Consider the following 142,071-nt stretch of genomic DNA (forward strand, 5'->3'; position numbering starts at 1 on the left):
TTTCTTCAGGGATGCTGTGGCAGTCTGCTTTCGTAAAGGAAGGTGTGGCAATCTGCTGTCCTACAGAAAGCTGTGGCCGCTATCTTACTTAAAGGAAGATGTGCATGTCTGTTTTCTTAAAGGAAGTTGTGCTCGTCTGCTTCCTAGAGAAAGATGTGGCTGCTTGGTTTCTTCAAGGAAGATGTGGAATATGGTTTCTGAAAGAGAGATGTGGCATTTTGCTTTCTTACAGAAAGATTTGCCCGCCATGGTTCTTAAAGGAAGCTATGCAAATCTGCTTTCTGAAAGGAAGATGTGGATGTCTTCTTTCTTAAAGAAAGAAGTGGCAGTCTGGTTTGTTAAAGGAAGATGTGGCAGTCTGCTTTCCTACAGAAAGATGTGCCTGTCTGGTGTCTTAAAGGAAGTTATTGTCGCCTGCTTTTTACAGAAACATGTGTCTGTCTGGTTTCTTAAAGGAAGATGTGTCCATCTGCTTTCTTACAGAAAGACGTCGACGTCTTCTATCTTAATGGAAGATGTGGCAGTCCGCTTTCTTACAGAAAGAGGTGGCTGGTTTCTAAAAGGAAGATGTGGCCATCTGCTTTCTTCAATGATGCTGTGGAAATCCAGTTTGTTAAAGGGAGATGTGGCATTTTGCTTTCTTACTAACGGAGTGTCCGTCTGCTTTCTTAATGGAAAATGTGCTAGTATTCTTTCTTAAAGTAAGATGTGCTCGTCTGCTTTCTTATACAAAGATGTGGAGGTCTTCTTTCTTAAAGGAAGACGTGGAAATCTGTTTTCTTAAAGGAAATTGTGGCCGTCTGATTTCTTACAGAAAGATGTGGCTGTCTGGTTTCTTAAAGGAAGGTGTAGTCGTCTGCTTTCTTCAAGGAGGCTGTAGCAAGTCTGGTGTCTTAAAGAGAGATGTGTCATTTTATTTTCTTACAGAAATATGTGGCTGCTTACTTTCTTAAAGGAAGATGTGGCAGTCTGCTTTCTTACAGAAAGACGTGGCAGTCTTCTTTTTTAAAGGATTCCGTGGCAGTCTGGTTTCTTAAAAAAAGATGTGGAAATCTGCTTTTCTGAAGAAAGATGTGGAAATGTCATTTCATACGGAAAGATGTGGCTGTCTGTTTTCTTAAAGGAAGGGGTGGCAGTTTGGTTTCCTAAAAAATGATGTAGCAGTCAGCTTTCTTAAATGAAGATGTGTCTGTCTGCTTTCTTTAAGGAAAATGTGCCAATCTGCTTTCTTACAGAAAGATGTGGATATATTTCTTAAGGAAGACGTGGCAGTCTGGTTTCTTAAAGGAAAATGTGGCAGTCTGCTTTATTATGGAAAGATGTGGTTGTCTGGTTTCTTAACGGATGATGTAGTCGTCTACGTTCTTAAAGGACGTCGTGGCAGTCTGGTTTCTTAAAGAGAGATGTGTCATTTTGATTTCTTAGAGAAAATGTGGCTGCCTGCTTTCTTAAAGGAAGATGTGCAAGTCTGCTTTCTTAAGGAAGATGTGCCAGTCTGCTTTCTTACAGAAAGATGTGGCAGTCTCCTTTTTTCATGGAAAGGGTGGCATCTGGTTTATTAAAGGCGGACGTGGCAATCTGGTTTCTTAAACGATTATGTGTCCGTCTGCTTTCTTAAAAGAAGATGGGTCCACCTGCTTTCTTACAGGAAGATGTCGAAGTCTGCTTTCTTCTTTTTTTAAAATTAATTTTTTTCATATCCCTCCCCGCTCCCCGAAGTCTGCTTTCTTAAAGGAAGCCGTGGCAGTCTGATTTCTTAAAGGAAGGTGTGGCAATCTGCTTTCTTACAGAAAGATGTGGCTGTCTGGTTTCCAAAAGGAAGATGTGGCCATCTGCTTTCTTCAAGGATGCCGTGGCAGTCTGCTTTCTTAAAGACAGATGTAGCATTCTGCTGTCCTACAGAAAGATGTGGCCGCTATCTTACTTAAAGAAGATGTGCATGTCTGTTTTCTTAAAGGAAGTTGTGCTCGTCTGCTTCCTAGAGAAAGATGTGGCTGCTTGGTTTCTTCAAGGAAGATGGGGAATATGGTGTCTTAAAGAGAGATATGGCATTTTGCTTTCTTACAGAAAGATTTGCCCGCCATGGTTCTTAAAGGAAGCTATGCAAGTCTGCTTTCTGAAAGGAAGATGTGGATGTCTTCTTTCTTAAAGAAAGAAGTGGCAGTCTGGTTTGTTAAAGGAAGATGTGGCAGTCTGCTTTCCTACAGAAAGATGTGCCTGTCTGGTTTCTTAAAGGAAGTTGTTGTCGTCTGCTTTTTTACAGAAATATGTGTCTGTCTGGTGTATTAAAGGAAGATGTGCTCGTCTGCTTTTTTATACAAAGATGTGGAGGTCTTCTTTCTTAAAGTAAGACGTGGAATTCTGTTTTCTTAAAGGAAATTGTGGCAGTCTGCTTTCTTACAGAAAGATGTGGCCGTCTGGTTTCTTAAAGGAAGGTGTAGTCGTGTGCTTTCTTCAAGGATGCTGTGGCAAGTCTGTTGTCTTAAAGAGAGATGTGTCATTTTACTTTCTTACAGAAAGATGTGGCTGCCTTCCTTCTTAAACGAAGATGTGCATATCTGCTTTCTTGAAGGAAGATGTGTCCGTCTGCTTTCTTACAGAAAGATGTCGACGTCTTCTTTCTTAATGGAAGATGTGCCAGTCCGCTTTCTTACAGAAAGACGAGGCTGGATTCTAAAAGGTAGATGTGGCCATCTGCTTTCTTCAAGGGTGCTGTGGCAGTCCGGTTTGTTAAAGGGAGACGTGGCATTTTCCTTTCTTACAAACAAAGTGTCCGTCTGTTTTCTTAAAGGAAGATGTGCTAGTCTTCTTTCTTAAAGAAAGATGTGCTCGTCTGCTTTCTTATACAAAGATGTGGAGGTCTTCTTTTTAAAGAAAGACGTGGAAATCTGATTTCTTAAATGAAATTGTGGCAGTCTGCTTTCTTACAGAAAGATGTGGCTGTCTGGTTTCTTAAAGGAAGGTGTAGCCGTCTGCTTTCTTCAAGGATGCTGTGGCAAGTCTGGTGTCGTAAAGAGAGATGTGTCATTTTACTTTCTTACAGAAAGATGTGGCTGCCTACTTTCTTAAAGGAAGATGTGCAAGTCTGCTTTCTTGAAGGAAGATGTGCCCGTCTGCTTTCTTACTCAAAGATGTGGAAATCTTCTTTCTTAAAGGAAGACGTGGCAGTCTGGTTTACTTAAAGGCGATATGGCTGTCTGGTTTCTTAAAGTAAGATGTGGCCATCAGCTTTCTTCAAGGATAATGTGGCAGTTTGCTTTCCTAAAGAATGATGTCTCGGTCTACATTCGTAAAGGAAGATGTGGCCGTCAGATTTCTTCAAGGATACTGTGGCAGTCTGGTTCCTTAAAGAGGGATGTGGCATTTTGCTTTCTTACAGAAAGGTGTGACAGTCTTTTTAAAGGAAGATGTGCCAGTCTTCTTTCTTATAGGGAGATGTGCAAGTCTGCTTGATAACAGAAAGATGTGGCAGTCTTCTTTTTTAAAGGATGCCGTGGCAGTCTGGTTTCTTAAAGAAAGACGTGGAAATCTGCTTTCCTGAAGAAAGATGTGGAAATGTGGTTTCCTACAGAAAGACGTGGCTGTCTGTTTTCTTAAAGGAAGGGGTGGCAGTTTGCTTTCCTAAAAAGTGATGTGTCTGTCTGCTTTCTTAAAGGAAGATGTGTCTGTCTGCTTTCTTACAGAAAGATGTGGATATCTTTCTTAAGGAAGACGTGGCAGTCTGGTTTCTTAAAGGAAGTCGTGGAAATCTGGTTTCTTAAAGGAAAATGTGGTAGTCTGCTTTATTATGGAAAGATGTGGTTCTCTGGTTTCTTAACGGAAGATGTAGTCGTCTACTTTTTTCAAGGATGTCGTGACAGTCTGGTTTCTTAAAGAGAGATGTGTCATTTTGATTTCTTAGAGAAAATGTGGCTGCCTGCTTTCTTAAAGGAAGATGTGCCAGTCTGCTTTTTTAATGGAAGGGGTGGCGTCTGGAGTATTAAAGGCAGACGTGGCAATCTGTTTTCTTAAACGAACATGTGTCCATCTGCTTTCTTAAAAGAAGATGGGTCCATCAGCTTTCTTACAGAAAGATGTCGAAGTCTGCTTTCTTAAAGGAAGCCGTGCCAGTCTGGTTTCTTAAAGGAAGGTGTGGCCATCTGCTTTCTTCAGGATGCTGTGGCAGTCTGCTTTCTTAAAAGGAGATGGGTCCATCTGCTTTCTTACAGAAAGATGTCGAAGTCTGCTTTCTTAAAGGAAGCCGTGGCAGTCTGATTTCTTAAAGGAAGGTGTGGCAATCTGCTTTCTTACATAAAGATGTGGCTGTCTGGTTTCCAAAAGGAAAATGCGGCCATCTGCTTTCTTCAGGGATGCTGTGGCAGTCTGCTTTCGTAAAGACAGATGTAGCATTTTGCTGTCCTACAGAAAGATGTGGCCGCTGTCTTACTTAAAGGAAGATGTGCATGTCTGTTTTCTTAAAGGAAGTTGTGCTCGTCTGCTTCCTAGAGAAAGATGTGGCTGCTTGGTTTCTTCAAGGAAGATGTGGAATATGGTTTCTGAAAGAGAGATGTGGCATTTTGCTTTCTTACAGAAAGATTTGCCCGCCATGGTTCTTAAAGGAAGCTATGCAAATCTGCTTTCTGAAAGGAAGATGTGGATGTCTTCTTTCTTAAAGAAAGAAGTGGCAGTCTGGTTTGTTAAAGGAAGATGTGGCAGTCTGCTTTCCTACAGAAAGATGTGCCTGTCTGGTGTCTTAAAGGAAGTTATTGTCGCCTGCTTTTTACAGAAACATGTGTCTGTCTGGTTTCTTAAAGGAAGATGTGTCCATCTGCTTTCTTACAGAAAGACGTCGACGTCTTCTATCTTAATGGAAGATGTGGCAGTCCGCTTTCTTACAGAAAGAGGTGGCTGGTTTCTAAAAGGAAGATGTGGCCATCTGCTTTCTTCAATGATGCTGTGGAAATCCAGTTTGTTAAAGGGAGATGTGGCATTTTGCTTTCTTACTAACGGAGTGTCCGTCTGCTTTCTTAATGGAAAATGTGCTAGTATTCTTTCTTAAAGTAAGATGTGCTCGTCTGCTTTCTTATACAAAGATGTGGAGGTCTTCTTTCTTAAAGGAAGACGTGGAAATCTGTTTTCTTAAAGGAAATTGTGGCCGTCTGATTTCTTACAGAAAGATGTGGCTGTCTGGTTTCTTAAAGGAAGGTGTAGTCGTCTGCTTTCTTCAAGGAGGCTGTAGCAAGTCTGGTGTCTTAAAGAGAGATGTGTCATTTTATTTTCTTACAGAAATATGTGGCTGCTTACTTTCTTAAAGGAAGATGTGCATGTCTGCTTTCTTACAGAAAGATGTGCCAGTCTGCTTTCTTACAGAAAGACGTGGCAGTCTTCTTTTTTAAAGGATTCCGTGGCAGTCTGGTTTCTTAAAAAAAGATGTGGAAATCTGCTTTTCTGAAGAAAGATGTGGAAATGTCATTTCATACGGAAAGATGTGGCTGTCTGTTTTCTTAAAGGAAGGGGTTGGCAGTTTGGTTTCCTAAAAAATGATGTAGCAGTCAGCTTTCTTAAAGGAAGATGTGTCTGTCTGCTTTCTTTAAGGAAGATGTGCCAATCTGCTTTCTTACAGAAAGATGTGGATATATTTCTTAAGGAAGACGTGGCAGTCTGGTTTCTTAAAGGAAAATGTGGCAGTCTGCTTTATTATGGAAAGATGTGGTTGTCTGGTTTCTTAACGGATGATGTAGTCGTCTACGTTCTTAAAGGACGTCGTGGCAGTCTGGTTTCTTAAAGAGAGATGTGTCATTTTGATTTCTTAGAGAAAATGTGGCTGCCTGCTTTCTTAAAGGAAGATGTGCAAGTCTGCTTTCTTAAGGAAGATGTGCCAGTCTGCTTTCTTAAAGAAAGATGTGGCAGTCTCCTTTTTTCATGGAAAGGGTGGCATCTGGTTTATTAAAGGCGGACGTGGCAATCTGGTTTCTTAAACGATTATGTGTCCGTCTGCTTTCTTAAAAGAAGATGGGTCCACCTGCTTTCTTACAGGAAGATGTCGAAGTCTGCTTTCTTCTTTTTTTAAAATTAATTTTTTTCATATCCCTCCCCGCTCCCCGAAGTCTGCTTTCTTAAAGGAAGCCGTGGCAGTCTGATTTCTTAAAGGAAGGTGTGGCAATCTGCTTTCTTACAGAAAGATGTGGCTGTCTGGTTTCCAAAAGGAAGATGTGGCCATCTGCTTTCTTCAAGGATGCCGTGGCAGTCTGCTTTCTTAAAGACAGATGTAGTATTCTGCTGTCCTACAGAAAGATGTGGCCGCTATCTTACTTAAAGAAGATGTGCATGTCTGTTTTCTTAAAGGAAGTTGTGCTCGTCTGCTTCCTAGAGAAAGATGTGGCTGCTTGGTTTCTTCAAGGAAGATGGGGAATATGGTGTCTTAAAGAGAGATATGGCATTTTGCTTTCTTACAGAAAGATTTGCCCGCCATGGTTCTTAAAGGAAGCTATGCAAGTCTGCTTTCTGAAAGGAAGATGTGGATGTCTTCTTTCTTAAAGAAAGAAGTGGCAGTCTGGTTTGTTAAAGGAAGATGTGGCAGTCTGCTTTCCTACAGAAAGATGTGCCTGTCTGGTTTCTTAAAGGAAGTTGTTGTCGTCTGCTTTTTTACAGAAATATGTGTCTGTCTGGTGTATTAAAGGAAGATGTGCTCGTCTGCTTTCTTATACAAAGATGTGGAGGTCTTCTTTCTTAAAGTAAGACGTGGAATTCTGTTTTCTTAAAGGAAATTGTGGCAGTCTGCTTTCTTACAGAAAGATGTGGCCGTCTGGTTTCTTAAAGGAAGGTGTAGTCGTGTGCTTTCTTCAAGGATGCTGTGGCAAGTCTGTTGTCTTAAAGAGAGATGTGTCATTTTACTTTCTTACAGAAAGATGTGGCTGCCTTCTTTCTTAAAGGAAGATGTGCATATCTGCTTTCTTGAAGGAAGATGTGTCCGTCTGCTTTCTTACAGAAAGAGGTCGACGTCTTCTTTCTTAATGGAAGATGTGCCAGTCCGCTTTCTTACAGAAAGAAGAGGCTGGATTCTAAAAGGTAGATGTGGCCATCTGCTTTCTTCAAGGGTGCTGTGGCAGTCCGGTTTGTTAAAGGGAGACGTGGCATTTTCCTTTCTTACAAACATAGTGTCCGTCTGTTTTCTTAAAGGAAGATGTGCTAGTCTTCTTTCTTAAAGAAAGATGTGCTCGTCTGCTTTCTTATACAAAGATGTGGAGGTCTTCTTTTTAAAGAAAGACGTGGAAATCTGATTTCTTAAATGAAATTGTGGCAGTCTGCTTTCTTACAGAAAGATGTGGCTGTCTGGTTTCTTAAAGGAAGGTGTAGCCGTCTGCTTTCTTCAAGGATGCTGTGGCAAGTCTGGTGTCGTAAAGAGAGATGTGTCATTTTACTTTCTTACAGAAAGATGTGGCTGCCTACTTTCTTAAAGGAAGATGTGCAAGTCTGCTTTCTTGAAGGAAGATGTGCCCGTCTGCTTTCTTACTCAAAGATGTGGAAATCTTCTTTCTTAAAGGAAGACGTGGCAGTCTGGTTTACTTAAAGACGATATGGCTGTCTGATTTCTTAAAGTAAGATGTGGCCATCACCTTTCTTCAAGGATAATGTGGCAGTTTGCTTTCCTAAAGAATGATGTCTCGGTCTACATTCGTAAAGGAAGATATGGCCGTCAGATTTCTTCAAGGATACTGTGGCCGTCTGGTTCCTTAAAGAGGGATGTGGCATTTTGCTTTCTTACAGAAAGGTGTGACAGTCTTTTTAAAGGAAGATGTGCCAGTCTTCTTTCTTATAGGGAGATGTGCAAGTCTGCTTGATAACAGAAAGATGTGGCAGTCTTCTTTTTTAAAGGATGCCGTGGCAGTCTGGTTTCTTAAAGAAAGACGTGGAAATCTGCTTTCCTGAAGAAAGATGTGGAAATGTGGTTTCCTACAGAAAGACGTGGCTGTCTGTTTTCTTAAAGGAAGGGGTGGCAGTTTGCTTTCCTAAAAAGTGATGTGTCTTTCTGCTTTCTTAAAGGAAGATGTGTATGTCTGCTTTCTTACAGAAAGATGTGGATATCTTTCTTAAGGAAGACGTGGCAGTCTGGTTTCTTAAAGGAAGTCGTGGAAATCTGGTTTCTTAAAGGAAAATGTGGTAGTCTGCTTTATTATGGAAAGATGTGGTTCTCTGGTTTCTTAACGGAAGATGTAGTCGTCTACTTTTTTCAAGGATGTCGTGACAGTCTGGTTTCTTAAAGAGAGATGTGTCATTTTGATTTCTTAGAGAAAATGTGGCTGCCTGCTTTCTTAAAGGAAGATGTGCCAGTCTGCTTTTTTAATGGAAGGGGTGGCGTCTGGAGTATTAAAGGCAGACGTGGCAATCTGTTTTCTTAAACGAACATGTGTCCGTCTGCTTTCTTAAAAGAAGATGGGTCCATCAGCTTTCTTACAGAAAGATGTCGAAGTCTGCTTTCTTAAAGGAAGCCGTGCCAGTCTGGTTTCTTAAAGGAAGGTGTGGCCATCTGCTTTCTTCAGGATGCTGTGGCAGTCTGCTTTCTTAAAAGGAGATGGGTCCATCTGCTTTCTTACAGAAAGATGTCGAAGTCTGCTTTCTTAAAGGAAGCCGTGGCAGTCTGATTTCTTAAAGGAAGGTGTGGCAATCTGCTTTCTTACATAAAGATGTGGCTGTCTGGTTTCCAAAAGGAAAATGCGGCCATCTGCTTTCTTCAGGGATGCTGTGGCAGTCTGCTTTCGTAAAGGAAGGTGTGGCAATCTGCTGTCCTACAGAAAGCTGTGGCCGCTATCTTACTTAAAGGAAGATGTGCATGTCTGTTTTCTTAAAGGAAGTTGTGCTCGTCTGCTTCCTAGAGAAAGATGTGGCTGCTTGGTTTCTTCAAGGAAGATGTGGAATATGGTTTCTGAAAGAGAGATGTGGCATTTTGCTTTCTTACAGAAAGATTTGCCCGCCATGGTTCTTAAAGGAAGCTATGCAAATCTGCTTTCTGAAAGGAAGATGTGGATGTCTTCTTTCTTAAAGAAAGAAGTGGCAGTCTGGTTTGTTAAAGGAAGATGTGGCAGTCTGCTTTCCTACAGAAAGATGTGCCTGTCTGGTGTCTTAAAGGAAGTTATTGTCGCCTGCTTTTTACAGAAACATGTGTCTGTCTGGTTTCTTAAAGGAAGATGTGTCCATCTGCTTTCTTACAGAAAGACGTCGACGTCTTCTATCTTAATGGAAGATGTGGCAGTCCGCTTTCTTACAGAAAGAGGTGGCTGGTTTCTAAAAGGAAGATGTGGCCATCTGCTTTCTTCAATGATGCTGTGGAAATCCAGTTTGTTAAAGGGAGATGTGGCATTTTGCTTTCTTACTAACGGAGTGTCCGTCTGCTTTCTTAATGGAAAATGTGCTAGTATTCTTTCTTAAAGTAAGATGTGCTCGTCTGCTTTCTTATACAAAGATGTGGAGGTCTTCTTTCTTAAAGGAAGACGTGGAAATCTGTTTTCTTAAAGGAAATTGTGGCCGTCTGATTTCTTACAGAAAGATGTGGCTGTCTGGTTTCTTAAAGGAAGGTGTAGTCGTCTGCTTTCTTCAAGGAGGCTGTAGCAAGTCTGGTGTCTTAAAGAGAGATGTGTCATTTTATTTTCTTACAGAAATATGTGGCTGCTTACTTTCTTAAAGGAAGATGTGGCAGTCTGCTTTCTTACAGAAAGATGTGCCAGTCTGCTTTCTTACAGAAAGACGTGGCAGTCTTCTTTTTTAAAGGATTCCGTGGCAGTCTGGTTTCTTAAAAAAAGATGTGGAAATCTGCTTTTCTGAAGAAAGATGTGGAAATGTCATTTCATACGGAAAGATGTGGCTGTCTGTTTTCTTAAAGGAAGGGGTGGCAGTTTGGTTTCCTAAAAAATGATGTAGCAGTCAGCTTTCTTAAATGAAGATGTGTCTGTCTGCTTTCTTTAAGGAAAATGTGCCAATCTGCTTTCTTACAGAAAGATGTGGATATATTTCTTAAGGAAGACGTGGCAGTCTGGTTTCTTAAAGGAAAATGTGGCAGTCTGCTTTATTATGGAAAGATGTGGTTGTCTGGTTTCTTAACGGATGATGTAGTCGTCTACGTTCTTAAAGGACGTCGTGGCAGTCTGGTTTCTTAAAGAGAGATGTGTCATTTTGATTTCTTAGAGAAAATGTGGCTGCCTGCTTTCTTAAAGGAAGATGTGCAAGTCTGCTTTCTTAAGGAAGATGTGCCAGTCTGCTTTCTTACAGAAAGATGTGGCAGTCTCCTTTTTTCATGGAAAGGGTGGCATCTGGTTTATTAAAGGCGGACGTGGCAATCTGGTTTCTTAAACGATTATGTGTCCGTCTGCTTTCTTAAAAGAAGATGGGTCCACCTGCTTTCTTACAGGAAGATGTCGAAGTCTGCTTTCTTCTTTTTTTAAAATTAATTTTTTTCATATCCCTCCCCGCTCCCCGAAGTCTGCTTTCTTAAAGGAAGCCGTGGCAGTCTGATTTCTTAAAGGAAGGTGTGGCAATCTGCTTTCTTACAGAAAGATGTGGCTGTCTGGTTTCCAAAAGGAAGATGTGGCCATCTGCTTTCTTCAAGGATGCCGTGGCAGTCTGCTTTCTTAAAGACAGATGTAGCATTCTGCTGTCCTACAGAAAGATGTGGCCGCTATCTTACTTAAAGAAGATGTGCATGTCTGTTTTCTTAAAGGAAGTTGTGCTCGTCTGCTTCCTAGAGAAAGATGTGGCTGCTTGGTTTCTTCAAGGAAGATGGGGAATATGGTGTCTTAAAGAGAGATATGGCATTTTGCTTTCTTACAGAAAGATTTGCCCGCCATGGTTCTTAAAGGAAGCTATGCAAGTCTGCTTTCTGAAAGGAAGATGTGGATGTCTTCTTTCTTAAAGAAAGAAGTGGCAGTCTGGTTTGTTAAAGGAAGATGTGGCAGTCTGCTTTCCTACAGAAAGATGTGCCTGTCTGGTTTCTTAAAGGAAGTTGTTGTCGTCTGCTTTTTTACAGAAATATGTGTCTGTCTGGTGTATTAAAGGAAGATGTGCTCGTCTGCTTTCTTATACAAAGATGTGGAGGTCTTCTTTCTTAAAGTAAGACGTGGAATTCTGTTTTCTTAAAGGAAATTGTGGCAGTCTGCTTTCTTACAGAAAGATGTGGCCGTCTGGTTTCTTAAAGGAAGGTGTAGTCGTGTGCTTTCTTCAAGGATGCTGTGGCAAGTCTGTTGTCTTAAAGAGAGATGTGTCATTTTACTTTCTTACAGAAAGATGTGGCTGCCTTCTTTCTTAAAGGAAGATGTGCATATCTGCTTTCTTGAAGGAAGATGTGTCCGTCTGCTTTCTTACAGAAAGATGTCGACGTCTTCTTTCTTAATGGAAGATGTGCCAGTCCGCTTTCTTACAGAAAGAAGAGGCTGGATTCTAAAAGGTAGATGTGGCCATCTGCTTTCTTCAAGGGTGCTGTGGCAGTCCGGTTTGTTAAAGGGAGACGTGGCATTTTCCTTTCTTACAAACAAAGTGTCCGTCTGTTTTCTTAAAGGAAGATGTGCTAGTCTTCTTTCTTAAAGAAAGATGTGCTCGTCTGCTTTCTTATACAAAGATGTGGAGGTCTTCTTTTTAAAGAAAGACGTGGAAATCTGATTTCTTAAATGAAATTGTGGCAGTCTGCTTTCTTACAGAAAGATGTGGCTGTCTGGTTTCTTAAAGGAAGGTGTAGCCGTCTGCTTTCTTCAAGGATGCTGTGGCAAGTCTGGTGTCGTAAAGAGAGATGTGTCATTTTACTTTCTTACAGAAAGATGTGGCTGCCTACTTTCTTAAAGGAAGATGTGCAAGTCTGCTTTCTTGAAGGAAGATGTGCCCGTCTGCTTTCTTACTCAAAGATGTGGAAATCTTCTTTCTTAAAGGAAGACGTGGCAGTCTGGTTTACTTAAAGACGATATGGCTGTCTGATTTCTTAAAGTAAGATGTGGCCATCACCTTTCTTCAAGGATAATGTGGCAGTTTGCTTTCCTAAAGAATGATGTCTCGGTCTACATTCGTAAAGGAAGATGTGGCCGTCAGATTTCTTCAAGGATACTGTGGCCGTCTGGTTCCTTAAAGAGGGATGTGGCATTTTGCTTTCTTACAGAAAGGTGTGACAGTCTTTTTAAAGGAAGATGTGCCAGTCTTCTTTCTTATAGGGAGATGTGCAAGTCTGCTTGATAACAGAAAGATGTGGCAGTCTTCTTTTTTAAAGGATGCCGTGGCAGTCTGGTTTCTTAAAGAAAGACGTGGAAATCTGCTTTCCTGAAGAAAGATGTGGAAATGTGGTTTCCTACAGAAAGACGTGGCTGTCTGTTTTCTTAAAGGAAGGGGTGGCAGTTTGCTTTCCTAAAAAGTGATGTGTCTGTCTGCTTTCTTAAAGGAAGATGTGTATGTCTGCTTTCTTACAGAAAGATGTGGATATCTTTCTTAAGGAAGACGTGGCAGTCTGGTTTCTTAAAGGAAGTCGTGGAAATCTGGTTTCTTAAAGGAAAATGTGGTAGTCTGCTTTATTATGGAAAGATGTGGTTCTCTGGTTTCTTAACGGAAGATGTAGTCGTCTACTTTTTTCAAGGATGTCGTGACAGTCTGGTTTCTTAAAGAGAGATGTGTCATTTTGATTTCTTAGAGAAAATGTGGCTGCCTGCTTTCTTAAAGGAAGATGTGCCAGTCTGCTTTTTTAATGGAAGGGGTGGCGTCTGGAGTATTAAAGGCAGACGTGGCAATCTGTTTTCTTAAACGAACATGTGTCCGTCTGCTTTCTTAAAAGAAGATGGGTCCATCAGCTTTCTTACAGAAAGATGTCGAAGTCTGCTTTCTTAAAGGAAGCCGTGCCAGTCTGGTTTCTTAAAGGAAGGTGTGGCCATCTGCTTTCTTCAGGATGCTGTGGCAGTCTGCTTTCTTAAAAGGAGATGGGTCCATCTGCTTTCTTACAGAAAGATGTCGAAGTCTGCTTTCTTAAAGGAAGCCGTGGCAGTCTGATTTCTTAAAGGAAGGTGTGGCAATCTGCTTTCTTACATAAAGATGTGGCTGTCTGGTTTCCAAAAGGAAAATGCGGCCATATGCTTTCTTCAGGGATGCTGTGGCAGTCTGCTTTCGTAAAGACAGATGTAGCATTTTGCTGTCCTACAGAAAGATGTGGCCGCTATCTTACTTAAAGGAAGATGTGCATGTCTGTTTTCTTAAAGGAAGTTGTGCTGGTCTGCTTCCCAGAGAAAGATGTGGCTGCTTGGTTTCTTCAAGGAAGATGTGGAATATGGTTTCTGAAAGAGAGATGTGGCATTTTGCTTTCTTACAGAAAGATTTGCCCGCCATGGTTCTTAAAGGAAGCTATGCAAATCTGCTTTCTGAAAGGAAGATGTGGATGTCTTCTTTCTTAAAGAAAGAAGTGGCAGTCTGGTTTGTTAAAGGAAATGTGGCAGTCTGCTTTCCTACAGAAAGATGTGCCTGTCTGGTGTCTTAAAGGAAGTTATTGTCGCCTGCTTTTTACAGAAACATGTGTCTGTCTGGTTTCTTAAAGGAAGATGTGTCCATCTGCTTTCTTACAGAAAGACGTCGACGTCTTCTATCTTAATGGAAGATGTGGCAGTCCGCTTTCTTACAGAAAGAGGTGGCTGGTTTCTAAAAGGAAGATGTGGCCATCTGCTTTCTTCAATGATGCTGTGGAAATCCAGTTTGTTAAAGGGAGATGTGGCATTTTGCTTTCTTACTAACGGAGTGTCCGTCTGCTTTCTTAATGGAAAATGTGCTAGTATTCTTTCTTAAAGTAAGATGTGCTCATCTGCTTTCTTATACAAAGATGTGGAGGTCTTCTTTCTTAAAGGAAGACGTGGAAATCTGTTTTCTTAAAGGAAATTGTGGCCGTCTGATTTCTTACAGAAAGATGTGGCTGTCTGGTTTCTTAAAGGAAGGTGTAGTCGTCTGCTTTCTTCAAGGAGGCTGTAGCAAGTCTGGTGTCTTAAAGAGAGATGTGTCATTTTATTTTCTTACAGAAATATGTGGCTGCTTACTTTCTTAAAGGAAGATGTGCAAGTCTGCTTTCTTACAGAAAGATGTGCCAGTCTGCTTTCTTACAGAAAGACGTGGCAGTCTTCTTTTTTAAAGGATTCCGTGGCAGTCTGGTTTCTTAAAGAAAGATGTGGAAATCTGCTTTTCTGAAGAAAGATGTGGAAATGTCATTTCATACGGAAAGATGTGGCTGTCTGTTTTCTTAAAGGAAGGGGTGGCAGTTTGGTTTCCTAAAAAATGATGTAGCAGTCAGCTTTCTTAAAGGAAGATGTGTCTGTCTGCTTTCTTTAAGGAAGATGTGCCAATCTGCTTTCTTACAGAAAGATGTGGATATATTTCTTAAGGAAGACGTGGCAGTCTGGTTTCTTAAAGGAAAATGTGGCAGTCTGCTTTATTATGGAAAGATGTGGTTGTCTGGTTTCTTAACGGATGATGTAGTCGTCTACGTTCTTAAAGGACGTCGTGGCAGTCTGGTTTCTTAAAGAGAGATGTGTCATTTTGATTTCTTAGAGAAAATGTGGCTGCCTGCTTTCTTAAAGGAAGATGTGCAAGTCTGCTTTCTTAAGGAAGATGTGCCAGTCTGCTTTCTTACAGAAAGATGTGGCAGTCTCCTTTTTTCATGGAAAGGGTGGCATCTGGTTTATTAAAGGCGGACGTGGCAATCTGGTTTCTTAAACGATTATGTGTCCGTCTGCTTTCTTAAAAGAAGATGGGTCCACCTGCTTTCTTACAGGAAGATGTCGAAGTCTGCTTTCTTCTTTTTTTAAAATTAATTTTTTTCATATCCCTCCCCGCTCCCCGAAGTCTGCTTTCTTAAAGGAAGCCGTGGCAGTCTGATTTCTTAAAGGAAGGTGTGGCAATCTGCTTTCTTACAGAAAGATGTGGCTGTCTGGTTTCCAAAAGGAAGATGTGGCCATCTGCTTTCTTCAAGGATGCCGTGGCAGTCTGCTTTCTTAAAGACAGATGTAGCATTCTGCTGTCCTACAGAAAGATGTGGCCGCTATCTTACTTAAAGAAGATGTGCATGTCTGTTTTCTTAAAGGAAGTTGTGCTCGTCTCCTTCCTAGAGAAAGATGTGGCTGCTTGGTTTCTTCAAGGAAGATGGGGAATATGGTGTCTTAAAGAGAGATATGGCATTTTGCTTTCTTACAGAAAGATTTGCCCGCCATGGTTCTTAAAGGAAGCTATGCAAGTCTGCTTTCTGAAAGGAAGATGTGGATGTCTTCTTTCTTAAAGAAAGAAGTGGCAGTCTGGTTTGTTAAAGGAAGATGTGGCAGTCTGCTTTCCTACAGAAAGATGTGCCTGTCTGGTTTCTTAAAGGAAGTTGTTGTCGTCTGCTTTTTTACAGAAATATGTGTCTGTCTGGTGTATTAAAGGAAGATGTGCTCGTCTGCTTTCTTATACAAAGATGTGGAGGTCTTCTTTCTTAAAGTAAGACGTGGAATTCTGTTTTCTTAAAGGAAATTGTGGCAGTCTTCTTTCTTACAGAAAGATGTGGCCGTCTGGTTTCTTAAAGGAAGGTGTAGTCGTGTGCTTTCTTCAAGGATGCTGTGGCAAGTCTGTTGTCTTAAAGAGAGATGTGTCATTTTACTTTCTTACAGAAAGATGTGGCTGCCTTCTTTCTTAAAGGAAGATGTGCATATCTGCTTTCTTGAAGGAAGATGTGTCCGTCTGCTTTCTTACAGAAAGATGTCGACGTCTTCTTTCTTTTTTTTTTTCTTCTTTTACATTTTATTAGGGACTCCAACAACTCTTACCACAATCCATACATATACATACATCAATTGTATAAAGGACACCCATACATTCCCTGTCCCAATCATTCTCAAGGCATTTGCTCTTCACTTAAGCCCCTTGCATCAGGTCCTCTTTCCCCCCCCCCCTCCCTCCCTTTTCCCCCCTCCCTCATATGCCCTTGGTAATTTATACCTCGTTATTTTGTCATATCTTGCCCTATTCAGGGTCTCCCTTCCCCCCCTTCTCTGCTGTCCCTCTCCCAGGGAAGAGGTCACATGTGGCTCCTTGTAATCACTTCTCCCTTTCCAACCCACTCACCCTCCACTCTCCCAGCATCGTCCCTCACGCCCTTGGTCCTGGAGGTATCATCCACCCTGGATTCCCTGTATCTCCAACCCTCATATGTACCAGTGCACAGCCTCTGTCCTATCCAGCCCTGCAAGGTAGAATTCGGATCATGGTAGTTGGGGGGAGGAAGCATCCAGGATCTGGGGGAAAGCTGTGTTCTACATCGATACTACCTTACACCCTAATTAACCCATCTCCTTTCCTAAGCCCCTCTATGAGGGGATCTCCATTGGCCGACACTTGGGCCTTGGGTCTCCACTCTGCACTTCCCCCTTCATTTAATATAATATATATATACGCATACATATATACATATACACATAAATACACATACATACACACACTTATATCTTTTTCTTTTTTTTTTTGCATGATGCCTTATATCTGGTCCCTTGGGCACCTCGTGATCGCACTGGCCGGTGTGCTTCTTCCATGTGGGCTTATTTGTTTCTGAGCGAGATGGCCGCTTGTTCACCTTCAAGCCTTTAAGACCCCAAACACTATCTCTTTTGATAGCCGGGCACCATCAGCTTTCTTCACCACATTTGCTTGTGCACCCATTTGTCTTCAGCGACCCTATCATGGAGGTGTGCAGTCAGTGATATGATTTTTTGTTCTTTGATGCCTGGTAACTGATCCCTTTGGGACCACTCGATCACACAGGCTGGTGTGTTCTTCCATGTGGACTTTGTTGCTTCTGAGCTAGATGGCCTCTTGTTTATCTTCAAGCCTTTAAGACCCCAGTCACTATCTCTTTTGATAGCCGGGCACCATCGGCTTTCTTCACCACATTTACTTGTTCACCCATTTTGGCTCCAGCTGTTGTGTCGGGAGAGTGAGCATCATAGAGTTCCAATTTAATAAAAGAAGGTATTCATGCATAGAGGGAGTGTTTGAGTAGAGGCCCAAGGTCCTTCCGCCACCTTAATACTTGACCTATAAATATAGACACAAAGATCTATTTCCCCAACCTCCTATATATATTTGCATGTACATGTCTTTCTCTAGACCTCCATGAATGCCCTTTGACTCCTAGCTCTTTCCTCCATCTCCCTTGACCTTCCTCCTGCCCCACTACCATGCTTCATTGCCACCTGGGCTAGAGTATACCTCTTCTCTAAGCAACCTTACCCTTGATCATTTCCCACCAGGCCTGCCACTCCCCCTTCTCTACCCTTTGGGGTCCCATGTTTTTCCCTTGTCCCTGGGTTTGTTAACACCACTTCCTTACCCCCCCCCCTACCCCCCACCCCAAGTCCCCCCGGAACTGTCGGTCCCGTTGTTTTTCATCCAGATAGTTCATCCAGCCTGTCCTATTCAGACAGACCTGTGGAGACACTAACATGCACGAAAACTAGACAGAGGAACACAAAGCAACAGTATACAACCAGACAACAAAACAACCAAAACAAACCACTGAAAAAGAACAGAACAAAACAGTTCACAAGAGAAAAGCTTGTAGTTAGTTCAGGGATCTTTGCTGGCCCTTAGGAGCGTTTTCCAGTCCAGTCTGTTGGGGCACCACGCCCTGGCCCCAAAGTCCACTTTCAGCATTCCCTGGGGACCTTGCCACTCCATTCCCTTGCTGTTCCGCTGCATTCCCCCAGTGCATTGCCTCGGTGTGGTGGGATCAGGTCAGGTGCAATTCCCACCCTGTGTCTCCGGTGCTGTCCCCTGTATCGCCCTTAGTCACTGAGGGGCATCATGTCTCATAGTAGGGCCAGCCATGTTGTTCTCTCTGTGGACTGGCTGCTCTACTCAGGAACATCATCATCACGGCCTGGTGGGCCAGGCTGTGCTCCACTCTCTCCTCCTGCCCCTTCATCTGCTCCCATGTGCTCTGATCAAATATGTCCATCTCCCATAGCTGCAGGGTCAATGTCGTCCTTTGGAACAAGTTCTTTTCGGGGGAGGGGCAGGAATCCACTTAATTCATGGTGCTGGGGCCTGCCTCCCAGACCTCTCCACCGGTTCCGTCCTCCACGCCGGGATATTGCATTCACACCTTGCGACACTGGGTTGAAGTCTGGTCCCACTTTCCCTGTGGAGATATAAGCCATACCCTTCCCTTGGGTGGATTAATGCCCCATTTCTGTCATGCTGATTGTACTTACCTCAGAGGACTCATGTTGTACCTGTCCCTTTGGGACTGACTTACCTCGCTTAGCATAATTCCTTCCAGCTCTTCCCATGAAATGACGTCTTCTTTCTTAATGGAAGATGTGCCAGTCCGCTTTCTTACAGAAAGAAGAGGCTGGATTCTAAAAGGTAGATGTGGCCATCTGCTTTCTTCAAGGATGCTGTGGCAGTCCGGTTTTTAAAGGGAGACGTGGCATTTTCCTTTCTTACAAACAAAGTGTCCGTCTGTTTTCTTAAAGGAAGATGTGCTAGTCTTCTTTCTTAAAGAAAGATGTGCTCGTCTGCTTTCTTATACAAAGATGTGGAGGTCTTCTTTTTAAAGAAAGATGTGGAAATCTGATTTCTTAAATGAAATTGTGGCAGTCTGCTTTCTTACAGAAAGATGTGGCTGTCTGGTTTCTTAAAGGAAGGTGTAGCCGTCTGCTTTCTTCAAGGATGCTGTGGCAAGTCTGGTGTCGTAAAGAGAGATGTGTCATTTTACTTTCTTACAGAAAGATGTGGCTGCCTACTTTCTTAAAGGAAGATGTGCAAGTCTGCTTTCTTGAAGGAAGATGTGCCCGTCTGCTTTCTTACTCAAAGATGTGGAAATCTTCTTTCTTAAAGGAAGACGTGGCAGTCTGGTTTACTTAAAGACGATATGGCTGTCTGGTTTCTTAAAGTAAGATGTGGCCATCAGCTTTCTTCAAGGATAATGTGGCAGTTTGCTTTCCTAAAGAATGATGTCTCGGTCTACATTCGTAAAGGAAGATGTGGCCGTCAGATTTCTTCAAGGATACTGTGGCAGTCTGGTTCCTTAAAGAGGGATGTGGCATTTTGCTTTCTTACAGAAAGGTGTGACAGTCTTTTTAAAGGAAGATGTGCCAGTCTTCTTTCTTATAGGGAGATGTGCAAGTCTGCTTGATAACAGAAAGATGTGGCAGTCTTCTTTTTTAAAGGATGCCGTGGCAGTCTGGTTTCTTAAAGAAAGACGTGGAAATCTGCTTTCCTGAAGAAAGATGTGGAAATGTGGTTTCCTACAGAAAGACGTGGCTGTCTGTTTTCTTAAAGGAAGGGGTGGCAGTTTGCTTTCCTAAAAAGTGATGTGTCTGTCTGCTTTCTTAAAGGAATATGTGTCTGTCTGCTTTCTTACAGAAAGATGTGGATATCTTTCTTAAGGAAGACGTGGCAGTCTGGTTTCTTAAAGGAAGTCGGTGAAATCTGGTTTCTTAAAGGAAAATGTGGTAGTCTGCTTTATTATGGAAAGATGTGGTTCTCTGGTTTCTTAACGGAAGATGTAGTCGTCTACTTTTTTCAAGGATGTCGTGACAGTCTGGTTTCTTAAAGAGAGATGTGTCATTTTGATTTCTTAGAGAAAATGTGGCTGCCTGCTTTCTTAGAGGAAGATGTGCCACTCTGCTTTTTTAATGGAAGGGGTGGCGTCTGGAGTATTAAAGACAGACGTGGCAATCTGTTTTCTTAAACGACCATGTGTCCGTCTGCTTTCTTAAAAGAAGATGGGTCCATCAGCTTTCTTACAGAAAGATGTCGAAGTCTGCTTTCTTAAAGGAAGCCGTGCCAGTCTGGTTTCTTAAAGGAAGGTGTGGCCATCTGCTTTCTTCAGGATGCTGTGGCAGTCTGCTTTCTTAAAAGAAGATGGGTCCATCTGCTTTCTTACAGAAAGATGTCGAAGTCGGCTTTCTTAAAGGAAGCCGTGGCAGTCTGATTTCTTAAAGGAAGGTGTGGCAATCTGCTTTCTTACAGAAAGAAGTGGCTGTCTGGTTTCCAAAAGGAAAATGTGGCCATCTGCTTTCTTCAAGGATGCTGTGGCAGTCTGCTTTCGTAAAGACAGATGTAGCATTTTGCTGTCCTACAGAAAGTTGTGGCCGCTATCTTACTTAAAGGAAGATGTGCATGTCTGTTTTCTTAAAGGAAGTTGTGCTCGTCTGCTTCCTAGAGAAAGATGTGGCTGCTTGGTTTCTTCAAGGAAGATGTGGAATATGGTTTCTGAAAGAGAGATGTGTCATTTTGCTTTCTTACAGAAAGATTTGCCCGCCATGGTTCTTAAAGGAAGCTATGCAAATCTGCTTTCTGAAAGGAAGATGTGGATGTCTTCTTTCTTAAAGAAAGAAGTGGCAGTCTGGTTTGTTAAAGGAAATGTGGCAGTCTGCTTTCCTACAGAAAGATGTGCCTGTCTGGTGTCTTAAAGGAAGTTGTTGTCGCCTGCTTTTTACAGAAACATGTGTCTGTCTGGTTTCTTAAAGGAAGATGTGTCCATCTGCTTTCTTACAGAAAGACGTCGACGTCTTCTAACTTAATGGAAGATGTGGCAGTCCGCTTTCTTACAGAAAGAAGTGGCTGGTTTCTAAAAGGAAGATGTGGCCATCTGCTTTTTTCAAGGATGCTGTGGAAATCCGGTTTGTTAAAGGGAGATGTGGCATTTTGCTTTCTTACTAACGGAGTGTCCATCTGCTTTCTTAATGGAAAATGTGCTAGTCTTCTTTCTTAAAGTAAGATGTGCTCGTCTGCTTTCTTATACAAAGATGTGGAGGTCTTCTTTCTTAAAGGAAGACGTGGAAATCTGTTTTCTTAAAGGAAATTGTGGCCGTCTGATTTCTTACAGAAAGATGTGGCTGTCTGGTTTCTTAAAGGAAGGTGTAGTCGTCTGCTTTCTTCAAGGAGGCTGTAGCAAGTCTGGTGTCTTAAAGAGAGATGTGTCATTTTATTTTCTTACAGAAATATGTGGCTGCTTACTTTCTTAAAGGAAGATGTGGCAGTCTGCTTTCTTACAGAAAGATGTGCCAGTCTGCTTTCTTACAGAAAGACGTGGCAGTCTTCTTTTTTAAAGGATTCCGTGGCAGTCTGGTTTCTTAAAAAAAGATGTGGAAACCTGCTTTTCTGAAGAAAGATGTGGAAATGTCATTTCATACGGAAAGATGTGGCTGTCTGTTTTCTTAAAGGAAGGGGTGGCAGTTTGGTTTCCTAAAAAATGATGTAGCAGTCAGTTTTCTTAAAGGAAGATGTGTCTGTCAGCTTTCTTTAAGGAAGATGTGCCAATCTGCTTTCTTACAGAAAGATGTGGATATATTTCTTAAGGAAGACGTGGCAGTCTGGTTTCTTAAAGGAAAATGTGGCAGTCTGCTTTATTATGGAAAGATGTGGTTGTCTGGTTTCTTAACGGAAGATGTAGTCGTCTACTTTCTTCAAGGACGTCGTGGAAGTCTGGTTTCTTAAAGAGAGATGTGTCATTTTGATTTCTTAGAGAAAATGTGGCTGCCTGCTTTCTTAAAGGAAGATGTGCAAGTCTGCTTTCTTAAGGAAGATGTGCCAGTCTGCTTTCTTACAGAAAGATGTGGCAGACTCCTTTTTTCATGGAAAGGGTGGCATCTGGTTTATTAAGGTGGACGTGGCAATCTGGTTTCTTAAACGAAGATGTGTCCGTCTGCTTTCTTAAAAGAAGATGGGTCCACCTGCTTTCTTACAGGAAGATGTCGAAGTCTGCTTTCTTCTTTTTTTTAAATTAATTTTTTTCATATCCCTCCCTGCTCCCCGAAGTCTGCTTTCTTAAAGGAAGCCATGGCAGTCTGATTTCTTAAAGGAAGGTGTGGCAATCTGCTTTCTTACAGAAAGATGTGGCTGTCTGGTTTCCAAAAGGAAGATGTGGCCATCTGCTTTCTTCAAGAATGCCGTGGCAGTCTGCTTTCTTAAAGACAGATGTAGCATTTTGCTGTCCTACAGAAAGATGTGGCCGCTATCTTACTTAAAGAAGATGTGCATGTCTGTTTTCTTAAAGTAAGTTGTGCTCGTCTGCTTCCTAGAGAAAGATGTGGCTGCTTGGTTTCTTCAAGGAAGATGGGGAATATGGTGTCTTAAAGAGAGATATTGCATTTTGCTTTCTTACAGAAAGATTTGCCCGCCATGGTTCTTAAAGGAAGCTATGCAAGTCTGCTTTCTGAAAGGAAGATGTGGATGTCTTCTTTCTTAAAGAAAGAAGTGGCAGTCTGGTTTGTTAAAGGAAGATGTGGCAGTCTGCTTTCCTACAGAAAGATGTGCCTGTCTGGTTTCTTAAAGGAAGTTGTTGTCCTCTGCTTTTTTACAGAAATATGTGTCTGTCTGGTGTATTAAAGGAAGATGTGCTCGTCTGCTTTCTTATACAAAGATGTGGAGGTCTTCTTTCTTAAAGTAAGACGTGGAATTCTGTTTTCTTAAAGGAAATTGTGGCAGTCTGCTTTCTTACAGAAAGATGTGGCCGTCTGGTTTCTTACAGGAAGGTGTAGTCGTGTGCTTTCTTCAAGGATGCTGTGGCAAGTCTGTTGTCTTAAAGAGAGATGTGTCATTTTACTTTCTTACAGAAAGATGTGGCTGCCTTCTTTCTTAAAGGAAGATGCGCATATCTGCTTTCTTGAAGGAAGATGTGTCCGTCTGCTTTCTTACAGAAAGAGGTCGACGTCTTCTTTCTTAATGGAAGATGTGCCAGTCCGCTTTCTTACAGAAAGAAGAGGCTGGATTCTAAAAGCTAGATGTGGCCATCTGCTTTCTTCAAGGATACTGTGGCAGTCCGGTTTGTTAAAGGGAGACGTGGCATTTTCCTTTCTTACAAACAAAGTGTCCGTCTGTTTTCTTAACGGAAGATGTGCTAGTCTTCTTTCTTAAAGAAAGATGTGCTCGTCTGCTTTCTTATACAAAGATGTGGAGGTCTTCTTTTTAAAGAAAGACGTGGAAATCTGATTTCTTAAATGAAATTGTGGCAGTCTGCTTTCTTACAGAAAGATGTGGCTGTCTGGTTTCTTAAAGGAAGGTGTAGCCGTCTGCTTTCTTCAAGGATGCTGTGGCAAGTCTGGTGTCGTAAAGAGAGATGTGTCATTTTACTTTCTTACAGAAAGATGTGGCTGCCTACTTTCTTAAAGGAAGATGTGCAAGTCTGCTTTCTTGAAGGAAGATGTGCCCGTCTGCTTTCTTACTCAAAGATGTGGAAATCTTCTTTCTTAAAGGAAGACGTGGCTGTCTGGTTTACTTAAAGACGATATGGCTGTCTGGTTTCTTAAAGTAAGATGTGGCCATCAGCTTTCTTCAAGGATAATGTGGCAGTTTGCTTTCCTAAAGAATGATGTCTCGGTCTACATTCGTAAAAGAAGATGTGGCCGTCAGATTTCTTCAAGGATACTGTGGCAGTCTGGTTCCTTAAAGAGGGATGTGGCATTTTGCTTTCTTACAGAAAGGTGTGACAGTCTTTTTAAAGGAAGATGTGCCAGTCTTCTTTCTTATAGGGAGATGTGCAAGTCTGCTTGATAACAGAAAGATGTGGCAGTCTTCTTTTTTAAAGGATGCCGTGGCAGTCTGGTTTCTTAAAGAAAGACGTGGAAATCTGCTTTCCTGAAGAAAGATGTGGAAATGTGGTTTCCTACAGAAAGACGTGGCTGTCTGTTTTCTTAAAGGAAGGGGTGGCAGTTTGCTTTCCTAAAAAGTGATGTGTCTGTCTGCTTTCTTAAAGGAAGATGTGTCTGTCTGCTTTCTTACAGAAAGATGTGGATATCTTTCTTAAGGAAGACGTGGCAGTCTGGTTTCTTAAAGGAAGTCGTGGAAATCTGGTTTCTTAAGGAAAATGTGGTAGTCTGCTTTATTATGGAAAGATGTGGTTCTCTGGTTTCTTAACGGATGATGTAGTCGTCTACTTTTTTCAAGGATGTCGTGACAGTCTGGTTTTTTAAAGAGAGATGTGTCATTTTGATTTCTTAGAGAAAATGTGGCTGCCTGCTTTCTTAGAGGAAGATGTGCCACTCTGCTTTTTTAATGGAAGGGGTGGCGTCTGGAGTATTAAAGACAGACGTGGCAATCTGTTTTCTTAAACGACCATGTGTCCGTCTGCTTTCTTAAAAGAAGATGGGTCCATCAGCTTTCTTACAGAAAGATGTCGAAGTCTGCTTTCTTAAAGGAAGCCGTGCCAGTCTGGTTTCTTAAAGGAAGGTGTGGCCATCTGCTTTCTTCAGGATGCTGTGGCAGTCTGCTTTCTTAAAAGAAGATGGGTCCATCTGCTTTCTTACAGAAAGATGTCGAAGTCGGCTTTCTTAAAGGAAGCCGTGGCAGTCTGATTTCTTAAAGGAAGGTTGGCAATCTGCTTTCTTACAGAAAGAAGTGGCTGTCTGGTTTCCAAAAGGAAAATGCGGCCATCTGCTTTCTTCAGGGATGCTGTGGCAGTCTGCTTTCGTAAAGACAGATGTAGCATTTTGCTGTCCTACAGAAAGATGTGGCCGCTATCTTACTTAAAGAAGATGTGCATGTCTGTTTTCTTAAAGGAAGTTGTGATCGTCTGCTTCCTAGAGAAAGATGTGGCTGCTTGGTTTCTTTAAGGAAGATGTGGAATATGGTTTCTGAAAGAGAGATGTGTCATTTTGCTTTCTTACAGAAAGATTTGCCCGCCATGGTTCTTAAAGGAAGCTATGCAAATCTGCTTTCTGAAAGGAAGATGTGGATGTCTTCTTTCTTAAAGAAAGAAGTGGCAGTCTGGTTTGTTAAAGGAAATGTGGCAGTCTGCTTTCCTACAGAATGATGTGCCTGTCTGGTGTCTTAAAGGAAGTTGTTGTCGCCTGCTTTTTACAGAAACATGTGTCTGTCTGGTTTCTTAAAGGAAGATGTGTCCATCTGCTTTCTTACAGAAAGACGTCGACGTCTTCTATCTTAATGGAAGATGTGGCAGTCCGCTTTCTTACAGAAAGAAGTGGCTGGTTTCTAAAAGGAAGATGTGGCCATCTGCTTTCTTCAAGGATGCTGTGGCAATCCGGTTTGTTAAAGGGAGATGTGGCATTTTGCTTTCTTACAAACGGAGTGTCCGTCTGCTTTCTTAATGGAAAATGTGCTAGTCTTCTTTCTTAAAGTAAGATGTGCTCGTCTGCTTTCTTATACAAAGATGTGGAGGTCTTCTTTCTTAAAGGAAGACGTGGAAATCTGTTTTCTTAAAGGAAATTGTGGCCGTCTGATTTCTTACAGAAAGATGTGGCTGTCTGGTTTCTTAAAGGAAGGTGTAGTCGTCTGCTTTCTTCAAGGAGGCTGTAGCAAGTCTGGTGTCTTAAAGAGAGATGTGTCATTTTATTTTCTTACAGAAAAATGTGGCTGCTTACTTTCTTAAAGGAAGACGTGCAAGTCTGCTTTCTTACAGAAAGATGTGCCAGTCTGCTTTCTTACGGAAAGACGTGGCAGTCTTCTTTTTTAAAGGATTCCGTGGCAGTCTGGTTTCTTAAAGAAAGATGTGGAAATCTGCTTTTCTGAAGAAAGATGTGGAAATGTCATTTCATACGGAAAGATGTGGCTGTCTGTTTTCTTAAAGGAAGGGGTGGCAGTTTGGTTTCCTAAAAAATGATGTAGCAGTCAGCTTTCTTAAAGGAAGATGTGTCTGTCTGCTTTCTTTAAGGAAGATGTGCCAATCTGCTTTCTTACAGAAAGATGTGGATATATTTCTTAAGGAAGACGTGGCAGTCTGGTTTCTTAAAGGAAAATGTGGCAGTCTGCTTTATTATGGAAAGATGTGGTTGTCTGGTTTCTTAACGGATGATGTAGTCGTCTACGTTCTTAAAGGACGTCGTGGCAGTCTGGTTTCTTAAAGAGAGATGTGTCATTTTGATTTCTTAGAGAAAATGTGGCTGCCTGCTTTCTTAAAGGAAGATGTGCAAGTCTGCTTTCTTAAGGAAGATGTGCCAGTCTGCTTTCTTACAGAAAGATGTGGCAGTCTCCTTTTTTCATGGAAAGGGTGGCATCTGGTTTCTTAAAGGCGGACATGGCAATCTGGTTTCTTAAACGAAGATGTGTCCGTCTGCTTTCTTAAAAGAAGATGGGTCCACCTGCTTTCTTACAGGAAGATGTCGAAGTCTGCTTTCTTCTTTTTTTAAAATTAATTTTTTTCATATCCCTCCCCGCTCCCCGATGTCTAGTTTCTTAAAGGAAGCCGTGGCAGTCTGATTTCTTAAAGGAAGGTGTGGCAATCTGCTTTCTTACAGAAAGATGTGGCTGTCTGGTTTCCCAAAGGAAGATGTGGCCATCTGCTTTCTTCAAGAATGCCGTGGCAGTCTGCTTTCTTAAAGACAGATGTAGCATTTTGCTGTCCTACAGAAAGATGTGGCCGCTAACTTACTTAAAGAAGATGTGCATGTCTGTTTTCTTAAAGGAAGTTGTGCTCGTCTGCTTCCTAGAGAAAGATGTGGCTGCTTGGTTTCTTCAAGGAAGATGGGGAATATGGTGTCTTAAAGAGAGATATGGCATTTTGCTCTCTTACAGAAAGATTTGCCCGCCATGGTTCTTAAAGGAAGCTATGCAAGTCTGCTTTCTGAAAGGAAGATGTGGATGTCTTCTTTCTTAAAGAAAGAAGTGGCAGTTTGGTTTGTTAAAGGAAGATGTGGCAGTCTGCTTTCCTACAGAAAGATGTGCCTGTCTGGTTTCTTAAAGGAAGTTGTTGTCGTCTGCTTTTTTACAGAAATATGTGTCTGTCTGGTGTATTAAAGGAAGATGTGCTCGTCTGCTTTCTTATACAAAGATGTGGAGGTCTTCTTTCTTAAAGTAAGACGGGGAATTCTGTTTTCTTAAAGGAAATTGTGGCAGTCTGCTTTCTTACAGAAAGATGTGGCCGTCTGGTTTCTTACAGGAAGGTGTAGTCGTGTGCTTTCTTCAAGGATGCTGTGGCAAGTCTGTTGTCTTAAAGAGAGATGTGTCATTTTACTTTCTTACAGAAAGATGTGCCTGCCTTCTTTCTTAAAGGAAGATGTGCATATCTGCTTTCTTGAAGGAAGATGTGTCCATCTGCTTTCTTACAGAAAGATGTCGACGTCTTCTTTCTTAATGGAAGATGTGCCAGTCCGCTTTCTTACAGAAAGAAGAGGCTGGATTCTAAAAGGTAGATGTGGCCATCTGCTTTCTTCAAGGATACTGTGGCAGTCCGGTTTGTTAAAGGGAGATGTGGTATTTTCCTTTCTTACAAACAAAGTGTCCGTCTGTTTTCTTAAAGGAAGATGTGCTAGTCTTCTTTCTTAAAGAAAGATGTGCTCGTCTGCTTTCTTATACAAAGATGTGGAGGTCTTCTTTTTAAAGAAAGACGTGGAAATCTGATTTCTTAAATGAAATTGTGGCAGTCTGCTTTCTTACAGAAAGATGTGGCTGTCTGGTTTCTTAAAGGAAGGTGTAGCCATCTGCTTTCTTCAAGGATGCTGTGGCAAGTCTGGTGTCATAAAGAGAGATGTGTCATTTTACTTTCTTACAGAAAGATGTGGCTGCCTACTTTCTTAAAGGAAGATGTGCAAGTCTGCTTTCTTGAAGGAAGATGTGCCCGTCTGCTTTCTTACTCAAAGATGTGGAAATCTTCTTTCTTAAAGGAAGACGTGGCAGTCTGGTTTACTTAAAGACGATATGGCTGTCTGGTTTCTTAAAGTAAGATGTGGCCATCAGCTTTCTTCAAGGATAATGTGGCAGTTTGCTTTCCTAAAGAATGATGTCTCGGTCTACATTCGTAAAGGAAGATGTGGCCGCTATCTTACTTAAAGAAGATGTGCATGTCTGTTTTCTTAAATGAAGTTGTGCTCGTCTGCTTCCTGGAGAAAGATGTGGCTGCTTGGTTTCTTCAAGGAAGATGTGGAATATGGTTTCTGAAAGAGAGATGTGTCATTTTGCTTTCTTACAGAAAGATTTGCCCGCCATGGTTCTTAAAGGAAGCTATGCAAATCTGCTTTCTGAAAGGAAGATGTGGATGTCTTCTTTCTTAAAGAAAGAAGTGGCAGTCTGGTTTGTTAAAGGAAATGTGGCAGTCTGCTTTCCTACAGAATGATGTGCCTGTCTGGTGTCTTAAAGGAAGTTGTTGTCGCCTGCTTTTTACAGAAACATGTGTCTGTCTGGTTTCTTAAAGGAAGATGTGTCCATCTGCTTTCTTACAGAAAGACGTCGACGTCTTCTATCTTAATGGAAGATGTGGCAGTCCGCTTTCTTACAGAAAGAAGTGGCTGGTTTCTAAAAGGAAGATGTGGCCATCTGCTTTCTTCAAGGATGCTGTGGCAATCCGGTTTGTTAAAGGGAGATGTGGCATTTTGCTTTCTTACTAACGGAGTGTCCGTCTGCTTTCTTAATGGAAAATGTGCTAGTCTTCTTTCTTAAAGTAAGATGTGCTCGTCTGCTTTCTTATACAAAGATGTGGAGGTCTTCTTTCTTAAAGGAAGACGTGGAAATCTGTTTTCTTAAAGGAAATTGTGGCCGTCTGATTTCTTACAGAAAGATGTGGCTGTCTGGTTTCTTAAAGGAAGGTGTAGTCGTCTGCTTTCTTCAAGGAGGCTGTAGCAAGTCTGGTGTCTTAAAGAGAGATGTGTCATTTTATTTTCTTACAGAAAAATGTGGCTGCTTACTTTCTTAAAGGAAGACGTGCAAGTCTGCTTTCTTACAGAAAGATGTGCCAGTCTGCTTTCTTACGGAAAGACGTGGCAGTCTTCTTTTTTAAAGGATTCCGTGGCAGTCTGGTTTCTTAAAGAAAGATGTGGAAATCTGCTTTTCTGAAGAAAGATGTGGAAATGTCATTTCATACGGAAAGATGTGGCTGTCTGTTTTCTTAAAGGAAGGGGTGGCAGTTTGGTTTCCTAAAAAATGATGTAGCAGTCAGTTTTCTTAAAGGAAGATGTGTCTGTCTGCTTTCTTTAAGGAAGATGTGCCAATCTGCTTTCTTACAGAAAGATGTGGATATATTTCTTAAGGAAGACGTGGGAGTCTGGTTTCTTAAAGGAAAATGTGGCAGTCTGCTTTATTATGGAAAGATGTGGTTGTCTGGTTTCTTAACGGATGATGTAGTCGTCTACGTTCTTAAAGGACGTCGTGGCAGTCTGGTTTCTTAAAGAGAGATGTGTCATTTTGATTTCTTAGAGAAAATGTGGCTGCCTGCTTTCTTAAAGGAAGATGTGCAAGTCTGCTTTCTTAAGGAAGATGTGCCAGTCTGCTTTCTTACAGAAAGATGTGGCAGTCTCCTTTTTTCATGGAAAGGGTGGCATCTGGTTTCTTAAAGGCGGACGTGGCAATCTGGTTTCTTAAACGATTATGTGTCCGTCTGTTTTCTTAAAAGAAGATGGGTCCACCTGCTTTCTTACAGGAAGATGTCGAAGTCTGCTTTCTTCTTTTTTTAAAATTAATTTTTTTCATATCCCTCCCCGCTCCCCGATGTCTAGTTTCTTAAAGGAAGCCGTGGCAGTCTGATTTCTTAAAGGAAGGTGTGGCAATCTGCTTTCTTACAGAAAGATGTGGCTGTCTGGTTTCCCAAAGGAAGATGTGGTCATCTGCTTTCTTCAAGAATGCCGTGGCAGTCTGCTTTCTTAAAGACAGATGTAGCATTTTGCTGTCCTACAGAAAGATGTGGCCGCTATCTTACTTAAAGAAGATGTGCATGTCTGTTTTCTTAAAGGAAGTTGTGCTCGTCTGCTTCCTAGAGAAAGATGTGGCTGCTTGGTTTCTTCAAGGAAGATGGGGAATATGGTGTCTTAAAGAGAGATATGGCATTTTGCTTTCTTACAGAAAGATTTGCCCGCCATGGTTCTTAAAGGAAGCTATGCAAGTCTGCTTTCTGAAAGGAAGATGTGGATGTCTTCTTTCTTAAAGAAAGAAGTGGCAGTCTGGTTTGTTAAAGGAAGATGTGGCAGTCTGCTTTCCTACAGAAAGATGTGCCTGTCTGGTTTCTTAAAGGAAGTTGTTGTCGTCTGCTTTTTTACAGAAATATGTGTCTGTCTGGTGTATTAAAGGAAGATGTGCTCGTCTGCTTTCTTATACAAAGATGTGGAGGTCTTCTTTCTTAAAGTAAAACGTGGAATTCTGTTTTCTTAAAGGAAATTGTGGCAGTCTGCTTTCTTACAGAAAGATGTGGCCGTCTGGTTTCTTACAGGAAGGTGTAGTCGTGTGCTTTCTTCAAGGATGCTGTGGCAAGTCTGTTGTCTTAAAGAGAGATGTGTCATTTTACTTTCTTACAGAAAGATGTGCCTGCCTTCTTTCTTAAAGGAAGATGTGCATATCTGCTTTCTTGAAGGAAGATGTGTCCATCTGCTTTCTTACAGAAAGATGTCGACGTCTTCTTTCTTAATGGAAGATGTGCCAGTCCGCTTTCTTACAGAAAGAAGAGGCTGGATTCTAAAAGGTAGATGTGGCCATCTGCTTTCTTCAAGGATACTGTGGCAGTCCGGTTTGTTAAAGGGAGATGTGGTATTTTCCTTTCTTACAAACAAAGTGTCCGTCTGTTTTCTTAAAGGAAGATGTGCTAGTCTTCTTTCTTAAAGAAAGATGTGCTCGTCTGCTTTCTTATACAAAGATGTGGAGGTCTTCTTTTTAAAGAAAGACGTGGAAATCTGATTTCTTAAATGAAATTGTGGCAGTCTGCTTTCTTACAGAAAGATGTGGCTGTCTGGTTTCTTAAAGGAAGGTGTAGCCATCTGCTTTCTTCAAGGATGCTGTCGCAAGTCTGGTGTCATAAAGAGAGATGTGTCATTTTACTTTCTTACAGAAAGATGTGGCTGCCTACTTTCTTAAAGGAAGATGTGCAAGTCTGCTTTCTTGAAGGAAGATGTGCCCGTCTGCTTTCTTACTCAAAGATGTGGAAATCTTCTTTCTTAAAGGAAGACGTGGCAGTCTGGTTTACTTAAAGACGATATGGCTGTCTGGTTTCTTAAAGTAAGATGTGGCCATCAGCTTTCTTCAAGGATAATGTGGCAGTTTGCTTTCCTAAAGAATGATGTCTCGGTCTACATTCGTAAAGGAAGATGTGGCCGCTATCTTACTTAAAGAAGATGTGCATGTCTGTTTTCTTAAATGAAGTTGTGCTCGTCTGCTTCCTAGAGAAAGATGTGGCTGCTTGGTTTCTTCAAGGAAGATGTGGAATATGGTTTCTGAAAGAGAGATGTGTCATTTTGCTTTCTTACAGAAAGATTTGCCCGCCATGGTTCTTAAAGGAAGCTATGCAAATCTGCTTTCTGAAAGGAAGATGTGGATGTCTTCTTTCTTAAAGAAAGAAGTGGCAGTCTGGTTTGTTAAAGGAAATGTGGCAGTCTGCTTTCCTACAGAATGATGTGCCTGTCTGGTGTCTTAAAGGAAGTTGTTGTCGCCTGCTTTTTACAGAAACATGTGTCTGTCTGGTTTCTTAAAGGAAGATGTGTCCATCTGCTTTCTTACAGAAAGACGTCGACGTCTTCTATCTTAATGGAAGATGTGGCAGTCCGCTTTCTTACAGAAAGAAGTGGCTGGTTTCTAAAAGGAAGATGTGGCCATCTGCTTTCTTCAAGGATGCTGTGGCAATCCGGTTTGTTAAAGGGAGATGTGGCATTTTGCTTTCTTACTAACGGAGTGTCCGTCTGCTTTCTTAATGGAAAATGTGCTAGTCTTCTTTCTTAAAGTAAGATGTGCTCGTCTGCTTTCTTATACAAAGATGTGGAGGTCTTCTTTCTTAAAGGAAGACGTGGAAATCTGTTTTCTTAAAGGAAATTGTGGCCGTCTGATTTCTTACAGAAAGATGTGGCTGTCTGGTTTCTTAAAGGAAGGTGTAGTCGTCTGCTTTCTTCAAGGAGGCTGTAGCAAGTCTGGTGTCTTAAAGAGAGATGTGTCATTTTATTTTCTTACAGAAAAATGTGGCTGCTTACTTTCTTAAAGGAAGACGTGCAAGTCTGCTTTCTTACAGAAAGATGTGCCAGTCTGCTTTCTTACGGAAAGACGTGGCAGTCTTCTTTTTTAAAGGATTCCGTGGCAGTCTGGTTTCTTAAAGAAAGATGTGGAAATCTGCTTTTCTGAAGAAAGATGTGGAAATGTCATTTCATACGGAAAGATGTGGCTGTCTGTTTTCTTAAAGGAAGGGGTGGCAGTTTGGTTTCCTAAAAAATGATGTAGCAGTCAGCTTTCTTAAAGGAAGATGTGTCTGTCTGCTTTCTTTAAGGAAGATGTGCCAATCTGCTTTCTTACAGAAAGATGTGGATATATTTCTTAAGGAAGACGTGGCAGTCTGATTTCTTAAAGGAAAATGTGGCAATCTGCTTTATTATGGAAAGATGTGGTTGTCTGGTTTCTTAACGGATGATGTAGTCGTCTACGTTCTTAAAGGACGTCGTGGCAGTCTGGTTTCTTAAAGAGAGATGTGTCATTTTGATTTCTTAGAGAAAATGTGGCTGCCTGCTTTCTTAAAGGAAGATGTGCAAGTCTGCTTTCTTAAGGAAGATGTGCCAGTCTGCTTTCTTACAGAAAGATGTGGCAGTCTCCTTTTTTCATGGAAAGGGTGGCATCTGGTTTCTTAAAGGCGGACGTGGCAATCTGGTTTCTTAAACGAAGATGTGTCCGTCTGCTTTCTTAAAAGAAGATGGGTCCACCTGCTTTCTTACAGGAAGATGTCGAAGTCTGCTTTCTTCTTTTTTTAAAATTAATTTTTTTCATATCCCTCCCCGCTCCCCGATGTCTAGTTTCTTAAAGGAAGCCGTGGCAGTCTGATTTCTTAAAGGAAGGTGTGGCAATCTGCTTTCTTACAGAAAGATGTGGCTGTCTGGTTTCCCAAAGGAAGATGTGGCCATCTGCTTTCTTCAAGAATGCCGTGGCAGTCTGCTTTCTTAAAGACAGATGTAGCATTTTGCTGTCCTACAGAAAGATGTGGCCGCTATCTTACTTAAAGAAGATGTGCATGTCTGTTTTCTTAAAGGAAGTTGTGCTCGTCTGCTTCCTAGAGAAAGATGTGGCTGCTTGGTTTCTTCAAGGAAGATGTGGAATATGGTTTCTGAAAGAGAGATCTGTCATTTTGCTTTCTTACAGAAAGATTTGCCCGCCATGGTTCTTAAAGGAAGCTATGCAATTCTGCTTTCTGAAAGGAAGATGTGGATGTCTTCTTTCTTAAAGAAAGAAGTGGCAGTCTGGTTTGTTAAAGGAAGATGTGGCAGTCTGCTTTCCTACAGAAAGATGTGCCTGTCTGGTTTCTTAAAGGAAGTTGTTGTCGTCTGCTTTTTTACAGAAATATGTGTCTGTCTGGTGTATTAAAGGAAGATGTGCTCGTCTGCTTTCTTATACAAAGATGTGGAGGTCTTCTTTCTTAAAGTAAGACGTGGAATTCTGTTTTCTTAAAGGAAATTGTGGCAGTCTGCTTTCTTACAGAAAGATGTGGCCGTCTGGTTTCTTACAGGAAGGTGTAGTCGTGTGCTTTCTTCAAGGATGCTGTGGCAAGTCTGTTGTCTTAAAGAGAGATGTGTCATTTTACTTTCTTACAGAAAGATGTGGCTGCCTTCTTTCTTAAAGGAAGATGTGCATATCTGCTTTCTTGAAGGAAGATGTGTCCATCTGCTTTCTTACAGAAAGATGTCGACGTCTTCTTTCTTAATGGAAGATGTGCCAGTCCGCTTTCTTACAGAAAGAAGAGGCTGGATTCTAAAAGGTAGATGTGGCCATCTGCTTTCTTCAAGGATACTGTGGCAGTCCGGTTTGTTAAAGGGAGATGTGGTATTTTCCTTTCTTACAAACAAAGTGTCCGTCTGTTTTCTTAAAGGAAGATGTGCTAGTCTTCTTTCTTAAAGAAAGATGTGCTCGTCTGCTTTCTTATACAAAGATGTGGAGGTCTTCTTTTTAAAGAAAGACGTGGAAATCTGATTTCTTAAATGAAATTGTGGCAGTCTGCTTTCTTACAGAAAGATGTGGCTGTCTGGTTTCTTAAAGGAAGGTGTAGCCATCTGCTTTCTTCAAGGATGCTGTGGCAAGTCTGGTGTCATAAAGAGAGATGTGTCATTTTACTTTCTTACAGAAAGATGTGGCTGCCTACTTTCTTAAAGGAAGATGTGCAAGTCTGCTTTCTTGAAGGAAGATGTGCCCGTCTGCTTTCTTACTCAAAGATGTGGAAATCTTCTTTCTTAAAGGAAGACGTGGCAGTCTGGTTTACTTAAAGACGATATGGCTGTCTGGTTTCTTAAAGTAAGATGTGGCCATCAGCTTTCTTCAAGGATAATGTGGCAGTTTGCTTTCCTAAAGAATGATGTCTCGGTCTACATTCGTAAAGGAAGATGTGGCCGTCAGATTTCTTCAAGGATACTGTGGCAGTCTGGTTCCTTAAAGAGGGATGTGGCATTTTGCTTTCTTACAGAAAGGTGTGACAGTCTTTTTAAAGGAAGATGTGCCAGTCTTCTTTCTTATAGGGAGATGTGCAAGTCTGCTGGATAACAGAAAGATGTGGCAGTCTTCTTTTTTAAAGGATGCCGTGGCAGTCTGGTTTCTTAAAGAAAGACGTGGAAATCTGCTTTCCTGAAGAAAGATGTGGAAATGTGGTTTCCTACAGAAAGACGTGGCTGTCTGTTTTCTTAAAGGAAGGGGTGGCAGTTTGCTTTCCTAAAAAGTGATGTGTCTGTCTGCTTTCTTAAAGGAAGATGTGTCTGTCTGCTTTCTTACAGAAAGATGTGGATATCTTTCTTAAGGAAGACGTGGCAGTCTGGTTTCTTAAAGGAAAATGTGGCAGTCTGCTTTATTATGGAAAGATGTGGTTGTCTGGTTTCTTAACGGATGATGTAGTCATCTACTTTCTTAAAGGACGTCGTGGCAGTCTGGTTTCTTAAAGAGAGATGTGTCATTTTTGATTTCTTAGAGAAAATGTGGCTGCCTGCTTTCTTAAAGGAAGATGTGCAAGTCTGCTTTCTTAAGGAAGATGTGCCAGTCTGCTTTCTTACAGAAAGATGTGGCAGTCTCCTTTTTTCATGGAAAGGGTGGCATCTGGTTTCTTAAAGGCGGACGTGGCAATCTGGTTTCTTAAACGAAGATGTGTCCGTCTGCTTTCTTAAAAGAAGATGGGTCCACCTGCTTTCTTACAGGAAGATGTCGAAGTCTGCTTTCTTCTTTTTTTAAAATTAATTTTTTTCATATCCCTCCCCGCTCCCCGATGTCTAGTTTCTTAAAGGAAGCCGTGGCAGTCTGATTTCTTAAAGGAAGGTGTGGCAATCTGCTTTCTTACAGAAAGATGTGGCTGTCTGGTTTCCCAAAGGAAGATGTGGCCATCTGCTTTCTTCAAGAATGCCGTGGCAGTCTGCTTTCTTAAAGACAGATGTAGCATTTTGCTGTCCTACAGAAAGATGTGGCCGCTATCTTACTTAAAGAAGATGTGCATGTCTGTTTTCTTAAAGGAAGTTGTGCTCGTCTGCTTCCTAGAGAAAGATGTGGCTGCTTGGTTTCTTCAAGGAAGATGGGGAATATGGTGTCTTAAAGAGAGATATGGCATTTTGCTCTCTTACAGAAAGATTTGCCCGCCATGGTTCTTAAAGGAAGCTATGCAAGTCTGCTTTCTGAAAGGAAGATGTGGATGTCTTCTTTCTTAAAGAAAGAAGTGGCAGTCTGGTTTGTTAAAGGAAGATGTGGCAGTCTGCTTTCCTACAGAAAGATGTGCCTGTCTGGTTTCTTAAAGGAAGTTGTTGTCGTCTGCTTTTTTACAGAAATATGTGTCTGTCTGGTGTATTAAAGGAAGATGTGCTCGTCTGCTTTCTTATACAAAGATGTGGAGGTCTTCTTTCTTAAAGTAAGACGTGGAATTCTGTTTTCTTAAAGGAAATTGTGGCAGTCTGCTTTCTTACAGAAAGATGTGGCCGTCTGGTTTCTTACAGGAAGGTGTAGTCGTGTGCTTTCTTCAAGGATGCTGTGGCAAGTCTGTTGTCTTAAAGAGAGATGTGTCATTTTACTTTCTTACAGAAAGATGTGGCTGCCTTCTTTCTTAAAGGAAGATGTGCATATCTGCTTTCTTGAAGGAAGATGTGTCCATCTGCTTTCTTACAGAAAGATGTCGACGTCTTCTTTCTTAATGGAAGATGTGCCAGTCCGCTTTCTTACAGAAAGAAGAGGCTGGATTCTAAAAGGTAGATGTGGCCATCTGCTTTCTTCAAGGATGCTGTGGCAGTCCGGTTTGTTAAAGGGAGATGTGGTATTTTCCTTTCTTACAAACAAAGTGTCCGTCTGTTTTCTTAAAGGAAGATGTGCTAGTCTTCTTTCTTAAAGAAAGATGTGCTCGTCTGCTTTCTTATACAAAGATGTGGAGGTCTTCTTTTTAAAGAAAGACGTGGAAATCTGATTTCTTAAATGAAATTGTGGCAGTCTGCTTTCTTACAGAAAGATGTGGCTGTCTGGTTTCTTAAAGGAAGGTGTAGCCATCTGCTTTCTTCAAGGATGCTGTGGCAAGTCTGGTGTCATAAAGAGAGATGTGTCATTTTACTTTCTTACAGAAAGATGTGGCTGCCTACTTTCTTAAAGGAAGATGTGCAAGTCTGCTTTCTTGAAGGAAGATGTGCCCGTCTGCTTTCTTACTCAAAGATGTGGAAATCTTCTTTCTTAAAGGAAGACGTGGCAGTCTGGTTTACTTAAAGACGATATGGCTGTCTGGTTTCTTAAAGTAAGATGTGGCCATCAGCTTTCTTCAAGGATAATGTGGCAGTTTGCTTTCCTAAAGAATGATGTCTCGGTCTACATTCGTAAAGGAAGATGTGGCCGTCAGATTTCTTCAAGGATACTGTGGCAGTCTGGTTCCTTAAAGAGGGATGTGGCATTTTGCTTTCTTACAGAAAGGTGTGACAGTCTTTTTAAAGGAAGATGTGCCAGTCTTCTTTCTTATAGGGAGATGTGCAAGTCTGCTTGATAACAGAAAGATGTGGCAGTCTTCTTTTTTAAAGGATGCCGTGGCAGTCTGGTTTCTTAAAGAAAGACGTGGAAATCTGCTTTCCTGAAGAAAGATGTGGAAATGTGGTTTCCTACAGAAAGACGTGGCTGTCTGTTTTCTTAAAGGAAGGGGTGGCAGTTTGCTTTCCTAAAAAGTGATGTGTCTGTCTGCTTTCTTAAAGGAAGATGTGTCTGTCTGCTTTCTTACAGAAAGATGTGGATATCTTTCTTAAGGAAGACGTGGCAGTCTGGTTTCTTAAAGGAAGTCGGGGAAATCTGGTTTCTTAAAGGAAAATGTGGTAGTCTGCTTTATTATGGAAAGATGTGGTTCTCTGGTTTCTTAACGGAAGATGTAGTCGTCTACTTTTTTCAAGGATGTCGTGACAGTCTGGTTTCTTAAAGAGAGATGTGTCATTTTGATTTCTTAGAGAAAATGTGGCTGCCTGCTTTCTTAAAGGAAGATGTGCCAGTCTGCTTTTTTAATGGAAGGGGTGGCGTCTGGAGTATTAAAGGCAGACGTGGCAATCTGTTTTCTTAAACGAACATGTGTCCGTCTGCTTTCTTAAAAGAAGATGGGTCCATCAGCTTTCTTACAGAAAGATGTCTAAGTCTGCTTTCTTAAAGGAAGCCGTGCCAGTCTGGTTTCTTAAAGGAAGGTGTGGCCATCTGCTTTCTTACAGGAAGATGTCGAAGTCTGCTTTCTTAAAAGAAGATGGGTCCATCTGCTTTCTTACAGAAAGATGTCGAAGTCGGCTTTCTTAAAGGAAGCCGTGGCAGTCTGATTTCTTAAAGGAAGGTGTGACAATCTGCTTTCTTATAGAAAGATGTGGCTGTCTGGTTTCCAAAAGAAAAATTCGGCCATCTGCTTTCTTCAGGGATGCTGTGGCAGTCTGCTTTCGTAAAGACAGATGTAGCATTTTGCTGTCCTACAGAAAGATGTGGCCGCTATCTTACTTAAAGGAAGATGTGCATGTCTGTTTTCTTAAAGGAAGTTGTGCTGGTCTGCTTCCTAGAGAAAGATGTGGCTGCTTGGTTTCTTCAAGGAAGATGTGGAATATGGTTTCTGAAAGAGAGATGTGTCATTTTGCATTCTTACAGAAAGATTTGCCCGCCATGGTTCTTAAAGGAAGCTATGCAAATCTGCTTTCTGAAAGGAAGATGTGGATGTCTTCTTTCTTAAAGAAAGAAGTGGCAGTCTGGTTTGTTAAAGGAAATGTGGCAGTCTGCTTTCCTACAGAATGATGTGCCTGTCTGGTGTCTTAAAGGAAGTTGTTGTCGCCTGCTTTTTACAGAAACATGTGTCTGTCTGGTTTCTTAAAGGAAGATGTGTCCATCTGCTTTCTTACAGAAAGACGTCGACGTCTTCTATCTTAATGGAAGATGTGGCAGTCCGCTTTCTTACAGAAAGAAGTGGCTGGTTTCTAAAAGGAAGATGTGGCCATCTGCTTTCTTCAAGGATGCTGTGGCAATCCGGTTTGTTAAAGGGAGATGTGGCATTTTGCTTTCTTACAAACGGAGTGTCCGTCTGCTTTCTTAATGGAAAATGTGCTAGTCTTCTTTCTTAAAGTAAGATGTGCTCGTCTGCTTTCTTATACAAAGATGTGGAGGTCTTCTTTCTTAAAGGAAGACGTGGAAATCTGTTTTCTTAAAGGAAATTGTGGCCGTCTGATTTCTTACAGAAAGATGTGGCTGTCTGGTTTCTTAAAGGAAGGTGTAGTCGTCTGCTTTCTTCAAGGAGGCTGTAGCAAGTCTGGTGTCTTAAAGAGAGATGTGTCATTTTATTTTCTTACAGAAAAATGTGGCTGCTTACTTTCTTAAAGGAAGACGTGCAAGTCTGCTTTCTTACAGAAAGATGTGCCAGTCTGCTTTCTTACGGAAAGACGTGGCAGTCTTCTTTTTTAAAGGATTCCGTGGTAGTCTGGTTTCTTAAAGAAAGATGTGGAAATCTGCTTTTCTGAAGAAAGATGTGGAAATGTCATTTCATACGGAAAGATGTGGCTGTCTGTTTTCTTAAAGGAAGGGGTGGCAGTTTGGTTTCCTAAAAAATGATGTAGCAGTCAGCTTTCTTAAAGGAAGATGTGTCTGTCTGCTTTCTTTAAGGAAGATGTGCCAATCTGCTTTCTTACAGAAAGATGTGGATATATTTCTTAAGGAAGACGTGGCAGTCTGGTTTCTTAAAGGAAAATGTGGCAGTCTGCTTTATTATGGAAAGATGTGGTTGTCTGGTTTCTTAACGGATGATGTAGTCGTCTACGTTCTTAAAGGACGTCGTGGCAGTCTGGTTTCTTAAAGAGAGATGTGTCATTTTGATTTCTTAGAGAAAATGTGGCTGCCTGCTTTCTTAAAGGAAGATGTGCAAGTCTGCTTTCTTAAGGAAGATGTGCCAGTCTGCTTTCTTACAGAAAGATGTGGCAGTCTCCTTTTTTCATGGAAAGGGTGGCATCTGGTTTCTTAAAGGCGGACATGGCAATCTGGTTTCTTAAACGAAGATGTGTCCGTCTGCTTTCTTAAAAGAAGATGGGTCCACCTGCTTTCTTACAGGAAGATGTCGAAGTCTGCTTTCTTCTTTTTTTAAAATTAATTTTTTTCATATCCCTCCCCGCTCCCCGATGTCTAGTTTCTTAAAGGAAGCCGTGGCAGTCTGATTTCTTAAAGGAAGGTGTGGCAATCTGCTTTCTTACAGAAAGATGTGGCTGTCTGGTTTCCCAAAGGAAGATGTGGCCATCTGCTTTCTTCAAGAATGCCGTGGCAGTCTGCTTTCTTAAAGACAGATGTAGCATTTTGCTGTCCTACAGAAAGATGTGGCCGCTATCTTACTTAAAGAAGATGTGCATGTCTGTTTTCTTAAAGGAAGTTGTGCTCGTCTGCTTCCTAGAGAAAGATGTGGCTGCTTGGTTTCTTCAAGGAAGATGGGGAATATGGTGTCTTAAAGAGAGATATGGCATTTTGCTCTCTTACAGAAAGATTTGCCCGCCATGGTTCTTAAAGGAAGCTATGCAAGTCTGCTTTCTGAAAGGAAGATGTGGATGTCTTCTTTCTTAAAGAAAGAAGTGGCAGTTTGGTTTGTTAAAGGAAGATGTGGCAGTCTGCTTTCCTACAGAAAGATGTGCCTGTCTGGTTTCTTAAAGGAAGTTGTTGTCATCTGCTTTTTTACAGAAATATGTGTCTGTCTGGTGTATTAAAGGAAGATGTGCTCGTCTGCTTTCTTATACAAAGATGTGGAGGTCTTCTTTCTTAAAGTAAGACGGGGAATTCTGTTTTCTTAAAGGAAATTGTGGCAGTCTGCTTTCTTACAGAAAGATGTGGCCGTCTGGTTTCTTACAGGAAGGTGTAGTCGTGTGCTTTCTTCAAGGATGCTGTGGCAAGTCTGTTGTCTTAAAGAGAGATGTGTCATTTTACTTTCTTACAGAAAGATGTGGCTGCCTTCTTTCTTAAAGGAAGATGTGCATATCTGCTTTCTTGAAGGAAGATGTGTCCATCTGCTTTCTTACAGAAAGATGTCGACGTCTTCTTTCTTAATGGAAGATGTGCCAGTCCGCTTTCTTACAGAAAGAAGAGGCTGGATTCTAAAAGGTAGATGTGGCCATCTGCTTTCTTCAAGGATACTGTGGCAGTCCGGTTTGTTAAAGGGAGATGTGGTATTTTCCTTTCTTACAAACAAAGTGTCCGTCTGTTTTCTTAAAGGAAGATGTGCTAGTCTTCTTTCTTAAAGAAAGATGTGCTCGTCTGCTTTCTTATACAAAGATGTGGAGGTCTTCTTTTTAAAGAAAGACGTGGAAATCTGATTTCTTAAATGAAATTGTGGCAGTCTGCTTTCTTACAGAAAGATGTGGCTGTCTGGTTTCTTAAAGGAAGGTGTAGCCATCTGCTTTCTTCAAGGATGCTGTGGCAAGTCTGGTGTCATAAAGAGAGATGTGTCATTTTACTTTCTTACAGAAAGATGTGGCTGCCTACTTTCTTAAAGGAAGATGTGCAAGTCTGCTTTCTTGAAGGAAGATGTGCCCGTCTGCTTTCTTACTCAAAGATGTGGAAATCTTCTTTCTTAAAGGAAGACGTGGCAGTCTGGTTTACTTAAAGACGATATGGCTGTCTGGTTTCTTAAAGTAAGATGTGGCCATCAGCTTTCTTCAAGGATAATGTGGCAGTTTGCTTTCCTAAAGAATGATGTCTCGGTCTACATTCGTAAAGGAAGATGTGGCCGCTATCTTACTTAAAGAAGATGTGCATGTCTGTTTTCTTAAATGAAGTTGTGCTCGTCTGCTTCCTAGAGAAAGATGTGGCTGCTTGGTTTCTTCAAGGAAGATGTGGAATATGGTTTCTGAAAGAGAGATGTGTCATTTTGCTTTCTTACAGAAAGATTTGCCCGCCATGGTTCTTAAAGGAAGCTATGCAAATCTGCTTTCTGAAAGGAAGATGTGGATGTCTTCTTTCTTAAAGAAAGAAGTGGCAGTCTGGTTTGTTAAAGGAAATGTGGCAGTCTGCTTTCCTACAGAATGATGTGCCTGTCTGGTGTCTTAAAGGAAGTTGTTGTCGCCTGCTTTTTACAGAAACATGTGTCTGTCTGGTTTCTTAAAGGAAGATGTGTCCATCTGCTTTCTTACAGAAAGACGTCGACGTCTTCTATCTTAATGGAAGATGTGGCAGTCCGCTTTCTTACAGAAAGAAGTGGCTGGTTTCTAAAAGGAAGATGTGGCCATCTGCTTTCTTCAAGGATGCTGTGGCAATCCGGTTTGTTAAAGGGAGATGTGGCATTTTGCTTTCTTACTAACGGAGTGTCCGTCTGCTTTCTTAATGGAAAATGTGCTAGTCTTCTTTCTTAAAGTAAGATGTGCTCGTCTGCTTTCTTATACAAAGATGTGGAGGTCTTCTTTCTTAAAGGAAGACGTGGAAATCTGTTTTCTTAAAGGAAATTGTGGCCGTCTGATTTCTTACAGAAAGATGTGGCTGTCTGGTTTCTTAAAGGAAGGTGTAGTCGTCTGCTTTCTTCAAGGAGGCTGTAGCAAGTCTGGTGTCTTAAAGAGAGATGTGTCATTTTATTTTCTTACAGAAAAATGTGGCTGCTTACTTTCTTAAAGGAAGACGTGCAAGTCTGCTTTCTTACAGAAAGATGTGCCAGTCTGCTTTCTTACGGAAAGACGTGGCAGTCTTCTTTTTTAAAGGATTCCGTGGCAGTCTGGTTTCTTAAAGAAAGATGTGGAAATCTGCTTTTCTGAAGAAAGATGTGGAAATGTCATTTCATACGGAAAGATGTGGCTGTCTGTTTTCTTAAAGGAAGGGGTGGCAGTTTGGTTTCCTAAAAAATGATGTAGCAGTCAGTTTTCTTAAAGGAAGATGTGTCTGTCTGCTTTCTTTAAGGAAGATGTGCCAATCTGCTTTCTTACAGAAAGATGTGGATATATTTCTTAAGGAAGACGTGGGAGTCTGGTTTCTTAAAGGAAAATGTGGCAGTCTGCTTTATTATGGAAAGATGTGGTTGTCTGGTTTCTTAACGGATGATGTAGTCGTCTACGTTCTTAAAGGACGTCGTGGCAGTCTGGTTTCTTAAAGAGAGATGTGTCATTTTGATTTCTTAGAGAAAATGTGGCTGCCTGCTTTCTTAAAGGAAGATGTGCAAGTCTGCTTTCTTAAGGAAGATGTGCCAGTCTGCTTTCTTACAGAAAGATGTGGCAGTCTCCTTTTTTCATGGAAAGGGTGGCATCTGGTTTCTTAAAGGCGGACGTGGCAATCTGGTTTCTTAAACGAAGATGTGTCCGTCTGTTTTCTTAAAAGAAGATGGGTCCACCTGCTTTCTTACAGGAAGATGTCGAAGTCTGCTTTCTTCTTTTTTTAAAATTAATTTTTTTCATATCCCTCCCCGCTCCCCGATGTCTAGTTTCTTAAAGGAAGCCGTGGCAGTCTGATTTCTTAAAGGAAGGTGTGGCAATCTGCTTTCTTACAGAAAGATGTGGCTGTCTGGTTTCCCAAAGGAAGATGTGGTCATCTGCTTTCTTCAAGAATGCCGTGGCAGTCTGCTTTCTTAAAGACAGATGTAGCATTTTGCTGTCCTACAGAAAGATGTGGCCGCTATCTTACTTAAAGAAGATGTGCATGTCTGTTTTCTTAAAGGAAGTTGTGCTCGTCTGCTTCCTAGAGAAAGATGTGGCTGCTTGGTTTCTTCAAGGAAGATGGGGAATATGGTGTCTTAAAGAGAGATATGGCATTTTGCTTTCTTACAGAAAGATTTGCCCGCCATGGTTCTTAAAGGAAGCTATGCAAGTCTGCTTTCTGAAAGGAAGATGTGGATGTCTTCTTTCTTAAAGAAAGAAGTGGCAGTCTGGTTTGTTAAAGGAAGATGTGGCAGTCTGCTTTCCTACAGAAAGATGTGCCTGTCTGGTTTCTTAAAGGAAGTTGTTGTCGTCTGCTTTTTTACAGAAATATGTGTCTGTCTGGTGTATTAAAGGAAGATGTGCTCGTCTGCTTTCTTATACAAAGATGTGGAGGTCTTCTTTCTTAAAGTAAGACGTGGAATTCTGTTTTCTTAAAGGAAATTGTGGCAGTCTGCTTTCTTACAGAAAGATGTGGCCGTCTGGTTTCTTACAGGAAGGTGTAGTCGTGTGCTTTCTTCAAGGATGCTGTGGCAAGTCTGTTGTCTTAAAGAGAGATGTGTCATTTTACTTTCTTACAGAAAGATGTGGCTGCCTTCTTTCTTAAAGGAAGATGTGCATATCTGCTTTCTTGAAGGAAGATGTGTCCATCTGCTTTCTTACAGAAAGATGTCGACGTCTTCTTTCTTAATGGAAGATGTGCCAGTCCGCTTTCTTACAGAAAGAAGAGGCTGGATTCTAAAAGGTAGATGTGGCCATCTGCTTTCTTCAAGGATACTGTGGCAGTCCGGTTTGTTAAAGGGAGATGTGGTATTTTCCTTTCTTACAAACAAAGTGTCCGTCTGTTTTCTTAAAGGAAGATGTGCTAGTCTTCTTTCTTAAAGAAAGATGTGCTCGTCTGCTTTCTTATACAAAGATGTGGAGGTCTTCTTTTTAAAGAAAGACGTGGAAATCTGATTTCTTAAATGAAATTGTGGCAGTCTGCTTTCTTACAGAAAGATGTGGCTGTCTGGTTTCTTAAAGGAAGGTGTAGCCATCTGCTTTCTTCAAGGATGCTGTGGCAAGTCTGGTGTCATAAAGAGAGATGTGTCATTTTACTTTCTTACAGAAAGATGTGGCTGCCTACTTTCTTAAAGGAAGATGTGCAAGTCTGCTTTCTTGAAGGAAGATGTGCCCGTCTGCTTTCTTACTCAAAGATGTGGAAATCTTCTTTCTTAAAGGAAGACGTGGCAGTCTGGTTTACTTAAAGACGATATGGCTGTCTGGTTTCTTAAAGTAAGATGTGGCCATCAGCTTTCTTCAAGGATAATGTGGCAGTTTGCTTTCCTAAAGAATGATGTCTCGGTCTACATTCGTAAAGGAAGATGTGGCCGCTATCTTACTTAAAGAAGATGTGCATGTCTGTTTTCTTAAATGAAGTTGTGCTCGTCTGCTTCCTAGAGAAAGATGTGGCTGCTTGGTTTCTTCAAGGAAGATGTGGAATATGGTTTCTGAAAGAGAGATGTGTCATTTTGCTTTCTTACAGAAAGATTTGCCCGCCATGGTTCTTAAAGGAAGCTATGCAAATCTGCTTTCTGAAAGGAAGATGTGGATGTCTTCTTTCTTAAAGAAAGAAGTGGCAGTCTGGTTTGTTAAAGGAAATGTGGCAGTCTGCTTTCCTACAGAATGATGTGCCTGTCTGGTGTCTTAAAGGAAGTTGTTGTCGCCTGCTTTTTACAGAAACATGTGTCTGTCTGGTTTCTTAAAGGAAGATGTGTCCATCTGCTTTCTTACAGAAAGACGTCGACGTCTTCTATCTTAATGGAAGATGTGGCAGTCCGCTTTCTTACAGAAAGAAGTGGCTGGTTTCTAAAAGGAAGATGTGGCCATCTGCTTTCTTCAAGGATGCTGTGGCAATCCGGTTTGTTAAAGGGAGATGTGGCATTTTGCTTTCTTACTAACGGAGTGTCCGTCTGCTTTCTTAATGGAAAATGTGCTAGTCTTCTTTCTTAAAGTAAGATGTGCTCGTCTGCTTTCTTATACAAAGATGTGGAGGTCTTCTTTCTTAAAGGAAGACGTGGAAATCTGTTTTCTTAAAGGAAATTGTGGCCGTCTGATTTCTTACAGAAAGATGTGGCTGTCTGGTTTCTTAAAGGAAGGTGTAGTCGTCTGCTTTCTTCAAGGAGGCTGTAGCAAGTCTGGTGTCTTAAAGAGAGATGTGTCATTTTATTTTCTTACAGAAAAATGTGGCTGCTTACTTTCTTAAAGGAAGACGTGCAAGTCTGCTTTCTTACAGAAAGATGTGCCAGTCTGCTTTCTTACGGAAAGACGTGGCAGTCTTCTTTTTTAAAGGATTCCGTGGCAGTCTGGTTTCTTAAAGAAAGATGTGGAAATCTGCTTTTCTGAAGAAAGATGTGGAAATGTCATTTCATACGGAAAGATGTGGCTGTCTGTTTTCTTAAAGGAAGGGGTGGCAGTTTGGTTTCCTAAAAAATGATGTAGCAGTCAGCTTTCTTAAAGGAAGATGTGTCTGTCTGCTTTCTTTAAGGAAGATGTGCCAATCTGCTTTCTTACAGAAAGATGTGGATATATTTCTTAAGGAAGACGTGGCAGTCTGATTTCTTAAAGGAAAATGTGGCAGTCTGCTTTATTATGGAAAGATGTGGTTGTCTGGTTTCTTAACGGATGATGTAGTCGTCTACGTTCTTAAAGGACGTCGTGGCAGTCTGGTTTCTTAAAGAGAGATGTGTCATTTTGATTTCTTAGAGAAAATGTGGCTGCCTGCTTTCTTAAAGGAAGATGTGCAAGTCTGCTTTCTTAAGGAAGATGTGCCAGTCTGCTTTCTTACAGAAAGATGTGGCAGTCTCCTTTTTTCATGGAAAGGGTGGCATCTGGTTTCTTAAAGGCGGACGTGGCAATCTGGTTTCTTAAACGAAGATGTGTCCGTCTGCTTTCTTAAAAGAAGATGGGTCCACCTGCTTTCTTACAGGAAGATGTCGAAGTCTGCTTTCTTCTTTTTTTAAAATTAATTTTTTTCATATCCCTCCCCGCTCCCCGATGTCTAGTTTCTTAAAGGAAGCCGTGGCAGTCTGATTTCTTAAAGGAAGGTGTGGCAATCTGCTTTCTTACAGAAAGATGTGGCTGTCTGGTTTCCCAAAGGAAGATGTGGCCATCTGCTTTCTTCAAGAATGCCGTGGCAGTCTGCTTTCTTAAAGACAGATGTAGCATTTTGCTGTCCTACAGAAAGATGTGGCCGCTATCTTACTTAAAGAAGATGTGCATGTCTGTTTTCTTAAAGGAAGTTGTGCTCGTCTGCTTCCTAGAGAAAGATGTGGCTGCTTGGTTTCTTCAAGGAAGATGTGGAATATGGTTTCTGAAAGAGAGATCTGTCATTTTGCTTTCTTACAGAAAGATTTGCCCGCCATGGTTCTTAAAGGAAGCTATGCAATTCTGCTTTCTGAAAGGAAGATGTGGATGTCTTCTTTCTTAAAGAAAGAAGTGGCAGTCTGGTTTGTTAAAGGAAGATGTGGCAGTCTGCTTTCCTACAGAAAGATGTGCCTGTCTGGTTTCTTAAAGGAAGTTGTTGTCGTCTGCTTTTTTACAGAAATATGTGTCTGTCTGGTGTATTAAAGGAAGATGTGCTCGTCTGCTTTCTTATACAAAGATGTGGAGGTCTTCTTTCTTAAAGTAAGACGTGGAATTCTGTTTTCTTAAAGGAAATTGTGGCAGTCTGCTTTCTTACAGAAAGATGTGGCCGTCTGGTTTCTTACAGGAAGGTGTAGTCGTGTGCTTTCTTCAAGGATGCTGTGGCAAGTCTGTTGTCTTAAAGAGAGATGTGTCATTTTACTTTCTTACAGAAAGATGTGGCTGCCTTCTTTCTTAAAGGAAGATGTGCATATCTGCTTTCTTGAAGGAAGATGTGTCCATCTGCTTTCTTACAGAAAGATGTCGACGTCTTCTTTCTTAATGGAAGATGTGCCAGTCCGCTTTCTTACAGAAAGAAGAGGCTGGATTCTAAAAGGTAGATGTGGCCATCTGCTTTCTTCAAGGATACTGTGGCAGTCCGGTTTGTTAAAGGGAGATGTGGTATTTTCCTTTCTTACAAACAAAGTGTCCGTCTGTTTTCTTAAAGGAAGATGTGCTAGTCTTCTTTCTTAAAGAAAGATGTGCTCGTCTGCTTTCTTATACAAAGATGTGGAGGTCTTCTTTTTAAAGAAAGACGTGGAAATCTGATTTCTTAAATGAAATTGTGGCAGTCTGCTTTCTTACAGAAAGATGTGGCTGTCTGGTTTCTTAAAGGAAGGTGTAGCCATCTGCTTTCTTCAAGGATGCTGTGGCAAGTCTGGTGTCATAAAGAGAGATGTGTCATTTTACTTTCTTACAGAAAGATGTGGCTGCCTACTTTCTTAAAGGAAGATGTGCAAGTCTGCTTTCTTGAAGGAAGATGTGCCCGTCTGCTTTCTTACTCAAAGATGTGGAAATCTTCTTTCTTAAAGGAAGACGTGGCAGTCTGGTTTACTTAAAGACGATATGGCTGTCTGGTTTCTTAAAGTAAGATGTGGCCATCAGCTTTCTTCAAGGATAATGTGGCAGTTTGCTTTCCTAAAGAATGATGTCTCGGTCTACATTCGTAAAGGAAGATGTGGCCGTCAGATTTCTTCAAGGATACTGTGGCAGTCTGGTTCCTTAAAGAGGGATGTGGCATTTTGCTTTCTTACAGAAAGGTGTGACAGTCTTTTTAAAGGAAGATGTGCCAGTCTTCTTTCTTATAGGGAGATGTGCAAGTCTGCTGGATAACAGAAAGATGTGGCAGTCTTCTTTTTTAAAGGATGCCGTGGCAGTCTGGTTTCTTAAAGAAAGACGTGGAAATCTGCTTTCCTGAAGAAAGATGTGGAAATGTGGTTTCCTACAGAAAGACGTGGCTGTCTGTTTTCTTAAAGGAAGGGGTGGCAGTTTGCTTTCCTAAAAAGTGATGTGTCTGTCTGCTTTCTTAAAGGAAGATGTGTCTGTCTGCTTTCTTACAGAAAGATGTGGATATCTTTCTTAAGGAAGACGTGGCAGTCTGGTTTCTTAAAGGAAAATGTGGCAGTCTGCTTTATTATGGAAAGATGTGGTTGTCTGGATTCTTAACGGATGATGTAGTCATCTACTTTCTTAAAGGACGTCGTGGCAGTCTGGTTTCTTAAAGAGAGATGTGTCATTTTTGATTTCTTAGAGAAAATGTGGCTGCCTGCTTTCTTAAAGGAAGATGTGCAAGTCTGCTTTCTTAAGGAAGATGTGCCAGTCTGCTTTCTTACAGAAAGATGTGGCAGTCTCCTTTTTTCATGGAAAGGGTGGCATCTGGTTTCTTAAAGGCGGACGTGGCAATCTGGTTTCTTAAACGAAGATGTGTCCGTCTGCTTTCTTAAAAGAAGATGGGTCCACCTGCTTTCTTACAGGAAGATGTCGAAGTCTGCTTTCTTCTTTTTTTAAAATTAATTTTTTTCATATCCCTCCCCGCTCCCCGATGTCTAGTTTCTTAAAGGAAGCCGTGGCAGTCTGATTTCTTAAAGGAAGGTGTGGCAATCTGCTTTCTTACAGAAAGATGTGGCTGTCTGGTTTCCCAAAGGAAGATGTGGCCATCTGCTTTCTTCAAGAATGCCGTGGCAGTCTGCTTTCTTAAAGACAGATGTAGCATTTTGCTGTCCTACAGAAAGATGTGGCCGCTATCTTACTTAAAGAAGATGTGCATGTCTGTTTTCTTAAAGGAAGTTGTGCTCGTCTGCTTCCTAGAGAAAGATGTGGCTGCTTGGTTTCTTCAAGGAAGATGGGGAATATGGTGTCTTAAAGAGAGATATGGCATTTTGCTCTCTTACAGAAAGATTTGCCCGCCATGGTTCTTAAAGGAAGCTATGCAAGTCTGCTTTCTGAAAGGAAGATGTGGATGTCTTCTTTCTTAAAGAAAGAAGTGGCAGTCTGGTTTGTTAAAGGAAGATGTGGCAGTCTGCTTTCCTACAGAAAGATGTGCCTGTCTGGTTTCTTAAAGGAAGTTGTTGTCGTCTGCTTTTTTACAGAAATATGTGTCTGTCTGGTGTATTAAAGGAAGATGTGCTCGTCTGCTTTCTTATACAAAGATGTGGAGGTCTTCTTTCTTAAAGTAAGACGTGGAATTCTGTTTTCTTAAAGGAAATTGTGGCAGTCTGCTTTCTTACAGAAAGATGTGGCCGTCTGGTTTCTTACAGGAAGGTGTAGTCGTGTGCTTTCTTCAAGGATGCTGTGGCAAGTCTGTTGTCTTAAAGAGAGATGTGTCATTTTACTTTCTTACAGAAAGATGTGGCTGCCTTCTTTCTTAAAGGAAGATGTGCATATCTGCTTTCTTGAAGGAAGATGTGTCCATCTGCTTTCTTACAGAAAGATGTCGACGTCTTCTTTCTTAATGGAAGATGTGCCAGTCCGCTTTCTTACAGAAAGAAGAGGCTGGATTCTAAAAGGTAGATGTGGCCATCTGCTTTCTTCAAGGATACTGTGGCAGTCCGGTTTGTTAAAGGGAGATGTGGTATTTTCCTTTCTTACAAACAAAGTGTCCGTCTGTTTTCTTAAAGGAAGATGTGCTAGTCTTCTTTCTTAAAGAAAGATGTGCTCGTCTGCTTTCTTATACAAAGATGTGGAGGTCTTCTTTTTAAAGAAAGACGTGGAAATCTGATTTCTTAAATGAAATTGTGGCAGTCTGCTTTCTTACAGAAAGATGTGGCTGTCTGGTTTCTTAAAGGAAGGTGTAGCCATCTGCTTTCTTCAAGGATGCTGTGGCAAGTCTGGTGTCATAAAGAGAGATGTGTCATTTTACTTTCTTACAGAAAGATGTGGCTGCCTACTTTCTTAAAGGAAGATGTGCAAGTCTGCTTTCTTGAAGGAAGATGTGCCCGTCTGCTTTCTTACTCAAAGATGTGGAAATCTTCTTTCTTAAAGGAAGACGTGGCAGTCTGGTTTACTTAAAGACGATATGGCTGTCTGGTTTCTTAAAGTAAGATGTGGCCATCAGCTTTCTTCAAGGATAATGTGGCAGTTTGCTTTCCTAAAGAATGATGTCTCGGTCTACATTCGTAAAGGAAGATGTGGCCGTCAGATTTCTTCAAGGATACTGTGGCAGTCTGGTTCCTTAAAGAGGGATGTGGCATTTTGCTTTCTTACAGAAAGGTGTGACAGTCTTTTTAAAGGAAGATGTGCCAGTCTTCTTTCTTATAGGGAGATGTGCAAGTCTGCTGGATAACAGAAAGATGTGGCAGTCTTCTTTTTTAAAGGATGCCGTGGCAGTCTGGTTTCTTAAAGAAAGACGTGGAAATCTGCTTTCCTGAAGAAAGATGTGGAAATGTGGTTTCCTACAGAAAGACGTGGCTGTCTGTTTTCTTAAAGGAAGGGGTGGCAGTTTGCTTTCCTAAAAAGTGATGTGTCTGTCTGCTTTCTTAAAGGAAGATGTGTCTGTCTGCTTTCTTACAGAAAGATGTGGATATCTTTCTTAAGGAAGACGTGGCAGTCTGGTTTCTTAAAGGAAGTCGGGGAAATCTGGTTTCTTAAAGGAAAATGTGGTAGTCTGCTTTATTATGGAAAGATGTGGTTCTCTGGTTTCTTAACGGAAGATGTAGTCGTCTACTTTTTTCAAGGATGTCGTGACAGTCTGGTTTCTTAAAGAGAGATGTGTCATTTTGATTTCTTAGAGAAAATGTGGCTGCCTGCTTTCTTAAAGGAAGATGTGCCAGTCTGCTTTTTTAATGGAAGGGGTGGCGTCTGGAGTATTAAAGGCAGACGTGGCAATCTGTTTTCTTAAACGAACATGTGTCCGTCTGCTTTCTTAAAAGAAGATGGGTCCATCAGCTTTCTTACAGAAAGATGTCTAAGTCTGCTTTCTTAAAGGAAGCCGTGCCAGTCTGGTTTCTTAAAGGAAGGTGTGGCCATCTGCTTTCTTACAGGAAGATGTCGAAGTCTGCTTTCTTAAAAGAAGATGGGTCCATCTGCTTTCTTACAGAAAGATGTCGAAGTCGGCTTTCTTAAAGGAAGCCGTGGCAGTCTGATTTCTTAAAGGAAGGTGTGACAATCTGCTTTCTTATAGAAAGATGTGGCTGTCTGGTTTCCAAAAGAAAAATTCGGCCATCTGCTTTCTTCAGGGATGCTGTGGCAGTCTGCTTTCGTAAAGACAGATGTAGCATTTTGCTGTCCTACAGAAAGATGTGGCCGCTATCTTACTTAAAGGAAGATGTGCATGTCTGTTTTCTTAAAGGAAGTTGTGCTGGTCTGCTTCCTAGAGAAAGATGTGGCTGCTTGGTTTCTTCAAGGAAGATGTGGAATATGGTTTCTGAAAGAGAGATGTGTCATTTTGCTTTCTTACAGAAAGATTTGCCCGCCATGGTTCTTAAAGGAAGCTATGCAAATCTGCTTTCTGAAAGGAAGATGTGGATGTCTTCTTTCTTAAAGAAAGAAGTGGCAGTCTGGTTTGTTAAAGGAAATGTGGCAGTCTGCTTTCCTACAGAATGATGTGCCTGTCTGGTGTCTTAAAGGAAGTTGTTGTCGCCTGCTTTTTACAGAAACATGTGTCTGTCTGGTTTCTTAAAGGAAGATGTGTCCATCTGCTTTCTTACAGAAAGACGTCGACGTCTTCTATCTTAATGGAAGATGTGGCAGTCCGCTTTCTTACAGAAAGAAGTGGCTGGTTTCTAAAAGGAAGATGTGGCCATCTGCTTTCTTCAAGGATGCTGTGGCAATCCGGTTTGTTAAAGGGAGATGTGGCATTTTGCTTTCTTACAAACGGAGTGTCCGTCTGCTTTCTTAATGGAAAATGTGCTAGTCTTCTTTCTTAAAGTAAGATGTGCTCGTCTGCTTTCTTATACAAAGATGTGGAGGTCTTCTTTCTTAAAGGAAGACGTGGAAATCTGTTTTCTTAAAGGAAATTGTGGCCGTCTGATTTCTTACAGAAAGATGTGGCCGTCTGGTTTCTTAAAGGAAGGTGTAGTCGTCTGCTTTCTTCAAGGAGGCTGTAGCAAGTCTGGTGTCTTAAAGAGAGATGTGTCATTTTATTTTCTTACATAAAAATGTGGCTGCTTACTTTCTTAAAGGAAGACCTGCAAGTCTGCTTTCTTACAGAAAGATGTGCCAGTCTGCTTTCTTACGGAAAGACGTGGCAGTCTTCCTTTTTAAAGGATTCCGTGGCAGTCTGGTTTCGTAAAGAAAGATGTGGAAATCTGCTTTTCTGAAGAAAGATGTGGAAATGTCATTTCATACGGAAAGATGTGGCTGTCTGTTTTCATAAAGGAAGGGGTGGCAGTTTGGTTTCCTAAAAAATGATGTAGCAGTCAGTTTTCTTAAAGGAAGATGTGTCTGTCTGCTTTCTTTAAGGAAGATGTGCCAATCTGCTTTCTTACAGAAAGATGTGGATATATTTCTTAAGGAAGACGTGGCAGTCTGGTTTCTTAAAGGAAAATGTGGCAGTCTGCTTTATTATGGAAAGATGTGGTTGTCTGGTTTCTTAACGGATGATGTAGTCATCTACTTTCTTAAAGGACGTCGTGGCAGTCTGGTTTCTTAAAGAGAGATGTGTCATTTTTGATTTCTTAGAGAAAATGTGGCTGCCTGCTTTCTTAAAGGAAGATGTGCAAGTCTGCTTTCTTAAGGAAGATGTGCCAGTCTGCTTTCTTACAGAAAGATGTGTCAGTCTCCTTTTTTCATGGAAAGGGTGGCATCTGGTTTATTAAAGGCGGACGTGGCAATCTGGTTTCTTAAACGAAGATGTGTCCGTCTGCTTTCTTAAAAGAAGATGGGTCCACCTGCTTTCTTACAGGAAGATGTCGAAGTCTGCTTTCTTCTTTTTTTAAAATTAATTTTTTTCATATCCCTCCCCGCTCCCCGATGTCTAGTTTCTTAAAGAAAGCCGTGGCCGTCTGATTTCTTAAAGGAAGGTGTGGCAATCTGCTTTCCTACAGAAAGATGTGGCTGTCTGGTTTCCCAAAGGAAGATGTGGCCATCTGCTTTCTTCAAGAATGCCGTGGCAGTCTGCTTTCTTAAAGACAGATGTAGCATTTTGCTGTCCTACAGAAAGATGTGGCCGCTATCTTACTTAAAGAAGATGTGCATGTCTGTTTTCTTAAAGGAAGTTGTGCTCGTCTGCTTCCTAGAGAAAGATGTGGCTGCTTGGTTTCTTCAAGGAAGATGGGGAATATGGTGTCTTAAAGAGAGATATGGCATTTTGCTCTCTTACAGAAAGATTTGCCCGCCATGGTTCTTAAAGGAAGCTATGCAAGTCTGCTTTCTGAAAGGAAGATGTGGATGTCTTCTTTCTTAAAGAAAGAAGTGGCAGTCTGGTTTGTTAAAGGAAGATGTGGCAGTCTGCTTTCCTACAGAAAGATGTGCCTGTCTGGTTTCTTAAAGGAAGTTGTTGTCGTCTGCTTTTTTACAGAAATATGTGTCTGTCTGGTGTATTAAAGGAAGATGTGCTCGTCTGCTTTCTTATACAAAGATGTGGAGGTCTTCTTTCTTAAAGTAAGACGTGGAATTCTGTTTTCTTAAAGGAAATTGTGGCAGTCTGCTTTCTTACAGAAAGATGTGGCCGTCTGGTTTCTTACAGGAAGGTGTAGTCGTGTGCTTTCTTCAAGGATGCTGTGGCAAGTCTGTTGTCTTAAAGAGAGATGTGTCATTTTACTTTCTTACAGAAAGATGTGGCTGCCTTCTTTCTTAAAGGAAGATGTGCATATCTGCTTTCTTGAAGGAAGATGTGTCCATCTGCTTTCTTACAGAAAGATGTCGACGTCTTCTTTCTTAATGGAAGATGTGCCAGTCCGCTTTCTTACAGAAAGAAGAGGCTGGATTCTAAAAGGTAGATGTGGCCATCTGCTTTCTTCAAGGATACTGTGGCAGTCCGGTTTGTTAAAGGGAGATGTGGTATTTTCCTTTCTTACAAACAAAGTGTCCGTCTGTTTTCTTAAAGGAAGATGTGCTAGTCTTCTTTCTTAAAGAAAGATGTGCTCGTCTGCTTTCTTATACAAAGATGTGGAGGTCTTCTTTTTAAAGAAAGACGTGGAAATCTGATTTCTTAAATGAAATTGTGGCAGTCTGCTTTCTTACAGAAAGATGTGGCTGTCTGGTTTCTTAAAGGAAGGTGTAGCCGTCTGCTTTCTTCAAGGATGCTGTGGCAAGTCTGGTGTCGTAAAGAGAGATGTGTCATTTTACTTTCTTACAGAAAGATGTGGCTGCCTACTTTCTTAAAGGAAGATGTGCAAGTCTGCTTTCTTGAAGGAAGATGTGCCCGTCTGCTTTCTTACTCAAAGATGTGGAAATCTTCTTTCTTAAAGGAAGACGTGGCAGTCTGGTTTACTTAAAGACGATATGGCTGTCTGGTTTCTTAAAGTAAGATGTGGCCATCAGCTTTCTTCAAGGATAATGTGGCAGTTTGCTTTCCTAAAGAATGATGTCTCGGTCTACATTCGTAAAGGAAGATGTGGCCGTCAGATTTCTTCAAGGATACTGTGGCAGTCTGGTTCCTTAAAGAGGGATGTGGCATTTTGCTTTCTTACAGAAAGGTGTGACAGTCTTTTTAAAGGAAGATGTGCCAGTCTTCTTTCTTATAGGGAGATGTGCAAGTCTGCTTGATAACAGAAAGATGTGGCAGTATTCTTTTTTAAAGGATGCCGTGGCAGTCTGGTTTCTTAAAGAAAGACGTGGAAATCTGCTTTCCTGAAGAAAGATGTGGAAATGTGGTTTCCTACAGAAAGACGTGGCTGTCTGTTTTCTTAAAGGAAGGGGTGGCAGTTTGCTTTCCTAAAAAGTGATGTGTCTGTCTGCTTTCTTAAAGGAAGATGTGTCTGTCTGCTTTCTTACAGAAAGATGTGGATATCTTTCTTAAGGAAGACGTGGCAGTCTGGTTTCTTAAAGGAAGTCGTGGAAATCTGGTTTCTTAAAGGAAAATGTGGTAGTCTGCTTTATTATGGAAAGATGTGGTTCTCTGGTTTCTTAACGGAAGATGTAGTCGTCTACTTTTTTCAAGGATGTCGTGACAGTCTGGTTTCTTAAAGAGAGATGTGTCATTTTGATTTCTTAGAGAAAATGTGGCTGCCTGCTTTCTTAAAGGAAGATGTGTGGCAGTCTGATTTCCTACAGAAAGATGTGCCTGTCTGGTGTCTTAAAGGAAGTTGTTGTCGCCTGCTTTTTACAGAAACATGTGTCTGTCTGGTTTCTTAAAGGAAGATGTGTCCATCTGCTTTCTTACAGAAAGACGTCGACGTCTTCTATCTTAATGGAAGATGTAGCAGTCCGCTTTCTTACAATAAGAGGTGGATGGTTTCTAAAAGGAAGATGTGGCCATCTGCTTACTTCAAGGATGCTGTGGCAATCCGGTTTGTTAAAGGGAGATGTGGCATTTTGCTTTCTTACAAACGGAGTGTCCGTCTGCTTTCTTAATGGAAAATGTGCTAGTCTTCTTTCATAAAGTAAGATGTGCTCGTCTGCTTTCTTATACAAAGATGTGGAGGTCTTCTTTCTTAAAGGAAGACGTGGAAATCTGTTTTCTTAAAGGAAATTGTGGCCGTCTGATTTCTTACAGAAAGATGTGGCTGTCTGGTTTCTTAAAGGGAGGTGTAGTCGTCTGCTTTCTTCAAGGAGGCTGTAGCAAGTCTGGTGTCTTAAAGAGAGATGTGTCATTTTATTTTCTTACATAAAAATGTGGCTGCTTACTTTCTTAAAGGAAGACCTGCAAGTCTGCTTTCTTACAGAAAGATGTGCCAGTCTGCTTTCTTACGGAAAGACGTGGCAGTCTTCTTTTTTAAATGATTCCGTGGCAGTCTGGTTTCGTAAAGAAAGATGTGGAAATCTGCTTTTCTGAAGAAAGATGTGGAAATGTCATTTCATACGGAAAGATGTGGCTGTCTGTTTTCATAAAGGAAGGGGTGGCAGTTTGGTTTCCTAAAAAATGATGTAGCAGTCAGTTTTCTTAAAGGAAGATGTGTCTGTCTGCTTTCTTTAAGGAAGATGTGCCAATCTGCTTTCTTACAGAAAGATGTGGATATATTTCTTAAGGAAGACGTGGCAGTCTGGTTTCTTAAAGGAAAATGTGGCAGTCTGCTTTATTATGGAAAGATGTGGTTGTCTGGTTTCTTAACGGATGATGTAGTCATCTACTTTCTTAAAGGACGTCGTGGCAGTCTGGTTTCTTAAAGAGAGATGTGTCATTTTTGATTTCTTAGAGAAAATGTGGCTGCCTGCTTTCTTAAAGGAAGATGTGCAAGTCTGCTTTCTTAAGGAAGATGTGCCAGTCTGCTTTCTTACAGAAAGATGTGGCAGTCTCCTTTTTTCATGGAAAGGGTGGCATCTGGTTTATTAAAGGCGGACGTGGCAATCTGGTTTCTTAAACGAAGATGTGTCCGTCTGCTTTCTTAAAAGAAGATGGGTCCACCTGCTTTCTTACAGGAAGATGTCGAAGTCTGCTTTCTTCTTTTTTTAAAATTAATTTTTTTCATATCCCTCCCCGCTCCCCGATGTCTAGTTTCTTAAAGAAAGCCGTGGCCGTCTGATTTCTTAAAGGAAGGTGTGGCAATCTGCTTTCTTACAGAAAGATGTGGCTGTCTGGTTTCCCAAAGGAAGATGTGGCCATCTGCTTTCTTCAAGAATGCCGTGGCAGTCTGCTTTCTTAAAGACAGATGTAGCATTTTGCTGTCCTACAGAAAGATGTGGCCGCTATCTTACTTAAAGAAGATGTGCATGTCTGTTTTCTTAAAGGAAGTTGTGCTCGTCTGCTTCCTAGAGAAAGATGTGGCTGCTTGGTTTCTTCAAGGAAGATGGGGAATATGGTGTCTTAAAGAGAGATATGGCATTTTGCTCTCTTACAGAAAGATTTGCCCGCCATGGTTCTTAAAGGAAGCTATGCAAGTCTGCTTTCTGAAAGGAAGATGTGGATGTCTTCTTTCTTAAAGAAAGAAGTGGCAGTCTGGTTTGTTAAAGGAAGATGTGGCAGTCTGCTTTCCTACAGAAAGATGTGCCTGTCTGGTTTCTTAAAGGAAGTTGTTGTCGTCTGCTTTTTTACAGAAATATGTGTCTGTCTGGTGTATTAAAGGAAGATGTGCTCGTCTGCTTTCTTATACAAAGATGTGGAGGTCTTCTTTCTTAAAGTAAGACGTGGAATTCTGTTTTCTTAAAGGAAATTGTGGCAGTCTGCTTTCTTACAGAAAGATGTGGCCGTCTGGTTTCTTACAGGAAGGTGTAGTCGTGTGCTTTCTTCAAGGATGCTGTGGCAAGTCTGTTGTCTTAAAGAGAGATGTGTCATTTTACTTTCTTACAGAAAGATGTGGCTGCCTTCTTTCTTAAAGGAAGATGTGCATATCTGCTTTCTTGAAGGAAGATGTGTCCATCTGCTTTCTTACAGAAAGATGTCGACGTCTTCTTTCTTAATGGAAGATGTGCCAGTCCGCTTTCTTACAGAAAGAAGAGGCTGGATTCTAAAAGGTAGATGTGGCCATCTGCTTTCTTCAAGGATACTGTGGCAGTCCGGTTTGTTAAAGGGAGATGTGGTATTTTCCTTTCTTACAAACAAAGTGTCCGTCTGTTTTCTTAAAGGAAGATGTGCTAGTCTTCTTTCTTAAAGAAAGATGTGCTCGTCTGCTTTCTTATACAAAGATGTGGAGGTCTTCTTTTTAAAGAAAGACGTGGAAATCTGATTTCTTAAATGAAATTGTGGCAGTCTGCTTTCTTACAGAAAGATGTGGCTGTCTGGTTTCTTAAAGGAAGGTGTAGCCGTCTGCTTTCTTCAAGGATGCTGTGGCAAGTCTGGTGTCGTAAAGAGAGATGTGTCATTTTACTTTCTTACAGAAAGATGTGGCTGCCTACTTTCTTAAAGGAAGATGTGCAAGTCTGCTTTCTTGAAGGAAGATGTGCCCGTCTGCTTTCTTACTCAAAGATGTGGAAATCTTCTTTCTTAAAGGAAGACGTGGCAGTCTGGTTTACTTAAAGACGATATGGCTGTCTGGTTTCTTAAAGTAAGATGTGGCCATCAGCTTTCTTCAAGGATAATGTGGCAGTTTGCTTTCCTAAAGAATGATGTCTCGGTCTACATTCGTAAAGGAAGATGTGGCCGTCAGATTTCTTCAAGGATACTGTGGCAGTCTGGTTCCTTAAAGAGGGATGTGGCATTTTGCTTTCTTACAGAAAGGTGTGACAGTCTTTTTAAAGGAAGATGTGCCAGTCTTCTTTCTTATAGGGAGATGTGCAAGTCTGCTTGATAACAGAAAGATGTGGCAGTATTCTTTTTTAAAGGATGCCGTGGCAGTCTGGTTTCTTAAAGAAAGACGTGGAAATCTGCTTTCCTGAAGAAAGATGTGGAAATGTGGTTTCCTACAGAAAGACGTGGCTGTCTGTTTTCTTAAAGGAAGGGGTGGCAGTTTGCTTTCCTAAAAAGTGATGTGTCTGTCTGCTTTCTTAAAGGAAGATGTGTCTGTCTGCTTTCTTACAGAAAGATGTGGATATCTTTCTTAAGGAAGACGTGGCAGTCTGGTTTCTTAAAGGAAGTCGTGGAAATCTGGTTTCTTAAAGGAAAATGTGGTAGTCTGCTTTATTATGGAAAGATGTGGTTCTCTGGTTTCTTAACGGAAGATGTAGTCGTCTACTTTTTTCAAGGATGTCGTGACAGTCTGATTTCTTAAAGAGAGATGTGTCATTTTGATTTCTTAGAGAAAATGTGGCTGCCTGCTTTCTTAAAGGAAGATGTGTGGCAGTCTGCTTTCCTACAGAAAGATGTGCCTGTCTGGTGTCTTAAAGGAAGTTGTTGTCGCCTGCTTTTTACAGAAACATGTGTCTGTCTGGTTTCTTAAAGGAAGATGTGTCCATCTGCTTTCTTACAGAAAGACGTCGACGTCTTCTATCTTAATGGAAGATGTAGCAGTCCGCTTTCTTACAATAAGAGGTGGATGGTTTCTAAAAGGAAGATGTGGCCATCTGCTTACTTCAAGGATGCTGTGGCAATCCGGTTTGTTAAAGGGAGATGTGGCATTTTGCTTTCTTACAAACGGAGTGTCCGTCTGCTTTCTTAATGGAAAATGTGCTAGTCTTCTTTCATAAAGTAAGATGTGCTCGTCTGCTTTCTTATACAAAGATGTGGAGGTCTTCTTTCTTAAAGGAAGACGTGGAAATCTGTTTTCTTAAAGGAAATTGTGGCCGTCTGATTTCTTACAGAAAGATGTGGCTGTCTGGTTTCTTAAAGGGAGGTGTAGTCGTCTGCTTTCTTCAAGGAGGCTGTAGCAAGTCTGGTGTCTTAAAGAGAGATGTGTCATTTTATTTTCTTACATAAAAATGTGGCTGCTTACTTTCTTAAAGGAAGACCTGCAAGTCTGCTTTCTTACAGAAAGATGTGCCAGTCTGCTTTCTTACGGAAAGACGTGGCAGTCTTCTTTTTTAAAGGATTCCGTGGCAGTCTGGTTTCGTAAAGAAAGATGTGGAAATCTGCTTTTCTGAAGAAAGATGTGGAAATGTCATTTCATACGGAAAGATGTGGCTGTCTGTTTTCATAAAGGAAGGGGTGGCAGTTTGGTTTCCTAAAAAATGATGTAGCAGTCAGTTTTCTTAAAGGAAGATGTGTCTGTCTGCTTTCTTTAAGGAAGATGTGCCAATCTGCTTTCTTACAGAAAGATGTGGATATATTTCTTAAGGAAGACGTGGCAGTCTGGTTTCTTAAAGGAAAATGTGGCAGTCTGCTTTATTATGGAAAGATGTGGTTGTCTGGTTTCTTAACGGATGATGTAGTCATCTACTTTCTTAAAGGACGTCGTGGCAGTCTGGTTTCTTAAAGAGAGATGTGTCATTTTTGATTTCTTAGAGAAAATGTGGCTGCCTGCTTTCTTAAAGGAAGATGTGCAAGTCTGCTTTCTTAAGGAAGATGTGCCAGTCTGCTTTCTTACAGAAAGATGTGGCAGTCTCCTTTTTTCATGGAAAGGGTGGCATCTGGTTTATTAAAGGCGGACGTGGCAATCTGGTTTCTTAAACGAAGATGTGTCCGTCTGCTTTCTTAAAAGAAGATGGGTCCACCTGCTTTCTTACAGGAAGATGTCGAAGTCTGCTTTCTTCTTTTTTTAAAATTAATTTTTTTCATATCCCTCCCCGCTCCCCGATGTCTAGTTTCTTAAAGAAAGCCGTGGCCGTCTGATTTCTTAAAGGAAGGTGTGGCAATCTGCTTTCTTACAGAAAGATGTGGCTGTCTGGTTTCCCAAAGGAAGATGTGGCCATCTGCTTTCTTCAAGAATGCCGTGGCAGTCTGCTTTCTTAAAGACAGATGTAGCATTTTGCTGTCCTACAGAAAGATGTGGCCGCTATCTTACTTAAAGAAGATGTGCATGTCTGTTTTCTTAAAGGAAGTTGTGCTCGTCTGCTTCCTAGAGAAAGATGTGGCTGCTTGGTTTCTTCAAGGAAGATGGGGAATATGGTGTCTTAAAGAGAGATATGGCATTTTGCTCTCTTACAGAAAGATTTGCCCGCCATGGTTCTTAAAGGAAGCTATGCAAGTCTGCTTTCTGAAAGGAAGATGTGGATGTCTTCTTTCTTAAAGAAAGAAGTGGCAGTCTGGTTTGTTAAAGGAAGATGTGGCAGTCTGCTTTCCTACAGAAAGATGTGCCTGTCTGGTTTCTTAAAGGAAGTTGTTGTCGTCTGCTTTTTTACAGAAATATGTGTCTGTCTGGTGTATTAAAGGAAGATGTGCTCGTCTGCTTTCTTATACAAAGATGTGGAGGTCTTCTTTCTTAAAGTAAGACGTGGAATTCTGTTTTCTTAAAGGAAATTGTGGCAGTCTGCTTTCTTACAGAAAGATGTGGCCGTCTGGTTTCTTACAGGAAGGTGTAGTCGTGTGCTTTCTTCAAGGATGCTGTGGCAAGTCTGTTGTCTTAAAGAGAGATGTGTCATTTTACTTTCTTACAGAAAGATGTGGCTGCCTTCTTTCTTAAAGGAAGATGTGCATATCTGCTTTCTTGAAGGAAGATGTGTCCATCTGCTTTCTTACAGAAAGATGTCGACGTCTTCTTTCTTAATGGAAGATGTGCCAGTCCGCTTTCTTACAGAAAGAAGAGGCTGGATTCTAAAAGGTAGATGTGGCCATCTGCTTTCTTCAAGGATACTGTGGCAGTCCGGTTTGTTAAAGGGAGATGTGGTATTTTCCTTTCTTACAAACAAAGTGTCCGTCTGTTTTCTTAAAGGAAGATGTGCTAGTCTTCTTTCTTAAAGAAAGATGTGCTCGTCTGCTTTCTTATACAAAGATGTGGAGGTCTTCTTTTTAAAGAAAGACGTGGAAATCTGATTTCTTAAATGAAATTGTGGCAGTCTGCTTTCTTACAGAAAGATGTGGCTGTCTGGTTTCTTAAAGGAAGGTGTAGCCGTCTGCTTTCTTCAAGGATGCTGTGGCAAGTCTGGTGTCGTAAAGAGAGATGTGTCATTTTACTTTCTTACAGAAAGATGTGGCTGCCTACTTTCTTAAAGGAAGATGTGCAAGTCTGCTTTCTTGAAGGAAGATGTGCCCGTCTGCTTTCTTACTCAAAGATGTGGAAATCTTCTTTCTTAAAGGAAGACGTGGCAGTCTGGTTTACTTAAAGACGATATGGCTGTCTGGTTTCTTAAAGTAAGATGTGGCCATCAGCTTTCTTCAAGGATAATGTGGCAGTTTGCTTTCCTAAAGAATGATGTCTCGGTCTACATTCGTAAAGGAAGATGTGGCCGTCAGATTTCTTCAAGGATACTGTGGCAGTCTGGTTCCTTAAAGAGGGATGTGGCATTTTGCTTTCTTACAGAAAGGTGTGACAGTCTTTTTAAAGGAAGATGTGCCAGTCTTCTTTCTTATAGGGAGATGTGCAAGTCTGCTTGATAACAGAAAGATGTGGCAGTATTCTTTTTTAAAGGATGCCGTGGCAGTCTGGTTTCTTAAAGAAAGACGTGGAAATCTGCTTTCCTGAAGAAAGATGTGGAAATGTGGTTTCCTACAGAAAGACGTGGCTGTCTGTTTTCTTAAAGGAAGGGGTGGCAGTTTGCTTTCCTAAAAAGTGATGTGTCTGTCTGCTTTCTTAAAGGAAGATGTGTCTGTCTGCTTTCTTACAGAAAGATGTGGATATCTTTCTTAAGGAAGACGTGGCAGTCTGGTTTCTTAAAGGAAGTCGTGGAAATCTGGTTTCTTAAAGGAAAATGTGGTAGTCTGCTTTATTATGGAAAGATGTGGTTCTCTGGTTTCTTAACGGAAGATGTAGTCGTCTACTTTTTTCAAGGATGTCGTGACAGTCTGGTTTCTTAAAGAGAGATGTGTCATTTTGATTTCTTAGAGAAAATGTGGCTGCCTGCTTTCTTAAAGGAAGATGTGTGGCAGTCTGCTTTCCTACAGAAAGATGTGCCTGTCTGGTGTCTTAAAGGAAGTTGTTGTCGCCTGCTTTTTACAGAAACATGTGTCTGTCTGGTTTCTTAAAGGAAGATGTGTCCATCTGCTTTCTTACAGAAAGACGTCGACGTCTTCTATCTTAATGGAAGATGTAGCAGTCCGCTTTCTTACAATAAGAGGTGGATGGTTTCTAAAAGGAAGATGTGGCCATCTGCTTACTTCAAGGATGCTGTGGCAATCCGGTTTGTTAAAGGGAGATGTGGCATTTTGCTTTCTTACAAACGGAGTGTCCGTCTGCTTTCTTAATGGAAAATGTGCTAGTCTTCTTTCATAAAGTAAGATGTGCTCGTCTGCTTTCTTATACAAAGATGTGGAGGTCTTCTTTCTTAAAGGAAGACGTGGAAATCTGTTTTCTTAAAGGAAATTGTGGCCGTCTGATTTCTTACAGAAAGATGTGGCTGTCTGGTTTCTTAAAGGGAGGTGTAGTCGTCTGCTTTCTTCAAGGAGGCTGTAGCAAGTCTGGTGTCTTAAAGAGAGATGTGTCATTTTATTTTCTTACATAAAAATGTGGCTGCTTACTTTCTTAAAGGAAGACCTGCAAGTCTGCTTTCTTACAGAAAGATGTGCCAGTCTGCTTTCTTACGGAAAGACGTGGCAGTCTTCTTTTTTAAAGGATTCCGTGGCAGTCTGGTTTCGTAAAGAAAGATGTGGAAATCTGCTTTTCTGAAGAAAGATGTGGAAATGTCATTTCATACGGAAAGATGTGGCTGTCTGTTTTCATAAAGGAAGGGGTGGCAGTTTGGTTTCCTAAAAAATGATGTAGCAGTCAGTTTTCTTAAAGGAAGATGTGTCTGTCTGCTTTCTTTAAGGAAGATGTGCCAATCTGCTTTCTTACAGAAAGATGTGGATATATTTCTTAAGGAAGACGTGGCAGTCTGGTTTCTTAAAGGAAAATGTGGCAGTCTGCTTTATTATGGAAAGATGTGGTTGTCTGGTTTCTTAACGGATGATGTAGTCATCTACTTTCTTAAAGGACGTCGTGGCAGTCTGGTTTCTTAAAGAGAGATGTGTCATTTTTGATTTCTTAGAGAAAATGTGGCTGCCTGCTTTCTTAAAGGAAGATGTGCAAGTCTGCTTTCTTAAGGAAGATGTGCCAGTCTGCTTTCTTACAGAAAGATGTGGCAGTCTCCTTTTTTCATGGAAAGGGTGGCATCTGGTTTATTAAAGGCGGACGTGGCAATCTGGTTTCTTAAACGAAGATGTGTCCGTCTGCTTTCTTAAAAGAAGATGGGTCCACCTGCTTTCTTACAGGAAGATGTCGAAGTCTGCTTTCTTCTTTTTTTAAAATTAATTTTTTTCATATCCCTCCCCGCTCCCCGATGTCTAGTTTCTTAAAGAAAGCCGTGGCCGTCTGATTTCTTAAAGGAAGGTGTGGCAATCTGCTTTCTTACAGAAAGATGTGGCTGTCTGGTTTCCCAAAGGAAGATGTGGCCATCTGCTTTCTTCAAGAATGCCGTGGCAGTCTGCTTTCTTAAAGACAGATGTAGCATTTTGCTGTCCTACAGAAAGATGTGGCCGCTATCTTACTTAAAGAAGATGTGCATGTCTGTTTTCTTAAAGGAAGTTGTGCTCGTCTGCTTCCTAGAGAAAGATGTGGCTGCTTGGTTTCTTCAAGGAAGATGGGGAATATGGTGTCTTAAAGAGAGATATGGCATTTTGCTCTCTTACAGAAAGATTTGCCCGCCATGGTTCTTAAAGGAAGCTATGCAAGTCTGCTTTCTGAAAGGAAGATGTGGATGTCTTCTTTCTTAAAGAAAGAAGTGGCAGTCTGGTTTGTTAAAGGAAGATGTGGCAGTCTGCTTTCCTACAGAAAGATGTGCCTGTCTGGTTTCTTAAAGGAAGTTGTTGTCGTCTGCTTTTTTACAGAAATATGTGTCTGTCTGGTGTATTAAAGGAAGATGTGCTCGTCTGCTTTCTTATACAAAGATGTGGAGGTCTTCTTTCTTAAAGTAAGACGTGGAATTCTGTTTTCTTAAAGGAAATTGTGGCAGTCTGCTTTCTTACAGAAAGATGTGGCCGTCTGGTTTCTTACAGGAAGGTGTAGTCGTGTGCTTTCTTCAAGGATGCTGTGGCAAGTCTGTTGTCTTAAAGAGAGATGTGTCATTTTACTTTCTTACAGAAAGATGTGGCTGCCTTCTTTCTTAAAGGAAGATGTGCATATCTGCTTTCTTGAAGGAAGATGTGTCCATCTGCTTTCTTACAGAAAGATGTCGACGTCTTCTTTCTTAATGGAAGATGTGCCAGTCCGCTTTCTTACAGAAAGAAGAGGCTGGATTCTAAAAGGTAGATGTGGCCATCTGCTTTCTTCAAGGATACTGTGGCAGTCCGGTTTGTTAAAGGGAGATGTGGTATTTTCCTTTCTTACAAACAAAGTGTCCGTCTGTTTTCTTAAAGGAAGATGTGCTAGTCTTCTTTCTTAAAGAAAGATGTGCTCGTCTGCTTTCTTATACAAAGATGTGGAGGTCTTCTTTTTAAAGAAAGACGTGGAAATCTGATTTCTTAAATGAAATTGTGGCAGTCTGCTTTCTTACAGAAAGATGTGGCTGTCTGGTTTCTTAAAGGAAGGTGTAGCCGTCTGCTTTCTTCAAGGATGCTGTGGCAAGTCTGGTGTCGTAAAGAGAGATGTGTCATTTTACTTTCTTACAGAAAGATGTGGCTGCCTACTTTCTTAAAGGAAGATGTGCAAGTCTGCTTTCTTGAAGGAAGATGTGCCCGTCTGCTTTCTTACTCAAAGATGTGGAAATCTTCTTTCTTAAAGGAAGACGTGGCAGTCTGGTTTACTTAAAGACGATATGGCTGTCTGGTTTCTTAAAGTAAGATGTGGCCATCAGCTTTCTTCAAGGATAATGTGGCAGTTTGCTTTCCTAAAGAATGATGTCTCGGTCTACATTCGTAAAGGAAGATGTGGCCGTCAGATTTCTTCAAGGATACTGTGGCAGTCTGGTTCCTTAAAGAGGGATGTGGCATTTTGCTTTCTTACAGAAAGGTGTGACAGTCTTTTTAAAGGAAGATGTGCCAGTCTTCTTTCTTATAGGGAGATGTGCAAGTCTGCTTGATAACAGAAAGATGTGGCAGTATTCTTTTTTAAAGGATGCCGTGGCAGTCTGGTTTCTTAAAGAAAGACGTGGAAATCTGCTTTCCTGAAGAAAGATGTGGAAATGTGGTTTCCTACAGAAAGACGTGGCTGTCTGTTTTCTTAAAGGAAGGGGTGGCAGTTTGCTTTCCTAAAAAGTGATGTGTCTGTCTGCTTTCTTAAAGGAAGATGTGTCTGTCTGCTTTCTTACAGAAAGATGTGGATATCTTTCTTAAGGAAGACGTGGCAGTCTGGTTTCTTAAAGGAAGTCGTGGAAATCTGGTTTCTTAAAGGAAAATGTGGTAGTCTGCTTTATTATGGAAAGATGTGGTTCTCTGGTTTCTTAACGGAAGATGTAGTCGTCTACTTTTTTCAAGGATGTCGTGACAGTCTGGTTTCTTAAAGAGAGATGTGTCATTTTGATTTCTTAGAGAAAATGTGGCTGCCTGCTTTCTTAAAGGAAGATGTGTGGCAGTCTGCTTTCCTACAGAAAGATGTGCCTGTCTGGTGTCTTAAAGGAAGTTGTTGTCGCCTGCTTTTTACAGAAACATGTGTCTGTCTGGTTTCTTAAAGGAAGATGTGTCCATCTGCTTTCTTACAGAAAGACGTCGACGTCTTCTATCTTAATGGAAGATGTAGCAGTCCGCTTTCTTACAATAAGAGGTGGATGGTTTCTAAAAGGAAGATGTGGCCATCTGCTTACTTCAAGGATGCTGTGGCAATCCGGTTTGTTAAAGGGAGATGTGGCATTTTGCTTTCTTACAAACGGAGTGTCCGTCTGCTTTCTTAATGGAAAATGTGCTAGTCTTCTTTCATAAAGTAAGATGTGCTCGTCTGCTTTCTTATACAAAGATGTGGAGGTCTTCTTTCTTAAAGGAAGACGTGGAAATCTGTTTTCTTAAAGGAAATTGTGGCCGTCTGATTTCTTACAGAAAGATGTGGCTGTCTGGTTTCTTAAAGGGAGGTGTAGTCGTCTGCTTTCTTCAAGGAGGCTGTAGCAAGTCTGGTGTCTTAAAGAGAGATGTGTCATTTTATTTTCTTACATAAAAATGTGGCTGCTTACTTTCTTAAAGGAAGACCTGCAAGTCTGCTTTCTTACAGAAAGATGTGCCAGTCTGCTTTCTTACGGAAAGACGTGGCAGTCTTCTTTTTTAAAGGATTCCGTGGCAGTCTGGTTTCGTAAAGAAAGATGTGGAAATCTGCTTTTCTGAAGAAAGATGTGGAAATGTCATTTCATACGGAAAGATGTGGCTGTCTGTTTTCATAAAGGAAGGGGTGGCAGTTTGGTTTCCTAAAAAATGATGTAGCAGTCAGTTTTCTTAAAGGAAGATGTGTCTGTCTGCTTTCTTTAAGGAAGATGTGCCAATCTGCTTTCTTACAGAAAGATGTGGATATATTTCTTAAGGAAGACGTGGCAGTCTGGTTTCTTAAAGGAAAATGTGGCAGTCTGCTTTATTATGGAAAGATGTGGTTGTCTGGTTTCTTAACGGATGATGTAGTCATCTACTTTCTTAAAGGACGTCGTGGCAGTCTGGTTTCTTAAAGAGAGATGTGTCATTTTTGATTTCTTAGAGAAAATGTGGCTGCCTGCTTTCTTAAAGGAAGATGTGCAAGTCTGCTTTCTTAAGGAAGATGTGCCAGTCTGCTTTCTTACAGAAAGATGTGGCAGTCTCCTTTTTTCATGGAAAGGGTGGCATCTGGTTTATTAAAGGCGGACGTGGCAATCTGGTTTCTTAAACGAAGATGTGTCCGTCTGCTTTCTTAAAAGAAGATGGGTCCACCTGCTTTCTTACAGGAAGATGTCGAAGTCTGCTTTCTTCTTTTTTTAAAATTAATTTTTTTCATATCCCTCCCCGCTCCCCGATGTCTAGTTTCTTAAAGAAAGCCGTGGCCGTCTGATTTCTTAAAGGAAGGTGTGGCAATCTGCTTTCTTACAGAAAGATGTGGCTGTCTGGTTTCCCAAAGGAAGATGTGGCCATCTGCTTTCTTCAAGAATGCCGTGGCAGTCTGCTTTCTTAAAGACAGATGTAGCATTTTGCTGTCCTACAGAAAGATGTGGCCGCTATCTTACTTAAAGAAGATGTGCATGTCTGTTTTCTTAAAGGAAGTTGTGCTCGTCTGCTTCCTAGAGAAAGATGTGGCTGCTTGGTTTCTTCAAGGAAGATGGGGAATATGGTGTCTTAAAGAGAGATATGGCATTTTGCTCTCTTACAGAAAGATTTGCCCGCCATGGTTCTTAAAGGAAGCTATGCAAGTCTGCTTTCTGAAAGGAAGATGTGGATGTCTTCTTTCTTAAAGAAAGAAGTGGCAGTCTGGTTTGTTAAAGGAAGATGTGGCAGTCTGCTTTCCTACAGAAAGATGTGCCTGTCTGGTTTCTTAAAGGAAGTTGTTGTCGTCTGCTTTTTTACAGAAATATGTGTCTGTCTGGTGTATTAAAGGAAGATGTGCTCGTCTGCTTTCTTATACAAAGATGTGGAGGTCTTCTTTCTTAAAGTAAGACGTGGAATTCTGTTTTCTTAAAGGAAATTGTGGCAGTCTGCTTTCTTACAGAAAGATGTGGCCGTCTGGTTTCTTACAGGAAGGTGTAGTCGTGTGCTTTCTTCAAGGATGCTGTGGCAAGTCTGTTGTCTTAAAGAGAGATGTGTCATTTTACTTTCTTACAGAAAGATGTGGCTGCCTTCTTTCTTAAAGGAAGATGTGCATATCTGCTTTCTTGAAGGAAGATGTGTCCATCTGCTTTCTTACAGAAAGATGTCGACGTCTTCTTTCTTAATGGAAGATGTGCCAGTCCGCTTTCTTACAGAAAGAAGAGGCTGGATTCTAAAAGGTAGATGTGGCCATCTGCTTTCTTCAAGGATACTGTGGCAGTCCGGTTTGTTAAAGGGAGATGTGGTATTTTCCTTTCTTACAAACAAAGTGTCCGTCTGTTTTCTTAAAGGAAGATGTGCTAGTCTTCTTTCTTAAAGAAAGATGTGCTCGTCTGCTTTCTTATACAAAGATGTGGAGGTCTTCTTTTTAAAGAAAGACGTGGAAATCTGATTTCTTAAATGAAATTGTGGCAGTCTGCTTTCTTACAGAAAGATGTGGCTGTCTGGTTTCTTAAAGGAAGGTGTAGCCGTCTGCTTTCTTCAAGGATGCTGTGGCAAGTCTGGTGTCGTAAAGAGAGATGTGTCATTTTACTTTCTTACAGAAAGATGTGGCTGCCTACTTTCTTAAAGGAAGATGTGCAAGTCTGCTTTCTTGAAGGAAGATGTGCCCGTCTGCTTTCTTACTCAAAGATGTGGAAATCTTCTTTCTTAAAGGAAGACGTGGCAGTCTGGTTTACTTAAAGACGATATGGCTGTCTGGTTTCTTAAAGTAAGATGTGGCCATCAGCTTTCTTCAAGGATAATGTGGCAGTTTGCTTTCCTAAAGAATGATGTCTCGGTCTACATTCGTAAAGGAAGATGTGGCCGTCAGATTTCTTCAAGGATACTGTGGCAGTCTGGTTCCTTAAAGAGGGATGTGGCATTTTGCTTTCTTACAGAAAGGTGTGACAGTCTTTTTAAAGGAAGATGTGCCAGTCTTCTTTCTTATAGGGAGATGTGCAAGTCTGCTTGATAACAGAAAGATGTGGCAGTCTTCTTTTTTAAAGGATGCCGTGGCAGTCTGGTTTCTTAAAGAAAGACGTGGAAATCTGCTTTCCTGAAGAAAGATGTGGAAATGTGGTTTCCTACAGAAAGACGTGGCTGTCTGTTTTCTTAAAGGAAGGGGTGGCAGTTTGCTTTCCTAAAAAGTGATGTGTCTGTCTGCTTTCTTAAAGGAAGATGTGTCTGTCTGCTTTCTTACAGAAAGATGTGGATATCTTTCTTAAGGAAGACGTGGCAGTCTGGTTTCTTAAAGGAAGTCGGGGAAATCTGGTTTCTTAAAGGAAAATGTGGTAGTCTGCTTTATTATGGAAAGTTGTGGTTCTCTGGTTTCTTAACGGAAGATGTAGTCGTCTACTTTTTTCAAGGATGTCGTGACAGTCTGGTTTCTTAAAGAGAGATGTGTCATTTTGATTTCTTAGAGAAAATGTGGCTGCCTGCTTTCTTAAAGGAAGATGTGTGGCAGTCTGCTTTCCTACAGAAAGATGTGCCTGTCTGGTGTCTTAAAGGAAGTTGTTGTCGCCTGCTTTTTACAGAAACATGTGTCTGTCTGGTTTCTTAAAGGAAGATGTGTCCATCTGCTTTCTTACAGAAAGACGTCGACGTCTTCTATCTTAATGGAAGATGTAGCAGTCCGCTTTCTTACAATAAGAGGTGGATGGTTTCTAAAAGGAAGATGTGGCCATCTGCTTACTTCAAGGATGCTGTGGCAATCCGGTTTGTTAAAGGGAGATGTGGCATTTTGCTTTCTTACAAACGGAGTGTCCGTCTGCTTTCTTAATGGAAAATGTGCTAGTCTTCTTTCATAAAGTAAGATGTGCTCGTCTGCTTTCTTATACAAAGATGTGGAGGTCTTCTTTCTTAAAGGAAGACGTGGAAATCTGTTTTCTTAAAGGAAATTGTGGCCGTCTGATTTCTTACAGAAAGATGTGGCTGTCTGGTTTCTTAAAGGGAGGTGTAGTCGTCTGCTTTCTTCAAGGAGGCTGTAGCAAGTCTGGTGTCTTAAAGAGAGATGTGTCATTTTATTTTCTTACATAAAAATGTGGCTGCTTACTTTCTTAAAGGAAGATGTGCAAGTCTGCTTTCTTACAGAAAGATGTGCCAGTCTGCTTTCTTATAGAAAGACGTGGCAGTCTTCTTTTTTAAAGGATTCCGTGGCAGTCTGGTTTCTTAAAAAAAGATGTGGAAACCTGCTTTTCTGAAGAAAGATGTGGAAATGTCATTTCATACGGAAAGATGTGGCTGTCTGTTTTCTTAAAGGAAGGGGTGGCAGTTTGGTTTCCTAAAAAATGATGTAGCAGTCAGTTTTCTTAAAGGAAGATGTGTCTGTCAGCTTTCTTTAAGGAAGATGTGCCAATCTGCTTTCTTACAGAAAGATGTGGATATATTTCTTAAGGAAGACGTGGCAGTCTGGTTTCTTAAAGGAAAATGTGGCAGTCTGCTTTATTATGGAAAGATGTGGTTGTCTGGTTTCTTAACGGATGATGTAGTCGTCTACATTCTTAAAGGATGTCGTGGCAGTCTGGTTTCTTAAAGAGAGATGTGTCATTTTGATTTCTTAGAGAAAATGTGGCTGCCTGCTTTCTTAAAGGAAGATGTGCAAGTCTGCTTTCTTCAGGAAGATGTGCCAGTCTGCTTTCTTACAGAAAGATGTGGCAGTCTCCTTTTTGCATGGAAAGGGTGGCATCTGGTTTATTAAAGGCGGACGTGGGAATCTGGTTTCTTAAACGAAGATGTGTCCGTCTGCTTTCTTAAAAGAAGATGGGTCCACCTGCTTTCTTACAGGAAGATGTCGAAGTCTGCTTTCTTCTTTTTTTAAAATTAATTTTTTTCATATCCCTCCCCGCTCCACGAAGTCTGCTTTCTTAAAGGAAGACATGGCAGTCTGGTTTCTTAAAGGAAGGTGTGGCAATCTGCTTTCTTACAGAAAGAAGTGGCTGTCTGGTTTCCAAAAGGAAAATGCGGCCATCTGCTTTCTTCAGGGATGCTGTGGCAGTCTGCTTTCGTAAAGACAGATGTAGCATTTTGCTGTCCTACAGAAAGATGTGGCCGCTATCTTACTTAAAGGAAGATGTGCATTTCTGTTTTCTTAAAGGAAGTTGTGCTCGTCTGCTTCCTAGAGAAAGATGTGGCTGCTTGGTTTCTTCAAGGAAGATGTGGAATATGGTTTCTGAAAGAGAGATGTGTCATTTTGCTTTCTTACAGAAAGATTTGCCCGCCATGGTTCTTAAAGGAAGCTATGCAAATCTGCTTTCTGAAAGGAAGATGTGGATGTCTTCTTTCTTAAAGAAAGAAGTGGCAGTCTGGTTTGTTAAAGGAAATGTGGCAGTCTGCTTTCCTACAGAAAGATGTGCCTGTCTGGTGTCTTAAAGGAAGTTGTTGTCGCCTGCTTTTTACAGAAACATGTGTCTGTCTGGTTTCTTAAAGGAAGATGTGTCCATCTGCTTTCTTACAGAAAGACGTCGACGTCTTCTATCTTTAAGATGTGGCAGTCCGCTTTCTTACAGAAAGAAGTGGCTGGTTTCTAAAAGGAAGATGTGGCCATCTGCTTTCTTCAAGGATGCTGTGGCAATCCGGTTTGTTAAAGGGAGATGTGGCATTTTGCTTTCTTACAAACGGAGTGTCCGTCTGCTTTCTTAATGGAAAATGTGCTAGTCTTCTTTCATAAAGTAAGATGTGCTCGTCTGCTTTCTTATACAAAGATGTGGAGGTCTTCTTTCTTAAAGGAAGACGTGGAAATCTGTTTTCTTAAAGGAAATTGTGGCCGTCTGATTTCTTACAGAAAGATGTGGCTGTCTGGTTTCTTAAAGGAAGGTGTAGTCCTCTGCTTTCTTCAAGGATGCTGTGGCAAGTCTGGTGTCTTAAAGAGAGATGTGTCATTTTACTTTCTTACAGAATGATGTGGCTGTCTGGTTTCTTAAAGGAAGGTGTAGTCGTCTGCTTTCTTCAAGGATGCTCTGGAAAGTCTGGTGTCTTAAAGAGAGATGTGTCATTTTACTTTCTTACAGAAAGATGTGGCTGCCTACTTTCTTAAAGGAAGATGTGCAAGTCTGCTTTCTTGAAGGAAGATGTGCCCTTCTGCTTTCTTACAGAAAGATGTGGAAATCTTCTTTCTTAAAGGAAGACGTGGCAGTCTGGTTTACTTAAAGTAGATATGGCTGTCTCGTTTCTTAAAGGAGGATGTGGCCATCAGCTTTCTTCAAGGATGAGGTGGCAGTTTGTTTCCTAAAGAATGATGTCTCGGTCTACATTAGTAAAGGAAGATGTGGCCGTCAGATTTCTTCAAGTATACTGTGGCAGTCTGGTTCCTTAAAGCGGGATGTGGCATTTTGCTTTCTTACAGAAAGGTGTGACCGTCTGTTTTAAAGGAAGATGTGCCAGTCTTCTTTCTTAAAGGGAGATGTACCAGTCTGCTTTCTAACAGAAAGACGTGGCAGTCTTCTTTTGTAAAGGATGCCGTGGCAGTCTGGTTTCTTAAAGAAAGACGTGGAAATCTGCTTTCCTGAAGAAGGTGTGGAAATCTGGTTTTCTACGGAAAGATGTGGCTGTCTGTTTTCTTAAAGGAAGGGGTGGCAGTTTGCTTTCCTAAAAAATGATGTGGCAATCAGCTTTCTTAAATGAAAATGTGTCTGTCTGCTTTCTTAAAGGAAGATGTGCCAATCTGCTTTCTTACAGAAAGATGTGGATATCTTTCTTAAGGAAGACGTGGCAGTCTGGTTTCTTAAAGGAAAATGTGGCAGTCTGCTTTCTTATAGAAAGATGTGGTTGTCTGGTTTCTTAACGCAAGATGTAGTCGTCTACTTTCTTCAAGGATGACGTGGCAGTCTGGTTTCTTTTTATATTTTTTTAAATTTTTTTTAATTTTAACAATTTTTTGGGGCTGATACAATTCTTTTTACAGTTCATACATATACATACATCAGTTGTATAAAGCACATCTGTACAGTCTTTGCCCTAATCATTTTTTTCTCTTTTCTTCTTTTACATTTTATTAGGGACTCAAACAACTCTTACCACAATCCATACATATACATACATCAATTGTACAAAGCACATCCATACATTCCCTGCCCCAATCATTCTCAAGGCATTTGCTCTCCACTTAAGCCCCTTGCATAAGGTCCTCTTTTTTCCCCCCTCCCTCCCCATTCCCCCCTCCCTCATATGCCCTTGGTAATTTATACATCGTTATTTTTTCATATCTTGCCCTATCTGGAGTCTCCCTTCCCCCCTTCTCTGCTGTCCCTCTCCCAGGGAAGAGGTCACATGTGGATCCTTGTAATCAGTTCCCCCTTTCCAACCCACTCACCCTCCACTCTGCCAGCATCGCCCCTCACACCCTTGGTCCTGAAGGTATAATCCACCCTGGATTCCCTGTGCCTCCAGCCCTCATATGTACCAGTGTACAACCTCTGCCCTATCCAGCCCTGCAAGGTAGAATTCGGATCATGGTAGTTGGGGGGAGGAAGCATCCAGGATCTGGGGGAAAGCTGTGTTCTTCATTGATACTACCTCACACCCCAATTAACCCATCTCCTCTCCTAAACCCCTCTATGAGGGGATCTCCATTGGCCGACACTTGGGCCTTGAGTCTCCACTCTGCACTTCCCCCTTCATTTAATATGATATATATATACATATATACACATACCTATATACATATACACATATATACACATACATACACACACATATCTTTTTTTTATTGCATGATGCCTTATACCTGGTCCCTTGGGCACCTCGGGATCGCACTGGCCGGTGTGCTTCTTCCATGTGGGCTTATTTGCTTCTGAGCTAGATGGCCGCTTGTTCACCTTCAAGCCTTTAAGACCCCAGACACTATCTCTTTTGATAGCCGGGCACCATCAGCTTTCTTCACCACATTTGCTTATGCACCCATTTGTCTTCAGTGATCCTATCATGGAGGTGTGCAGTCAATGATATGATTTTTTGTTCTTTGATGCCTGGTAACTGATCCCTTTGGGACCACTCGATCACACAGGCTGGTGTGTTCTTCCATGTGGACTTTGTTGCTTCTGAGCTAGATGGCCACTTGTTTATCTTCAAGCCTGTAAGACCCCAGTCACTATCTCTTTTGATAGCCGGGCACCATCAGCTTCCTTCACCACATTTACTTGCTCACCCACTTTGGCTCCAGCCGTTGTGTCGGGAGAGTGAGCATCATAGAGTTCCAATTTAATAAAAGAAGGTATTCATGCATTGAGGGAGTGTTTGAGTATAGGCCCAAGGTCCTTCCGCCACCTTAATACTTGACCTATAAATATAGACACATAGATCTATTTCCCCATCCTCCTATATATATTTGCATGTACATGTCTTTGTCTAGACCTCCATGAATGCCCTTTGACTCCTAGCTCTTTCCTCCATCTCCCTTGACCTTCCTCCTGCCCTACTACCATGCTTCATCGTCACCTGGGCTAGAGTATACCACTTCTCTAAGCAACCTTACCCTTGATCATTTCCCACCAGGCCTGCCACTCCCCCCTTCTCTACCATTTGGGGTCCCATGTTTTTCCCTTGTCCCTGGGTTTGTTAACACCACTTCCTAAACCCCCCTCCCCCCCACCCCAAGTCCCCCCGGAACTGTCGGTCCCGTTGTTTTTCATCCAGATAGTTCATCCAGCCTGTCCTATTCAGATAGACCTGTGGAGTCACTAACATGCACGAAAACTAGACAGAGGAAAACAAAGCAACAGTATACAACCAGACAACAAAACAAACCACTGAAAAAGAACAGAACAAAACAGTTCACAAGAGAAAAGCTTGTATTTAGTTCGGGGATCGTTTGCTGGCCCTTAGTAGCGTTTTCCAGTCCAGTCTGTTGGGGCACCACGCCCTGGCCCCAAAGTCCACTTTCAGCATTCCCTGGGGACCTTGCCACTCCATTCCCTTGCTGTTCCGCTGCACTCCCCCAGTGATTTGCCTCGGTGTGGTGGGATCAGGTCAGGTGCAATTCCCACACTGTGTCTCCGGTGCTGTCCCCTGTATCGCCCGTAGTCACTGAGGGGCATCATGTCTCATAGTAGGGCCAGCCATGTTGTTCTCTCTGTGGACTGGCTGCTCTACTCAGGAACATCATCATCACGGCCTGGTGGGCCAGGCTGTGCTCCACTCTCTCCTCCTGCCCCTTTATCTGCTCCCGTGTGCTCTGATCAAATATGTCCATCTCCCATAGCTGCAGAGTCAATGTCGTCCTTTGGAACAAATTCTTTTCGGGGGAGGGGCAGGAATCCACTTAATTTATGGTGCTGGGTCCAGCCTCCCAGACCTCTCCACTGGTTCCCTCCTCCACGCCGGGATATTGCATTCACACCTTGCGACACTGGGTTGAAGGCTGGTCCCACTTTCCCTGTGGAGATATAAGCCATACCCTCCCCTTGGGTGGATTAATGCCCCATGACCCCACTACCCTTTTCTTCTTGTATTCATCCTTTTGTTTTCCTTTCCCCACCTCCTCCACCATTGTCTACCATGTACATCGCTGGTTTTGGTCTGGTCTCTTCCATACTACACCGTCTTCACCCCTAAAATGTTTGTATACAGTAGCTTTTTTCCCTATGCCACTTTTGCTTTAAAAAAATTTTTTTTTAATTCTTACCTCAGCGGACTCATGTTGTACTTGTCCTTTTGTGCCTGACTTACTTCGCTTAGCATGATTTCCTCCAGTTCTTCCCATGCCGCTATGTGCCTCATACGTTCATCACTGCTTTTTAGTGATGCGTAGTATTCCATTGTATGTATATACCACAGTTTTTTAATCCAATCGTCAGTTGATGGAAATTTGGGTTGCTTCCAACTCCTTGCAATTGTGAACTGTGCCGCAATGAACATTGGAGCACAGATGTCTGGTCTTGGTTTGCTTCTTGCCTCTTCTGGGTATATGCCCAGTAGGGGGATTGCTGGGTCATATGGTAACTCTATTTCCATCTGTTTTAGGTATCGCCAGATTGATTTCCATAGTGGCTGTACGTACTTACAGTCCCACCAGCAGTGGATGAGAGTTCCTGTCTCCCCACAGCCCCTCCAAAACTTGTTGCTTTCTGATTTTTTGAATTGGGCTACCTTTGAGGGTGTCAGGTGGTACCTCATTGTTGTTTTAATTTGCATTTCTCTTATGGCTAAAGATCGGGAACATTTTCTCATATGTTTGTTGGCCATTCGGATTTCTGCCCCTGTGAAACTTCTATTCAAGTCCTTTGCCGACCTTTCAAGTGGGCTATTGGTTTTTTTCTTTTTGGAAGCTAGCAGAGTACTGTAGATTTTAGTAATAAGGCCTTTGTCTGATGTGTCATTGCTAAAGATGTTTTCCCAGTCTGTGGACTCTCTTATTACTCTCTTGGTGAATTCTTTCGATGTACACAAGTGTTTTATCTTCAGTATATCCCATTTCTCGATTTGTGCCTCTTCTGTGTTTGTGTCCTTCCCTATTTCTGATAGCCTGTGTATTCCCTGCGCCAAAGTTCTCAAGTTGGTCCCAATTCCCTCATTGATGGCCCTAATAGTTTGGGGTTTAACTTCAAGGTCTGTGATCCACCTTGAGTTTATTCTTGTGCATGGAGTGAGATAAGGATCTTGCTTCATTTTTCTGCATGTTGATATCCATTTTTTCCACCACCACTTGTTAAAGAGGGCATCTGCTTCCCATTTGATCTTTTGGGAGCCCTTGTCAAAGATCAGCTGTGTGTATGCTGATGTTTTTATTTCTGGGTTTTCAGTTCTTTTCCATTGGTCTGAGTATCTGTCATTGTATCAATACCATGCAGTTTTGAGAACTGTGGCTGTATAGTATGTGCCAAAGTCAGGTAAAGCAAGCCCTCCCACTGTGTCCTTCTTCTTGAGGAGTTCTCTGCTAATTCTGGGTTTCTTCCCTCTCCATATGAAGTTGGTAATCAGTTTTTCCATTTCTTTGAAGAAAGATGATGGTAATTGTATCGGGATAGCATTAAACTTAGATAGTGCCTTTGGCAGAACTGACATCTTAACTATATTAAGTCTCCCAATCCAAGAGCATGGAATATTCTTCCATTTGTTGAGGTCGCTCTTGGTTTCTTGTAATAGTGTTCTATAGTTTTCCCTATATAGATCTTTTGTTTTTTCAGTCAAGTGTATCCCTAGATATTTCAGTTTGTGTTTGGCTATTGTGAAGGGTACCACCTTTTTGATCTCTTCTTCTGTGGTCTTATCTGATGTGTATAACAATCCGATGGACTTCTGTTTGTTGATCTTGTATCCTGCCACTCTGCCAAACTCCTCTATTGCTTCCAGTACTCCCCTTGTGGAACTTTTGGGATTTTCCATATATAAAATCATATCATCTGCAAATAACGATAGTTTCACCTCTTCCTTCCCCAGACGAATACCTTTGATGTCACTTCTTTGCCTTATGCTGTTAGCTAAAACCTCCAGCACGATATTAAATAGGAGTGGAGACAAGGGGCATCCTTGTCTGGTTCCCTTTTTCAGTGGGATTGTGTTAGTCTTTTCTCCATTGACTATGACTTTGGCTGTTGGTTTTTCATATATAGCTTGTATTGTCTTGAGGAACTTTCCTTCCATTCCTATTTTCGCTAGTGTCTTAAACAGGAATTGGTGTTGGATGTTGTCGAATGCTTTTTCTGCGTCCATTGATATTATCATGTGATTCTTATACTTTTTCATGTCAATGTGACCAATAATACTAATGGTCTTTCGTATGTTGAACCATCCCTGCATCCCTGGTATGAATCCCACTTGGTCATGGTGAATTATTTGTTTTATATACTTTTGTATTCTGTTGGCTAGTATTTTGTTAAGGATTTTTGCATCAATGTTCATTAGGGGTATCGGTCTGTAGTTCTCGATTCTTGTGGGATCCTTCCCCAGTTTGGGTATCAGAGTTATACTAGCTTCATAGAAGGAGTTTGGGAGTTTGCCATCTTTTTCTATGTTCTGGAAAAGTTTGTGTAGGATTGGTATTAGTTCTTCCCTGAATGCTTGATAGAATTCTCCAGTGTATCCATCTGGTCCAGGGGATTTTTTTGTTGGTAATCCCTTGATAACCTTTTCTATTTTTTCTATTGCTATGGGTCTGTTGAGATTCTTGATGTCCACCGAGGATAGTCTAGGGAGGGATGGTTTTTCCAGGAATTTGTCCATGTCTTCCAAATTGTTGAATTCATTGTAATACAATCCTTCATAGTATTGTGTAACTATCCTTTTGATTTCATTAGGGTCTGATGTAATGACCCTTCTTTTATCCCTTATTCTTGCTGTTGAGATTTGTTCCCTCCTTTCTGTGGTTAGGTTTGCCAATGGTCTATCGATCCTATTTATCCTTTCAAAGAACCAACTTTTAGTGATATTAATTTTTTCCATAGTTTTTTTTATTTTCTTCTTTCTTAAAGGGAGATGTACCAGTCTGCTTGATAACAGAAATATGTGGCAGTCTTCTTTTTTAAAGGATGCCGTGGCAGTCTGGATTCTTAAAGAAAGACGGGGAAATCTGCTTTCCTGAAGAAAGATGTGGAAATGTGGTTTCCTATATAAAGACGTGGCTGTCTGTATTCTTAAAGGAAGGGATGGCAGTTTGCTTTCCTAAAAAGTGATGTGTTTGTCTGCTTTCTTAAAGGAAGATGTGCCAATCTGCTTTCTTACAGAAATATGTGGATATCTTTCTTAAGGAAGACGTGGCAGTCTGGTTTCTAAAAGGAAGACTTGGAAATCTGGTTTCTTCAAGGAAAATGTGGCAGTCTGCTTTCTTATAGAAAGATGTGGTTGTCTGGTTTCTTAACGGAAGATGTAGTCGTCTACTTTCTTCAAGGATGTTGTGGCAGTCTGGTTTCTTAAAGAGAGATGTGTCATTTTGATTTCTTAGAGAAAATGTGGCTGCCTGCTTTCTTAAAGGACGATGTTCCAGTCTGCTTTCTTACAGAACGATGTGGCCGTCTCTTTTTTTTAATAGAAGGGGTGGCATCTGGTTTATTAAAGGCGGATGTGGCAATCTGGTTTCTTAAAGGAAGATGTGTCCGTCTGCTTTCTTAAAAGAAGATGGGTCCGCCTGCTTTCTTACAGGAAGATGTCGAAGTCTGCTTTCTTCTTTTTTTTAAATTAATTTTTTTCATATCCCTCCACGCTCCCCGAAGTCTGCTTTCTTAAAGGAAGCCGTGGCAGTCTGGTTTCTTAAAGGAAGGTGTGGCAATCTGCTTTCTTACAGAAAGATGTGGCTGTCTGGTTTCCAAAAGGAAGATGTGGTCATCTGCTTTCTTCAAGGATGCTGTGGCAGTCTGCTTTCTTAAAGACAGATGTAGCATTTTGCTGTCCTACAGAAAGATGTGGCCGCTATCTTACTTAAAGGAAGATGTGCATGTCTGTTTTCTTAAAGGAAGTTGTGCTCGTCTGCTTCCTAGAGAAAGATGTGGCTGCTTGGTTTCTTCAAGGAAGATGGGGAATATGGTGTCTTAAAGAGAGATATGGTATTTTGCTTTCTTATCAGAAAGATTTGCCCGCCATGGTTCTTAAAGGAAGCTATGCAAGTCTGCTTTCTGAAAGGAAGATATGGATGTCTTCTTTCTTAAAGAAAGAAGTGGCAGTCTGGTTTGTTAAAGGAAGATGTGGCAGTCTGCTTTCCTACAGAAAGATGTGCCTGTCTGGTTTCTTAAAGGAAGTTTTTGTCGTCTGCTTTATTTCAGAAATATGTGTCTGTCCGGTGTATTAAAGGAAGATGTGCTCGTCTGCCTTCTTATACAAAGATGTGGAGGTCTTCTTTCTTAAAGGAAGACGTGGAATTCTGTTTTCTTAAAGGAAATTGTGCCAGTCTGCTTTCTTACAGAAAGATGTGGCCGTCTGGTTTCTCAAAGGAAGGTGTAGTCGTCTGCTTTCTTCAAGGATGCTGTGGCAAGTCTGGTGTCTTAAAGAGAGATGTGTCATATTACTTTCTTACGGAAAGATGTGGCTGACTTCTTTCTTAAAGGAAGATGTGCATATCTGCTTTCTTGAAGGAAGATGTGTCCATCTGCTTTCTTACAGAAAGATGTCGACGTCTTTTTCTTAATGGAAGATGTGCCAGTCCACTTTCTTACAGAAAGAAGTGGCTGGATTCTAAAAGGTAGATGTGGCCATCTGCTTTCTTCAAGGATGCTGTGGCAGTCCGGTTTGTTAAAGGGAGACGTGGCATTTTCCTTTCTTACAAACAAAGTGTCCGTGTGCTTTCTTAAAGGAAGATGTGCTAGTCTTCTTTCTTAAAGAAAGATGTGCTCGTCTGCTTTCTTATACAAAGATGTTGAGGTCTTCTTTTTAAAGGAAGACGTGGAAATCTGTTTTCTTAAATGAAATTGTGGCAGTCTGCTTTCTTACAGAAAGATGTGGCTGTCTGGTTTCTTAAAGGAAGTTGTGCTGGTCTGGTTCCTAGAGAAAGATGTGGCTGCTTGGTTTCTTCAAGGAAGATGTGGAACATAGTTTCTTAAAGAGAGATGTGGCATTTTGCTTTCTTACAGAAAGATTTGCCCGCCATGGTTCTTAAAAGAAGCTATGCAAGTCTGCTTTCTGAAAAGAAGATGTGGATGTCTTCTTTCTTAAAGAGAGAAGTGTCCGTCTGCTTTCTTAAAGGAAGATGTGCTAGTCTTCTTTCTTAAAGTAAGATGTGCTCATCTGCTTTCTTATACAAAGATGTGCCAGTCTTCTTTCTTAAAGGGAGATGTACCAGTCTGCTTGATAACAGATATATGTGGCAGTCTTCTTTTTTAAAGGATGCCGTGGCAGTCTGGATTCTTAAAGAAAGACGGGGAAATCTGCTTTCCTGAAGAAAGATGTGGAAATGTGGTTTCCTATAGAAAGACGTGGCTGTCTGTATTCTTAAAGGAAGGGGTGGCAGTTTGCTTTCCTAAAAAGTGATGTGTCTGTCTGCTTTCTTAAAGGAAGATGTGCCAATCGGCTTTCTTACAGAAAGATGTGGATATCTTTCTTAAGGAAGACGTGGCATTCTGGTTTCTAAAAGGAAGTCTTGGAAATCTGGTTTCTTCAAGGAAAATGTGGCAGTCTGCTTTCTTACAGAAAGATGTGGTTGTCTGGTTTCTTAACGGAAGATGTAGTCATCTACTTTCTTCAAGGATGTTGTGGCAGTCTGGCTTCTTAAAGAGAGATGTGTCATTTTGATTTCTTAGAGAAAATGTGGCTGCCTGCTTTCTTAAAAGACGATGTTCCAGTCTGCTTTCTTACAGAACGATGTGGCCGTCTCCTTTTTTAATGGAAGGGGTGGCATCTGGTTTATTAAAGGCGGACGTGGCAATCTGGTTTCTTAAACGAAGATGTGTCCGTCTGCTTCCTTAAAAGAAGATGGGTCCACCTGCTTTCTTACAGAAAGATGTCGAAGTCTGCTTTCTTAAAGGAAGCCGTGGCAGTCTGATTTCTTAAAGGAAGGTGTGGCAATCTGCTTTATTACAGAAAGATGTGGCTGTCTGGTTTCCAAAAAGAAAATGCGGCCATCTGCTTTCTTCAGGGATGCTGTGGCAGTCTGCATTCTTAAAGACAGATGTAGCATTTTGCTGTCCTACAGAAAGATGTGGTCGCTATCTTACTTAAAGGAAGATGTGCATGTCTGTTTTCTTAAGGGAAGTTGTGCTGGTCTTCTTCCTAGAGAAAGATGTGGCTGCTTGGTTTCTTCAAGGAAGATGTGGAATATGGTTTCTGAAAGAGAGATGTGTCATTTTGCTTTCTTACAGAAAGATTTGCCCGCCATGGTTCTTAAAGGAAGCTATGCAAATCTGCTTTCTGAAAGGAAGATGTGGATGTCTTCTTTCTTAAAGAAAGAAGTGGCAGTCTGGTTTGTTAAAGGAAATGTGGCAGTCTGCTTTCCTACAGAAAGATGTGCCTGTCTGGTGTCTTAAAGGAAGTTGTTGTCGCCTGCTTTTTACAGAAACATGTGTCTGTCTGGTTTCTTAAAGGAAGATGTGTCCATCTGCTTTCTTACAGAAAGACGTCGACGTCTTCTATCTTAATGGAAGATGTGGCAGTCCGCTTTCTTACAGAAAGAAGTGGCTGGTTTCTAAAAGGAAGATGTGGCCATCTGCTTTCTTCAAGGATGCTGTGGCAATCTGGTTTGTTAAAGGGAGATGTGGCATTTTGCTTTCTTACAAACGGAGTGTCCGTCTACTTTCTTAAAGGAAAATGTGCTAGTCTTCTTTCTTAAAGAAAGATATGCTCGTCTGCTTTCTTATACAAAGATGTGGAGGTCTTCTTTTTAAAGGAAGACGTGGAAATTTGTTTTCTTAAATGAAATTGTGGCAGTCTGCTTTCTTACAGAAAGATGTGGCTGTCTGGTTTCTTAAAGGAAGGTGTAGCCGTCTGCTTTCTTCAAGGATGCTGTGGCAAGTCTGGTGTCGTAAAGAGAGATGTGTCATTTTACTTTCTTACAGAAAGATGTGGTTGCCTACTTTCGTAAAGGAAGATGTGCAAGTCTGCTTTCTTGAAGGAAGATGTGCCCGTCTGCTTTCTTACAGAACGATGTGGAAATCTTCTTTCTTAAAGGAAGACGTGGCAGTCTGGTTTACTTAAAGAAGATATGGCTGTCTGGTTTCTTAAAGGAAGATGTGGCCATCAGCTTCTTTCAAGGATGATGTGGCAATTTGCTTTCCTAAAGAATGATGTCTTGGTCTACATTCGTAAAGGAAGATGTGCCCGTCAGATGTCTTCAAGGATACTGTGGCAGTCTGGTTCCTTAAAGAGGGATGTGGCATTTTGCTTTCGTACAGAAAGGTGTGACAGTCTTTTTAAAAGGAAGATGTGCCAGTCTTCTTTCTTAAAGGGATATGTACCAGTCTGCTTGATAACAGAAAGATGTGGCAGTCTTCTTTTTTAAAGGATGCCGTGGCAGTCTGGTTTCTTAAAGAAAGACGTGGAAATCTGCTTTCCTGGAGAAAGATGTGGAAATGTGGTTTCCTACAGAAACACGTGGATGTCTGTTTTCTTAAAGGAAGGGGTGGCAGTTTGCTCTCCTAAAAAAATGATGTGGCAGTCAGCTTTCTTAAAGGAAGATGTGTCTGTCTGCTTTCTTACAGAAAGATGTGGATATCTTTCTTAAGGAAGACGTGGCAGTCTGGTTTCTAAAAAGAAGTCGTGGAAATCTGGTTTCTTAAAGGAAAATGTGGCAGTCTGCGTTCTTAAAAGAAGATGGGTCCACCTGCTTTCTTACAGAAAGATGTCGAAGTCTGTTTTCTTAAAGGAAACCGTGGCAGTCTGGTTTCTTATAGGAAGGTGTGGCAATCTGCTTTATTACAGAAACATGTGGCTGTCTGGTTTCCAAAAGGAAGATGGGGCCATCTGCTTTCTTCAAGGATGCTGTGGCAGTCTGCTTTCTTAAAGACAGATGTAGCATTTTGCTGTCCTACAGAACGATGTGGCCGCTATCTTACTTAAAAGAAGATATGCATGTCTGTTTTCTTAAAGGAAGTTGTGCTGGTCTGCTTCCTAGAGAAAGATGTGGCTGCTTGGTTTCTTCAAGGAAGATGTGGAACATAGTTTCTTAAAGAGAGATGTGGCATTTTGCTTCCTTACAGAAAGATTTGCCCGCCATGGTTCTTAAAAGAAGCTATGCAAGTCTGCTTTCTGAAAAGAAGATGTGGATGTCTTCTTTCTTAAAGAGAGAAGTGTCCGTCTGCTTTCTTAAAGGAAGATGTGCTAGTCTTCTTTCTTAAAATAAGATGTGCTCATCTGCTCTTATACAAAGATGTGCCAGTCTTCTTTCTTAAAGGGAGATGTACCAGTCTGCTTCATAACAGAAATATGTGGCAGTCTTCTTTTTTAAAGGATGCCGTGGCAGTCTGGATTCTTAAAGAAAGACGGGGAAATCTGCTTTCCTGAAGAAAGATGTGGAAATGTGGTTTCCTATAGAAAGACGTGGCTGTCTGTATTCTTAAAGGAAGGGGTGGCAGTTTGCTTTCCTAAAAAGTGATGTGTCTGTCTGCTTTCTTAAAGGAAGATGTGCCAATCTGCTTTCTTACAGAAAGATGTGGATATCTTTCTTAAGGAAGACGTGGCAGTCTGGTTTCTAAAAGGAAGTCTTGGAAATCTGGTTGTTTCAAGGAAAATGTGGCAGTCTCCTTTTTTATAGAAAGATGTGGTTGTCTGGTTTCTTAACGGAAGATGTAGTCGTCTACTTTCTTCAAGGTTGTTGTGGCAGTCTGGTGTCTTAAAGAGAGATGTGTCATTTTGACTTCTTAGAGAAAATGTGGCTGCCTGCTTTCTTAAAGGACGATGTTCCAGTCTGCTTTCTTACAGAACGATGTGGCCGTCTCCTTTTTTAATGGAAGGGGTGGCATCTGGTTTATTAAAGGCGGACGTGGCAATCTGGTTTATTAAACGAAGATGTGTCCGTCTGCCTTCTTAAAAGAAGATAGGTCCACCTGCTTTCTTACAGAAAGATGTCGAAGTCTGCTTTCTTAAAGGAAGCCGTGGCAGTCTGATTTCATAAAGAAGGTGTGGCAATCTGCTTTCTTACATAAAGATGTGGCTGTCTGGTTTCCAAAAGGAAAATGCGGCCATCTGCTTTCTTCAGGGATGCTGTGGCAGTCTGCTTTCTTAAAGAGAGATGTAGTATTCTGCTGTCCTACAAAAAGATGTGGCCGCTATCTTACTTAAAGGAAGATGTGCATGTCTGTTTTCTTAAAGGAAGTTGTGCTTGTCTGCTAGGTAGAGAAAGATGTGACTGCTTGGTTTCTTCAAGGAAGATGTGGAATATGGTTTCTGAAAGAGATATGTGTCATTTTGCTTTCTTACAGAAAGATTTGCCCGCCATGGTTCTTAAAGGAAGCTATGCAAATGTGCTTTCTGAAAGGAAGATGTGGATGTCTTCTTTCTTAAAGAAAGAAGTGGCAGTCTGGTTTGTTAAAGGAAATGTGGCAGTCTGCTTTCCTACAGAAAGATGTGCCTGTCTGGTGTCTTAAAGGAAGTTGTTGTCGCCAGCTTTTTACAGAAACATGTGTCTGTCTGGTTTCTTAAAGGAAGATGTGTCCATCTGCTTTCTTACAGAAAGACGTCGACGTCTTCTATCTTAATGGAAGATGTGGCAGTCCCCTTTCTTACAGAAAGAAGTGGCTGGTTTCTAAAAGGAAGATGTAGCCATCTGCTTTCTTCAAGGATGCTGTGGCAATCCGGTTTGTTAAAGGGAGATGTGGCATTTTGCTTTCTTACAAATGGAGTGTCCGTCTGCTTTCTTAAAGGAAAATGTGCTAGTCTCCTTTCTTAAAGTAAGATGTGCTCATCTGCTTTCTTATACAAAGATGGGGAGGTCTTCTTTCTTAAAGGAAGACGTGGAAATCTGTTTTCTTAAAGGAAATTGTGGCTCTCTGCTTTCTTACAGAAAGAAGTGGCTGTCTGGTTTCTTAAAGGAAGGTGTAGTCGTGTGCTTTCTTCAAGGATGCTGTGGCAAGTCTGGTGTCTTAAAGAGAGATGTGTCATTTTACTTTCTTACAGAAAGATGTGGCTGCCTACTTTCTTAAAGGAAGATGTGCAAGTCTGCTTTCTTGAAAGAAGATCTGCCCGTCTGCTTTCTTACAGAAAGATGTGGAAGTCTTCTTTCTTAAAGGAAGACCTGGTAGTCTTGTTTACTTAAAGAAGATATGGCTGTCTCGTTTCTTAAAGGAAGGTGTAGTCGTCTGCTTTCCTCAAGGATGCTGTGGCAAGTCTGTTGTCTTAAAGAGAGATGTGTCATTTTACTTTCTTACAGAAAGATGTGGCTGCCTACTTTCTTAAAGGAAGATGTGCATGTCTGCTTTCTTGAAGGAAGATGTGTCCGTCTGCTTTCTTACAGAAAGATGTTCATGTCTTCTTTCTTAATGGAAGATGTGGCTTTCTGCTTTCTTGCAGAAAGAAGGGGCTGGTTTCTAAAAGGAACATGTGGCCATCTGCTTTCTTCAAGGATGCTGTGGCAATCCGGTTTGTTAAAGGGAGATGTGGACTTTTGCTTTCTTACAAACGAAGTGTCCGTCTGCTTTCTTAAAGGAAGATGTGCTAGTCTTCTTTCTTAAAGAAAGATGTGCTCGTCTGCTTTGTTATACAAAGATGTGGAGGTCTTCTTTTTAAAGGAAGACGTGGAAATCTGTTTTCTTAAAGGAAATTGTGGCAGTCTGCTTTCTTACAGAAAGATGTGGCTGTCTGGTTTCTTAAAGGAAGGTGTAGCCGTCTGCTTTCTTCAAGGATGCTGTGGCAAGTCTGGTGTCTTAAAGAGAGGTGTGTCATTTTACTTTCTTACAGAACGATGTGGCTGCCTACTTTCGTAAAGGAAGATGTGCAAGTCTGCTTTCTTGAAGGAACATATGCCCTTCTGCTTTCTTACAGAAAGATGTGGAAATCTTCTTTCTTAAGGGAAGACGAGGCAGTCTGGTTTACTTAAAGAAGATATGGCTGTCTGGTTTCTTAAAGTAAGATGTGGCCATCAGCTTCCTTCAAGGATGATGTGGCAGTTTGCTTTCTTAAAGAATGATGTCTCGGTCTACATTCGTAAAGGAAGATGTGGCCGTCAGATTTCGTCAAGGATACTGTGGCAGTCTGGTTCCTTAAAGAGGGTTGTGGCATTTTGCTTTCTTACAGAAAGGTGTGACTGTCTGTTTTAAAGGATGATGTGCCAGTCTTCTTTCTTAAAGGGAGATGTACCAGTCTGCTTGGTAACCGAAAGATGTGGCAGTCTTCTTTTTTAAAGGATGCCATGGCAGTCTGGTTTCTTAAAGAAAGACGTGGAAATCTGCTTTCCTGAAGAAAGATGTGGAAATGTGTTTTCATACTTATACATACATCAATTGTATAATGGACATCTGTACAGTCTTTGCCCTAATCATTTTTTTCTCTTTTCTTCTTTTACATTTTATTAGGGACTCATACAACTCTTACCACAATCCATACATATACATACATCAATTGTATAAAGCACATCCATACATTCCCTGCCCCAATCATTCTCAAGGCATTTGCTCTCCACTTAAGCCCCTTGCAACAGGTCCTCTTTTTTCCCCCCTCCCTCCCCATTCCCCCCTCCCTCATATGCCCTTGGTAATTTATACATCGTTATTTTGTCATATCTTGCCCTATCCAGAGTCTCCCTTCCCCCCTTCTCTGCTGTCCCTCTCCCAAGGAAAAGGTCACATGTGGATCCTTGTAATCAGTTCCCCCTTTCCAACCCACTCACCCTCCACTCTCCCAGCATCGTCCCTCACACCCTTGTTCCTAAAGGTATCATCCACCCTGGATTCCCTGTACCTCCAACCCTCATATACACCAGTGTACAGCGTCTGTCCCATCCAGCCCTGCAAGGTAGAATTCGGATCATGGTAGTTGGGGGGAGGAAGCATCCAGGATCTGGGGGAAAGCTGTGTTCTTCATCGATATTACCTCACACCCTAATTAACCCATCTCCTCTCCTAAACCACTCTATGAGGGGATCTCCATTGGTCGACACTTGGGCCTTGGGTATCCACTCTGCACTTCCCCCTTTATTTAATATGATATATATACATACATATATACACATACATATACACATATATACATATACATACACACACATATCTTTTTTTTTTGCATGATGCCTTATACCGGGTCCCTTTGGACACCTCGTGATCGCACTGGCCAGTGTGCTTCTTCCATGTGGGCTTTTTTGCTTCTGAGCTAGATGGCCGCTTGTTCACCTTCAAGCCTTTAAGACCCCAGACGCTATCTCTTTTGATAGCCGGGCACCATCAGCTTTCTTCACCACATTTGCTTATGCACCCATTTGTCTTCAGCGATCCTATCATGGCGGTGTGCAGCCAATGATATGATTTTTTGTTCTTTGATGCCTGGTAACTGATCCCTTCAGGACCACTCGATCACACAGGCTGGTGTGTTCTATCATGTGGACTTTGTTGCTTCTGAGCTAGATGGCCGCTTGTTTATCTTCAAGCCTTTAAGACCCCAGTCACTATCTCTTTTGATAGCTGGGCACCATCAGCTTTCTTCACCACATTTACTTGTTCACCCACTTGGCTCCAGCAGTTGTGTCGGGAGAGTGAGCATCATAGAGTTCCAATTTAATAAAAGAAAGTACTCATGCATTGAGGGAGTGTTTGAGTAGAGGCCCAAGGTCCTTCCGCCACCTTAATACTTAACCTATAAATATAGACACATAGATCTATTTCCCCATCCTCCTATATATATTTGCATGTACATGTCTTTGTCTAGACCTCCATAAATGCCCTTTGACTCCTAGCTCTTTCCTCCATCTCCCTTGACTTTCCTCCTGCCCTACTACCATGCTTCGTCGCCACCTGGGCTAGAGTATAACTCTTCTCTAAGCAACCTTACCCTTGATCATTTCCCACCAGGCCTGCCACTCCCCCCTCTCTACCATTTGGGGTCCCATGTTTTTCCCTTGTCCCTGGGTTTGTTAACACCTCTTCCTTACTCCCCCTACCCCCCACCCCAAGTACCCCCGGAACTGTTGATCCCGTAGTTTTTCCTCCAGATAGTTCATCCAGCCTGTCCTATTCAGACAGACCTGTGGAGACACTAACATGCACGAAAACAAGACAGAGGAAAACAAAGCAACAGTATACATCCAGACAACAAAGCAACAAAAACAAACCACTGACAAAGAACAGGAAAAAAAAGTTCACAACAGAAAAGCTTGTAGTTAGTTCAGGGATCATTTGCTGGCCCTTAGGAGCGTTTTCCAGTCCAGTCTGTTGGGGCACCACGCCCTGGCCCCAAAGTCCACTTTCAGCATTCCCTGTGGACCTTGCCACTCCATTCCCTTTCTGTTCAGCTGCACTCCACCAGTGATTTGCCTCAGTGTGGTGGGATCAGGTCAGGTGCAATTCTCACACTGTCTCCGGTTCAGTCCCCTGTATCGCCCTTAGTCACTGATTGGCATCATTTCTCATAGTGGGGCCAGCCATGTTGTTCTCTCTGTGGACTGGCTGCTTTACTCAGGAACATCATCCTCACGGCCTGGTGGGCCAGGCTGTGCTCCACTTTCTCCTCCTGCCCCTTCATCTGCTCCCGTGTGCTCTGATCATATATGTTCATCTCCCGGAGCTGCAGAATCAATGTCGTCCTTTGGAACAAATTCTTTTTGGGGGAGGGGCAGGAATCCACTTAATTTATGGTGCTGGGGCCAGCCTCCCAGACCTCTCCACTGGTTCCCTACTCCACGCCAAGATATTGCATTCACACCTTGCAGCACTGGGTTGAAGTCTGGTCCCACTTTCCCTGTGGAGATATAAACAATACCCTCCCCTTGGGTGGATTAATGCCCTATGCCCCCACAATCCTTTTCTTCCTTGTATTCATCCTTTTGTTTTCCTTTCCCCACCTGCTCCACCATTGTCTACCATGTAAATCCCTGGTTTTTGGTCTGGTCTCTTCCATACTACACAGTCTTCACCCCTAAAATGTTTGTATACAGTAGCTTTTTCCCCTATGCTACTTTTGCTTTTTTTTAAAATTTTTAATTCTTACCTCAGCGGGCTCATGTTGTACTTGTCCTTTTGTGCCTGACTTACCTCGCTTAGGATGATTTCCTCCAGTTCTTCCCATGCCGCTATGTGCCTCATACGTTCATCACTGTTTTTCAGTGATGCGTAGTACTCCATTGTATGTATATACCACAGTTTTTTAATCCAATCGTCAGTTGATGGAAATTTGGGTTGCTTCCAACTCCTTGCAATTATGAACTGTGCCGCAATGAACATTGGAGCACAGATGTCTGGTCTTGGTTTGTTACTTGCCTCTTCTGGGTATATGCCCAGTAGGGGGATTGCTGGGTCATATGGTAACTCTATTTCCATCTGTTTTAGGTATCGCCAGATTGATTTCCATAGTGGCTGTATGTACTTACAGTCCCAACAGCAGTGGATGAGAGTTCCTGTCTCCCCACAGCCCCTCCCAACACTCGTTGCTTTCTGATTTTTTGAATTGGGCTACATTTGAGGGTGTCAGGTGGTACCTCATTGTTGTTTTAATTTGCATTTCTCTTATGGCTAAAGATCGGGAACATTTTCTCATGTTTGTTGGCCATTCGGATTTCTGTCCCTGTAAAATTTCTGTTCAAGTCCTTTGCCCACCTTTCAAGTGGGCTATTGGTTTTTTTCTTTTTGGAATCTAGCAGAGTATTGTAAATTTAGTAATAAGTAAATTTAGTAGTAAGGCCTTTGTCTGATGTGTCATTGCTAAAGATGTTTTCCCAGTCTGTGGACTCTCTTATTACTCCCTTGGTGAATTCTTTATATGTACACAAGTGTTTTATCTTCAGTATATCCCATTTGTCGATTAGTGCCTCCTCTGTGTTTGTGTCCTTCCCTATTTCTGATAGCCTGTGTATTCACTTCGCCAAAGTTCTCAAGTTGGTCCCAATTCCCTCACTGATGGCCCTAATAGTTTGGGGTTTAACTTCAAGGTCTGTGATCCACCTTGAGTTTATTCTTGTGCATGGAGTGAGATAAGGGTCTTGCTTCATTTTTCTTCATGTTGATATCCATTTTTTCCAGCACCACTTATTAAAGAGGGCATCTGCTTCCCATTTGATCTTTTGGAGGCCCTTGTCAAAGATCAGCTGTGTGTATGCTGATGCTTTTATTTCTGGATTTTCAGTTCTTTTCCATTGGTCTGAGTATCTGTCATTGAACCAATACCATGCAGTTTTGAGAACTGTGGCTGCATAGTATGTGCCAAAGTCAGGTAAAGCAAGCCCTCCCACGGTGTCCTTCTTCTTGAGGAGTTCTCTGCTAATTCTGGGCTTCTTCCCTCTCCATATGAAGTTGGTAATGAGTTTTTCCATTTCTTTGAAGAAAGATGATGGTAATTGTATGGGGATAGCATTAAATTTATATAGTGCCTTTGGCAGAACTAACATCTTAACTATATTAAGTCTGCCAATCCAAGAGCATGGAATATTCTTCCATTTGTTGAGGTCGCTCTTGGTTTCTTGTAATAGTGTTCTATAGTTTCCCCTATATAGATCTTTTGTTTTTTCAGTCAGGTGTATCCCTAGATATTTCAATTTGTGTTTGGCTATTGTGAAGGGTACCACCTTTTTGATCTCTTCTTCTGTGGTCTTATCTGTGTATAACAGTCCGATGAACTTCTGTTTGTTGATCTTTTATCCTGCCACTCTGCCAAAGTCCTCTATTGCTTCCAGTACTCCCCTTGTGGAACTTTTGGGATTTTCCATATATAAAATCATATCATCTGCAAATGACGATAGTTTCGCCTCTTCCTTCCCCAGACAAATACCTTTGATGTCACTTCTTTGCCTTATAATGGTAGCTAAAACCTCCAGCATGATATTAAATAGGAGTGGAGACAAGGGGCATCCTTGTCTGGGTCCCTTTTTCAGTGGGATTGTGTTAGTCTTTTCTCCATTGACTACGACTTTGGCTGTTGCTTTTTCATATATAGCTTGTATTGTCTTGAGGAACTTTCCTTCCATTCCTATCTTTGCTAGTGCCTTAAACAGGAATTGGTGTTGTATGTTGTCGAATGCTTTTTCTGCGTCTATTGATATTATCATGTGGTTCTTATACTTTTTCATGTCAATGTAACCAATAATACTAATGGTCTTTCGTATGTTGAACCATCCCTGCATCCCTGGTATGAATCCCACTTGGTCATGGTGAATTATTTGTTTTATATACTTTTGTATTCTGTTGGCTAGTATTTTGTTAAGGATTTTTACATCAATGTTCATTAGGGATATCGGTCTGTAGTTCTCGATTCTTGTGGGATCCTTCCCCAGTTTGGGTATCAGAGTTATACTAGCTTCATAGAAGGAGTTTGGGAGTTTGCCATCTTTTTCTATGTTCTGGAAAAGTTTGTGTAGGATTGGTATTAGTTCTTCCCTGAATGCTTGATAGAATTCTCCAGTGTATCCATCTGGTCCAGGGGATTTTTTTGTTGGTAATCCCTTGATAACCTTTTCTATTTTTTCTATTGCTATGGGTCTGTTGAGATTCTTGATGTCCACCGAGGATAGTCTAGGGAGGGATGGTTTTTCCAGGAATTTGTCCATGTCTTCCAAATTGTTGAATTCATTGTAATACAATCCTTCATAGTATTGTGTAACTATCCTTTTGATTTCATTAGGGTCTGATGTAATGACCCTTCTTTTATCCCTTATTCTTGCTGTTGAGATTTGTTCCCTCCTTTCTGTGGTTAGGTTTGCCAATGGTCTATCGATCCTATTTATCCTTTCAAAGAACCAACTTTTAGTGATATTAATTTTTTCCATAGTTTTTTTTATTTTCCCTCTCCTGAATCTCAGCCCCGATTTTAATAATTTCTTTTCTTTTGCTATTAGTAGGGTTGTCCAGCTTACTCTGCTCTAGTTTTTGTAAATTTTGTGTCAGCGTATCCGTCATGAGTCTCTCTTCCTTTCTTAGGTGTGCTTGTATTGCTATGAACCTTCCTCTGATCACTGCCTTTGCTGTGTCCCATAAGTTTTGGTACGTCGTGTGCTCATTTTCATTGGTTTCTATAAATTTCCTGATTTCGTCTCGGATCTGCAGCAGTATGCACTCCTTTTCCAGTAGAGAGTTATTCATCCTCCAATTATTTGCTCTTTTTTTCTTTGCTTTCCTTTTGTTGATTTCCAGTCTTATGGCACAATGGTCAGAGAGAGATGTCTGTATTGTTTCGATGTGCTTAAATTTATGTAGATTTGCCTTATGCCCCAGCATGTGGTCTATCTTCAAATATGTGCCATGGGGACTTGAAAAGAATGTGAAATTTTTTGTATTTGGATGAAAAGCTCTGTAAATATCTATTAGATCAAATTGTCTAATTGTGGAGTTTAGCTCTCTAGTCTCCTTGTTGAGTTTCTTTCCCTGTGATCTATCTTTCTCAGTGAGTGGTGTGTTGAAGTCACCCACTATAAGTGTCGAGTCTGTGATTTCTTTCTTAATCTTTTGGAGTGTTTGGTTGACGTATTGTGCTGGTCTCTCATTCGGGGAATATATGTTTACAATGCTTAGTGGTTCATTGTCTATCATTCCCTTGTGCATTATATAGTGTCCCTCCTTATCTCTTTTTATGGTTTGCACTTTGAGGTCAATTTTATCCGAGATAAGGATTGCAACCCCTGCTTTTTTTGTATTGCTGCTTGCTTGGTAGGTCCTTCTCCAGCCTTTGATTCTCAGCCTATTTTTGTCTGTAGCCTTGAGATGTGTCTCCTGTAGGCAGCAAATTGATGGGTTGTGTTTTCTAAGCCATTCTGCTAGTCTCGGTCTTTTAATGCCTGAGTTCAGGCCATTGATATTCAGGGTTATTATCTCCATGTGCGGACTCTGTGATACCATTTTATACCTTTCGTGTTGGGAGTTTTCCTACTTTCCTTTCTCATTAGTGTGTGTTTTGTGTGTGTATCATTATTGACTTCTTTCCATCCTTAAGCCATTGCTATCTTGGGGTCTGTTTTCTTTTTGTTGTGCTCTGGTTGAGGTTGTTCTATGTGCTGGTGTCTTATTTGTGCTTGGTGAGTGTTGTTCTTCTGCCCATACTGAGTCGGCGAGGATCTTTTGTAAGGCTGGGTATGTTGTAACGTATTTTTTGAGTTTTTCCTTGTCTGGGAAGACTTTTACTTCTCCATCGATCTTGATCGATAATTTGGCTGGGTAGAGTATTCTTGGATTTGCGTTGTTTTCTTTCAATTTTTGGAATATGTTACTCCATTCTCTCCTTTTTTTCATATTTTCTGCTGATAGGTCTGAGCATATCCTTATGTGGGAAGCTTTATATGTGATTGCTTGCTTTTCCCTAGCTGCTCTCATGATTTTCTCCTTTTCCTCAAAGTTGGATAGTTTAACTATTATGTGCCTTGGTGATTTCTTCTTTGGGTCCCGTCGTGCTGGTGCTCTTTCAACCTCCTGGATGGTTGCTTGGTTTTCATTCATTAGGCTGGGGAAGTTTTCCTCCAAGAATTCTCTCGCTATTGTTGCAGATGACTTCTTTGTTGTGTCTTCCTCCAGTAGGCCAATAATTCTAATGTTGTTCTGCTTCATAGCATCAGACATAACTCTTAGGTTTTCTTCGGCTTCTCTGATGCTCTTATTAGATTTTTGTTCACGTTTATTAAAGTGCTTGGCTGTCCTCCAAGACACTGATGCGGATCTCTGATTCCTCCAATCGATTCTCAAGGAACATGATTCTGCTATTGTTTTTCGTTATCTGCTCCTTAAGCTTCTATATTTTCCTTTGGTGTACGTCTTTTATCTCCTCTATCATTTCATCCTTTTTCTGTATTGTTTCCCTCATATCCTGCATGGCTCCAAGCAGCATTCTGAGAGTTTCTTTGTATGGCATCTCAATGTCTGCTTCTTCTATGTATGTTGCTATGTTCAGGACATCTTCTGCCTTTGCCTTTTGTTTCTCCTGTTTTTTTGTTCAGGTCGTTGGGGGTGATGGCTGTTTGCGTTGAGTTGCTTTTGAGGGACCAGGTGCCATTTTCTAGTCTCTCTCTGGAAGACTTATAGGAATGCTTCTTCGATCTGCCTACAGCTGATTTTGCTATGGGATTAACCTACAGTTGATTTTGCTATGGGATTAACCTACCACTTTATCTTCCTGTGGCTTCCCTATCAGGGGAGTGCCCCAGATGGCAGATCGACTGCCTGCCCCAGTGTTGCAGAGGCTGGGCTGAATTCCTGCTATTGGTTTGAATATTGATAAGTGTTGGCTGAGCTGCCTTATGTCCCCAGGTACACAGGCAGGAACTCCCTGGTGAGAAGTTTGAGGAGTATCCCCTGGAGAGCAAGCAGGCCTTACCCTAACTTTGGGCTATCTATGCAGGGTGGAGCTCAACTAGCTGGGTGTGACCCAGGTACAAATGCCCTAGGGCAATGGGAGTGCCCCATAAGTCCGCAATGGAGTGTGAGAGAGCAGGGCAGGAACAAGGGGGGGAGAAAAATCAAAAAGTGAGACTAGACTGTGCAGGGGTACAGGGAAGTGAGGGAAGCAAAAGAAACTATGTAGCCAAGTCCCACTCCCTGCCTGTGGATCTGCAAGGGCTTACTCCCTGCCCCAAGCCCCAGCGTTAGTCCGCAGCTGAGCCCCAAGAAGGGTCACAAGACAACTGCTGAGCAGCCCCCATAGAAGTGGGGGGATAGAGAGCAGAGATGTTAACAGATGCTGCAGTGTAGCTGAGGCTTCATCACTGCGTGTGGAGCTGTGGGGGGTTGGGTTTAGTCCCTGCTCAGACCACGCAGCGCGGCTGCGGCTGCGGCTGCGCAGCCCTCCAAGGCTGTGTGGGAATACTGAGCAGAGACGCAAACAGAAGCAACAATGTACTTGAACCCCAATCCCTGCCAGTGGAGATGCAAGCGTCCTGTCCCTGCCCTGAGGCAGGTAGGGGAAAACTGTGGCTGTGCTTAGACCAAACCCTGCTACAGGCTCCAAATGGTCCCGGCTTGGGCAGATCCGGCAGCTTGACTTGGGTCAAGCCCAAGCCGGCTTCCCCTGAGGTAAGCCAAAAGCCCCCAGCCCCTCAAAACCCCGTGGATCTGTGCCTACTTATCTTTATGTTGCACCTCCTGCGATCTAGTGGCATTGAATTTCACTCTGAGCAACTCTTCTGGGCTGGATTCTGCGGAGTCCCTCTGGTGTGTGTCACTCTGTCGCCATCCGGAAGTCTTGTTTTTTAAAGAAAGACATGGCAGTCTTGTTTCTTAAAGAAAGATGTAGCAGTCTGTTTTCCTACGGAAAGATGTGCCTGTGTGGTTTCTTAAAGAGATATGTGGCATTTTGCTTTCTTACAAAAAGATATGGCCTCCAGCGTTCTTAAAGGAGTTGTGGCAGACTGCTTACTTAAAGGAAGATGTGGAACTCTTCTTTCTTAAAGAAGGACATGGCAGTGTGCTATCTTACAGAAAGATGTGGCTGTCTGGTTTCTAAAAGGAAGATCTGGCCATCTGCTTTCTTCAAGGATGCTGTGGCATTCCAGTTTCTTAAAGGGAGATGTGGCATTTTGCTTTCGTACAAAAGAAGAGTCCGTCTGCTTTCTTAAAGGAAGATGTGTCGGTCTGCTTTCTCATAGAAAGATGTGGAAGTCTTCTTTCTTAAAGGAAGACGTGGCAGTCTGCCTTTTTAAAGGAAGACGTGGAAATCTGGTTACTTAAAGGAAATTGTGGCAGTCTGCTTTCTTACAAAAAGATGTGGCTTTCTGGTTTCTTAAAGGAAGATGTAGTCATCTGCTTTCTTCAAGGATATTGTGGGAGTTTGGTTTCTTAAAGAGAGATGTGTCATTTTGCTTTCTTAGAGAAAGATGTGGCTGCCTGCTTTCTTAAAGGAAGGTGTGCAAGTCTGCTTTCTTGAAGGATGATGTGCCAGTCTGCTTTCTTACAGAAAGATGTGGAAGTCTTCTTTCTTATAGGTAGACGTGGCAGTCTGGTTTCTTACAGAAAGATGTGGCTGTCTGGTTTCTAAAAGGAAGATCTGGCCATCTGCTTTCTTCAAGGATGCTGTGGCAGTACGATTTCTTAAAGAAAGATGTGCTATTTTGTTTTCTTACAGAAAGATGTGGCTGCATGCTTTCTAAAAGGAAGATATGCAAGTCTGCCTTCTTGAAGGAAGATGTGCCATTTTGCTTTCTTCAAGGGTGCCCCAGTACCAAAAATTAAATTGATGCCTACCCATCCCCCCCAGAAGAATGTGTTTCAGAGGACGAATTTGATTCTGTAGCTCCCGGACTGGGACATATCTGATCAGAGCACACAGGAAAAGATGAAGGGGCAGGAGGAGATAGTGGAACACAGCCTGGCCCACCAGGCTGTGAGGATGATGTTCCTGAGTAGAGCAGCCAGTCCACAGAGAGAACAACATGGCTGGCCCCACTATGAGAAATGATGCCCCTCAGTGACTAAGGGCGATACAGGGAACAGCACCGGAGACACAGTGTGGGAATTGTACCTGACCTGATCCCACCTCAAGGAGGCAAAGCACTCGGGGAGTGCAGCGGAACAGCAAAGGAATGGAGTGGCAAGGTCCCCAGGGCATGCTGAAAGTGGACTTTGGGGCCAGGGTGTGGTGCACCAACAGACTGGACTGGAAAACGCTCCTAAGGGACAGCAAATGATCCTTAAACTAACTACAAGCTTTTCTTTTGTGAAGTGTTTTGTTTTTTGTCAGTGGATTGTTTTTGTTGTTTTTTTGTCTGGTTGTATACTGTTGCTTTGTTTTCCTCTGTCTTGTTTTAGTGCATGTTAGTGTCTCCACAGGTCTGTCTGAATAGGACAGGCTGGATGAACTATCTGGAGGAAAAACAACGGGATCAACAGTTCCGGAGGGACTTGAGTGAAGGGTTAGGGGGATAAGAAAGTGGTGTTAACAAACACAGGGACAAGGGAACAACATGCGACTCTAAATGGTAGTGAGGGGGACGTGGCAGGCCTGGTGGGGAATGATCAAGGGTAAGGTTGCGTAGAGAAGTGGTATAGCTGTAGCCCAGGTGGGGACGGAGTATGTTAGGGGTCAGGAGGAAATTCAAGGGAGATGGAGCAAGGAGCTGGTAGTCAAGGGGAATTTATGGAGGTCTAGACTAAGACAGGTACATGCAAATATATATATTAAGATGGGGAAATAGATCTATATGTCTATATTTATAGGTATAATATTAAGGTGGTGGAAGGACCTTGGGCCTCTACTCAAGCACTCCCTCAATGCATGAATACTTTCTTTTCTTAAATTGGCATTCTATGATGCTCACCCTCCTGACACAACTGGTGAAGCCAAAGTGGGTGAACAAATAAATGTGGTGAAGAAAGCTAATGGTGCCGGCTATCAAAAGAGATAGTGTCTGTGGTCTTAAAGGCTTGAAGATAAACAAGCGGCCACCTAGCTCAGAAGCAACAAACCCCACATGGAAGAACACACCAGCCTGTGTGATCATGTGGTCCCGAAGGGATCCGTTATCAGGCATCAAAGAACAAAATAAGGCATCAAAGAACAAAAAATCATATCATTGGCTGCACACCTCCATAATAAAGTCACCGAAGACAAACGGGTGCATAAGCAAATGTGTGGAAGAAAACAGATGGTGCCTGGCTAACGAAAGAGATAGTGTCTGGGGTCTTAAAGGCTTGAAGGTGAACAAGCGGCCGTCTAGCTCAGAAGCAATAAAGCCCACATGGAAGAAGCACACCAGCCGGTCCGATCACGAGATGCCAAAGGGACCAGGTATAAGGCATCATGCAAAAACAAAAAAAAAGAATATATACATATACCATAGTGGATGAAGGGGGAAGTGCAGTGTGGAGACCCTAGGCCCAAATGTCGACCACTGGAGTTCCCCTCATAGAGGGGTTTAGGAGAGGAGATGGGTCAGTCATGGTGCAAAGTAGTACCGATGAAAAACACAGCTTTCCCCCAGATCCTGGATGCTTCCTCCCTCCAACTACCATGATCCGAATTCTACCTTGCAGGAGTGGATAGGGCAGAGGTTGTACACTGGTGCATAGAGCAGCTGGAGGCAGGGGAACCCAGGGTGGATGATACCTTCAGGACCAGGGGTGTGAGGGCCGATGCTGGGAGAGTGGAGGGTGAGTGGGTTGGAAAGGGGGAACTGATTACAAGGATCCACATGTGACCTCCTTCCAGGGAGATGGACGGCAGAGAAGGGGGTGGGAAGGGAGACTCTGGATAGGGCAAGATATGACAAAATAACAATCTGTGGATTATCAAGGGCTCATGAGGGAGGGGGGAGTGGGGAGGGAGGGGGAAAAAGAGGACCTGATGTGGAGGACTTCAGTGAAGAGCAAATACTTTGAGAGTGATTAGGGCAAAGAATGTAAGGATGTGTTTTATACAATTCATGAATGTATACATGTGGATTGTGATAAGAGTTGTATGAGCCCCTAATAAAATGTAAAAAAAGAAAAGAAAATGATTAGGGCAAAGAATGTACAGATGTGCTTTATGCAATTGATGTATGTATATGTATGGCTTGTGATAAGAGTTTATGAGCCCCTAATAAAATGTTATTTGAAAAAAGTGTCCGCCTGCTTCCTTAAAGGAAGATGTGCTAGTCTGCTTTCTGAAAGGAAAATGTACCAGTCTACTTTCTTAAAATAAAATGTACCAGTTTGCTTTCTTATAGAAAGACGAGGCAGTCTTCTTTTTTAAAGGAAGACGTTGCAATCTGGTTTCTTAAAGGAAGATGTGGCAGTCTGCTTTCTTAAAGAAATATGTGTCTGGTATCTTCAAGAATGCTGTGGAAGTCTGGTTTCCTAAAGTGAGATGTGACATTTTGCATACTAACAGAAAGATGTGTCCGTCTGCCTTCTTAAAGAAAAATGTGCTTGTGTGCTTTCTTAAAGGAAGATGTGCCAGTCTGCTTGCATACAGAAAGATTTGGATGTCTGCCTTCTTATAGAAAGATAGCAGTGTGCTGTCATAAAGGAAGATGTGGCCGTCTGCTTTCTTCCAGAAAGATGTTGCAATCTAGATCTTAAGGGAAGACATGGGTGTCTGTTCTCTTACAGAAAGACATAGCAGTCTGTTTTCTTAAAGGAAGATGTGGCATTTTGCTTTTCAGAAAGATATGGAAGTCTTTCTTAAAGAAAGACGTGGCAGTCTGGTTTCTTACAGAAAGACGTGGCCGTCTGCTCTGTCAAGGATGCTGTGGCAGTTTGGTGTATTAAAGAGAGATGTGTCATTTTACTTTCTTACAGAAAGATGTGGCTGCCTACTTTCTTAAAGGAAGATATGCAAGTCTTCTTTCTTGAAGGAAGATGTGCCCGTGTGCTTTCTTACAGAAAGGTGTGGAAGTCTTCTTTCTTAAAGGAAGACGTGGCAGTCTGGTTTACTTAAAGGAAGATATGGCTGTCTGGTTTCTTAAAGGAAGATGTGGCCATCAGCTTTCTTCAAGGATCATGTGGCAGTTTGCTTTCCTAAAGAATGATGTCTCGGTCTACATTCGTAAAGGAAGATGTGGCCGTCAGATTTCTTCAAGGATAGTGTGGCAGTCTGGTTCCTTAAAGAGGGATGTGGCATTTTGCTTTCTTACAGAAAGGTGTGACAGTCTTTCTTAAAGGAAGATGTGCCAGTCTTCTTTCTTAAAGGGAGATGTACCAGTCTGCTTTCTAACAGAAAGATGTGGCAGTCTTCTTTTTTAAAGGATTCCATGGCAGTCTGGTTTCTTAAAGAAAGACGTGGAAATCTGCTTTCCTGAAGAAAGATGTGGAAATGTGGTTTCCTACAGAAAGACGTGGCTGTCTGTTTTCGTAAAGGAAGGGGTGGCAGTTTGCTTTCCTAAAAAATGATGTGGCAGTCAGCTTTCTTAAAGGAAGATGTGTCTGTATGCTTTCTTAAAGGAAGATGTGCCAATCTGCTTTCTTACAGAAAGACGTGGATATCGTTCTTAAAGAAGACGTGGCAGTCTGGTGTCTTAAAGGAAGTCGTGAAAATCTGGTTTCTTAAAGGAAAATGTGGCAGTCTGCTTTCTTATAGAAAGATGTGGTTGTCTGGTTTCTTAACGGAAAATGTAATCATCTACTTTCTTGAAGGATGTTGTGGCAGTCTGGTTTCTTAAAGCAAGATGTGTCATTTTGATTTCTTAGAGAAAATGTGGCTGCCTGCTTTCTTAAAGGAAGATGTGCAAGTCTGCTTTCTTGAAGGAAGATGTGTCAGTCTGCTTTCTTACAGAAAGATGTGGCAGTCTCCCTTTTAAATGGAAGCGGTGGCATCTGGTTTATTAAAGGCAGACGTGGCAATCGGGTTTCTTAAACGAAGATGTGTCCGTCTGCTTTCTTAAAAGAAGATGGGTCCACCTGCTTTCTTACAGAAAGATGTCGAAGTCTGCTTTCTTAAAGGAAGCCGTGGCAGTCTGGTTTCTTAAAGGAAGGTATGGCAATCTGCTTTCTTACATAAAGATGTGGCTGTCTGGTTTCCAAAAGGAAGATGTGGCCATCTGCTTTCTTCAAGGATGCTGTGGCAGTCTGCTTTCTTAAAGACAGATGTAGCATTTTGCTGTCCTACAGAAAGATGTGGCTGCTATCTTACTTAAAGGAAGATGTGCATGTCTGTTTTCTTAAAGGAAGTTGTGCTGGTCTGCTTCCTAGAGAAAGATGTGGATACTTTGTTTCTTCAAGGAAGATGTGGAATATGGTTTCTGTAAGAGAGATGTGGCATTTTGCTTTCTTACAGACAGATTTGCCCGCCATGGTTCTTAAAGGAAGCTATGCAAGTCGGCTTTCTGAAAGGAAGATGTGGATGTCTTCTTTCTTAAAGAAAGAAGTGGCAGTCTGGTTTGTTAAAGAAAGATGTGGCAGACTTCTTTCCTACAGAAAGATGTGCCTGTCTGGTTTCTTAAACGAAGATGTGTCCGTCTGCTTTGTTACAGAAAGACGTCGACGTCTTCTTTCTTAATGGAAGATGTGCCAGTCCGCTTTCTTACAGAAAGAAGTGGCTGGATTCTAAAAGGTAGATGTGGCCATCTGCTTTCTTCAAGGATGCTGTGGCAGTCCGGTTTGTTAAAGGGAGACGTGGCATTTTCCTTTCTTACAAACAAAGTGTCCGTCTGCTTTCTTAAAGGAAGATGTGCTAGTCTTCTTTCTTAAAGAAAGATGTGCTCGTCTGCTTTCTTATACAAAGATGTGGAGGTCTTCTTTTTAAAGGAAGACGTGGAAATCTGTTTTCTTAAATGAAATTGTGGCAGTCTGCTTTCTTACAGAAAGATGTGGCTGTCTGGTTTCTTAAAGGAAGGTGTATTCGTCTGCTTTCTTCAAGGATGCTGTGGCAAGTCTGGTGTCGTAAAGAGAGATGTGTCATTTTACTTTCTTAGAGAAAGATGTGGCTGCCTACTTTCTTAAAGGAAGATATGCAAGTCTTCTTTCTTGAAGGAAGATGTGCCCGTCTGTTTCTTACAGAAAGGTGTGGAAGTCTTCTTTCTTAAAGGAAGACGTGGCAGTCTGGTTTACTTAAAGGAAGATATGGCTGTCTGGTTTCTTAAAGGAAGATGTGGCCTTCCGCTTTCTTCAAGGATGATGTGGCAGTTTGCTTTCCTAAAGAATGATGTCTCGGTCTACATTTGTAAAGGACGATGTGGCCGTCAGATTTCTTCAAGGATACTGTGGCAGTCTGGTTCCTTAAAGAGGGATGTGGCATTTTGCTTTCTTACAGAAAGATGGGTCTGCCTACTTTCTTAAAGGAAGATGTGCAAGTCTGCTTTCTTGAAGGAAGATATGCCCGTGTGCTTTCTTACAGAAAGGTGTGGAAGTCTTCTTTCTTAAAGGAAGACGTGGCAGTCTGGTTTACTTAAAGGAAGATATGGCTGTCTGGTTTCTTAAAGGAAGATGTGGCCATCAGCTTTCTTCAAGGATCATGTGGCAGTTTCCTTTCCTAAAGAATGATGTCTCGGTCTACATTCGTAAAGGAAGATGTGGCCGTCAGATTTCGTCAAGGATACTGTGGCAGTCTGGTTCTTTAAAGAGGGATGTGGCATTTTGCTTTCTTACAGAAACGTGTGACAGTCTTTTTTAAAGGAAGATGTGCCAGTCTTCTTTCTTATAGGGAGATGTACCAGTCTGCTTGATAACAGAAAGATGTGGCAGTCTTCTTTTTTAAAGGATGCCGTGGCAGTCTGGTTTCTTAAAGAAAGACGTGGAAATCTGCTTTCCTGACGAAAAATGTGGAAATGTGGTTTCCTACAGAAAGACGTGGCTGTCTGTTTTCTTAAAGGAAGGGGTGTGGCAGTTCGCTTTCCTAAAAAATGATGTGGCAGTCAGCTTTCTTAAAGGAAGATGTGTCTGTCTGCTTTCTTAAGGAAAGATGGGGCATTTTACTTTCCTAAAGAAAGATGTGGCAGTCTGCTTTCTGTAAGGAAGATGTGTCTGCCTGCTTTCTTAAAGGAAAATGTGCTACTCTGCTTTCTTACAGAAAGATGTGGATATCTTCTTTCTTAAAGGAAGACGTGGCAGTCTGGTTTCTTAAAGGAAATCGTGGCAATCTGGTTTCTTAAAGGAAAATGTGGCCGTCTGCGTATCTACAGAAAAATGTTGCTGTCTGGTTTTTTAAAGGAAATGTGGCCACCTGCTTTCTTCTAGGATGCTGTGGCAACTCTGGTTTCTTAAAGAGAGATGTGGCTTTTTGCTTTCTTACAGAAAGATGTGGCTGCCTACTTTCTTAAAGGAAGATGTGCAAGTCTGCCTTTCAAAGGAACATGTGCCAGTCTGCTTTCTTACAGAAAGATGTGGAAGTCTTCTTCCTTAAAGGAAGACGTGGCAGTCTGGTTTCTTAAAGAAAGGTGAGGCTGTCTGCTTTCTTGCAAATAGAAGTGCCCGTCTGCTTTCTTGAAGGATTCTGGCGCAGTCTGATTTCTTAAAGAGAGATGTGGCATTTTCCTTTCTTAAAGAAAGATGTGACCACCAGCATTCTTAAAGGAAGATGAGCAAGTCTGCTTTCTTTAATGAAGATGTGCCAGTCTGCTTTCTTACACAAAGATTTTGAAATCTTCTTTCTTTTTTTTTTAACAATTTATTGGGGCTCATACAATTCTTTTCACAGTTCATACATATACATACATCAATTGTATAAATCTTCTTTCTTAAAGGAAGACCTGGCAGTCTGGTTTCATAAAGAAAGACGTGGCAATCTGGTTTCTTAAAGGAAGATGTGGCAGTCTGCTTTCCTACAGAAAGATGTGGCTGTCTGATGTCTTAAAGGAACATATGGCAATCTGCATTCTTAAAGAAAGATGTGGCCGTCTGCGTTCTCAAAGATGCTGTGGCAGTCTGGATTCTTAAAGAGAGATGTGGCAAATTGCTTTCTTACACAGGGATGGGGCCGTGTGCTTTCTTAAAGGAAGATTTACTAGTCTGCTTTCTCCAAGGAAGATGTGCCAGTCTCCTTTCTTACAGAAAGATGTGGAAGTTTTCTTTCTTAAAGGAAGATGTGGCAGTTTGGTTTCTTAAAGAAAGACGTGGCAATCGGTTTTCTTAAAGGAAGATGTGGCAGTCTGTTTTCTCACAGAAAGATGTGGCTGTTTGGTTTCTCAAAGGAAGATGTGGCAGTCTGCTTTTTTACAGAAAGAAGTGGCCATCTGCTTTCTTCAAAGATGCTGTGGCAGTCCGGTTTCTTAAATAGAGATGTGACATTTTGCTTTCTGACAGAAAGGTGTGGCCGCCAGCATTCTTAAAGGAAGATGTGCATGTCTGCTTTCTTAAAGGAAGATGTTCCAGTGCTTTCTTACAGAAAGATGTGGAAGTCTTCTTTCTTACAGGAAGAGATGGCAGTCTGATTTCTTAAATGAAGATGTGGCAGTCTCCTTTCCTACAGAAATATGTTGCTGTTTGGTTTCTTAAAGGAATATGTAGCCATCTGCTTTCTTCAAGGATGCTGTGGCAGTCTGGTTTCCTAAAGAGAGATGTGGCATTTTTCTTTCTTACAGAAAGATGTGTCCACCAGCTTTCTTAAAGGAAAATGTGTCAGTCTGATTTCTTAAAGGAATATGTGGCACTTCTTTCTTTTTTTTTCTCTTTTTTTCTTTTTAATTTATTTATTTATTTATTTTAACAATTTATTGGGGCTGATACAATTCTTTTCACAGTTCATACATATACATACATCAATTGTATAAAGCACATCTGTACAGTCTTTGCCCTAATCATTTTTTTCTCCTCTTTTCTTTTTTTACATTTTATTAGGGACCCATATAACTCTTATCACCATCCATACATATACATACATCAATTGTATAAAGCACATCCATACATTCCCTGCCCCAATCATTCTCAAGGCATTTGCTCTCCACTTAAGCCCCTTGCATCAGGTCCTCTTTTTTTCCCCTCCCTCCCCTTCCCCCCCTCCCTCATGTGCCCTTGGTAATTTATACCTCATTATTTTGTCATATCTTGCCCTATCTGGAGTCTCCCTTCCCCCCTTCTCTGCTGTCCCTCTCCCAGGGAAGAGGTCACATGTAGATCCTTGTAATCAGTTCCCCCTTTCCAACCCACTCACCCTCCACTCTCCCAGCATCGTCCCTCACACCCTTGGTCCTGAAGGTATCATCCACCCTGGATTCCCTGTACCTCCAGCCCTCATATGTACCAGTGTACAGCTTCTGTCCTATCCAGGCCTGCAAGGTAGAATTCTGATCATGGTAGTTGGGGGGAGGAAGCATCCAGGATCTGGGGGAAAGCTGTGTTCTTCATTGGTACTACCTCGCACCCTAATTAACCCATCTCCTCTCCTAAACGCCTCTAGGAAGGGATCTCCATTGGCCGACACTTGGGCCTTGGGTCTCCACTCTGCACTTCCCCCTTCATTTAATATGGTATATATATACATATACATATACACATATATACACATATATACACACACTTATATCGTTGTTTTTTTTTTTTTTTGCATGATGCCTTATACCTGGTCCCTTGGCACCTCGTGATCGCACTGGCCGGTGTGCTTCTTCCATGTGGGCTTTTTTGCTTCTGAGCTAGATGGCTGCTTGTTCACCTTCAAGCCTTTAAGACCCCAGACACAATCTCTTTTGATAGCCGGGCACCATCAGCTTTCTTCACCACATTTGCTTATGCACCCATTTGTCTTCAGCGATCCTATCATGGAGGTGTGCAGTCAATGATATGATTTTTTGTTCTTTGATGCTTGGTAACTGATCCCTTTGGGACCACTTGATCACACAGGCTGGTGTGTTTTTCCATGTGGACTTTGTTGCTTCTGAGCTAGATGGCCGCTTGTTTATCTTCAAGCTTTTAAGACCCCAGTCACTATCTCTTTTGATAGCCGGGCATCATCAGCTTTCTTCACCACATTTACTTGTTCACCCACTTTGGCTCCAGCCGTTGTGTCGGGAGAGTGAGCATCATAGAGTTCGAATTTAATAAAAGAAGGTATTCATACATTGGGGGAGTGTTTGAGTAGAGGCCCAAGGTCCTTCTGCCACCTTAATACTTGACCTATAAATATAGACACATAGATCTATTTCCCCATCCTCCTATATATATTTGCATGTACATGTCTTTGTCTAGACCTCCATGAATGCCCTTTGACTCCTAGCTCTTTCCTCCATCTCCCTTGACCTTCCTCCTGCCCTACTACCATGCTTCGTCGCCACCTGGGCTAGAGTATAACTCTTCTCTAAGCAACCTTACCCTTGATCATTTCCCACCATGCCTGCCACTCCCCCCTCTCTACCATTTGGGGTCCCATGTTTTTCCCTTTTCCCTGGGTTTGTTAACACCACTTCCTTACCCCCCCTACCCCCCCACCCCAAGTCCCCCCGGAACTGTCGGTCCCGTTGTTTTTCCTCCAGATAGTTCATCCAGCCTGTCCTATTCAGACAGACCTGTGGAGTCACTAACATGCACGAAAACTAGACAGAGGAAAACAAAGCAACAGTATACAACCAGACAACAAAACAACAAAAACAATCCACTGACAAAGAACAGAACAAAACAGTTCACAAGAGAAAAGCTTGTAGTTAGTTAAGGGATCGTTTGCTGGCCCTTAGTAGCGTTTTCCAGTCCAGTCTGTTGGGGCACCACGCCCTGGCCCCAAAGTCCACTTTCAGCATTCCCTGGGGACCTTGCCACTCCATTCCCTTGCTGTTCCGCTGCACTCCCCCAGTGATTTGCCTCGGTGTTGTGGGATCAGGTCAAGTGCAATTCCCACACTGTGTCTCCGGTGCTGTCCCCTGTATCGCCCTTAGTCACTTAGGGGCATCATGTCTCATAGTAGGGCCAGCCATGTTGTTCTCTCTTTGGACTGGCTGCTCTACTCAGGAATATCATCCTCACAGCCTGGTGGGCCAGGCTGTGCTCCACTTTCTCCTCCTGCCCCTTCATCTGCTCCCGTGTGCTCTGATCAGATATGTCCATCTCCCGGAGCTGCAGAGTCAATGTCGTCCTTTGGAACAAATTCTTTTCGGGGAAGGGCAGGAATCCACTTAATTTATGGTGCTGGGGCCAGCCTCCCAGACCTCTCCACTGGTTCCCTCCTCCACGCCGGGATATTGCATTCACACCTTGCGACAGTGAGTTGAAATCTGGTCCCACTTTCCCTGTGGAGATATAAACAATACCCTCCCATTGGGTGGATTAATGCCCCCTGACCCCATTACCCTTTTCTTCCTTGTATTCATCCTTTTGTTTTCCGTTCCCCACCTCCTCCACCATTGTCTACCATGTACATCCCTGGTCTTGGTCTGGTCCCTTCCATACTACAAGCCCTCCCACGGTGTCCTTCTTCTTGAGGAGTTCTCTGCTAATTCTGGGCTTCTTCCCTCTCCATATGAAGTTGGTAATGAGTTTTTCCATTTCTTTGAAGAAAGATGATGGTAATTGTATGGGGATACCATTAAACTTATATAGTGCCTTTGGCAGATCTGACATCTTAACTATATTAAGTCTCCCAATCCAAGAGCATGGAATATTCTTCCATTTGTTGAGGTCGCTCTTGGTTTCTTGAAATAGTGTTCTATAGTTTTCCCTATATAGATCGTTTGTTTTTTCAGTCATGTGTATCCCTAGATATTTCAGTTTGTGTTTGGCTTTTGTAAAGGGTACCACCTTTTTTATCTCTTCTTCTGTGGTCTTATCTGATGTGTATAACAGTCCGATGGACTTCTGTTTGTTGATCTTGTATCCTGCCACTCTGCCAAACTCCTCTCTTGCTTCCAGTACTCCCCTTGTGGAACTTTTGGGATTTTCCATATATAAAATCATATTATCTGCAAATAATGATAGTTTCACCTCTTCCTTCCCCAGACGAATACCTTTGATGTCACTTCTTTGCCTTATGCTGTTAGCTAAAACCTCCAGCACGATATTAAATAGGAGTGGGGACAAGGGGCATCCTTGTCTGGTCCCCTTTTTCAGTGGGATTGTGTTAGTCTTTTCTCCATTGACTATGACTTTGGCTGTTGGTTTTTCATATATAGCTTGTATTGTCTTGAGAAACTTTCCTTCCATTCCTATTTTCGCTAGTGTCTTAAACAGGAATTGGTGTTGGATGTTGTCGAATGCTTTTTCTGCGTCTATTGATATTATCATGTGATTCTTATACTTTTTCATGTCAATGTGACCAATAATACTAATGGTCTTTTGTATGTTGAACCATCCCTGCATCCCTGGTAAGAATCCCACTTGGTCATGGTGAATTATTTGTTTTATATACTTTTGTATTCTGTTGGCTAGTATTTTGTTAAGGATTTTTGCATCAATGTTCATTAGGGATATCGGTCTGTAGTTTTTGATTCTTGTGGGATCCTTGCCCGGTTTGGGTATCAGAGTTATACTAGCTTCATAGAAGGAGTTTGGGAGTTTGCCATCTTTTTCTATGTTCTGGAAAAGTTTGTGTAGGATTGGTATTAGTTCTTCCCTGAATGCTTGATAGAATTCTCCAGTGTATCCATCTGGTCCAGGGGATTTTTTTTGTTGGTAATCCCTTGATAACCTTTTCTATTTCTTCTATTGCGATGGGTCTGTTGAGATTCTTCATGTCCACCGAGGATAATCTAGGGAGGGATGGTTTTTCCAGGAATTTGTCCATGTCTTCCAAATTGTTGAATTCATTGTAATACAATCCTTCATAGTATTGTGTAACTATCCTTTTGATTTCATTAGGGTCTGTTGTAATGACCCCTCTTTCATCCCTTATTCTTGCTATTGAGATTTGTTCCCTCCTTTCTGTGGTTAGGTTTGCCAATGGTCTATCGATCCTGTTTATCTTTTCAAAGAACCAACTTTTAGTGATATTAATTTTTTCCATAGTTTTTTTGTTTTCCCTCTCCTGAATCTCAGCCCTGATTTTTATAATTTCTTTTCTTTTGCTATTAGTATGGTTGTCCTGCTGACTTAGCTCTAGTTTTTGTAAATTTTGTGTCAGCGTATCTGTCATGAGTCTCTCTTCCTTTCTCAGGTGTGCTTGTATTGCTATGAACCTTCCTCTGATGACTGCCTTTGCTGTGTCCCATAAGTTTTGGTACGTCGTGTGCTCATTTTCGTTGGTTTCGAGAAATTTCCTGATTTCGTCTCGGATCTGCACCAGTATGCACTCCTTTTGCAGTAGAGAGTTATTCATTCTCCAATTATTTGCTCTTATTTTCTTTGTCTTCCTTTTGTTGATTTCCAGTCTTATGGCACAGTGGTCAGAGAGAGAGGTCTGTATTATTTCAATGTGCCTAAATTTATGTAGATTTGCCTTATGCCCCAGTATGTGGTCTATTTTCGAATATGTGCCATGGGGACTTGAAAAGAATGTGAAATTTTTTGTATTTGGATGAAAAGCTCTGTAAATATCTATTAGGTCAAATTGTCTAATTGTGGAGTTTAGCTCTCTAGTCTCCTTGTTGAGTTTCTTTCCCTGTGATCTATCTTTCTCAGTGAGTGGTGTGTTGAAGTCACCCACTATAATTGTCGAGTCTGTGATTTCTTTCTTAATCTTTTGGAGTGTTTGGTTCACGTATTGAGCTGGTCTCTCATTCGGGGAATATATGTTTACAATGCTTAGTGGTTCATTGTCTATCATTCCCTTGAGCATTATATAGTGTCCCTCCTTATCTCTTTTTATGGTTTGCACTTTGAGATCAATTTTATCCGAGATAAGGATTGCAACCCCTGCTTTTTTTGTATTGCTGCTTGCTTGGTAGGTCCTTCTCCAGCCTTTGATTCTCAGCCTATTTTTGTCTGTAGCCTTGAGATGTGTCTCCTGTAGGCAGCAAATTGATGGGTTGTGTTTTCAAAGCCATTCTGCTAGTCTCAGTCTTTTAATGCCTGAGTTCAGACCATTGATATTCAGGGTTATTATCTCCATGTGCGGACTCTGTGATGCCATTTTCTACCTTTTGTGTTGGGAGTTTTCCTACTTTCCTTTCTCATTAGTGTGTGTATCATTCTTGACTTCTTTCCATCCTTAAGCCATTGCTATCTTGGGGTCTGTTTTCTCTTTGTTGTGCTCTGGGTGAGGTTGTTCTATGTGCTGGTCTCTTATTTGGGCTTGGTGAGTGTTGTTCTTCTGCCCATACTGAGTCGGCGAGGATCTTTTGTAAGGCTGGGTTTGTTGTAACGTATTTTTTGAGTTTTTCCTTGTCTGGGAAGACTTTTACTTCTCCATCGATCTTGATCGATAATTTGGCTGGGTAGAGTATTCTTGGATTTGCGTTGTTTTCTTTCAATTTTTGGAATATGTTACTCCATTCTCTCCTTTTTTTCATATTTTCTGCTGATAGGTCTGAGCATATCCTTATGTGGGAACCTTTATATTTGATTGCTTGCTTTTCCCTAGCTGCTCTCATGATTTTCTCCTTTTCCTCAAAGTTTGAAAGATTAACTATTATGTGCCTTGGTGATTTCTTCTTGGGGTCCCGCCGTGCTGGTGTTCTTTCAGCCTCCTAGATGGTTGCTTGGTTTTCATTCATTAGGCTGGGGAAGTTTTCCTCCAAGAATTCTCTCGCTATTGTTGCAGATGACTTCTTTGTTGTGTCTTCCTCCGGTAGGCCAATAATTTTAATGTTGTTCCGCTTCATAGCATCAGACATAGCTCTTAGGTTTTCTTCGGCTTCTCTGATGCTCTTATTAGATTTTTGTTCACGTTTATTAAAGTCTGCTTGGCTGTCCTCCACGACACTGATGCGGTTCTCTGATTCCTCCAATCGATTCTCAAGGAACATGATTCTGCTATTGTTTGTCGTTACCTGCTCCTCAAGCTCCTGTATTTTCCTTTGGAATGTGTCTTTTATCTCCTCTATCATTTCATCCTTTTTCTGTAGTGTTTCCCTAATATTCTGCATCGCTCCAAGCTCCATTCTGAGAGCTTCTTTGTATGGCATCTCAATGTCTGCTTCTTCTATGTATGTTGTTATGTTCAGGACATCTTCTTCCTTTGCCTTTTGTTTCTCCTGTTTTTTCATTGAGGTCGTTGGGGGTGATGGCTGTTTGCGTTGAGTTGTTTTTGAGGGACCAGGTGCCATTTTCTAGTCTCTCTCTGGAAGACTTATAGGAATTCTTCTTCGATCTGCCTACAGCTGATTTTGCTATGGGATTAACCTACCACTTTATCTTCCTGTGGCTTCCCTATCAGGGGAGTGCCCCAGGTGGCAGATCGACTGCCTGCACCAGTGTTGCAGAGGCTAGGCTGAAGTTCCTGCTATTGAGTTGAATATTGATAAGTGTTGGCTGAGCTGCCTTATGTCCCCAGGTACACAGGCAGGAACTCCCTGGTTAGAAGTCTGAGGAGTATCCCCTGGAGAGCAAGCAGGCCTTACCCTAGCCTTGGGCTATCTATGCAGGGTGGAGCTCACCTAGCTGGGTGTGACCCAGGCGCAAATGCCCTAGGGCAATGGGAGTGCCCCGTAAGTCCAAAATGAAGTGTGAGAGAGCAAGGCAGGAACAAGGGGGGGTGAGAAAAATCACAAAATGAGACTAGACTGTGCAGGGGTACAGGGAAGCGAGGGAAGCAAAAGAAACTATGTAGCTGAGTCCCACTTCCTGCCTGTGGATCTACAAGGGCTTACTCCCTGCCCCAAGCCCCAGCGGTAGTTCGCAGCTGAGCCCCAAGAAGGGTTGCAAGAAAACTGCTGAGCCGCCCCCAGAGAAATGGGGGGACAGAGAGCAGAGATGTTAACAGACGCCACCGTGTAGCTGAAGCTTGATCCCTGCCTATGGAGCTGTGGGGGTTTGGATTTATTCCCTGCTCAGACCACGCAGCGCGGCTGCGGCTGTGGCTGAGGCTGTGCCTTGAAAAAGCCCCTGAGCAGCCCTCCAAGGCTGTGTGGGAATATAAAGCAGAGAAGCAAACAGAAGCAACAATGTAGATAAGCAACAATGTAGATGAACCCAGATCCCTGCTGGTGGAGCCCCAAGAGTCCTGTTCCTGCCCTGAGGCAGATAGGGAAAAACTGTGGCTGTGCTGAGACCAAGCCCTGCTATAGGCTCCAAATCGTCCGGGCTTGGGCAGATCCGGCAACTGGACTAGGGTCGAGCCCCAGCAGGCTTCCACTGAGGTAAGCCAAAAGCCCCCAGCCCCTCAAAACCCCATGGATCTGTGCCTACTTATCTTTATGATGCACCTCCTGCGATCCAGTGGCGTTGAATTTCACTCTGAGCAACTCTTCTCGGCAATATGTTTTTTTAAAGAAGAAATGGCATTCTGGTTTCTTAAATGAAGATGTGATAGTCTGATTTCTTAAAAAAAGATGTGGCAGTCTGCTGTCTTAAAGGAAGATGTGACAGTCTGCTGTCTTAAAGGAAGATGTGGCCGTCTGCTTTTTCAAGGAAGCTGGGGCAGTCTGGTTTATTCAAGGAAGATGAGACAGTCTGCTTTCTTAAAAGGAGATGTGGGGCAATCTGGTTTCTTCAAGCAAGATGTGGCATTCTGATTTCTGAAAACAAGATGTGGCCATCGTCTTTCTTAAAGGAAGATGTGGGGCAATCTGCTTTCTTACAGAAAGATTTGGCATTCTGCTTTCTTAAAGGAAGATGTGGCAGTCTGCTTTCTTGAAGGAAGATGTCATCTGCTTTCTTAAAGGAAGATGTGGCTGTCTGCTTTCTTGAAGATGTGGCAGTCTGCTTTCTTTAACCAAGATATGGCAGTCTCCTTTCCTTAAGGAAGATGTGGCTGTCTGGTTTCTTTTAGGAAGATGTGGCAGTCTGCTTTCTTCCAGGAAGATGTAGCCATCTGCTTTCTTCCAGAAAGATGTGGCAGTCTGCCTTCTTAACGATTACAGTCTTGAAACCCTGGACGGCAGTTCTACTCTGTCCTGTAGAGTTGTTATGTGTAAGAGTCAGCTTGAAGGCAGTGGGTTTGGTTTGGGTATGCTCCGGTAAAATGCAGCTTAATGGTATATTCTAGAGTGATGGAGGTGCACTTTGGAAGAGGATTAGTGGGAAATTGATATCACAATTGATTGTGCTGATACAGGTCAGCGGTTCAAATCTGCCGGTTGCTCCTCAGGAGAACAAGGGAGGCTTTTGACTCCTGTAAAGAGTTACCGACTCAGGAAACCCACAGGATGAGTTCTACTGTATCCCGTAAGGGCCACTGTAAACCAGAAGAGACTTGATGGCAGTGAGTTTGGTTACTCTTGAGGAGCGACCGGCAGAATTGAACTGCTGACCACTGAGTAGTTGCCCAATGCTTACATAACCACTCCATCACAAGAGGCTTCTGCTAAAAAGATTTGTTAGGAAGGCTTACTTCAGAAGACCTGGTTCTTAAGAGCTCTCATGAATTACAGATATGGCCCTTCTAACAGAAGAATCCTTGAAATTCTAGCCAGTGGCCCATAGGTGAGGTGTGAGAAAGCTCACATTGAAGTGTTCCCAGCGGTCAGTGGAGCCCAGAGTAGGTAGTCTCTGTGGAGAGAAGCAGTTGGTTCCTTGCGTTCTTAGCAAAACTGAAGTTCAAGATGTGTCTGACGTTAGGTCTGTCCTCCCACAGGGTATCTTGTGTGGAAGGAAGGAATCCTCAGGTTACCCCATTTTTAGAGGCAAGTGCTTGCAAGATGTAGCAGGGATTCTGGGAGCTAGAGCCCTCAAACTGCAGGAGATGGAGCCTGGCGTTCACTGGAGCTCACTGCCAGCCAGTTCATGCAGATGCACAGTGACCAGACAGCACCGCGCAGAACAGCCTCTGTGTGCTGCCAAGATGGTGACCCTGTAAGGAGATTGTCAGGTTTATTGTTGTTGTTGTTCTTCTGCTGCTGCTGCTGCTGCTGAAGATTACTAGTCTATGGCTATTAAACGAGCATATTCTCTATCCTCAGAGTAGTTCACAAGCTTCTTTCCCCTGTAGGACATCTCATGTCCACATACACTGCTATATTGGCATCCAAGCACCTTGTGTTTGCTTTGGTATACCTTAATAGTACTATGTACATTTATGGATCAAAATACTCCTGTAAGTTTCTCTGTAATGTTTTCAAACCACTCGGGAGAAAAGTAAGGATGCGGTAATTAAAAGGAGTAAAAATGTGCATACCCCCCCCGAAACACGCACGCACACTCGTACTCGCACAGTACACTGCTTTGCCACATTTGTCCTTGACTGCCACAAGGGGTACATTACCACTGATCTAGGTTTGCTTTCAAGTATATTCTTCTTTCTCTTTTCCATTCCCATTCCCATCGTTCTTACAAGGAAGTCCTCAATGCATGATGGGATTTTGACCCTAAGATTATTCATAAATTGTCTTTGATTTAAGTTGAATGCATCCTTTTTATTGGTAAGTTGTCATTATTTCCATTTTATTACCTTTATTTTTACAAATGTAATTTTTTATTGTCATTGGCCATTGGAAATCTCACATGTAAACTGACAGATATACTTTCATGCAGACAGATAGGCTGTTTTAAACAAAACGCACGGCCATATATGCATGGTCCATACATAGTACTTGCCTTATGTCATAAACCAGGAAATACCTATAATGGGAAACACGCCTCCACCCCACCCTCACCCCCGGCCTAGGAGCTTTCAGGAGAGGCTCAAAGCCTCAAACCAGGAGCTTGGAAACCAATGTAAGCAGTGGATGTGGCTATGGGAGACTTCCTACAGAGGAAAGAAGCTGTGGGACTTCTTTTAGTATGGACAATATGCTCGTTTGCTATCACTAGACTAGTAATCCTCAGAGAAAAGACCTGGCAATTTCCTTCTATAAAGACATCAGCTTACAAAACACACTGGGGCGGTTCTGTTTTGCCCAAAGAATGCCCCCATTCTTCAGAATTGATGCAAAAGACTAGGGATCTCTCTAGATGTTGCCTTTCATGTGCAAAGTGAGAACCTACTGGGCTGAGCATGTACTGTTAAGTATGGAGACTGAAATAAAACGTGTGTAGACTATGCCTAGACAGTTTCTTTAAGATCCTGGGAGAACTCTTTGACCTGCATGCTGTAGGGTGGGCTGAATATGGAAACAGGGAGAAACCAGCTCCTTCTCATTTTCCTACCTACAAGTAGAAAAATGGATTTAACTTGTGAGTCCATCCAACAGTGAGCATTTTGGGTGGCATTTGTTTCATGTCTTCAACTTGTCAAATTTCCGCTTGTGTGTGTGTGTGTACACAAACCTCTGTGTGCTATGTTGATATAAATATAAATCTGAAGGACATTTCTCTCTTTTATACAGTTAGCTAGCAATATATTTCCCATTTCCCCCAAACATGGGGGACACGGAGGCCCCACCCCCAATTCTCTAAGCCTAGCAGCCCGGATTTCTTGGTGCAGTGGTCTCGTTTGGTGCATGCTTTCTTTGGAGATGGCCGAGTTATTCTTGAGAGCTCTCTTGAGTGCTCTCAGACATCCTTTTCCTACTGTTGCCAGTGCTACCCAGAAGGTACGCCCAGAGGAGAAAAGAAGATGCTCCCAAAGCTACGTGTCTTTCCTTAGTGACTTAACCTTGAGGTAGAATATAACCTCATGGTTATATGATAGTAGCAGTCTATGTGTGTGTAGATGTATAGAGGCCATAAAGGAAAACTCCCGTTCCAATTCACAAGTGAATGGGAATATATACCCAGGTGTCTCCCATAGCCTTACAAGTGAAAGGAAAAATATTCCCAGGTTTTCCCCCAGAGATTCATATACATTGAAGGGCATGGAATAACTGTGACATCGTTAATTTGACATTTGGGCACCCCAAAGGAAAAAGATTATCAGGAGAGTATTTTTAAAAATCAGAAGATCTCATTCCCCAAGTTCTGTTTTTTTTTTTAAAAATCATTGTATTCGGACCTCTTACAGATATTATAATAATCCATAATTCAGTTACAGGCATAATTCAGGCATAATTATACAATTGCTTCAACCATCAGTTTCAAAACATTTTCTTTCTTCGTGAACTCTATGATATCAGCTCTGCTCTATCCCCTCCTTAACCCCCAGGAACTCTTATATTATATTTATACATATTTTTTGCCATATCTTACACCATCCAATATATCCGTTCACCTACCATTCTGTTATTTGTTCCCCTCGTTTTGGGTTTTACACTCATTGCTTCCAGCTCCCACTTCCCCAATCTTCCCATACCCTCAGGGAATCATTATTCTTGTTACTGCTTCTGAAGGGTTATCTGTCTTGGCTTTTGTGCATCAAGTGATCTTAACTATACAAATAAATATACACAGGTCTAACAAGATTAATATGGTGAAGCAAAAACCATCATAGTAAGGGGTATAAATATTAAAGGACTATAGGATAGACATGTGTTTCACCAGTACTATACTGCAGCCAGGATTTATCATCCCTGCGGTGTGGCCCTTCTGTCAGGGAATTTCCAGTGATCTTACAGGTGGGCATTGGGTCTCCACTTTTTCCAAGCTCGTTCACATCAATTTGATTGCTTTTTTTTGAACTTCTGATACCTATTTCTGTCGACACCTCATGATCATACACAGACTGGCGTGCTTCTTCCATATGGACTTTGTTTCTACCCACCTGGATGGCCGCTTGCTTAACTTCAAGCCTGTAAGACCCCATATACCATATCTTTAATAACCAGACACCATCATCTTTCTTCACCACATTTGCTTATGCACCCGTTTTCTCTTCAGCGTTTGTGATTATCATACAGTGCCACATTATTAGAACAAACCACTATTATGCTGAGGTACAATATAAGTAGAGGCCCAGAGCCCATCTGCTTCCTTATTGTATTTACATATATGTACACATACATAGACATATGTACCTATCTTTATGTATTTACATATATACATATTTATAATCATACCTCTCTGTATACACACACACACACACACTTTTTGCTTCCTTCTTTCTTCTGTTTCTTTTTTCTTTTCTCCTGTCCATTTACCCATTGTTTACCTCTCAGGAATGTCTCTCAGATTCATTTCAAATGACTAGACACATCCAGGAATGCTACATCGTCCTCGCAGTCAATTTTAGAGCCCTTGATATTCTCCTTTACCTGTGGTTGTTGGCTCACTGCTGACCCCCTCGCCCCCCACCTGCCTCCTCCTTTCCCATTCCCCACCCCCTCTGACTGTCAGTCCCATTGCTGTCTCCTTTGGATTGCCTCTCCTGCCTATCTTATGTAAATAGACACCAAAGAGGAATAGATTTTTTAAAAGGGCCATACAAATAGTTCCAAGTCTATCTGGTATCCTGGGCAGGGTAGATGAATATCTCTCTGTTAAAAAGCAAGCAGTTCCTGTTATAATCCATCCGTCCAATCCTCTTTTCTTTGAGGGTTACATATCCTGGGCCCCGCTTACCTAACAGCACTTATTCCCTTTTCGACCTCATCATTCGTGACCTAAAGGCATGCATCCGACAAGTAACCATTGCTCTCTTTGCAGTCGGGTATGGAGCAGTCTAGTGCTGCCCCCTAACCCCCCACCCCTGCCACCCCCACCCCCACACACTGTTAAACCTTTAGACTTTCAGTGTGCCTCTCTTGAGAGTAACCCCCAACCAGTTCAAATGAAGTGCGAAGGGCTGCCCCACCCCACCCCCAAGTCAGAAGTCTGCTATCGGGTTTCCTCAGGGACTTCATGGCTTTGTTCCCATTGCTGTTCTGTTTGACTCCCCTCTTGTTTTACCCACATGTGGGTGGGTCAGACAGGCTGCACTCCCCAAACTGTACCTTCCGTGGCTTCCTCTGTGGTGCTGTCATTCAGGGAGACAAAGTTATGTTTCCAGCTGCAGTCCACAATGAAGATCTGATTCTTGGAAGCACACTGGCATTATAGATGTTGATTTTCCAAAAGAGGAAGCAAATTGAAATTCATTTCCACCTTGATTTCAGATGAAGTGTAAGAAAGCTCAAGTTGGCATGTTTCCCACTGCACAGTAAGACCCTAAGTAGGTTGACTCTGTAGGGGTATAGTCTGTTTTTTCAGATGCCCACCAGGCTGGAACACTAAGGGTAAGGATGGCTTCCATAGCCACAGCAAACCAGAGGCTGGCAGGTATGGAGCAATTCTTTCTAGTCAGAGACTAGGAAACTCTTCAGAAATTAGGATGTGTGGGATTCTGTAGTAAAAATGGGAGTATGAGCCCCCAACATTGACATAATTGTGAAGCACTATGCTTTACGGAGGCCAGGCAATGATTGACTCTTTTTTTTTTACTACTAAAGGGTGGAGGGTACAGTGCTTCAGGAAGAGCATGTTGTCACTTCTGCTGCTATGCTGCCATCAAATGGAAATTATTTGGATGCCCATTATTTCCTATGGATTTATAGGATAAGAGGAACTTATCTTGTCCAGTGTTCAGTGAGTCATGGTGCAAGTGGGACCCCAATCTAGGGAGCTGCTGAAGAAGCTGGGGAGAAGAGTAAGGAGGGGCTAGGCAGCCATAGTGCCATGCAGGTCAGGAAGCACAGGACACCAAGGCTTTGCCTTTGGTGGCCACCATGACTGCACAAAAATATACTGGAAACAACTGGGATGGCGCCTTTATTCTAGGCTATGGGTAATTTACCTCATATTTCTGGCCCTAGGAGCAAGAGTTAGGTCGACCTCACTTGACCCTCTGTGAACTCCAGTTAAAGACTACTCTGAGCCCCAGAGCCCCACCAGTGGCTGTGGAGGCCAACCTGGGTGATGCCTCGGTCCATTTCTGAGTTGACACCGTTAGTCTCCCCTGGTGGGCCCCAGGGAGCTGGGAAGCCCACAATGGAGCCCAGAAATCAATGGCCCTTGACAGAATTTACCAATATGGAAGGAACCCAAAACCTGACTCAAGATGTGATAGCTGCACTCTCCTGTTTTGGGTTTTATGGACCTTGTCTGGTCTTGTCCAAGTGCTTTAAATCCAGCCATGAGAGAGGTAGATGGCCAGGCAGCTGTATTTGCAGACTTAACGCCTTGGGATCTTACAGATAGGGGGCTTAACATTTTATTTGTTTTAAGAGTTTAATTGATACAAACTTGATACATCATACACTTAAATATTAAATCACTTTTAAAATGACTTGTATATACAAATCATCACAATCAGGTCTAGTGCTCCCTCCCCTTCCTTATTTGCTTCTCAGTTCCCCTCACAGACACACACACACACACACACACACACCATAAACCATTGCATCAGTTTTTTGCTCTTTGTGTCCACTCCTTCTGTGCTTCATGAACTGAGAAACCTAAGAGAAGCAATAAAAAATCAAAAACAAAACAGAATGAAGAAATTGGTAACAACAATATAAGGAATAAGACAGAAGAAGACCATCAGCAATATTTTTAAAAACCTAAGAGGAAATTTCTGTCGTGGAACTAGCGAAAAATACTTAAACCTACAACAAATTCAGGTTGGGTCAAGAGAGATCAGCTGACCAGTTATCATATTATACTTTATTTCCATCCACCATAATCAATCTGACAACAATCTCTGTGTGATAGTAAAGCTTTTCAACTCACTGACTTTCTCTCTCACACACACAGTTTTGTGATGGTCAGATCACATGAATCCTGCTCATCAAAGAAAACATCCATTACCAGTGAATTAGCCACATTTTAAAGACTCTTCTTCCATTTACATTCTGGGCTGACCCTTCTAAAAGTGGGAAGGTGATTGCTTTCCCCCACATGCTTTCCATAGGGTTTACACAGCAAGTCAGAGCCTAAGCAAGGAGCATGGGGTCAAATGAATGCAGTGCACACTTTCATGGGAGACTGACCTCAGTGGACAGAGGCTTGGTTGTTCTCTGTCTGGGAGTGAATGTGCTCTATTTTCACCTATCTCTGAAGAGGAGGCTTTCTATACTTTAAAGAGTTATTGTCTTGGAAACCCACAGGGGTAGTTTTGTCCTGTGTCATCGAGTCACTATGAGGCAGCATGTACTCAAAGGCAGTGAGGAACGAGGCTTGTCATTAGATGTCTGCAAGTGCAAAGTGAAATGTTTTTGGTTTAAGTTGTATAGACATATAGAATGTGGCTAATGGTTTCTTGAGGAGCATAGTAGAGATCCTTGACTTTGGAAAGACTGCATGGTGATGGGTCAGCTGAACTTGGAAACCCAGAAGGAAACCAGCTCCTCCTCGTAATTTGTTTAGTTTTTACAGTTTTATTGGCACATAATCCACATATCACACAATTCAATGGTTCAGTCAGATTAAGAAGAATTATACAACTATTGCTAAAATCCCCCACTCACATGGTTGAATCACCGTTAAAAGGAGTTTGTAATCACAACCCGTTCTAGTACTCCCTCCCCTCTCCCTCAGCATTCATTGTTTGCTTCCGAAATCCCTGTGCCTTTCCTATTATCTCTATGCATCCATTCCTGGAAAACCCAACAGAGCGTTTAAAAATCAAAAACAATGTAAAGTGGTAAGGGTAAAATAATAATATAAAGTTGAAAATACAAATAATGAGTGTGGTAGTTACATAATCTGTTGTCAATTTGAGACAAGTCTGAAAGGGTGAAGTTTAGCCTATCATCAGGTCGCAGCTTGTTGACTTCCTTTGGAGGTGCTTAACTAGCAGTTCTCAACCTGTGGGTCATGAACCCGTTGCCCTTGGGGGCCAAACACCCTTTCACAGGGGTCCCCTGATTCATAACAGTAGCAAAATGACAGTGAAGAAGTAGCGACGAATATAATTTTATGTTTGGGGAACCACCACAACATGAGGAACTGTATTAAAAGTGTCACGGCATTAGGAAGGTTGGAAATCACAGTGCTAAGGAGCTAAAGGTCTCGCTGGAGGCGGGAAACACACACTCCCTGTAAGTCATTCCTGTTTAAAAACACACATGGAGCTATACCAGAACCTTTGAGCTGAAGGAGTCATGTGGAGACCCACGCCTGTGCTGAGATGCTTCCACTGCCACTGGATGCACAAGGCTTTCCACCCAGTGGCCTGTGATCTTCCTGCATTCGGCATCATTGCATGTGTTACATGAGTCTGAAGAGGAATTTATACATTGGCATCACACTTATGGGCTTGATCTGGACTGGACTGGGACCTTTTCTCCATATTCATTTTTTCTTGTATATAAAGTTCCTTGTTATACACATATGAGCGTCTATCAACTTGCTCCTCTGGTCTACCCAGACTAATGCAATGAATAAGAAAGAAAAGACCATCCTTAATATCTATAAAGCCAGGGAATAAATTTTGGAGAACAAACAAGAAATACTTGCACCTAGAACAAAATCAGGTTGTGTCCAAAGGAAGGTCAACTGACCAGTTATCAAGTTCGATCCAGCATAATGAAGATTTCACTGATGCCTATCTGATAGTATTAGGCTATTGGAGACTCTTGCCTGTGGCTAGAGGGTATCTTCCAGTGGCTTCATCTGACTAGGTACTCCGCAGATGGGTTTTGGTCTCCCACTGCTCTCCATATCCTTCTCCAAATTGAGTGTCCACATTTTATGCTCTGATACTTTCCCTTCGTCTGTTTTGAATTATGTTATTGCCATCATTGGATCCTAATAGCTGGTGTGCTGTTTGCCTGTGGACTTAATTGACTCCTCGCTTAGATGGCTGCTTGTCGGAATACAAGCCTTTGAGACCCCAGACACTCTTCAGATTGATAGCCGGGCACCATATGCTTTCTTCACCACAGTCTGCTGTAGTGCCCTTATCTTCTGTGACCTCTTGATGAAGGTGAGAATCAAGCAGGGCCATGTTATCATAACCAAGTCTTCTTGGATTGATGCTAGAATTGAGTAGGAGCCCTGAATCCATCTGCTTGTCCATGGTATCGCACAACTCAGATTTGCATTGGAGGTCATGCATACTATGACAAAATCAACCTTATAAGACCAACTACAACAACAGCAGTAACAGACCAACAAGCAGACAAACAAAAAACAAGCTAAAGGTGGGAAAACAAAGACCCACAAAAACAATTAAATAAATACTGTCAGTCATCCTCCTGGGCTATAAGGCGATTGCACTGATAACATCATCAATTTTCCCAATGATACAGCGCTCTGGACACTGCCTGGAAGAACTCCTCGCTTTTCATCTACACAGACCAAATGGATCTAGGTTGCTGATCTAATGTGGAGACTACTTGCGACTGTTCGTTGAAAGTCATCACCTATGCACATTTTCACATATATTGCTTTTCCTCCTTCAAAACATTTTCTTTGACATGTGTGTTAGTGAGAAACACCACTTTTCTTCTAAACATGATGGCCACTGAGGCACTGCCCCTACTACTCTGAGAGCACCCAACTTGGCATCGGGTTAATTCATCAAGCAGGCACCTTCAGTGGCTTTTCACACCAGCTCTGGAGGGGGTATGTATGTAGGGTGAGCCCCCAAGATCCTTTACGTGTCCCAAAACTACTCTTCCTAATACAGAGTCCTTTTCCTGAAGGTACCACTAGTGGGGATCGAGATTGCACTGAAAAGGCATCCACTCAAAGGCACTGTAGTTTCCCAAACACCAGCCATCCAAGTCCTCCTCACAACTCCCTCCCCCTTTCTAGAATAATAATGATAATGATAATAATAATAAAAGCAAGGTCTAAACTTTGATAGCTTTAAAAAAAGCTGTGTGTGGGGGTAAAGGGCCTTCAGAAACTTTATCTCAAAACCCAAGTGAAAGATAATACAATTTTCCACCAAACGTTTTCCTGAGTAGTTTTATTGTTAGGAAATTCACAAATACACTCCCATAGTTAAGTTGCTTTTTAACAGATTTTTGTGTGTATGTATATATATATATAATATTATATATATAATATTTTATATATAAAATATTGTATATATATAATCTTCACAATCAGTTCTATTGTTCCTTCTGCACTCCAGGATTCATGATTTGCTCCCCAGTTCCCCTCAACTTCCCCCCATCCTCAATAAACCATCATGTCAGTTATTGTCTCATACACTGAGAAACAGCAGAAAAAATAAATAAGAAAGCAAAACACATAATCCATATATAATACAATGCAAGGGTGGAATCATATCAAGAGTTGTGCAATCTTTCCCACAAAGAATTAAAGACCATTTTCTTCTTCCTTGTACTCGTTGCTATTCATGTATTTTTTTTCAATTTTGGCAAAAATAGATTCAACAAAACATTCTCCAATTCAACAACTTCTACATGTATGATTCAGTACTATTGATATACTCTTCACACCATACAACCATTATTGATATCCCTCTCCAAATTGTTCCACTACCATTAAATTGAACTCCATGCCCCTTAAGCCAAAACTCTTCCTCCTACACCTTTAGTATCCATAGGCCAAGTTTGGTCTCTTTTTTTCAGTAATTTTCTTGATACGGTATTCACATATCATATACTTCCATAGTTAAACCAGGCTTAAAGAGAGTTGTAGATACAACATCACAATCCGGTCTAATCCTCCCCCACCCCTTCCCACGTTGACCTGGCTTTTCCTAAAGGAGAGCCACTGGGTGGGTTTTCACGACTAACCATTAGATTAATAGACAAGTATAAATGTTTGTGCCACACAAGAGATGCAAGATGGGGCTTCCAAAAAGATGTGTGGGAAAATGTGATGAACAAATGATGGATTTTTCTCACAGACTTCTTGAAGACCCCTGGTATGCAGAACTACCAGCATGACTACATGTTACAGGAATGTGTATCTTTATCTATTTTTGCATCTACTTGTGTAAATGCTATAAATCTGAATTTAATGTTTATAGATATCTAAGGGTTGTGTTCACCTGTGGAAATGTACAGATGTTCTTAGGCAAGGTTTTAGCTTTCCTAGGAAATTGGCCATTGATGGAGGCATGATGGGTGCTCTGTGTGTGTGTGTGTGTGTGTGTGTGTGTGTGTGTAGTGTGATGGGTGGTTTACCCTTAGCTTCATTGGCTTTTGTGTGCTCATAAAAAGGCCTCATCCAGGGCAAGGGCTCAGGAGCCAGACAGCATAGGCCATGTCTTCTGAAGTGACATTTATTCTCAAATGTTCTTGTATTTACATCATATCACGAGGAACACACTGCCCCAAACGATGTTCTAAATAGAGAGAGAGAAAAGAGGATGATATACAGAGAAACTGAGAAGGGACAACGGGAGGAAAGGTAGAATGGGGAAAAAAGAAGGAATGGAAGATGGGAGGATGGAAGAACATGTCTAAACCTCATGTCAGAGGAAATGCCCCAGAGGACTAGTTTTCTACTTACCCATTCCCAGGCCTACGGAATTAAGAGTACCCAACAGGAGGTTTTCTTCTGGCGAATTGTTCAAAGCCCAGGGCGTGTGGAGTGGAAGCAGAAAAGCTCATGCTACCATCTGGATTGAGTGAGAAGGTGAAATGCAAACATTAGTCTGTGTGTACATTGAACAATAAAAGTATGCCCAAGGGATAATTCCATCTACTTTCCACTCTAAGGAGGTTCCAGCCAAGGGATGGAAGGGAGAGGAATAGTTTTGGAAGTGGAGGGTAGTACACAATAGTAATAGATGATTTCTGTAGATGGGATAAGGCTCAATCCATAATAACATGAACACCCACATAGCAGTTATAAAAGTTTTTTTTTTTTACTGTATATATTTGAGTCTGTGCTCAGGGTATGTATTGGGCATTCAGTATATAGTCAGCCATACTGTCCTGATAAATTCACACCAGAGACCAAATTTTGTTTTAAATGGCCCTTGATTAGGGCACCTACCAATGTAGCACCACTGGGTCTTTTTCTGATCCATGGACCTCCAACCTGGGGAAACATGGACAATAATGACTGAGGTTCCCTGGACGTGAACTAGGGCATCACCCTCACTGTCTTCTGGTCTGCCATGGTGTCTGCTAATGGTTCCTGCTGCCACAATGCCAAATTCTCTCTCTCTCTGGGCCATTGTCCTACATGTGGTAGCTCAATGAAACCAGGGCTAAAACCAAAACCAAATTCCCCGCAGTGGGGTCGATGCTGACTCAGCAACCCTACAGGATAGAGTAGAACTTCCCTTGTGAGTTTCTGAGACAGTAACTTTCAACAGGAGGAGAGATCCTGTTATTTCTCCCAAAGTGGTGGTTTCAAACTGTTGACATAGCGGTTAGCAGGCCAATGCATGTAACTTCTACTCAACCGTAGGTAGGCTAATATGCAAGGGAACTCTGAAAGTGTAAATGTAGTCCTACATATGAGAGAGCTACAAAGCATTTCTGGAAAATGGAATTAAAAGATAAACATGAAAAATACATGTTGTACCATATCATAAACTGTTAAATTCATAACACTTATTATAAGTGGTACCAGCCATTTGGTCCATCCCTAAAGAACTAAGCGTCCTGGGAATTTAGCCATATCAATACAGCCATTTCTATATTATTAACTGAAGAAAACTGCGTGTCCTTTAAAGATATTTTCACATTATAAATTTAAAAAGTCAGAAGGAGCCAAATCAAGATTGAAAGGTGGATGCCTAATGATTTTTTATCGACATGTTTGCAAAATTGCCCTTTACTTGGTGAGAGGATTGAGCAAGAATATGTTGATGGTAGAGAAGGACTCTGCAGAAGCTTTTCCAGGCATTTTTTTCTTTCATAACTGTGGCTAACTTTCTCAAAGCATCCACATAATGACCTGATATTTTTAAAAAATCATTTTATTAGGGGTTCATACAGCTCATCACAATCCACACATATATCAACTGTGTAAAGCACACTTACACATTCGTTGCCCTCATCATTATCAAAACTTGCGTTCCGGTTCGGTTCCTGGAACCAGTTCCTCAGTTTCCTTTTCCGCTCCCTCTCCCTCCCTACTCCCCCTCCCTCATGAACCCTTGATAATTTTTAAAGTATTATTTTATCTTATCTTAAACTGCCCAGCGTCTCCCTTCACCCCCTTTTCTGTTGTCCATCCTCCAGGAAGGAGGTTTTATGTAGATCCTTGTGATTGGTTCTGCCTTTCTACGCCCCCCCCCTTCCCTCCCGGTATCACCACTCTCACCACTGGTCAGGACGTGTTCATCTGTCCTGAATTTCCAGTTCCCATCTGTACCACTCTGCATCCTCTGGTCTAATCAGGTTTGCAAGGTAGAATAGGGATCATGATAGTGGGGGGCAGGAAGGATTTAAGAACCAGAGGAAGGTTGTGAGTTTCATTATCGCTACACTGAACCCTGCCCACTACCCTTCTGCAAAGGATGTCCAGTTATCTGCAGATGGGCATTGGGTCCCCTCACACGCTGCCCTCATTCACGAATGATTTTTTTACCCCCCGCTTTGGTGCTTGAAACCTGGTCCCCTCGGCCCTTCATAATCACACATGTTGGTGTGATCTTCCATGTAGGCTTTGTTGTTTCTGGGCTAGATAGCTGCTTGTTCACTTTCAAGCCTTTAAAACCCCAGACCCTATATCTCTCGATAGTGGGAACCATCAACCTTCTTCACCACACTACTACATACATTTGTCTTCAGTGTTTATATGGGGAAGGTGATCACACAATGATGGTTTTTGTTTTTTGGTGTCTGCTACCTGAACCCTTCAACATCTCGTGATCACACAAGCTTGTGTGCTTCTACTCTGTGGACTTTGTTGCTTCCAAGCTGGATATCCGCTTGTTTCCCTTCAAGCTTTTAAGACCCCAGAGACTTTATCTTTTGATAGCCGGGCATCATCAGCTTTCTTCACCACGTTTGCTTATGCACATATTGTCTTCAGCAGGAATGTGGGTATCATAGAATGACTGTTTAGCTGAACAAGGTGCTCTTGTATTGAGGGAATGTGTGTGAGGAGGCCCAATGTCCACCTGCTGCCCTACTACTAAACCTATAAATATATGTACATAAGTCTATTTCCCCCACAATCATAAATATATTTACATATGTACATGTCTGTGTTTAGGCCTCTATGTATGCCCTTTGCCCCCTACTCCTTTCCTCTATTTCTTTACGCTTTCCTCCTGTCCCACTACCATGTTCAGCCTTCATTCTGGTTTGTTATTCCTCTCAGTTACCTTACCCTTGGTCACTCCCTACCAGTCCTCCCATCCCCTCCCTCCACTGGGTTTGTCCCTGGGTTAGCCAACACCTCCTCCCTTCCCCTACCTCCCACATTCTCATGTCCCTGTGGGACCGTTGATCCTGTTATGTTCTTCTCACGTTGTTTATCCAGCCTATCTTATCTAGGTGGACCTGCAGAGATATTAATATGTGCATAAAATTTAGGATGGCTTAAACAGCACCAAACAAAGTGGCACATAAGAGCATGGTGATGACAGCAGCAACACCGACAAGCTAACAAATAAAAAAGGCCACTGACATACAAAATTTAAAAGAAGAGGAAAAAAAGAAAGAAAAAAAACCTGTTAATAGTTCAAAGTCTGTTTGTTGACCTTTTGAAGTGTTTTCCGAATGAGTCTGATGGGGTGCCATGTCATGCCCCCAAAGTTCACCCTTTATACTCCCTCAAGACCTCCTTGCTCTGCTTCCCCTGCCACTCAATTGCATGCCTCCAGAGTTTTGTCTCAGTGTGGTGGGGTCAGCTCAGTCACACATCCCACAATGTGTCTCCGGTGCTGTCCCATGTAAGGCCATTGGTCAGTGCGGGATGTCGCATCTCACAGGGGGGCCGGCTATATGTTCCTCTCTGTACAATGGGCCCTCTGAGCCGGGCTATCATCCTGTGAGCTTGGTGGACCCAGGTGTGCTCCGCTCCGTTCCTCCTCCTTCCTTTCCTTCAACTTCCTTCTGAGTATAGTAGGTCAGTTCTTTTCCCACACCAGATGATCTATTTTCATTTTCTGTGGCACTCCCTTCCATGATGGGGGTCGGGCTAATTCTGGTTAGGGCCGGCATAAGGTCAAGTATTTTGTGGATTCCTCCTCGCGTTATATTGCCCTTCTGGTTTGTCGTGCCATGGTGGGGTCTGTATGCACATTCAACTTCTGTGGGAACACAAGCAATACTTTCCCCCTGTGTGGGTTAGTGCCCTGTTCCCCCGTGCCACCAATTCCCCACACTGTTTCTCCCTCCACCTGCCCCCTTTCCCCTTCTTTATGTTGGACTCTCATGTACCTCCCTAGGTGTGGTCTGCCCTCCCCCCAACTATGTATGCTTCCACCTGTTTATTGTGAGATAGGTGTCTATTATTCTATTCCTGGCGTGCTGATTTTACTTACCTCAGGGGACTCATGTTATAACTGTCCTTTTGATTTTGGCTTACCTCGCTTATTTTAACATGTTTCATGTGATCGTCCATGCTTGTCAGTGCTGCATAGTACTCCATTGTGTGTATGTGCCAGAGTTTACTAATCCACTCATCTATCGATGGAAACTTAGGCTGTTTCCAAATCTTTGCAGTTGTGAATTTTGCCACACTAAACATTGGAGCACAGATAACTGGTCATGTTTTATTTCTTGCTTCCACTGGGTATATACCCAGTAGAGGGATGACTGGGTCCTAGGGTAGATCAATTTCCATTTTCTTTAAGTAACTCCAGATTGCTTTCCACAGTGGCTGTAAAAATCTACATGACCACCAGCACTGGAAGAGGGTTCCTACTTCACCACAGCCCCTCCAACACCCGTTGCTCTCTGATGTGCTGACCTGGGCTAGCCTCAGGGGTATTAGGTGTTATCTCATGGTTGTTTTGATTTGCATTTCTCTTATGTCTAGGGGCCTCGAACACTCACATATGCTTAGTGGCCATATGGGTTTCCTCCCTAGGGAAAGTTCTTTTCAGTTCTTTTGCCCACTTCCTTAGGAGGTTAACTGTTTTCCTCTTTTTGCAGGTCATGATGGTGTTGTAGATTTTAATAATGAGCCCTTTGTCTGATGTGTCATTACTAAAAATCCTATCCCAGTCTGTGGGTTGTCTTGTCACCCTTTTGGCGAAGTCTTTTGAGGTGCACAGGTGCTTTATTCTTATTAAATCCCATTTGTCGATTTTGAATGCACCAGTGTGTACCCTTCTCTATTGCAGAGAGCATATGAGTTCCCTGGGCCAGTGCTCTGAGTTTAGTCCCAATTCCCTCCTTGATGGTCCTGATGGTTTGGGGTTTACCTTGTAGGTCTGTGATCCACCTTGAGTTTATTCTTGTGCATGGGGTGAGGTAAACATGTTATTTCAATGTTCTACATGCGGATTACCATTGTTTCCAGCACCACTTATTAAAAAGGGCATCTGCTTCCCACTTGATGGTTTGGGGACCCTTGTCGTAGATCAGTTGTCTATATGCTGATGGTTTTACTCTTGGGCTTTCTATTCTTTTCCACTGGTCTGAGTGTCTGCCGTTGTGCCAGTACCATGCTGTTTTGACCACTGTAGCTGTGTAATAGGCATTAAAATCGAGTGAGTACTCCAACTGTGTCCTTCTTCTGGAGGTGTTATCTGCTAATTCTGGGTTTCTTCCCTCTCCATATGAAATTGATGGTCATTTTTTCCAATTCTTTGAAGATGGTTGATGGTATTTGAATTGGAATAGCATTGAACTTGTAAAGTGCTTTAGGTAGGATTGTCATCTTTACTATGTTAAGCTTTCCAATCCACAAGCAGCAGATGCTCTTCCATTCGTGGAGCTTGCTTTTGGTTTTGTGTAGTAGGGACTTGCAGTTTTCCTTGTATAGGTCTTTAGTATTTTTTGTCCTAGGTATTTCAGTTTGTTCTTAGCTGCTGTGAAGGGTACTTCCTTCTTAATCTCTGCTTCCACGGTCCTGTCCGATGTGTATAGAAAACCTACCAACTTCTGTTTATTGACCTTGTATCCTGCCACTATTCCATATGCCTCTATCGCTGTAAGTATTCAGCTGTGAAGCTTTTGGGGTTTTCAATGTTCAGGATCATGTCATCTTCAAACAGCGATAGTTTTAACTCCTCCTCTCCCATTTGGATCCTTTGATGTCCTTCTGATGTCTTATGTTGTTAGCCAGAACCTCCAAAATGATATTGAATAGAAGTGGGGACAGGGGGCAACCTGGTCTTGTGCCCTTTTTCAGTGGGATTGTTCTTGTCTTTCCTCTATTGACTATGATGTTGGCCTTTGTCAGATAGCTTGTATAAGCTTGAGGAACTTACCTTCCATTCCTATCTTTATGAGTGTCTTGATTAGCAATGGGTGCTGGATGATGTCAAATACTTATTCTGGATCTATGGATATTATCATATGGTTTTTATCCTTTTTCTTCTAGATATGATATATAGTATTGATGGATGTTTGGATGTTAAACCATTTCTGCATCCCTGGGATGAATCCTACCTGGTCGTAGTGGATGATATGTTTTATATACTTTTGTATTCTATTGGCCAATATTTTGTTAAGGATTTTTGTATCTATGTTCATTAGAGATATTGGTCTGTAATTCTCTTTACCTGTGGGGTCTTTGCCTAATATCCTCTATAATCCTGGGCCTGTACCCTTGCATGTCGCAGGATATCCTTGGTCATTCTCCAATTAGTTGCCCTTGCATTTCTGGACATCCTCTTATTAATCTCCAGCTTTATGGCATGGGGATCTGAGAAAGATGTCTGGATAATATATGTGTGTTTTAATTTACTCAGGCTGGACTTGTGTCCCAGCATGTGGTCTATTCTTGAAAAAGTTCCATGTGGATTTGAAAAAAAATCTGAAATGATATGCGTTTGGATGGAACACTCGATGTCTATCAGACCCTGTTGCCTAAGTACATTGTTTACTTCTCTGGCTTTTTCCTGCGCTTCTTTCCCAGTGATCTGTCTTTCTCTAATAGCAGAGTGAAAAAAGTCACTTACTATGATTGTTGAGTCTGTGATTTATGTTTTCATCTTTGTAATAGTTTGATGAAATCGCTGCACCATTGTTAGGCCCATAAATATTCAATATGATAAGTGCTTCCTGGTTTACTGAACTTTGAGCATTATGTAGTGTTCCTCTTAGTCTCTTTTTGTGGTTTAGATCTTGAGGTCCATTTTGTTGGCGATTAAAGTAGCCACTCCTGCTTTTTTGGAGTTATGATTTGATTGGTAAACTTTTGCCAACCCTTTATTCTTAGCATATTCTTGTCTCTGCGCTTAAGCTGTCTCTTGCAGGCAAAAGATTGCTAGATTATGTTTTCTGAACCAGTCCTCAAGCCTTTTTCTTTTAATGTAGGAATTGAGTCCATTGTCATTCAGAGTTATTATCACCATCTGTTATCATACCCTGGGTTGTGTTTTGGGTATTTACCTGTCTCATTTCATATCATTGTGCTGCGTTTGAGTGGAGAGTTTCTATCTTGTCCTCTTTTCCATATGAGACCATGTTGCCCTGGTAATTTTTGCTGGCATGTTGGCTTCTAGATGGATATGGGATATATGGTGGTCTCCTGTTTGTTCTTGGTGAAGGTTGATTCTCTAGCCATAGTGAGTCAGCCAGTATTTTCTGCAGGGTTAGGTTTCTTGCAGCATATTCTTTGAGTCTTTCCTTGTCCTGGAAGACACTTATCTCACCATCTATCCTAATGGATTACTTGGCAGGGTACAGGATTCTGAAGGAGGCATATTTTTCTTTCAGCTTTTGGAAGATGTTGCTCCATTCTCTCCTCCTATTCATGGTATCTGCTGATAGGTCTGAGCATATTTTTACCTGCGCTGCTTTGTATGTGACTGTCTTCCTTTCTCTTGCTGCTCACAAAATTTTCTATTCTTCCTCTCAGTTGAATATTTTTACAATTATATGTCTTGGCGTGTTCTTCTTGGGATTTAGGCTAGCTGGCGTCCTTTCTGCTTCCTGTATGAGTGCCTCATTCTCCCTTGTTATGATGGGAAAAATTTATTCCAGAAATTCCTTTCCTATCCTGGCTGTATATTTTTGTATTGTGTTGTGCTCTTGTTGACCGATTATTTGAATATTATTCCTCCTCATAGCTTCTGTCATTGATCTCAGGCTATCATCTGTTTCTTAATTTTCCTATCTGACTGTCTTTCTCACTTACTTAGGTCCCCCAGTTTGGCATTCAGAATTGCCTTACGCGGAGGGGTGAGGCCTAGAGACTACTAGATCCTTGTGAAAGGAAAGAGAGGGGGAGGAGTAGGAAAAGAGAGAAAGAAGAAATTAAAAACTGGAGCAACAATGCCAAGAAATTAACACCCACTCACACAGACACACACACAAACACACACACAAGAAAAAGAAGAAAACAAAGACTGTAGCATCAATGCAAAGGAAACTAGCTCACATACACACACAATCACACACACACACACACACACGGGAGAGATAAAGAAGAAAACAAAGACTGGAGCAACAATGCAAAGGAAACTAGCTCACATACACACACAATCACACACACAACACACACACACACACGTGAGAGATAAAGAAGAAAACAAAGACTGGAGCAACAATGCAAAGGAAACTAATACCCACCACTCATACACACAGAAAAGCACCGATGAAACAAATGTGAAAACAGTAAAAAAAGAAAACAACAAACAATAATTGAATCTGTTGAGACTCGTGCAGGAGAGAAGAGATAGAAGAAAAGTTGAAAAGAAGAAAAAGTTAAAGAAAAACAAAAATAAAATGACAGAAAAAGAATAAAGCAAAGGAGAGAAATTTTAAAAATAGAGACAGTGAACCCCATGCCATGTGGTGTGTCACCCTGTCTGGTGCTGTGTGCAGTACTGTCTTAGGGGGTAGGCTTTAGCTCTCCCCACTGGGTGGGCAATGTTCCTGTGGCTTTTGGTAGGGGTCTGGAAACCAACAGTGGCATGTGGAAGGAAAGTGAGGGAGAGGAGATAATCATTAAAGCAGAGAAAGAGAAGAGAACAGAAAAAGAGAGCAGAAAGCAAAAGAGAAGAGAGAGAAAGAAGGGGGAAAGTCTACTGGGCTTACTAAAATTGACTGTGATCATAAAGAGGGAAGAAAGAGGTGAGGAAATAAGCAATGAATAAATAGCTGATCCCTGATTGCCTGAATGTGGGGCCAGAGAGATTAAACCCTACCTAATTATGGCAGGTTGGTGTGCCCTTTTAATGCAGGGACCGAGTGGTGCCCTAGTTGGCAATAACACCTTAGAGGTCTGACAGATTTCCTCAACAGTGTAGCACACTGTGGATGCTTGTCACAGCTGCCTCGTGTGGGATGCAGCACTCCCAAATGGGCAGGCTGAATTTCCCCCTGCTCTTTGGCTTGATTTGCCCTAGGTGAAGGGTAGTGGCCTGGAAGCTAGTAGCAGCATATGATAGGAAAGAGAGGGAGAGAAGAGGAAAAGGAGGAAAAAAGAACAGAGAGGAAACAAAACAAATCTGAGCCCGTTGAGACTGAGTGCAGTGGGAAAGATGGAAGGACGAGCGAATAAAGTGAGAAGCAATAGATTGGCAAATAAGGAGACCACTTAGACTTGATCACCTGTCCGTGGGGTTGGAGGAGTACCAACTCTTCCTCAAGGTAGCAGCATAGGGCGCTGCAGGTCTCTGTATGACTGGTATAGTTTTAGAGTTAGGTTAGATAAATGATCTTTTATAATTCAGTTTACCTTTTTAACTTTTCTAGAGGACTGAAGCCTGTACGGGTGATTTAATTGCCACTTAAGTAGTGTGAATGACACTTGTGTGGTTTGAGACACAAAGCATAGGTTGTAGGAGCTGAAGAAGGGTACAGTGCCCTAGATGCAGGGAATGATGGACTTGATGGGTCAGATAATTGGGTGAGTCTAGAGGGCTAGCAGGGGTGGCTAGTTTGAATTAGTGACCTTGTCTGCTTTGTTGCTTCCCTGAGTTCCTGGGAAACTATCAGCTTGATGTCCTTCACATATTTTCACTGAATATGAAAATTGTATTAACTAAGTGTCAGCAAGGATTGAAGGTTTGTTGGGAGTCGCCTTTGCTGCCTCGCTAAAGTCTGCTTCGACCACCTGTGGGGAGTTTGAAGGCATTCGAAAAAGGCGTGGAGAACAAAGTGGAGATCATTAGAGATTTTGAGGCTTTGCTGTCTATTTCCCTAACTGTGACAGGGGAAGGAGAGGTTGGGCCCGAAAGGATACAAGGGCTAAAAGGCAATTCCTGCTTTTTCACCAAAAAGGAAACCTGCTGCCTTGATCATCAGTCTGGGCTCGCGGGGGGGTGGGGGGCGGTCTCTGGGTTCTCTTAGTGAGGGGCTTCATCGGTGACCAGGTCAAGCAGTGTTAATGGTGATTCAAGGTTTGGAGGGACTGACCCTCTGTGGCTAGGAGGCGCCGAGGTGCAGTCACTTCTCCAGTGGCCTTGCTGACTGCATGGTGGGCAAGGCTTAGTGGGTGGCCAGGGATGTGGGCAATGCTTAGCCCAGTGCTCTTCCAGGCCGCATGTGAAGGGTCCCAGCGGCAGAGAGTGTGTTACTGTTGAAGTCGTGGTTTCCTGAAATCTTCTGACCCCTCCCTCTGGCTGGCTTCAGGGCAGCAACCAAGACTTGGGCTTGCCAGCTGGCCCCTTGGTGAGTTTGGGATTCATAAGCTGCCTCAGTCTGTTCTTCTCAGGCATTAAAATTTTAAATGCCATGTTTACCAGGTCACAGAGGGGGTCTGAGGGCCCTCCCCTGATTGATGGCTGACTGCGTTCTGAAATGAGTGAATATCACAATAGCCCCCGTTAGAGAAGGGAGGGTCTAGCCAGGTATATTGGGTTAAGGCCTCTGTTAGGTGAGTGAGGAAAGCTGCCAGGTTCTCACTCGGTTGCTGGGTAATTTCCTGGAACTTGTCAAATCTTACTGCTTTGTGAGAAACGGTTTGTAAGCCGGCCAGCAATTACTCTATGATATGATCTCAGCAGGCCCGGCCTTCATGTGCAGCTTGGGAATCTGTTTGATAGGTTTAATCTGGCTCTTCCCTAGGAACTTCCCGAGGACCCATGTACCATGGGTGGTGGGCGTCTGTGAGATGGAGCTGATCTGCATGTTGCTGAGTGGCTGTAAAACCCGCTCTGGCTCATCGGGGGTGAGGGTGGAAGTGAGGACTATATAAAGGTCGTGCCAGGTTAAGTCATAAGCCTGGGTGAGATATCGGAACTCCCTAATGCATGCAGTCGGTTTATTAGAAAATGTTTCCAAGCGCTTTTCTATCTGGGGGAGATCTGTGAGGGAAAATGGTGCATGGACCCGGATGGGGCCGTCTGCTTCAGCCACCTCACTGAGGGGATAAAAGTGATGTGACCTACTGTGAGAAGCTAAGGGGTAAGGTAGAGGGGCCGTGGAAAGTTGAGGAGGCTGAGGCTGAGGGGACTGAGGAAGTGGAGGAGGAGGGGAAGGTTGAGGAGGAATCTGGCTAGGTTCCGGGCCTGAAGGGGGTGTAAGGAAGGAAGGTGGAAGGCGGGTAGGTGGGAAGGACAATGCTTCGTAACAGTTTAGCCGGAGCCTCCCAATGTGATTGAGCATGTAAGACCTGGCCTGGGTGACAGATGAAACCTAAGGAATGACAGGAGTAGAGCAAATGTAAAACCTGAATACGTGCAAAACCTCAGACCGTTTTTGAACCTGGCGACAAACATTGTTGAGGTCGCAGACATGCTGGCATCGAAAGTTTTAGCCAGCACAACTCACTGTGCTATTGGGATGTGGCTACACTTGGTTACAGAAAGACCGGATGCTTAGGGCGGATGTCCGGAGCCAGGCCCAGTTTGGTGAGGTTGGTCAGTAGCACCCCAAAGGACAGTCTTTCGGTGCCTAGGCAGGGGGATTCCCATAACGTTTCAAGCTGCAAGGGGTATGGCTGAGGAGAAGGGCATCCCCTGGTCTCCGACTGTACCCGTCTGACAGGAATGGTCCGATAACCCTGAGGGTGTCCCCTACAGAGTTAGGGACCCAGGAGGAGAGTGTTACACTCTGCGGACAGGAAGGTTCACTGGCGCAGGCCTGTGGCTTTACCTAAAAGTCAGGGATCAGTGAGAGACATTAAAAGGAGCCAAGAAGGGGGACAGACCTTGTAACTGGTAAAATGAAAGTCTGTCTGAGGCCTTTGTACACAGTGAGAAAAGGAGGAAGTAGATTTCAGCAGTTCTGGGAGCAGGCACCACAGAGCTGCAAACACAAAACACAAAAAATGGTAGAGAAAGCTCAGACACACTCGTTGTACTCTAGTCCACTCAGAGGGTACAGTGACTGCCAGCCCCAGTGCCAGGAGTCCTGTTAGCGGCAGAAATCCAACAAAGTAAACACAGAGACAAAGGTCTGGGTGGTGGGATATTTCAGAGGGGTGGTTCGGAATTGAGGCGGTAGTGGAGGGGGGTGATGGTGAGGGGCACCCAGAAGATGGAGGAGGCCTTACTCAGGGTGGAGACAAGGAGTCAGGAAGTTCGGAGAAAGATCAGTAGAGCAGTACTGTCGGAGACCTGATTGAGGAGTGGTGGGTCTGCTTGAGCTGGCAAGTGTTTCTGGTTAGGAGAGTATTGGGCTAATAGAACTTGAGTGGGGTGACAGATCGTACAGAGGGATGGGAGCATAGAAAGAAGAAAGCTTGAGCATAGGGGATCTCAGGTCGCTGGCAAAAGTTACTAAGATTGGTTAAAATGATGAAATCAAAAGTACCATACTCTGGCCATTGAGACCCATTATCTAGTTTATATTGGGGCCAAACTGAATTGCATTGAAAAGCAAGGTGTTTGGGCCGGAGGTCTGGCTTTAATCCAAGGGTTGAGAGATTAGCCAGGAGGCAACCTACATGTGTGGAAATTTTCTTTCCCATGCTGCAGGGTTCTTGGAAGAGACGGAACTAGACAATTAGCACCCCACATATCCAACTGGTCCTCTGAATGGGGGAAGGGGAAGGCTTCACAAATCCCCCAGAAAAGGAGCAGAGAGAATCAGGTGTTCCCAAGTGCTGTCCTTTGGATGTGGCTCTGCTGTGGGCTCATGGTTCAGAAATGAAATGAATGAACAAAGCCTCTAAAGAACCCAGCAGCAAGGGGCAGTGGCCAAAATAGCAGAAATAAAATTTAGTCAGCGACTATCAGGTACTCACTCTTAGATGCTGCAGATGACAGCTGAGAGGTCCTGGTCCAAGGGAAGGGGGTTGGAGGAGAGAGGGGCGCGACATTTGCCCAAAGCCAAGCAAGGGTGCATCAAAACATCTCTTACTCCTCCCGGCCTTTGGGCATTATAATGACACAGAGATAGAACTGAGATAAAGAACATGAGGTTAAGAGTGGCTTTATTAGGGGAGGGAATGGAGAGCCGAGAAAGGGACAGAAGCATCTTGAGCTCCTGGGTGGGTTCTGAGATCCAATGAGTTGGGTCAGGGAAATTGATCCTGTCAGTGGGTCAGTGGGATATTTGTAGGATTTGGGTCAGGGAAATATGCAAATGAGGTTAAGAGAGCTGCTGGTGCTCACGCTGATAAGGAGAAGGGAGGCTTCCTGGTGTGCAGCTGCAGAGTCTGAGTCTGTCACAGGCCACCTTCTTGGAATGTGGGGGAAGAGGCTGCACAGTCCAGTTCTGGCCTTGAGAGTCGGGGTAGGGGAGGGGCTGTGTGGACCCTTCCCGGAGAGATAAGCTCCTTGGAATGCTGGAGGCCGGGGCTGCGCAGTCCAGCAGATCACCCGTCTTTCTGAGAGGCTGGGGGAAGGGGCTGCATGGTCCAGTCCCAGCCCAAACACTTAGAAATGTATCTCAAAGATGTTAACTGTCATTTCAAGATCCAAGATAGACAAGAAGCAATTGATTGGTTTCTTGGCTTTGCAGTTAGATTCAAATATGGAGCTAATGCCAAAAAATACAAGTACCCAGTTCCTGATAATGCAAAAACTGCTGACATTGAAGGGAAACACATGTTTTTGTTTTTCTGTATTTCATAACCTAGAATAGGCAAATCTACGACGACAGTAGCAGACTAAGAGTTTCTGAGGGGTATGGCAAAGGAGGTTGGGGAAATGAGGAGCTAATAGCAATGGATACATGAAACCCACCCACTTGTTTGTCTGGAGTCTTGAAGACTATGCCTAAGATAGCCATACCAAGCAACACACTGCCGCACAATAGGCCCATCTATCATTTGGCTAAGAGGTGACCTTTAGGCCTTGAGTTCACATCAAAACTTTCCTGCCTTGGTTGTAATAGTGAACTTTCAGTCCAATCTGAACAATCAAATGGTTGGCAAGAGTTACTCTGCTCAGGCTATTTATACGGTTTACCTCCATTCAGAATTCCTGACGTCCAATGTCTTCTGATGGCTCCCTGCAGGTTGTGCCACTCTGCACAGTTGTGGGGACTGTGGGAGCACTAACGTCCGCCCACTCTCCTCTGGGATCCTGGAAGTGGCTGCTGCTCCTTTGAGCTCACCCTCAGGCCAGTGTGCTTTCTGCATGTTAGCAATCTCAGACTTTTCTTGTGTGTATATCAGTGGGAGTGGGGCGGCAGGTGGGGGGCTGCTCAGTGACATCTGCCACTGAGATCCTTTTGGGACCTCTGGACTCCAGGATTATCAGGTGGAAAATGTATGTCCTGAAGTCACTCCATTTGTTATACTTATAGTGACCACAGGCATTAAACACACCAACTGAGCCCATTGTCCTAACATATGCCTTGGGAGCCTGGAGGTTTGCCAGCCTGGATATGTTCTCTCCTCCTTTGCATAACCACGCGAATCCACTACCTTTACGCCCATTCTACCTTGTACTGCACTCCAGAGTTTCCATATAAAGTTGACATCTTCACATGCCTTCCTCCTAAGGAGTAGCTGGCGGGTTCTAACCACCGACGTTTTGCTCAGCCTCTGCACGAGCCTGGAAATGGCTCACTCGAGCAAAGACGGACCACTTAGGTGGCTGCCCATTTGTATATCTGTCCAGGCCACTAGAACGTAAGTGCCAGGACCAGAGGAATGGACGTCACACTTACAGTGATTCACAATGCTTCTTCAAAGGAGAGCCAACAAAACAGGATTGCGGGACATAGACAACTGAGTACCTTTGTATTAAACTTCCTCAATGACACACATGTAGTAGAACAGAATTGTACTGCTGCGCTGTTTCTTGTAAAGTCTATTGCCCATGGCCAAACCACTAATGACATCAAACGATTGGCACTTTGCAGATTGTTCTACTGCGGGGCTTCTGTGTGGCTGTGTTGCTGGAAGCAAAGGTACTGGTATGTCAAATTTGAGCAAGGTGACCCAAAGTGAACAGCTATCTTTGCAACTGCCAGGCTATGAACAGTATAGGAAGAAAGAGCCGGGAAATCACTTCAGAGGAAGAGTCACTGAAAAATCTAATGCAGACCATAGAAACACTGACAGGTACCGGTGGCTCAATGAATGGAAGCCCAGCATTGTCAGCGACAGTGCGGGAGGATGGGCCCATCCGGAGGGAACGTACCCAAGCTGTAAGCGATGTAGAGCCCCTTTCTCATAGAGTCAACCATGGTGACATGAATGCAACAAAGCCTGTGAAAGTGGGCCCATCAGGACCTTCATTTGCTGATGGCCACAGCTGCAAACATCTACTAATGAAATTAACTGGAAATGTACAAAGCCTGCTTCTGGGAATTGGAAGTCATCACAATTGAAATGGAACACATAAAGATGGACATCTGAGGCATTAGTGAACTGAAATGTACAGGCATTGGCCATTGTGGATTGGATTATCATAGGGTGTACTATGCAGGGAATAACACAATGGAGAAGAATGGTGTTGCTTTCATAATCTAAAAGGACATTGCTCAATCAGTCATGAAATATAATGCTGTCTGACATGGAGAAATGTCTATTTGCAAACAAGGAAAGCAAGTCACCGCAAAGACGATCCAAATTCATGAACAAATCATGAAAGTTAGTGCTGCAGGCATTGTAGAACGCTACCAAGATCTTCATTCAGGAAGCAATTAAAGTGCATTGATAATCGATAATGATTCAAATATAACAGTAGGAAGCAAAGAAGAAGAAACAATACTTGGAAATTATGGTCTCAGTGATACAAATGAAGCTGGAGAATGCATGCTAGAACTGTGCAGGAACAAGGATTTGTTCATAGCAAATACTTATTCATCATCAACACAAAGACAACAATACACGTGCATTTCTCCAGGTACAATAGGGATAAATCATATCGACTACATATTTGGGGGAAAAAACACGTGGGAACTCAATAGCAGCTGATAAAACCAGGCCAGGGGCTAACTGTGGAACAGACCATTCGTCGCTGATATGCAGGTCGAAGAAAGCGAATACAAGTCTGCAAGAGCCAAATCATGACCTCGATAACAGCCCACCAGGGTTTGAGGACATCTCAAAATAGATTTGATGCATTCAACCCTAATGTTAGAAGACCCACTGAGCTGTGGGATGTCATCATGACCAACACTCATGAAGAAAGGAAAATCTCCTTAACAAGGCAGGAATGAGAGAAAAGACCGATGTGCATGCCAGAGCAGACTCTGGAGCATGCTCATAAATCAAGACTAGCTAAGGCACATGGCAGAAATGAAACCACAGAGCTGAAAAAAAATTTCAAAGGGCAGCTTGAGAAGAAGCAGTAAAATATTAGAATGAAATGTGCAAAACCTAGAGTTATACATCTGAAAAGGGAGAACACACCCAGCATACTATATATCTTTCTCTTGAAAGAACTTTATAAAACGTTCAAACCTTGAATTGCAATTTTGAAACATTCTATGGAAAAAAGTTGAGTGATGCAGGCAGCATCACAATAGGATCGATGAGTACACAGCCAGGGTCCAACAGAACTAGTTGACATTCCACCATTTCAGGAAGCAGTACCTGGGTGAGAACCAATAATGATGAAGGAAGAAGTACTGGGGGGCACACTGAATGCAAAAGTACAACACAAGGATCTAGGTATTTTTGGAATAACAATAGAAATGTTTCCAGAAGCTGATGAAGAACTGGAAGTACTCACTGGCCTACACCAGGAAATTTGAAATAGAGCTACTTGACCAACTGACTGGAAGAGATCCAGATTTGTACACAATCCAAAGAAAGGTGACCCAGCAGAATGCTGGAATTATTGTTAAAACAATGTCATTGACATCACATGTAAGTAAAATTTTGCCGAAGATCATTCAACAAGGGTTGCAGCAGTCCATTGATAAGGAACAGCTAGAGGTTCATCACCTCTGCCTCAAATTGGAGAATACAAGAAATATGTTCACTTTTTTATGGACTATGCTATGCCATTAGACTCTGTGAATCATAACGTACTATGGATAGCCATGGCATGGATGAGATTTCCAGATCCCATCCCTGTGCTCAGGGATCAAGAGGCAGCTGCTGTGCAAACAGAACAAGGAACCACTGTATGGTTTAGGATCAGGAAAGGTGTGTGTCAGGGTTGCATATCTCACCCTACTTATTCAAACAGTATGCTGAGCAAATCATCAGAGAAGCTGGGCTCTATGAAGCAGGATGAGACGATTGGAGAAAGGCTTATTAGCAACCTGAGATTTGCAGATGAAACAACCTGTTTGGTGAATTTGGGAAAGGCTTGAAGCAAATACTGATGCAGATGGTAAGGACAGCCGTGGGGACTCCAGTCCTGCAAAGCTCTGAGGCTGTGGGCCTTCTTTTCCTTTCTCCGTTGTTCTTTTGTAAAATGGCATGCACGGGAGTGTAGTTGTACCCCAGAGGTTTGGAGCAGTGCATGACCTCTGGAATAAATCTTATCTCAGCAAAACAATTGCAGCCTTTAGTATGGATTACACTGGCATGTAAATAATACCCAAGTCTTCACAACTGGACCAAGAGATGCTGTCATGATAAAAGGAGAATAGATTAAAAAGGTCAAGCATTTGGACTCGTTCAAATCCACAATCAGTGCTCATGGACACGCAGTCAAGAGATAAAAGGGGTGCCTTGCATTGGGTAAATCTGCTACACAGGACTTCTTTAGAGTACTAAAAGCAAGGATTTTATTTTGAGGACCAAGGGTCATTTTATTTCCAATGGCCTTATATGCTTTTGAAAGGTGGACATTGAATAAGGAAAACAGAAGAATTGATGTGTTTGAATTCTGGTGGTGATGAAGAATATTGAAAATATCACAGTTTACCACAAGGAAAAACAAATGTCTTAGACAAAGTGCAGCCAGCATGCTTGTGAGAGCCAAGGAGGGCATGACCATGTCTTAAATAATTCAGATATGTCATCATATCGGGTGCCTGAAGATGGACAGCATGGTTGGGGCACATAGAGGGACAGTGACAGAGAGGAAGGCCCTGAATGGGAAAGACTGACACAGCGCCTGCAACAACGGGTTCAAGGATTGGAACCATTGTGAGGATGGCTCAGGATCGGATAGTGTTTGGATCACTTG

The sequence above is a fragment of the Tenrec ecaudatus genome, chromosome X (assembly GCF_050624435.1).
Source record: "Tenrec ecaudatus isolate mTenEca1 chromosome X, mTenEca1.hap1, whole genome shotgun sequence".
Classification (NCBI taxonomy): domain Eukaryota; kingdom Metazoa; phylum Chordata; class Mammalia; order Afrosoricida; family Tenrecidae; genus Tenrec; species Tenrec ecaudatus.